This window comes from Chanos chanos, chromosome 1 (assembly GCF_902362185.1).
Source record: "Chanos chanos chromosome 1, fChaCha1.1, whole genome shotgun sequence".
NCBI classification, from domain to species: domain Eukaryota; kingdom Metazoa; phylum Chordata; class Actinopteri; order Gonorynchiformes; family Chanidae; genus Chanos; species Chanos chanos.
This window is the reverse complement of record NC_044495.1, coordinates 4,894,363-5,038,541: the sequence shown is the minus strand read 5'-3', so window position 1 is coordinate 5,038,541 and position 144,179 is coordinate 4,894,363. Positions and strand designations below refer to the sequence as shown.

The 144,179-nt window shown below is 41.6% G+C and overlaps 5 protein-coding genes across 5 annotated transcripts in view; all 5 read right to left on the bottom strand.

The window, feature by feature from the left end:
• Positions 1 to 51,939: 51,939 nt before the first annotated feature.
• foxg1a (forkhead box G1a) lies at positions 51,940 to 53,169 on the bottom strand. Its single transcript, XM_030769413.1, has one exon. The coding sequence runs from the start codon at positions 53,167 to 53,169 to the stop codon at positions 51,940 to 51,942; it is 1,230 nt and encodes a 409-aa protein (XP_030625273.1).
• A 6,043-nt stretch (positions 53,170 to 59,212) lies between these two features.
• On the bottom strand, positions 59,213 to 100,853 carry sptbn5 (spectrin, beta, non-erythrocytic 5). The gene is made up of 71 exons (XM_030785926.1): positions 100,722 to 100,853; positions 97,673 to 97,840; positions 97,257 to 97,373; positions 96,949 to 97,106; positions 96,159 to 96,387; positions 93,198 to 93,832; positions 92,672 to 92,810; positions 91,800 to 92,023; positions 91,337 to 91,490; positions 90,937 to 91,137; positions 90,371 to 90,577; positions 89,793 to 89,928; positions 89,407 to 89,547; positions 89,066 to 89,262; positions 88,616 to 88,768; positions 88,395 to 88,525; positions 87,798 to 88,049; positions 87,170 to 87,457; positions 86,602 to 86,833; positions 86,180 to 86,319; positions 85,976 to 86,075; positions 85,185 to 85,355; positions 83,609 to 83,773; positions 83,174 to 83,400; positions 82,869 to 83,052; positions 82,318 to 82,518; positions 81,763 to 81,876; positions 81,519 to 81,676; positions 81,090 to 81,222; positions 79,970 to 80,115; positions 79,497 to 79,611; positions 79,170 to 79,280; positions 78,751 to 78,930; positions 78,049 to 78,252; positions 77,517 to 77,666; positions 77,111 to 77,215; positions 76,429 to 76,620; positions 75,931 to 76,086; positions 75,388 to 75,579; positions 75,020 to 75,115; positions 74,574 to 74,692; positions 74,158 to 74,272; positions 73,726 to 73,839; positions 73,182 to 73,303; positions 72,783 to 72,945; positions 72,275 to 72,463; positions 72,085 to 72,162; positions 71,751 to 71,923; positions 71,539 to 71,629; positions 71,146 to 71,292; positions 70,883 to 71,020; positions 70,252 to 70,508; positions 69,515 to 69,701; positions 68,992 to 69,204; positions 68,415 to 68,611; positions 67,626 to 67,830; positions 67,124 to 67,300; positions 66,642 to 66,797; positions 65,733 to 65,950; positions 65,288 to 65,477; positions 64,886 to 65,062; positions 64,344 to 64,451; positions 62,957 to 63,658; positions 62,659 to 62,730; positions 62,433 to 62,510; positions 61,902 to 61,993; positions 61,070 to 61,183; positions 60,689 to 60,881; positions 60,361 to 60,364; positions 60,029 to 60,133; positions 59,213 to 59,394 (listed from the first exon to the last, which is right to left on the bottom strand). Exons 1-71 carry the CDS (start codon positions 100,851 to 100,853, stop codon positions 59,213 to 59,215), a joined length of 12,210 nt encoding a protein of 4,069 aa, XP_030641786.1.
• A 4,678-nt stretch (positions 100,854 to 105,531) lies between these two features.
• On the bottom strand, positions 105,532 to 119,385 carry ehd4 (EH-domain containing 4). The gene is made up of 6 exons (XM_030773204.1): positions 119,021 to 119,385; positions 116,940 to 117,116; positions 114,275 to 114,372; positions 111,095 to 111,507; positions 108,716 to 108,880; positions 105,532 to 107,488 (listed from the first exon to the last, which is right to left on the bottom strand). Exons 1-6 carry the CDS (start codon positions 119,248 to 119,250, stop codon positions 106,931 to 106,933), a joined length of 1,641 nt encoding a protein of 546 aa, XP_030629064.1. The 5' UTR covers positions 119,251 to 119,385; the 3' UTR covers positions 105,532 to 106,930.
• Positions 119,386 to 124,558: 5,173 nt separating this feature from the next.
• On the bottom strand, positions 124,559 to 135,464 carry traf3 (TNF receptor-associated factor 3). Its single transcript, XM_030780625.1, has 11 exons — positions 135,416 to 135,464; positions 130,724 to 130,986; positions 130,247 to 130,298; positions 129,993 to 130,097; positions 129,513 to 129,677; positions 128,803 to 128,883; positions 127,788 to 127,862; positions 126,831 to 126,923; positions 126,169 to 126,309; positions 125,574 to 125,757; positions 124,559 to 125,130 (listed from the first exon to the last, which is right to left on the bottom strand). Exons 2-11 carry the CDS (start codon positions 130,981 to 130,983, stop codon positions 124,559 to 124,561), a joined length of 1,728 nt encoding a protein of 575 aa, XP_030636485.1. The 5' UTR covers positions 130,984 to 130,986; positions 135,416 to 135,464.
• Positions 135,465 to 138,164: 2,700 nt separating this feature from the next.
• Positions 138,165 to 144,179, bottom strand: part of rcor1 (REST corepressor 1) — a 12,660-nt gene continuing 6,645 nt past the window's right edge. Inside the window, exons 10-13 of the mRNA XM_030786085.1 lie at positions 141,083 to 141,160; positions 140,852 to 140,909; positions 139,178 to 139,416; positions 138,165 to 138,316 (exon numbers count right to left, since the gene is read on the bottom strand). Of these exons, the coding sequence (XP_030641945.1) occupies positions 138,275 to 138,316; positions 139,178 to 139,416; positions 140,852 to 140,909; positions 141,083 to 141,160 (417 nt within the window). The 3' untranslated portion in view covers positions 138,165 to 138,274. The remainder of the gene's footprint in view (positions 138,317 to 139,177; positions 139,417 to 140,851; positions 140,910 to 141,082; positions 141,161 to 144,179) is intronic.

The window sequence follows — 144,179 nt, the reverse complement described above, 5'->3', positions numbered from 1 at the left end:
GAACCTACACATAGACCACAGCGATATACAATAGCTCGTTCCGGAATGAGGTGTTAGCTAATTTGTCCATCTTCTGCAGAAAGCCTTCACTGGTGCAAGAGGAGAAAGGACGTATTCAGACCTCAACTACATTAGGCTGGCTTAGACAGAGCGAGGGGTTGAGGGAACGAGAAGGTTTTGTTACATTCACTTTCAGACCCTATACGATTTTGATTAAAGAACGGTGGTTTTAATGCACATTGGTCGATTCAAATCAAATCTGAACTTTTTAGACATTAACTTACAAACCAACAACTGTAACTGGAGCTTAAGTACTACATCTTTGCCACATTAAGGGGTACTTCAAGAAAGGAAACCAAAGGAAGAAAATTTCGGTTCAGGTTTCAGGCTTCAGTGAGTGTGAAAATATGCTCAAATTCGATCAAAAATTTATAATGCAACTTTCCGAGTCTTAAATTTCCTCCAACTGCACTTGAAATGGGCACTTGTTTTCCCATTAAGGTTTCTTTAATCCACTTACGCCTTGAGTCGCCCGGCTTAAAGATCGCCTCGGCGAACCCAAGCTTTCGCTATCTGAGGTATGTGTTCCCTCTCCCCCCTGGCTGATGAAAGAACAAAACAGTTTACATATTTCTGAACCCGAGCTGGAAACTGATTTAAAAAAAAAAGAAAATCCATACCGACAATCAGATTTCCCCTGAAAATATATACACACACACACACACACACACACACACACACACACACACACACACACACAAGTCTGCTTTGAGGTGACTAAAAAGGAACAAATTTGGTTTCAGGAGACAGGAAGGGAGAGGGTACTAAAGAGCGTCGGATAAGGCAGTAAATGGGTACTCATCTTGACCAGGAACGAAACCCATCCCTCCCCAGAGACGAGCAGAGAAGTGCGGAAGAGACAGACTACGCGGGGTGGGGAGGTGTGGGGGGGAAGAATATGCATGCCTTGCTCTCTTTTGCAGCTGGCATTAAATATTCAGAACGGGGAGGGATTGCGTTACATGAGCCATCGTGTTGCGTGTGCCTTTAATGACAGCTGCTGTAAACATACAAAGAGAAACACTCATCCCTGAGTCTGCGCTGTCTTCAGTCTCTGTCACAGAAATGTTTTAATTCCCTTCAGCTGAAAGATTTTCAAAAAACCCCGTTCTCCAGGGAAGGATGAACTAAGTCGGGAAATGACATCCGTCTCATGAATTGGTGCTGTGCAGCCTGAAAACACACTTTCTCTTTCTTCCTCTCTCTCTCACTCTTCCTCTCTCTCTCTCTCTTCCTCTCTCTCTCTCTCTCTCCGTCTCTTTCTCTCTCTCTCCGTCTCTCTCTCTCTCTCTCTCTCTCTCTCTTTCTCTCTCTCTCTCTCTCCGTCTCTCTCCGTCTCTTTCTCTCTCTCTCCGTCTCTCTCTCTCCGTCTCTCTCTCTTTCTCTCTCTCTTTCTCTCTTTCTCTCTCTCTGTCTCTCTCTCTCTCTTTCTCTCTTTCTCTCTCTCTGTCTCTTTCTCTCTTTCTGTCTCTCTCCCTATCTTTCTCTCTGTCTCTCTCCCTATCTCGTGCCTCCGTAACTTGGCTTCGTCTTCTAGGCAGTCTTCATCTGCTTTTTTTTTTTTTTTAAACCCATCATTCCTTTAATGGTCCTCTGTTTTTCTTCTTTTTTTTTCGGAAGTGTTTGAGAGCCACCGGTCGCCGTGGGAAAGTGTGTCATTGCTGGCGTTTTCCATCAGGCATGAAATGAAAGTGTTGAGTGACAGCTGAGTGTTTAGTATGTGCCTGCTCCAGTTTGCAAGGTCAAGGAGAGACATTTGGCCCTGCTTGGGGACTGAGCCTTGGTATTCAAAACAATTACCTATCAGTGTTTAAAGAGATGTCCCGCTAAATAAATGATGACTGTTTACATTAAAGCTTAAGTGTCTATGTTTTCACTTTAAAGGAAACACTTGGTCGTGGACAGGCTCCTGTCAGCGTAAGAATATGCAAGACTTGACTTGCCTTTACAGACCCTCACGGGGAAAGGAAAAGAGAAAAAGTCTTTAGAAGAGAAGAAATGTGTTTAAGAAGTGTCACACTCTTCTGGCACAGCCTACTGTGTCAACATTACAGCCAGAATTTGGAGAACCGGATTAATGTTTTATATGTTACCAGTCAAAAGCGTTATTTTAAGTGAAGTAAGATTAGAATGCATATGGAATGCGTGCAGATACACTTGTTAATACCTCAAATCATGAAACAATGTTTACAAAAATACTTTTTTGCCACTAGCAGCACAATTCACTTTTCTCAGCAAAAAGGCTTTTTCTTCAAGCCTACTTTCTGATCGTTGTGAAGCCGGATTCTACGGAGAGGCTTCCAGACTTTTAGGGGTTCTTTTCGGTATCCAAGGCTTGCCGTCTGTCAGCAGTTTGGATTGGCCAAGGATCCCTGGACGAAAACACTAAAGCAGCTTTGTATCCGTCTGCCTTTCTCAGTCAGGTAGGGCCCAGGAATGTCACATCCCCCAGGGAGGGGGAGCAGCGTGGACAGCTCTAGTCGATTGGTTGAGGAAGTTATACGTGCTAAAACAAATCTTATAGGCACCTCAGAAACAGCTTAAGTAAAGAGGTATATTGACATACGATGAAAAACGGAGGCTTGGCAATCCCTCTTAATCCTGTAATGCAACACTGCACCGCGGATTTTGGTCATTATCGGTCAGTTCTCCGGTGTCGCTGAGAGAGAGAGAGAGAGAGAGAGAGAGGGAGAGAGGGAGAGAGAGGGGTACCTGTGTGTGTGTGTGTGTGTGTGTGTGTATGTGTGCGCGTGCGTGTGTCCTTAAGTTGTCACTAAAAACCACCTCGTATCCCGTTCGACCAAACTGCTTTCCAACAGATCCAGTTTCTGCATGAGATCAGGGCCCAGCGCGCGCTGCAAGCCGCTGCTTTCGATTGTTTACATTTTATATTTGACAATATGTAGTGGGGGGGGGGGAATGAGCCTGAAATTATGTCGCGTTATTCAAAGGCCGCGCGGGCGAATCCTTCACTTGTTTCCTGTAATTCTTTGACCTGAGGCAGGAGCTTAACGCCATCAGTGTGTCCATTAGCTGAGACAGAGACAGAGAGAGAGAGAGAGAGAGAGAGAGAGAGAGAGAGATTTTCTCTCTCCTGCTCTTTGACTGTGTTTTTTATAATTGGACGTCCCTGGTAAATGCCACAGCTTACAGCTCAACTTCCTCCTAGGGGCACACAGTCACATATGCTAGCTCCCAAACAGCACTGATAGGGCTAAGCAGTGCAGAAAGCGAGGCCAGCGCTTCCAAAGGGGGGTTACGTAATGGAGCCGGATTCTTCATTAAAGTCTTCCCGCCCAAGCTCCCCTGGCTCCTTGCACTGCCATTCACCCAGCCCACACGCAAAAACAAATATTAATTTCCCAGCACAAACAACAACAGAAGCAGATGTCAGTCAAACACTCTTAAGTGTGTCATTGACCCGGAGGCTGAGCCGGGATTGGCCGGGAGGGTTTGAGTGGGCGGGCTCTGTAAAGGTTTGTTAATGTTTGAGGAGGAGGGAGGACGTGCCGAGTGGAGCTCACGTTTTGCAGTGCCTTTGCTCCGCCAACAGGGGGAGCGCTTGCTGTCAGCGGAATGGCTTGATGAAATATTAGAGAGGCAGCGACCACTCTCTATTAAGCCGTGCGCATTTTCTTCAAAGCAATCCCACAATACAGATTTGATGATTGTTATCTGCATTTCTCCCAGCCATAGTACTCACTGTAACATGGCATATTTTAAAGCAATGTTACTTCAGAGCATGATAATCCATTTTGTCAAATGCAGATTGTGTTGTAACCACTGAAATACACCTCAATTTTATGCATCCTGTATATCATTTCTATTTCATTTATAGCATTATCTATTGTTTACTGTTTGTTGATTTGTTCATTTGATGACGCTGTTTATTGTTGCTTTGTGATTATTTACTGTTTGTGATGATTATGGTGTATAGGATATCCTACGCTGTGCTAATACCCCCCCCCCCCCGCCCCCCTGTAAATCACAAAGGGCCAGACTGACAAACACACACACACATACACACACACACACACACATGCAAAAACAAACACACACATAAATAAACAAAGAGAACAATCCAGAGAAAAGAAACAGTGGTGACATCCTATCTGAGGCGAATGCCTGGGGTGTGTGTGAGACTCTCTCAGAGGACAATGGGATGGATTGTGTTTGAAGATTTTTTTCTTTTTCTGTCTGCCAGGAGTTGACGTTTGTTTTTTGTTTGTTTGTTTGTTTGTTTGTTTGTTTGTTTTTTGCATTGTCACTCTTCTGTATTTCCTTCTTTTTTCATCGAGATGTCCGGTGGGTAACAGCGGATTGTACACATGTCGGCAGTGTGCTTGCAACCTCCTGTACACAATATCTTTTGCAAGGGGCAGCGAATTTGTTTGAGTAGGTGGTGGTTGTGGTGTGTGTGTGTGTGTGTTTGGGGGGGGGGGGGGGGGGGGTTGTTTCCATTATCCCCACCCCACCCACACCGATGAAAACTTGAGAGATTGTGATGGCTGTTGATAGAAGTCTGAGGTGTTGATTTAAAGGGTGGAAGTCGCTGTACACAACTTTTGACAAAATATTTTGGTGGAAAGAGATCATTGCAGCGGACAGGGGTTGGTGAACACGGACTCACTGGGAGCTGTGGGGTGGGTTGGAGTGGGTTGGGGTGGAGGGGGTGAAGGAAGGTTTGGGAGGGGGTTAATGGGCAAGATCTGCCTGTGCATGCCAAAGTCCTCTCTCCTCGACGGTCCACGAGGTTACCATCTCTGACTCCTCTCTGTCTGCCCACACCCCCTGACACCCCCCCCCCCCCCCCCTTGCCATGAGGTGGCCACCCAGTATTATGGGAAAAAAAAAGAAGCAAAAAAGCAATGTTAGCCCCCCAGTTACCCCCACCCCCAAACTGCACCCCCACAGCCCGGCCCTTTGTCAGCAGGGCAGGAGGAACGAGCGCCTATTCGTGCAATTAAACTCTCCATCTGTCTGTCGCGGAAACCGGTCGTCCTTCCTTCACGCACGCACATTCTCGCAGCCTTTTTCTAATTGCAATTCTTATTACAGAAATCAAGAGATGAACTGAAGGAACACAATGAATGCGATCACACAGCAGCCCCCCCCCCCCCTTCATCAACAGACACACACACACACACACACACACACACACGCTCTCACACAAAATTTTTCAACATGCTAATTGATGATTAGCTTGAAGCTGCTAATTTGCATGGTTTTGGCCATTCCTTAGAGAGATATTATTCAAGACACAAGGCTTATTAATACATTTCTGTTAGTCCTAATCTTAAACCTCGCCACTCTCTCTCACACACACACTCTCTCTCTCACGCGCGCACATACACACACACACACACACACACACACGTTCACACACTTACACTTATATGTATAGTGTCTGTGGCAATGTTTCCCCAGTGCCCAGAGAATATGCTTCTCTTGATGTCTGTTCTTTGGTGAAGTGTGAATTGAGGAAGCCTAGGAGCCAGATGGGACCGGCGGATCAGGTTACCTGTTATAGCCACACATCTGCCGGGACGGTCAATCACTCTGAAGCCTGTGACAGGTCGATGGAGCCCTGCTCAGGAAAGGCTAATGCAAGAAGAAGAGCAATTGGCCTTACCCCCCACCCCCCAAACCCCACGCGCCCCCCCTCCCCCAAAACCCCACCCCTCTGGGGCAATCTCTAGGGCATCACTCGGTTCTAGATCAGATCTTATACTGGCTCAAACGACAGGAGCAGTCAGAGAGACTGCAGCTAAGCTCAGTTACAGAAAACCCAAAGTTCCGCGTCTCTGAGTCAATACAAAGTAAATTTCAAGACTGTCTTACATAAGCTTTTTTTTTGGGGTGGGGGGGGGGCATGGGGGGGGGGGTGAGTCCTCTGTACCTCTTTTTGTCTGTAAACACTGAGACATGCATTATAACTGATACACTCACAGAATAGCCCTGGGGAGGACAAGGACCTTACCCTTTGTGTTGGCAAACATCAGCCTTTGTTACACAAGCACCAAAGCAAGATTACGTTATTATTACACCTACTGTTACTGTTACTGTGGCACCTTCAAATGTTTTAAGAAGCAATTAAAAACACACACACACACACACACACGCACACACTTCAGCACACAGAAAGTGATGTTTGCTATTTTAGAAAAAGAAAACACACACACACACACACACACACACACACACACTGAGGTAAACACCCTCTCCGCTTCTCTGGTCAGATTTAAGCTCAAATGGAGTTGGAGTCGATCCCTAAAGTGTTGTATCTGTCAGTCAGGTAAAGAGGAGAGAAGAGAGCAGGGGTCGAGAGCGTTCTCAGAACGAGAGACCCAACCCGTGTACCAAGCCTTTACCTCCGCTATTTTTAATACGCCGCTACCTATAAGTGATGTGAAAGTAGATTGTGCACAGACAGTCGGAACTTTTTTTTTTTTTTTTTTTTCCTGTCAGCTACTTTAACAGCAAATAGATAGCTTGATGAATTATTCATCGGAGGCAATTTTCTCCCAGTCACCGAGTCATCAATCAAATGTTCCTGAAGATCGCTGTATTGGCCAGCCCAGCTGCATTCACACACTCTATTACTGAGGGGAAATGGTTACCCTATAAAAATGCTTCAGCTCAGGTAATGGCACCGGGAACATTTCCCAGCTTCTGACTGATTTGGATTTACTTAATACTAATACTAACTTATTGACCAAAATGTGTGTTCTCATATATGTGTATATATACCTATATATCTATATATATATATCTATATCCCAGAAGGCGCAGGAGCGACATGGTTCTGTTTTGTTATTTTCTTTCTTTTCTTTCTTTCTTTCTTTTTTTCTACATCACACATTTAAACAACTGTGTATTTTCAGAGAGGAATCAATGCAAATATTTGCATGCTTTTTTTTTTTTTTTTTGTTACTGACAGAGATGCTTTGCTTGAAAGGACCCTCTCCAGAACAGCAATTTGATAGATGATTGCATGAACTTACCAGTGTAATTGAAATAATAGGACATGATTGCTTTGAGCTATTAGTCATAAGTTCCTGATCCTTTTATTTTTTTATTTTTTTTCGTTGTTTGTTTAATCTTAGCATCAGCTGTCATTGTGCTCTTCTGAGCTTTGGGAAGATGCACCGAGGAAATCATTTGCATCACCTTAGACTACACCCCCCCCCCCCCCAACACACACACACACACACACACACATCCCAAACACACACACACAAATACACACACACACACACACACACACACACACACAAATACACACACACCAACCCCCCCAACCCGCCCCCAAGCTGATCCATGTGTCTGGTTCTACACAGAGATCCCCCCAGAGAAGCAGGGCTTCCGTTGTGTGTTGATGGGAACAAAAGGAGAGACAGGATACAAATACACATGTTCTGTGTCGCCAGGATGTTACCAGTCTTGAGCAGAATCTGAAAGCAAAAAATAGACATGTTTGTTTCGAGTCGTAATGCTGAATACCTGAGCAGAGCTCTGTATTCCATTAAAGAGGCTGACTTCAGCGCAGCTTTGAAAAAAACAATGAATTATAATCTCACTCTGTTGTCATGGGCGACACACCCATTGAGCAATTTTTTTTTTCTCTCTCTCTCTCTTCAAATGAACTATTAAGTCCCTATTGTCACTGAGGCCAGCTGTCTGCGACAATCCCAATAACAAAAGGAGAGAGGAGATGAAATGAATGTATGGCAATTAATTATAATTATTATCTTCCTGATAAATCAAAATGTGTCAAGCTGTTTTCTAAATATTACCATGCTGTCAATATTTGATTATGATTTTTACCGGGAGGACAAATGCAGCAGGTATGATAAACATCTGGTAATTACACAGAGAGAAAACATTGCCATGTTTATATCTCTTATTCGTAAAGCAGGCTTGATTAATTTTCTAAGACTCATTTATACACTCTTCGGTTTAACTTTGTTTGATAAAAATAAGATATACTTAAGTAGGTATTTTGATACAAACGATGAAGCACTTCACAATAACTGTCTGTTTTATTCGGCTTCAAAAGAACACAGAAGTTTCAGCTCAGAACTGGGTGCTGCTTCAGGCGCAGTCTGAATTCAAACCGTCAGATTCCAACAGACACGAAAAAAAAAAAAAATAATAATAATAAGGAAATACATATTTCCCGTGTTCCTTCTCTCTCAGATGATTTTTCTGACTAACTGGCTAGCCTATCACGTAACGGCTTACTTTAGCTGTCCCTCTTTAATGAAAGCATGATGTATGTAAAAAGTCGGCAGAGTTCTCAGGACGCACATTCATTACCGTTGGACAGGCAATGATAAATACTCAAAGGGCACTTTGCCCCCATTTTGTCTTTTTTTTTTTTTTCGACCCATTTTGATGGATGGAGGGGCTGGTGCATTCAAACCGAACTGTCACGGCTCAGTTTCCAGATTTGAACAATGGAATCCTTAGAGCTGTGAGCAATGTTAGTACACAGAGCCGAGATTTCCGCTGGAAGTCTTGCGTGTTTAAGGCTTCTGGAGCAGAGATGTGACATAATGTCAACCTAATTCCATGCCAGAAGCCAAATTTCCCTGATGGATTTGAAAAATATGAATCTTTGGAATTGGGGCTGGGGGTGGGGGGGGGGGGGGGGGGGGGGGGGGTCTTGCACAGCTACAGGGCAATATAGTGTTACAAAACTAAATCATGTACCCTGTCAAAATACTGTAATCTAGAGATTACACAAATTGTAATCCATTGTGTTAAACTTCTGAGATAACAAACTTGAGTTTCTACAAAGTGTCTCTTCATTAGACATCATGTAGGCCACTTGTGTACGCGTGTAAGCTATCCTACTCTTGTTAGTCATGAAAAAACATACGGTGTTTGGTCACACGGATACAGAGCAAATTCACCAGCGTTAAAACAAACTCAGGGAGTGTTTACATTGCCCTAATATGGACCTCTGTGAGACCAATCCAAACATTCTTAGAGTTAACTTAACACTAAATCATCGAGGTACCTGTAGGAAAATGAACAAGGTAAAATTAGCCTGAATACAAAAAGCGGCTCAGGACTTTGGCTTATTATTCACAGCTGAAGTGCAGAGTTTACCTTTTGCGTTGTGACTTCCACTTCTTTTTCACTGAGCGATCCTGAAGAGTTTCATAAAACCGGGATTATCATAAATTACAGTGTACTGCTGAGTACTGCTGAGTACTAACCTGAAAGATGGCATTTAAGAGGGTGGAATACTGAAAAAGAAATTACATAAAGACTATGTGACAGCAGAGACAGATGAATTTCTTTAATAGCATTTAATATCAACTTAAATTCTTTAATATCATTAAGGTCAAAGGCATAAGGGCAGTGCTGTATGGATGATAAGTAATGCATGGAGCAAAGATAAATCATTAACAACTTAATGTGAAGAAGGCAAAGTGGCCAGTTCATATCATACTCTGTGTGTGTTTCGCTAGCTAAAAGCAGCTAGCCAGCTAAGTGCGATACATGTATTTCCGTTGCCTGCTTGCCTGTTAGCATGTCTACCATGTTTCCACATAATTATTTCACTTTTAATGCCCAGTGGCTGTTCTGATACCATATGTTTTATTACATACATCGTGGTAAAGATGGTGTTTTCACCACGCCGTTAACGATTTGTAACACATGAGATGAACAGCAAAATGGAGTTCACTGCAGTTAACACTGACATACTCCATAAATGAGTTATTGTTCCCCATGTCCAGCAATACGGTTCCTGTCCGTGTATATTCCTTTACAACTTGTTCTCGAAAAGAAAATGAAAAAAAAAAAAAAAAAATTGACTGTTACACAAACCGGGCTGGCACAGTAAGTGAAGTTGTAATGAATAGCTTACAACGCCTCAAGTGCTAGCTTTCTGTCTTACAGGACTCGTCTTACAGTGTGAGCGTCTTGTGTGTGAAATGACATTCGCGAACATTCAGCGTGTTTTGTAATGTAATTAGCATTTACAGTAGTTATGACAAAGATTATCAGTGTCTCCTGCAGGCTGTATAGTTCTCTCTCTCTCTCTCTCTCTCTCTCTCTTTTTTCCTCCTCTGAATGCTGTTGTCAGTTTGTACAAAGCTTATGATATATAATAAATACATCCAAAGTGACTGAAGGGGTCTTATGAGCCTGCCTCAGATAACTCACTGTGTGTATTTAAAATACGTTACACCTTCTGATGCATTAAACTATGTAACAAGACGCACTCACCCAGTAGGCCATGTTCAATATGACATTAAACATTTATGAAAACCTGTGTGTGTGTGTGTGTGTGTGTGTGTCTGTGTGTAACGTACCAATCCAGCTGACTGAGATAGCCATCTGTTCCCTTAATGGTATTAATGGATTTATCACACAGTACAGCCACACAGTCATCAAATTTATCATTTAGATATCTTGCTGGAGGATTTCACTGAATACAGTGTTGTATGGTTGCTCACAGTAGCTAGCCCACACAGAATACGCAAAACCTTCTCATTGCCTCCTAGTCTGGAGCCATTAATACTAATGTATTTTTTTTTTCCTAGAATAACCACAACTACTTCCATACCACAAGGGCCATACCAGTGCCTGCCTGAACAACGTATTTGCGTCTTGTCAAAGAAATATTAGCACTTTTATCCCCTTTTGTTCCCAACTTTCAGGTGACTCTGAACCCTAAAAAATTTATCCTTAAACCTCAGGGTTTTTTTTTCTTCTATCTTTTTTTCCCGATTAATATTGTGATCATTCCTTCACATGATATGTATTTCATTTCTTTTTCTTCCCTTTTTCTTTTTCTTTTTTTTTTTTTTTTTTGGCTCGCGCCTATGTGCTTTCTTCGCCGTTTCATTTCATTCTCCCTTTCCTTCGAGCGAGACGTTCACCTGTTCTCTCTTGAAAGGTAAGGATTATTAAGCAGATATCTTCACATATTCTCCCCGTAGGCAGTGGCTTTAGAACCCCCTTCTTCAAACGTCTCTGTCTGTCGCCTGGAGCCATTCATCTGCTGGCAACACGGCTGGCTATTACTAACCGTCATACTCACTTCTATAGGCTTTTTTAACCCATGTCCCACCTGTGTCAGGCACCAAAAAAAAAAAGAAAGAAGACGCGATACACACATTAGATGGCTGTAGATCTTTCTAAATTGAGGGAAGAGCCATCTCCAAAGAAACGGTTATGTTCAATTCAGCTGTGATTTTTTTTTCTCTGAAACAGTTTGCGGATGATTCAGAGCTATTGTGAGAAAGGTCTCCTGTTTGGATGGGTTGAAAACGGCAAGAGGGAGGGAGTGCACTTCTTTCGTGTCTTTATTCGCTTTCGCCTGTCGTGGGTTTTTTTTTTTTTTTACGTCGGCGTAAACTAAACGCGCTTCCGCCAGCGTGGAGGGTCATGTCATGACTCTAAATACGTGAAATCTCACAACTTCTGGCACCTAAGTGTGTTTTAGATGAGGGTTTAAGATCCATAACACGACGTGGAATGCATTCCACGGTCAGTGGCCTGAACTTCAGCATTCCAGGTGGCTCTGCATGCTTTTTGTTCAGTCGAACGCAGGCTTTTTAAAGACGCCGTGATCCTTCAGGTGCAATTTCAGTGTTCAAAGCATTACGAAGGAGGTCTGAGAGAAATCGTGCTGTTATCACATATACTTTCTATTTTTTTCCGGCTGTAATTAAATAGAAATGTAAAAGCACAAAGCAATTTGGGACCCAGTAAAGACAGGACTTTTCTAACAGTTACAATTTAATTGGACCATATCAATTTATTTCGCATTTCAAAATGTCATGGCTTCGTAAGAACTAACCAAATTTGCATCCTGCACAGAATGTTTTTGCACATGAAAGAAATAAATATATAAATCTAAATGCCAGTGTAAATGCCAAGTATTTCTAAAGTCACTAAAATAAGCTTGTAAAAGCAGAGAACCCTCTCCTCTATGTCTGCTTTTTCTTTCTTTCTCTTTTTTTTTTTGTAAAGTTTGCCAAATGCTTTCAGTGCAAGCAGTCTAGTAGGTTTTAAAACGATAGCAGACTGTGTCACGCCATTGTTACTGTTTTGACATCTGTTTTGAAAACTCAAAGAATTACTCAACCACCCTACCAAAGGAAAAGAAACATTGACAAACAGCCAAAGAAGATTAGGGTGCCATCAACAAATGAGGAAATGTTAACACGAAAGCCACACGCGAAATTACCCGAGGCCACCGGAAACCAAAATGGTCAGTCGTCTCGAACGCCGCTAATGAGCTCAAATTTTCTCTCTCAGCGATGTAAATAGAACGAAATAGCACGCGTTTTCTTTTGTCATCAACATATTCTTGTCGTCTGTTACAGATATGTTGTGCATCACTCTCTCTCTGTGAGTGTGGGAAATGACCCTTCATATCGTGGTCACTCTGAAACTGTTACATTTCCGCTGATGTTACCTCTAAATGCAGGTAAAAAGGAGATTCCCCAGAATTCTGTCTGGGGACTGCGGCTTTTAGCGGGTGACTGATTATAAAATGATTCTGAAGTTCTTGTGTGTTTGTTTGTTTCTCTCTTTTTTTCTCAGGAGGGGAATAAAAAGTTTTCCCACTTTCTGTAATTTGCTTTGATTGGATGATGTAGATGCTTTTTACATAACTAAGTGAGTCGAAACGCTTTGATTGTCTCAGGGATTTTGGATATCTAACTTGAATGTTTTTGTGTGTGTGTGTGTGTGTGTGTGTGTGTGTGTGCGCGCGCATGTGATTCTGCATGTTACTAGACCTTTTTGTTCAAATCCTTTCAAAATATTTACATAAGAAGAAGCATTTTCCCTCAGTCAAAAGTATAATCCTGTCATAACCAGTCTTTTCACTGTCATAATCCTGTCATAACCAGTCTTTTCACTGTCATAATCCAGTCATAACCATAGTCTTTTCACCCTTACATAATCCTGTCACAAACAGTCTTTTCACTGTCATAATCCTGTCATAACCACAGTCTTTTCTCTGTTACACAATTCTGTCATAACTATAGTCTTTTCACTGTCATAATCCTGTCATAATCACGGACTTTTCACTGTCATAATCCTGTAATAACCACAGTCTTTTCACCCTTACATAATGCTGTCATAACCAGTCTTTTCTCTGTTACATAATCCTGTCATAATCACAGTCTTTTCACTGTCATAATCCTGTCATAACCACAGTCTTTTCACCCTTACATAATGCTGTCATAACCACAGTCTTTTCACTGTCATAATCCTGTCATAACCACAGTTTTTTCACTGTTACACAATCCTGTCATAACCACAGTCTTTTCACCCTTATATAATCCTGTCATAATCACAGTCTTTTCACTGTCATAATCCTGTCATAATCACAGTCTTTTCACTGTCATAATCCTGTCATAATCACAGTCTTTTCACCCTTACATAATCCTGTCATAATCACAGTCTTTTCACTGTCATAATCCTGTCATAACCACAGTCTTTTCACCCTTACATAATCCTGTCATAATCACAGTCTTTTCACTGTCATAATCCTGTCATAACCACAGTCTTTTCACTGTCATAATCCTGTCATAACCACAGCCTTTTCAACCTTACATAATCCTGTCATAATCACAGTCTTTTCACTGTCATAATCCTGTCATAACCACAGTCTTTTCACCCTTACATAATCCAGTCATAATCACAGTCTTTTTGCTATCATAACCGTTGTTGCTGGTCATAGTGATTATATACAGTTATATTTTATCATTAAAGTAAGCCTTTTTTTAGGTATGTTGATTGTTAATAGCTGACTGTTACTGTGCAGATGTGCTGACGTGAAGTGTCCCTGTCTTATTGCTGTGGAATAGGAACAGGTCAGTGGTCTTCAGAAATGATGGGTCATTGTCGAACAGTAAATAATCAATTCTGTTCAATCATGAAGAATCATTTCTGTCCTAATCAATGAAAATGTCATATCCCATCCACCATTCTCGATGGCCAAGACAATTCCTCCATGCTGTGTCCTTAACTTAACTGTGTCATAACCTTATCCTAAGAAAACCGTTGTCCACACCACACACTCAGCATAGATCTGTCCAAACATAGATGTGTCACGAGCCACAAAAGCATCATCACACCAGTCTTTTCACTGCAAAAGAATGACCGTAAAAATACCCAACGTCTTTCATAATCAGCGGCATGAAAACCACACCAGTGTACTACATATCTGTAACCCCGTAACCATCAAAGGCTTTTTTTTCATGTATTACAACCACAACTCTGTCATCACCACAGCGTAACCACAAAAAACATCAGAACCCCTACTTCACATGTCATAATTATTCATAATTATAACAGTTCCTCTTGCGAGAACCACGGCTTTTCTCTCTTATCATAACCTGGGGACCCTTTGCCGTGTCTCTGTCACAACCAAGGGCGTTTGACGTGTCGTTCCATACGCAACTCCACGCCGCTCCACTGCGGAACCTTTTTTTTCCGCGTCATGACCGTCGCGCGGTCACGGAAGAGACGCTGTCATAACCGTGTAACCAGAGTGCTGCAATGGGTAACAGCTTGCTTTCGAACCCCCCCCCCCCCCCCCCCCCCCCCCCCCCTCCGTCTCTGCTCTCCCCGTCCATCTGTTCAGAGCGGCGACCAGAACTTCTCTGTGGGCTCCTCACTCTGTTCTTCCAGCATTTTGGTCAAATCCCTGCAACATTTACAGCCTCGGATCGTCCAGACCTTGTCAGTGTTTCTCAATGACTTTGGTTAATATGGAACACTGAAGAATGATTTTTTTTTTTTTTTTTTGCCTCTCAGACACCTTTGCCTATCTCATGCGCATCACTCGAAACAGCAAAACCACACATGCACTCTCAGAGAATCATTCGCTACGTGACTTGCAGTTCAGTGCATATTATTAATACGTGTGAGTGCACGTACCATAACATAATTTTCATATGGATAGTACGATGAAGTGCAGATTGCACTGATATTCTAAGCTCGGAATGGCTTAAAAAACAGGAACATGTGTTCTTACTCATTTAACAAGTTATGCAGCTCATGTACAAATCATGTGCATTGTTTCAAAATTCCCACAAACTGATAGGAACTTCAAATTAGTTTCTTCCTCATTTTTCCACTGCACCCTAAACATACTGAACCTTGAGTTTTGTGTACCATTACACCCTTAATTGCTAGTGGTGTTTTGTTGTTGTATTGTTTATTGTTGTTATTTTTTTTTGTCTTTTTGATAATAGTGATATGGTGATAAATGTTAATGTAGACATTCAATGCTTCAGGCAGTTAGAAAGCCGTGTTTGTTTTTCCTTGCTGAATGCCAGGGTGTTTGGAGTTTGCAGCTATGGATTAATTTGGCTTAGACCCTGTTTCTCCCAGTGTGTTAAGCAAGGGGGGGCGGGGGGGGGGGGGGGCTTAGCACAGATACTCTCGCCCGTCTGAACCTCCCAAACCGTACCTGAGAAGGTTGGGGGAAACCTGCACCCCCCCCCCCCCTTGAAAAACACATCCTGCTTGCTGAGGCCTAGAATTCCAAAACAATTTATCACGAAATTAAATATCGCAGAAGAGGAGAAGGACTTGTCCCTGGGCTGTTTGTAATTCAACTCAGCAGAAACATTGTCAAGTACCAGAGCTGAACCAGGAGAGCTATTACTCCTCCATGACAAGTCTCACCCTCAGGCAACTTCAGAAAGCCTGTTGTACCTCGGAAAGAAAAAAAAAAAAAAAAGCACCCTTGTCGTAAAACTGTTGTCTGAGAGTATTTAAAGTCATTATCACACACTATTTACAAAACATCCCATCATGAGAGCTTGACACTGATTGTGTACAATGGAGGTGTCATCGCTAGAGAAAAAGCTCTTTGGAATGTGTGCAAACTTTGGAGGCGAAGTTTAGGTTATCATGTAGCACTCAGCTCTGAAATGAAGACGCGCTAATACAAAGATAAGTGAGGGGGAGAGAGACAGAGAGACAGAGAGAAAGGGAGAGAGAGAGAGCATGCTCTCACGCATTCCATGCCAACACCTTAGGAAGAATCTTGGCCTTTTTGCTGACACATGATTAATAACCGTGCTTGTTGAAGAAACCGGGAGTACTCTTTCTACAGGAGAGAACACTTTGTCACTGCCTAAATGGCTTTTGCTGAAGAGATGAATGGAAATTAGAGCAAAAAATCGACGCCTAAACCAACAGAACTTTTAAACTTAAAAATTTCACAAATAATCATTTGTAATTTATTAATTGTCGGTTATAAATATCAAATTAAGCTTTTTCTTTTGTAATTACTTTGCTTTAACAACTTCATTAAATATAATTAAAATAAATTAATCTAAGGAAAAAAAAAATACCCAGCTTCTCCTATTTTGGAACATCCAATTATACATAATCTAAGTTTCTTCTGACAAGTCTACCGCTGTAGTTTCGGTGATTCAGACTGGCACACGCGTTCTCTCACACTCCAACGGACAGCAAAGCGACGCTGACAGGATTCTGCCGTTCATACCTACATCAGACGGGCGTCAGCAACCACCAATAAACAGCTGGAGGGAGGGTGACCTCGAGATATGAACCCGCCCACCCTCTTGACCACCTGCACCGACCTCAGTAGTTTCAAACGCAAAAAGAGACGGATAAAAATACAACAAGAGTGTATCACTCTTTCTCCTCCGATGAAGAGTGTCACAGGAAGGATGGACGCCGTTCGCGACTTGTCCGTCATTCAGCGAACAAATCTGTTAATGCGCCGCGTCTTGTATGTCTCAGACCTTCTTTTTTTTTTTTCCCTCGGGTTTTTCAGACATTTCTATGGCCACATGTGCACACCCACACTTGTTTAACTTTTGAAAGGTTTTTCACTTTGAAACGGGAGACTATCACAGCACTCGTACCATTAAACAACAGTAAATTTAAAGAGCGTCTGCATCAGTCAACATGCTGAACAAGCTTTTCACCCCAGGAGAGGAGGAGGAGTAGAGATTATTTCCCTATAAAAAAAATGCATCTTCAGCAACAACTAATACAATTTTGCTTAGGTCCACATCTAATAAACAGTGAGGAAAAAAAAAAAAAAAGAAAAAAAGACAGGCAGCGGCTCTGAGATATACATCTACAGTTGAGACCATTTCCCTTATCAACCTGAACATGTTCCTGCCTCAAAAACGCTTCACAACTCCTTCCCATGAATGGGACCCTTTGTTTTTAGTCAGTGATAGATATGTACATATGACTACGCAAAAAAATAACTCACTATCTCTCTGGTATCAGCTTTTTGTAACACAGAAACCTTTTTTTTTTTTCACCGACAAATATTGTGTCAGGGTGCAGTGAGAGAAGGGAGAAAGAAAGAGAGAACGAAAGAGAGAAAGAGAGAAAGGGATCTGTATCATCCATCTGTTTAGAATGAGGCTTGAGATGTTAAAGGCAGTCAGTCACAATATTTGGCTATCGCGGACGTTTGGGTGGGAGGTCTCGTTCCCTTCTGCTCGTCCTGGGACTCACCCTTTGCTTTTGCACTACAAATAAACTTTGGATTCATTCGCCGAGTCCGCTGACAAAAGGGTGTAAACTGTTTTCATCGCCGTAATGGAGAGATCCACCTCTACCTTCTCCAGTGAAAACACTCTTTGACTCGAGTCAACAGTGCAAATTATGAAGGAAAAACAAACAAGTTGGAATAAAAGAGGAGAGGGGGGGGGCGAGCTTTGTTCCTCCAAGGGGATAACTGAGAGGAGGGGGTAACAAAAAAAAGAAAAGAAAAGAAAAGAAAAAGGAAAAAAAAAAAGTCGCTTTTTTTTGGATGGGGTTTTTTTTTTTTTCTTTTTTGAAGGGAAACCGTCAGAGACACTGTGTATGCACCTGTTATTCACACGCTCTTTTATTAAGATCAAACACGCCAACAAAGCTCCTTACGGGAAGATAACACCACCCATTATTCTGTCATCAATAGCATTCCCTCCACAAGGTCTGGATAATCTCTATTAGCACCTCTGGTGTAATTATATCTACTCAGATGTCATATTACACACCAACCTGGCATTTTTTTCAAAGTCTTCCTGCCAGATACCTGGGACAAAACTTCACACCAGGCCACAAAAGGGTGAGGTGAGTATAAATTTGGAAGAGAGGGGGGAAAAAAAAGAAAGAAAAAAAAAAAAAAAAAAGAAAAGTTGACATGTTTTTTTCGGGTGCGTTCCAAGGCATGTAATAATCTGGGTTTGGCAGGAGACCACTGTGTGGCGGAGAACTGGATCTCGAGGCTTGTTACGGTCTTTGTTTCCCCCTCCCTGACAAAGAACCTCAACAAACCATGTTTCACCTGCACAGAGAGAGACAATGTAAACAAGTGACTGATGGCTTCTAATAGCGACTGTAAAAGACCATTGTTCTTTGCAGGGTCAGTGCCTCATGTAAAGATTTAGTGTCTTGCCTCAGGCTAGTTCCCTAATGCTTGTCTCACCTTTCCTCATAAACATCAAATAAGGAGGCCTGTCTTCAAAAGTCACAATAAAGCAGACAAGCAGCCCCCCGAGCCGGCTAAGGAGTCAGTCAACAGACACCCACTCATGTAATACCGCCAGTGGGCAGACACACTAGCTGTCTCAGAGACACTCTGTGCAAGCTGATGAAGGCAGCAACTCCGGCAAAGTATATAAAAACATGGAAGACATGGAAGAAACATGGAAGAAAAATAGAAGCGTGTTTATTTACACATTAAAACAACAACAACAACAACAACAAAAATTTGAAAAGCTCCGCTTGTTGTGGACGTCTCTGTGGAGTAGACGTGCTTGACCTTCCTCGGTGCAGCCGTAGATCCTTACAAAAAAAATAAAAATATTCATAACACCCTTGGCATTAGCTATGATTGTGTATGCATAATGTGACATGTCAATAGTTTTACATAAATGAAGCCACAGAAAATAGAATCCATTTGTCAACAGAGAGGAATGCAAGTTGTTCTTGTGCCATGAGCTTGATCATCAAATATAAGCGTGAGGTCAACTCTCAGTTCATGAACATGATCAAATGACCGTGATCGGTGGGGAATGAGAACAGTTTTCAGTTTTTCACTTTTTATACTGATTTTGAGTTTTTTTCACTGGTACTTTTAGCGTACACCTTAAGGAAAATGTACATGAGGCATTTGGTTGCTTTAAATAGCTTAGGTGGGGCTTTCTCACTGCCTTCTAGCTCCGTGGGAAAACACAAACGCTGTCAAGGTAATGCAAGAGGTCACAGAAGTTCACCTTTAATCTGCACCAGTGGAAGGAGGTTGGCCGGGTGGCTACCTGTATCCTTGGAAACCGGTGATAAGGATCATTAGCGAGGTCACCGGTTGCCACGGTAACCCGGAGGAGTTGTCAGCGCACGAGGGCGATTGATCAGCGGTCGCGCCCGTGACTTCTGCTGGGGGGGGGGTGGGGTGGGGGGGTTAGCGGCCATGGGAGCAGGGCCCCGCGTGGCCGAGATGACGAACGCGGCGGCCGCAGGTGAGTGTGTTGCACGGAGTGTTAAAAGCACAAAAACACAGATGAGTGAGTTTCAACAAGCAGTACACTTGATACGGACGTTAGCGGTGGTCCGTGCCTGCCCAGGCATGCAAATGAAAACAGGGCTCTCTGATAACCAGAGAACCACATGGAGAAACATGTTTCCAGTCAAGCTCAGGTCAGGGGGATACTGAGAAAGTACCAAGCAGGTCTTAAATTAACACATTAATGTCTTACAGTGAGTTGAACTGGAGGTTCTTCCGGTGAAATCAGGTTCATATGCATTCCCTTTCTAGAAAATAAGTTTTTTTATGAATTCTGTTGTACTAGGGAAATGCACTCTGAAAGATAACGACTTTAAAATACAAACCATCTTCTGTATGTAACTTCATCCACTGAGAGTTTACAGCTATCATGAGGTGAAAAGCTTTTCAAAAGTAACCTCTGTCAAAAAAAAATAATGGAAACAAGTAATATCACAAACAAACAAGACCATAATCTGCACTGATGTGGTTGACAGCGCATATGCAATTTTTAGCTTTATGTCAAATTTCAGAACAGCTGAGGAAATTCGTTAAAAACCCACAAGTCCTCTTTTCTCTAATAATCAGATTTTTTTTTTTTTTTGAAATGGGTTTTTCAAAACGACATAAACCTTGTAAGGTTACCATGGTGACTGCAGCCACCATTCGACATCTTGTCAGTAAAAAGCCAAATGACTGACAGGCGGTGAATGCCACCAAAAGACTGTGAACATAAAATATGCGCCCTGAAATATGCACATAGCATTTACCCACTGACAGCTCCCTGATGTGTTAAACCACAATTTCACTGCAGCGGGGAAAGAAACTGGCAATGTTTTTAAAACAAGCACCCACTAAACTAGCCTTATGTGAGAAGAAAGCTGATTAAAGTCAGGCAAGCTAACCCACTGTGTAGCCTGACAAAACGAAAAAGTAAATCTTTGTTAAAAAAAAAAAAAAAAAGGATAGCAAATAGTGAACGGCAGCAAAATAGAAAAAGGGGCGGGACAAAGGAGAGCAAGAAAATCTTTCTCAACAATGATGACATCTGGATAACATTTGGATACCATTCATCAACACGCAAGAAAATGTATCAAATGCATTCTTATCACTGCGATCCTGGAAGAGCTGAAATACCTCCAGCTGTAAGGGGGGGGGGGGGGGGGGGGTTGATGTCTCTCTTATGGTTGACATCTCAGGCTTTTTTCCCCCTCAAGGGACATGGACAGTTGTTCCTTTCAAGGGTGATCCGAGGTCTATCCTGTTTCACCCACTGCTCTCTCTCTCTCTCTCTCTCTCTCTCTCTCTCTCTCTCTCTCTGGCCATTTGTAAAACCAGAGATCATTAAGCTCTAAGATTACTTTCCCTATCCAATACCTTCACCAGCATTCCACCACCTTTCAATTAAAGAAAAAAAAAAGAGAGAGAAAGAGAGAGAATTCAGAGTTTACATCAAGCAAGAAGATATTTTGGCCCGTTAGGGATGTTGTTTTTCTCTCAGAAGTACGCTACATCAGAGTTCTCGCTGTATCTTAATCTGTTCAAATTGCAGCAGTCACTAAACTATGACCCATGAGAAACCGCCCCTCCGGTACAAACAGAATATCGTTTTCAGATGTTTGGAGGTCAATGCGACTTAACTGTTGTTCTCAGTTCCATGTTTACACTCCCGGGTAGTTGTGATTACACAGAGCAGTCAGCTGGTTTAAGGCTTTGTCATATTCTAGCGGGCAAACCTGTGTTTCAGAACATGGAACCTGCTCACCTCTGTCTGTATCACTTGGTAATTTGCTGTGTTATTGAAACTCGATCCGATATTGTACGTTGAACAATCTACGTGCGAGGAAGTTACCGAGTTCTTTTTCAGAAGTGTTTTTAGGTTTTTCTTTGGGTTTTTTGGGGTTTTTTTACGCTGGACGAATAGCGAGATAAGAGACTTGTCTGTTTTTTAGGAGCTGAACCATCCTGATTATTGTGTCTCTTAGATCCCATACAAAACGGCCTGCGACCTCATCTTCAACTGGTCCTCACGCGTTGCACTTTGCCTCGAAATGATCTGATGCTAACTACACCACATGACGTCATCTCAAACACACACACACACACACACACAGACACACGCAAACCATTACTGTATTTGCCGTTTCTAGTTTTATTTCCACTTTCTTTGCTCTAGGAAATTCAGGGAGATTTTCTAGACCGTTAAATTTGCTGGCCAGTAGTGACCGTTTTTACCCCTTCTGTAAGTGGGACCACACCTGCAGGCGTTTCAACCCAAACCGCCTCTAACGAGGCTGATATTGAGATCATGGTCACCAGTCTCTCAGACTTACATGCTGCGGTCAACAAGAAAAAAACAAAAAATAAGTGTAGGACACAGGACAACAGACAAAAATGGGTGTCTGGCTTTATATTTGAATATGGGACAGGGCAAGAAATTGGCTTTTTTTTTTTTTGGTCACAGATCAACAGAGCGATTTAAAAACAAAACAAAACAAAAAAAAAGACAGAAAAACAAATGGCCTAGATGGTTATCGTTATCATCTTCATCTTCAGTTTGCCTCAACACCGTGGTTTTTCCTGCTTTCTTAGTTGTAATGGAAAAATACCTGAAACAGGAAGGCAGTTTGCTTGCATGTCAAGTTCTAGTTCCCTGTGAACCTGTGTGATAGCGAAAAAAGTGACATGTTCACAATATTCTGATGTCAGAGCTTACTAGAATAACAACACTCAGCTGCCCCGTGAATTGTATGAAATTTTTATGCACAATCAACATGAAGGAAAGAAGCAATAAAAGAAAGAAAGAAAGAATGAAAGAAAGCAAAAACGGGCAGATGTTGACTTTGTTGGGATCTGACATCTGTGGGGGGAATAAAAACACCCTAAACGTCACAAGCCTATTAACACAGTAAGATCACTTATAAGAAGTTTATTGGTTCATCTCCATACTTGACAGCCATGTTCCACCATATGCCACCAGCATCTCACCAGCCTACCAGTCCTGACTGACTGCCCTGAACTGATGATCACAAACATACCCAAGTGCACTACCATCCACCCATGATGCATTTCTGCTTTTGTGCCTGTAGCTGCAATGTGTTGGAATCTTGAAAGTGGTTTATATTTGAAAATGGCTTGTAATGTTTCTTTTGTTTTTTGTTGTTTTGGTTTTTTTACTTACTTTTTTCTTTTTTTCTTCTTCTTTTTTTTTATAACTTTTTTTGTCTTTCTGGCTGTACAGTAATGGGGTTGTAGTGGAGTTTTCGGGAGAAGTTCTCTCCCAGGTGCGGAAGATTAGTACCGCTAAGAACCTCTGTACCTTGAAAAGCCACATGTTGAAGTTCTAAACACAACTGAACCGAGACTCAACACAAATGCTTGGAAATTATCCAGTAATCCCAAGTGGAATTTACTGTTTATGTTTCCAGTAACAATAATGCACTCTTCGGACGGCCAAGTCTGGATGGAGGACAATCAAAACTGTCATCACACAGACTAAAAACTCATCTTAACTTTGTAAAACAAACTGTAGGTGTTTGGACAAACAGTATTTCAACACACTATGAAGCACCTTCACTTGACGTCTGTTCACTTCTGTTGCAGTTTTAGGTGTAAATTCAGTTTACACGTGTGTGTGTGTGTGTGTGTGTGTGTGTGTGTGTGTGTGTGTGTGCGTGTGTGTGTGTGTGTGTCTGTGTGTGTGTGTGTCTGTGTGTGTGTGTGTGTGTGTGTGTGTGTGTGTGTGTGTGTGTGTAGGTGCGTGTGTGTGTGTGTGTGTGTGTGTGTGTCTGTGTGTGTGTGTCTGTGTGTGTGTGTGTGTGTGTGTGTGTGTGTGTCTGTGTGTGTGTGTGTGTGTGTGTGTGTGTGTGTGTGTCTGTGTGTGTGTGTGTGTGTGTGTGTGTGTGCAATCAGATTGGCTACGCTAACTTTAGCATGCATTTGTTTTCTAACATCTCTGTGGTATGCTAAGTTAGAAAATTTCTGCTGCCTTGCATTTCAATCAGGTCTGAAAGCCGTAATCTCTCTGATGTCTAATAACGCACCAGGATGACAGACGGAAACACTCGGTGGGGGGGGGGGGGGGCAAATAAGTAAGGTAACGTGTATTTACACTTCTTTTTTTTTTTCATTGCCAGTTCTCTCTAACCCCATCTCGTCGCTGTGCTTGCCCTGAGGGTACTCAGTGATAAAAACGTCTCTCAGATAGTACGGAATTATAGTACAGGATTATATGTTACACAGATGATCTTCTAAGGTTGTTTTATTAGCATCTAACGGTACATCCTGCTCCTAAATGGGCAAAGCCTTCATAGTTATGTTTTCTCTCTCTTCTACTGACGTAACATGGTAAGGAGCAAAGTAGACTCGTCACCACAAAGGACTTGTAATTGTTTATAAAAAGCTTTATAGTGCGTTATAACCATATAAGGATCTGTTACATTTGCTGCTTATGATAAAAAAAAAATGGCACTGACAAAGCAGAAGCCCATTTAACAGAACCTGATGAGGATTTGACGCTATGTTCTCTCAGGGGATTGGAGGAGACAGGTGGCCTGATCCAATCAGATACAGTGTTCACAGACTTGCCCCTGGGAATAGGGTGGGGCTAAGGCTGTCTATTAGTAGGTAAGTAATGAGGATGTTGCTACTGTTTCCTATGAGAGCTTAAATAAAAAAAATCACTCTGATTGAATTCTACTCTGACTTTTATATGGCTAAGCTATGAAGGAGAGAGACAAATCAGCAATAGAGGAAACATTATTGAACTATAGGTATCAAAGGCTGCATTTGAATACAAAAAGTCTTTTTTTTTTCTTTTTTTTTACTGCTGTTTCATCTTAAGAACAGTTATGTTTGCATCACAGGCTCTGTTTCCTCCTTGTTTTGTGAAGTTTAAGAGTTTTGTGTCGTCTGACTGTATAGTCTGTGCAGCAGAGCCTGGTCAAAATCACTTTCCAGTACTTTTCACTCGCGCTTTACAAAATGATAGAACACCAATGGAAAAACAAACAAACAGAAAAGACTACAGTGACTAGAGTGTCATGTTCACCCTAAGCCATAATACACACAGACAATGATCATCAACACAGCGCTGGTTTGGAAATATCAACGATGCTCTCTCTCTAAATCGCACAAGGTAACCAAGCTGATAGTCTACGAACAATTTTAGCTGATTATACTATGTTTCTGTTTATCTGTGTATTTAGGAATGAATCATTTTTCCACCACAAACATTTTCTTCTCGGGCTCTTTCGTTCACATTATAGTTCATCTAATAAAGTTTTTATTGGGGGGGGGCAATGTTGGGGTGGGGGGGGGGTGTTGGTTGGCACTGGCAGGGGTGGGGGGGGAGGTGCAACACAGATAGGACTGCTGCCCTCCAGCTATTTTTAACTTGCTTCCCACACCTCCTTTTGGGAAGTGTGTTCTTTCAATAGAACCGATCCATCCACAGCTTTCAACCCCCCCCCCCTCTCTCTTTCTCTCTTTCTCTCTTTCTCTCTTTCTCGCTCTCTTTCTTCCCAGAGCAGTGTGGCTAGGGTTTAGGCCACGGATGCTCTGTGAACTCCTCTCTCTCTCTCTCTCTCTCTCTCTCTCTTTCTCTCTCTCTCTCTCATTCACACACACACACAAAGCCAACAAAGCTCGCAGTCCGCCACCTACCAGCCCTCATCTTGACCCGCACAATGTGACCAGGCAAAAAAGAGAGAGAGAGAGAGAAAAAAAAAAAAAATGTCGCACCATCACACAGTCACCAGCCCGACCTTTACCACCAGCAGGTCAAGCCCTCTTAAGCCATGCTCGCACCCTAACCCCGCCCCCCCCCCCCACCCGGCCACCTTTTCCGTTAACAGCAATTAACTCATAATGACCAGATTTACAAACAAGACCCATTAATCGTATAGGAAATGCCTGCGCTGAGGACAGCGAGGGCAACGTGAAGAGATCTCGCCAGCACGAGGCATGGCTGACCTCACTTTCTTACCGCAGAGAGAGAAATCCTTCAGCCACGGAGGAGTGTAAATTAGTTTTCCCTTTCGTCGGTCCCCGCTAGCTCCAAAAAAAAAAAAAAAAAAAGAAAAGAAAGAAAAAGAAAGCCGATGGAACACCTCTCAGGGCACCCCTTCTAATAATGAGACAGACTACACACAAAGCCCTCAGAGCGGAGGAAAAAAACAAAAAAAAAGATGTTGTGGACCACATTACTCATAAAAGCATACAGATACACACACACACACGCACACACACACGCACTGACTCTGACTCTGTTTTGTGACTGGGAAATTGCTTTTTTATTTTTTTTTTTTGTAAAAGCTGTCCTTTTGCATTTGGAAATATAGTTTATGTTTGTATGTTTTGATGAATATTTCCATGTAACTGGAAGCAACTTAATAATTTAGCAACTTCACCGTTATGTATCTATATGTAAGTAAAATACACGCCCAGACACAAGCAATTTGATATATATTTGTGTGTGTGTGTGTGTGTGTGTGTGTGTGTGTGTGTGTGTGAACTTTATCCATTAATGTGTTGTATGCTTGATGATGTTGCCAAAATAAATAATAAAATGAGCATAAACCTTTTTCAAAAATCAAATCACCTTGTTTAACATCTCACATTTGCTGGTCATGTCATCTTAAGACTTTAGGCTTTTTTTTTATTAGTAATAGTACCATGACAGTCCCAACAAATGTGAGATGACTTCATCATTATATAAACTTACTGCCATGCAAACTATCACGTAAAATACCAAACAAGAGTAAGAGTGGACAATTTTGCAAATGAAGTCACAACATCAGGTTCATTTTTCTAGCTGAGTGCATTTGCAAGAGAGAGAGAGAAACAAATTTATGTTTTCGTTAACTTACAAATTGGTAAGGGCTAATGTCTTGTTAGCGATACAGATCTAGCAATAACCTTGCTCACAAAAGTGACCATACTGTTGATGTGTGCCAGCTCTCTAATCCACCCATAACAACAACATATTTTGTTCTCTCTCTCTTTTTTTTTTTTTACTTTATGGTCACTAGATGTACTAAACAGTGGGTCTAACTGCAGCACCACTTAGTTCCAAGACATTTGTTTTCTCTCTGTGTTTATTGTAAAGTGGATTTCAACCTGGCGGTCAAACATCCCTAAGGGAGGACCTGGGCAGCTCTTCACTGACTTCAGTGCTGTTGCCAAAACACCTGTCTAGACTGTGGGTCCAACAAGCAGGACAAGGGACATATTAGTGTTGTGTGAATAAGTGACCTGAAAGATAACATGTGTTAAAGTCATAAAGACAGAGAGAGAAGGAGTGAGAGAGAGGGAGAGAAAGAGAGAGAGAGAGAGAGAGAGTTGTTGTGTTGGGTGCGTCACATGCGACAATGTCAGAATTTCTGTGTGATATTTAAAGAGAAGCAGAAGGTGTTGACGTATGAAAACAAATCTTACTTCTGCCGACACGACAGCATAATAGTAACTGAAAAATCCCAGTTTATAAAAATGTCCAGGATTGTTCTGAAACTTTACGATTAGTCTCCAGGGAAGGGCCCTCTGAACAGTTAGATAACAGTTTCATTTCTGTCATTCACAGTGTAAGTGTGTGTGTCTGTGTGTGTGTTTGTGTGTGTGTGTGTGTGTGTGTGTGTGTGCACTCAAGGGGATTTTTTTTTTATTTTCAGAGTAAAATGTGTGCAAATATTGCAAATATTAAAAATGGAAAATAGCACACACTCAAACTCCCCTCTCTCCTGGGGGCAGGGTGATGGTGGGCACACTAGTCTGGTGTCAATTTATGCAGTCTAGGCTTCTGCTGCCTCTATTCATTAAGGAGTTTCAGGCAACAGAAATGCAGTGAGGATATACATCGAGAGCAACAAGGGGACTTCAGTTATTTTATCATTGGCTTATACCACACAGAACCCAGGATCTCCTGGCAAGATTTGATCTTAGTCCAGGCTGAAGTAGAGGAAAAAATAAATAATGAATAAATGAGCATCTCCCTTTCCAAAGCAGTTTCATATCAGAATGATTATAGTCCTTGCCAGAATCAACCAATCAGATTCCAGTAAACAACACAAAATGATGACTAGAGTTAGAATAAAACTAGAATAAATCGGTCCATACTGAAGACACTGAGGTAGCTGATGTCTGAGGAACTATATCTAATGTGAGGTAACATATAGATTCTGATATAGATTCAGGTTCTATCAGCATTATTAATATTATAACTAAACAAAAACTCGAAGTGCGCTCGGGTGGCGTAGCGGTAAATTTCGCTGCTCCCCTGTGTTTGTGTTTGAATCAGTCCTCTTTAGGTTAAACCTCATACTTAGCTTAGCCTTATTCCACTTCACATCGCTCCCCTGAGTGTATGCCTGACCTTGAATTTAACTCGTGCCAATAGTTAAGTTTAGTCTGTATTTGTTGTTGTTGTTGTTGTTGTTGTTGTTGTTGTTCTGTGCTTGTATCGTTTTACACTGGCTTCTGTCGTAACCGAGTGCTTTCTCAGCTGGTTTCGATTTGACAGCGAGAAACAGATGTTCCATGAAATATTTTGTATCACCCGAGCAGAGAGCGCTATCCAAAAGAAGAATCATCGGTTCACAACACACAAGAGGAAGATTCTAGGTCAAATGAAAACTGCACTGAGAATGGTACAAGGTGAGAGAGAAAACAAACGCGTGAAGCCATTCGTTAGCGTTATCTTTGGCTCTGAGAATACCAAGTGTAGGCTCATAAAGACCATGAAAAATACGGCAGTGGTTTATTTAGCTTGTGGATCATGTTACCACTTTTGGTGGTCCTCCTGTCCCGGTCAGGACAAATGGAATAATGAAGTCATGAATGAATGTTCTGGGGTCTTTCTGGCCCCCCCCCCCCCCAAAACAGTTTACAAGCACTCGGATGGGGTGGGCAAACATTCCAACAGGAGAAACGCCACACAAACATGCGTATACGTTCCGTATACATACAGTATAGGCTACATCATTTTAAAACACGCAAGTGCGCAGTAATATTAACATTTCTTTTGTATCTCACGTGTTTCTCTGCCTCATTCTGGAGAGATTTATTCAAAATGTATTACATTTTTAGATTTATTTAGCCTGGCACCCCCCTCTTTTTTTTCTTTCTTTCTTTCTTTCTTTCTTTCTTTCTTTAATTCATTTTTTTTTTCATTTTGAAGTCACATTTTGGGTATCTTTTTTTCCTCACTGTAAGTTTTAAGAGGTTTACTTTGTTCCTGCATGATGAAATCTGAACCATGTCATCCTAATTGCTTTGGTAATTGCTCATGTATTTTTTTATTTCTGATTTTTAAGAGCAGTTTGTGACTCTGCTCCCTTGACCTTTTCTTCCACAGTCATTACCTTATCACTAATAACAATGTTTAGCAATGTTTGGTATCATCCTTCTTCTGTTGCATGATAAATGCTCCATCGGGGACCATTGGCAGGCTGCAGGCCAACAAAACTCACAGAACAGCCTGCTCTCCTCCATCAACAACCTCTTGTTCAAATAATTACAGAGTAATATCTCACCATACACGGGTCCCATTACTCTCCCTTTCCTGCTCCCTCTCTCTCTCTCTCTCTGTCTGTGTGTGTCTCTCTCTGTCTGTGTGTCTCTCTCTCTCTCTACCTTTCCCTCTATCTCTCTGTCTTTCCTATTCTCACTGTCTCCCCCTTGTTCTCTCTCCAACTCTGCCCCCTGTCTCTTTCTCTCTCTCTCTCTCTCTCTCTCTCTCTCTCTCTCTCTCTGTGTGTGTGTCTGTGTGTGTCTCTCTCTCTCTGTCTGTCTCACTCTCTCTCTACCTTTCCCTCTATCTCTCTCTCTTTCCTATTCTCACTGTCTCCCCCTCGTTCTCTCTCCAACTCTGCCCCCTGTCTCTTTCTCTCTCTCTCTCTCTCTCTCTCTCTCTCTTTCTCTCTCTCTCTGCCTGTATGTCTCTCTCTCTGTCTGTCTGTCTGTCTCACTCTCTCTCTACCTTTCCCTCTATCTCTCTGTCTTTCCTATTCTCACTGTCTCCCCCTTGTTCTCTCTCCAACTCTGCCCCCTGTCTCTTTCTCTCTCTCTCTCTCTCTCTCTCTCTCTCTCTCTCTTTCTCTCTCTCCCTCTCTCTCTCCACTGGTTCAGAGGTTCAGCCTCACTCTCTGAAGTTTGAACTGGAGAAGGAAGTAAGTGTGGCATATCTGAGCAGATGTTTGGGTGGAAGCAATATAGTTATAATTTGACACTGACCTGAAAGACCAGACCTGAACCTAAGTGCAGTATCTTCTGCGCAAATTGTTAAATCTTGAATTGGTCTCCATGAGAGCTCCAATCTGGGAACACGAACAAGACGTTATCTCATCTCTTTCAAATGTAAACTGTCCAAACACCTTACAGAAAAGACAGAGATTGAAAATGTTGCTATAACTATAATATTTTCTCACTTTTCACATAGCAGTTAAACATTCCTGTGACCCCCCTCGTAACTTTTCAACACAGATCTGGTTGCGAACCAGTCAAAACTACTGTTTTGCATTCCGATTTACACTTTGTTACCCAAATTCTTGTTTTGTTTGGGGGCAATAAAAGTCCACGTAGGAGACTGGACTGTTTCCACTCAGCCGGAATGCTGAAGAATTGGACCTTTGGTTTCTCCATGTGGTGTCATAATGTAACCGTGGTAACATCTGTGTAGAGGTGCAATCAGATGGCCTCTCTTTTTATATAAACATTTGTGATAGGTTAAATATGCCGACCTACATGATAGAATTATTCATTTCGCTAGCCCTGAACGTTCTCCTTGTCCGTGAGCCGCACCGTCTGTGGCGCAGTATGCAGTATCGTTCATGTGGAAATAATTACTGCAGTAATTTGTTACATCTCTCAGTGACAACACAAAACATAATTTCTGACGTATTGTTGTGGTCTGTCCTTTCAAAATATGCTTTTTTTGCTACAGTGTTAAATTCGCTAAAGTGTTAGCGATTTTGGAAAAACAAACATTAAAAATGTGTTTTTAAAAGCGCACTACCTGTTTACCGCAGAATATAACAGTACACTGCCAAGCGCTGAGAGCATTTCTGCGTGTTAAGTCAAGGCCAGATTGCAGTAGGCTATTAGAGTAACCCAAAATGTTTTGTTATAGGCTGTGTTACGCTGAGTTATTAAAACTACGCCTGCTTCATTCCCTCTACTCTACATCAGGATTACATCCGTGTTTCACCGCTTTTAACCGCTTTGCCTTGTGGCGGAACAAATCAGCCACAAACAATCTCATGGTAGGTTACTTCCCAAAGCTCTTAACAAATCACCCAGCCGCCCTGAAACCGCTATCATCCTAATGCCGGTAAGCTGATTTCAGTTATGGTTTATGCCTCGTATTTTCTCAGCATTAAACTTCAGACACTGTAAAATGCCCTTTTTTCAACAATGGTGTGAGAAGTCCCCAATCTCTCTCTCTCGCTCTCTCTCTCTCTCTCTCCCTCTCTCTCTCTCAGTGAGGCAATTTCTGACAGTTGTAAGGGTTAAAACGATGATAATGTATGCTCTTTCCTCTGCTCGAGTGACTTAAAGCTCAGTGTAATAAGACCAAATGGTCTTTAATGGTACACTAAAATAACACAACACATCCCTCACACAAAAGATCCTCCCTGTTGCTCTGAATTAAGAAATAAGCCCTGAATTTTCTCTCTCCGCGCAAAAGAGAGTGTCATCGGAGGGTTAGTGAGATGAGCCGCTGGAACCAGGGGGATGGAAACTTGCCGCAAAATCATGTTTATTTTAGGAATGGGTGAGGTATTTAAGCAGTTGACAAACATAGTCCAGAACTGTCCCCCAAAAATATTTCCCCTCTCACACCATGTGTCGACGCAGAGGAACGACATAAAAACCAAAAATAAGTGTATTTACCCTCCGCGCATATCTTTTCTCTTTGAGTATAGCGTGTTTGGGGATGAACATTTCCCCTAAAATAACAGGAGGGCTGCTTTCGTTTATGGATAACGCTATGGATTCGATTGCTAAAACCCAGGCTTGACTTTTAAACTCGTCGACCGTCGTAATTGTGACGTCGCTTCAAAAAACAGGCGATTATTCCTCAGACTGTTGCTGGCCTCAGGGTTCCTCTGAACTACGCTGATGGTAACTGAGACCCTGTCTCTGTCGTACTTCCCTCCAGCCAGACCGGAAGGCCCGAAATGAATGACGGCTTGTCCCTTCGGATAACCCCTAAACCACTCATAGCACAGGAGGGCTGGGGACAATCATTATGTCCCCAGGACAGAGCTCAAATGACTCCCCTCTGCCTTGTGTCCATGCTAACAAGAGGAGAAGAGAGGAGAGAAGAGGAGTTCGTTCACCTCTGATTGATGGTCTGTTTGCTATTCCTCTGTGCCTGGTAATGTGGGATGAGACCTGGAGTCACATGTGAACATATGGTCTCTTCTGTCAGTCACCATTCATCTGATCAGTGCTGATGATCTTTCCTAATGCCTGTTTCAAATGGATTTTTTTTTTTAATGTGTAAAAAAAAACAAAAGAGAGAAAGAAAGAGAACTCATCAATAAAACAGTGAGTCCTCTTTTTTTTTTGTCATTTCATAACATAGAGTTGACAGAGCCTAAATCGACACATTCTACACAGCCCTTGTGTCCACACTCACCAAAATGTTTGGCAAAATTACTGTGATGTATTAAAGCTTGATGGCGTGACGCTACAGGTGTTTCATTTTTGGTTATTAAACATAACACAGTTAAATGAGAAGGGTCCCAGAGAGTGTAGAGGAAGCCAGAGTGAAATGAATCAATTTGTCCTGACTTGAATGTCAAAGCACTGGATCCAAATTCCTTCCCCAAGCCCAGAGCAGAAATATTGACTTGATTTAAGTCTGTGGGGTGATTATATTTTTCTTCACTCTCAATACCATCGACTGTAAAAACATACATGCAAAGCATGTATTGATGAGGTTCGTGACATAAACTAAGTCTTTGATTCAGTATACACATACACATTAAATCTCCCCAGGATGACAACCCTGAAAGAGGAGATTTCTTCACTCAAGATGTTTCATGGAGGGGGGGGGGGGTGGGCGGGGAGGTGGTGGCGGGTGGTTGGGAGGTTGGGAGGGGAAGGGGGTGGGGGGGTGGGCGAGTTTTCTCTGAACGACGACACAGTGAGAAAGTACAGCTGTTCATCAGCGGGCATATGTTGAACTGATGACCCGGTTGTGAGGAGCTTAGGGGCGGGAAAACGCATTCTGAAAACCTGCAGCTTTGTCACTGATCTGGGAAAATTTGTTGATAACTTTTTTTTTTTCTTTTCTTTCCTTTTCTTTTTGTATTAACACAGGATGCGCCTGTATTGTTGTGCATTTCAGATACTAAGCCTCAAATTATATCCAGTGCTGGCTAGCTTACAGAGTAAAGCTGAACAATTTTTATGTTTTGGGCCTCTGTAATGTAGTGATAAAGCATAGTTAGACTTTCTCGAAGCAAATATGATTTTGTCTGATTCTTTATTTTTTTAATCATATCATCTGCTATTTGGACTCTGGGCAAAACAGTACGATGAAATTACAATAAAATGTCTGAGAGCTTTTAACTGGTTATAACTTATGATACATTCCTAATGTATCTGTTTTGAGCAATGCCTTTTTTTTTTTTTTTTGGCTATAATTGCTTGTGTTTTTCTGTATTTTGCGGCTATTTTCATAAGTGTCCGTTCTCAGCGACCTCATGGTTACCTCAGAGGAATATGATTCACTCAGTGCTTTGCTTACACACAGATTAGTCGTCTGAAAACATACAACACGTATGAAGTGAGTTTGTATATTTAAGCACATCTGTTTTCGATGAACGCTCTTCCTGTGAGCCCGGCGTTCCTTTTTGGTCATGTTAGGACCATCCAGTCAAATCTAATGCCCTAATTTTCAGCGCAACACCCTCAGGTATCAGTGGTCGGCCACAGTGTTGAAGTAAAGGCCCTTGCTCTCGCCAGGGAGCTGTCATTTGAGAGCATTCTTGCTCCATCCCAGAGAGGGCAAAAGAAGCAGATTAAGATAGTGAGACCATAACAAGGACATATCTTTGTGTGAGACACATGCGCTATGCGTATCCTGTGAGGAAGGAGGGAGGAACGCATACTGACCGCTCTGTCAGTGTGGGTTTGACAGGAAAACGTAGATACACACGTGTGATTTATGTTTTCGTTTTGGGGGTAAATGTGAAAAGGAAAAAAAACATGACTGCCCAAGAGACCGGAGATAAATGCTGGACAACCTTTTATTCCAAAACGAGAGAAATAACCTCCAGACCACTCAGTCTTCATACACACAGTGTTTTGGAGTTTAGAGATGAGGGAGTGCATACCTTACTCTCATATGAATATAGATGAAGGCCTAAGTTCAAATGGCAAAATTCACAGACAAATGTGTTGTTCACTTGCAAAGAAGATATTGGAGACCGTTCTGTTTTGTTTGTTGTGGGCACGTAAAGCCCTTTGAGACTTTAAATAGTGATACTGGGCTCTGAATAAACTTGAAACTTGAAACTTGAAACGTAAAACTTGACTGTGTGGTTTCAAATGCATCAGTAGCCCACTTAGGCTAAAAATTAGACGAACAGATTATTTTCCATGAGAAATCTAAACAAATCTTCTTCAGTTAGTCACTTCAGTAGTATATTTTTTTTTGTCCCTTTCGTCCCACTGGAGATAGTGTGCATGGTCACATAATAAACATGCTAGTACATTGTTATAACTATGTAAATACATAGTTTTATACTACGTTAATTCATTTATATTATGTTTATTTTATCAATGGGTTAATGTTGAGAGCTGTCGAAAATGGCGCGCATCATCAGCAGTTACTGTGTCATGACGCGAAGAGTTGTTCTGCAGAGACACAGGGGGGACAGACATTTCAAACTGGTGTAAAATCAGTTGGGGGTTTTTTTGGGGGAGGGGGGGGTGCGGTATAGTTGCTGGTTCCAAGGTTATTGCCGAAGTATTGCCATTTGCGCAAGAGAGAGAGGAGTCAGAACGCAGCTGTGTTCAACAGCACATAGTCATGCAAGAGTGCAAAAAGGAACCCAAACACGTAACACATCATGGACCCTGGCCCTGTTTTATCACACTCTCTCGCCGCGAGGCTCATGAAATCAAAAAAAAAAATCGCTGTGGTGTTTGTCAGGCTATTTCTATTTCAGCCGACCAGGACAAATCATCACCGCGCGCGGAGAGGAGCCGTCGAGCATCTCGGCGAGGCCGCTTTCCTCTCTTTTTTTTTTATGAGTCGCCAATCACTGAGGCACACAACTCCGTAAGTGAGGGGCTGCCAGCTGCCACGACGGGTAAGAGCATGTTGCCATGGCAGCCGCAGTTGGAGGAGAGCTGTAGATTGGCAGGAAAAAGCGTGTCAACAATTGCCCTGCTGCAGTGCGCTAGAGAAATCGCTCCGTCGCCTGCTCTACTGCAGACCGCGCGCCTAGTCTGAGCCACCCCATGCTGATTAATAATATCCATTCACCGGCCGCCGATTGATCCGGTGCTGCGTGGTTAAAACCAACATTCAGCAACAACCTTGCCTTTACTTTACCGCAAACTTCCCCAAACAACTGTAGCAATTAATAAATAAAAATCCACGTATGTCTGATATTTATACTGATGCACAGGTGATTATGCATTTACCAAGACATGGCGGGTGGCGACTACTCCGGCAAAAACAAAAAAAAAAAACCCCAACTTGACAATGTCACGTTGGAAAACAAATGGAACCCCACACAAGATTTGAGAGCTGTATTAGCAGTAATGCTGGATTAGCGTTAGAAACACATGTCATCGCATTACAGGAGTCAGGAACACGGAATTCAAAGCACCGGATTCAAATCGCTGTGAAGGACAAACTAAAGAAAATCATTAATGTCCTTGTCATGTAGGTTGTTCCCTGTAATGACAATTATAGTACACCACACATTTTTATAAAAACAGTGAATTTTTCTGAAAGACTTTTTTTTTTTCCTTTGAGGGGTTAGGTCACCCATTCGGAGAACTAAGTTAATATTAACCACGTTTGTGTGACTCAAAACACAATTGTAGTGAAATTGTAACAAACATTCCCAAAGAAATGGTAATGATGAAGGAGCCGGAATGTCCCCAGTACCCCGCAATCATTGTGGATCTTTACACCTTATAAACAAAGACAGGAGGATTTTCCTTTGTGTGCAGACAAGTGCGACTTATTTGCCGTACACCTCGGTTCTGTCTGGACACTGCCGGATGAAACTGTGAATTTGCTGCCATCAGACTAATCAGTGTGGCATTGATTTTTTTTTTTCTTGCAGTCACTCTAAACTCCCTGTCTGCTTCAATGGCAGCACAAGTGCAATTGACTGTGGTCAGACTTCAACAAAAGACCTGCTGGTGTTGGTCGCTTTACAGCAAAAATAAAAAAGAGAATAAATATGAATTTTAAGAGATGTAAACAACAGCAGTCGATACCAAACAGTCTGTCTGCGGGGAAGGTGATTAATAATATGATGAATGAAGTACATGAATGATGATGAAGGCAAATAAACAGGAACATGAATGGATTTTCTCTCTCTCTCTCTCTCTCTCTCTCTCTCACTCTCTCTTTTCTTTTTTCCTTTTTTCCTTTTTTTTTTTTTTTTGGGCGCGCAAACGTGATCAGTGTGTAAAGGTGATAGGACTGTGCATGGGCAGATCATCGATACCGCTTTGTGACGGAGGATTGATCCCTCCAGTCAACGCAGAGGGGCTCGCTGGTCTCCCACAAGCCCAAGACCTTCAGTCGCCCAGCGGGGCTCCAGTTTGTTTAGTCAACTCCCATGATTCCAAGTAGATAATTGGGCTGTGAAATTGGTGGCAGGGGCAGGCTGTCTTCCATGTTCAAGCCACCTGGAGTGGAGAACGAGCGTCTGCATCCTTTTATTTTCACAAATTTCTGCAACCGGCGCAGCAAGACCACCGTTGGAGAGGTATTTTTGTTTGTTGCACTTTCAGGTGTTGGCACAGAGGGAGAGAGGAGAAAAAGAGGAGAGGGGGAAAAAGGGAAGTACGAAATGAAAGGCCGTCGCAGTTGGCTGAGGGAGTTTGCAAGCTCTTTGGAGAGAGCTGGTTGATGGCTACTGTGACAGGTCTTAATATGGTGCTTTTGGTGCTCAGGGAAACAGCAAATATATTCCCCTGCTGATTCAACTGATCATCTCACTCATCGCTCATTACCTCAGGATTGTCTGTCTTTTTAAAATTCATATTTTAACCCGTTTCTCTCTCTCTCTCTCTCTCTCTCTCTCTCTTTATACCAATAGGCCACATGTAGCCATTGAAAATAACATAATTTCTCCCTTTTATCTTTAGTTTTGGAGGTGTTGTGTTTTTTCCTTCTCTTTTTATCATATGTCACTATATGTTCTCCCCTTTTTGTGTATATTATGTATATTTATCTATAGATAGGACATATGCGCGCATGAATGTGTATATATATGCATATGCATCTATCTATCTATCTATCTATCTATCTATCTATCTATCTATCTATCTATCTATCTATCTATCTATCTATCTATCTGTCCACCTACCTGTCTGTCTGTCTATCTATCTGTCTGTCTGTCTGCCTGCCTGTGTGTCTGACTGTTTGTCTGTATGTCCATGTGTCTGTCTCGGGAAAAGAATGTGAGAGAGGATGTTTTGTGCACAGCATTCTACACTGAACCAGACAAATAATATTATGCACATTGTGACATGTTTTATTTGAGCTAAGTAAATTTAATAATAAATATTTGATACATGAACCATTGCCTGATTGATCTGGATGTTTACTGTCTTTCTGGCATACAAAACATATGCTTGAGCTTACATTTGAAAAACAAATATGTTTTTCCTTTGGAGTGCTACATTTTTTATATTAATTTGTTTAACCTTAAACAAGAAGTGTTTTCCAAATTATGAAATTGCTCTTAATCTCATTATAAATACATTCAGATTGAACAAAAGATTGAATGAGTTAAAAAACTGTGTGTTTTTTTTTTTCTCCCATTACCTCCACACAGACACAGAAGGGACCTTAAAGTCTGCAGACATCTCATCAAAGGCAGAGAGTGGAAACCACAGAGGGCTGAGCCTTTGGGTGTTGAACAGGGTACCATTTCCAATCCAAATCACCTTGACAGATTCGCGACCCCCCGTGATACAATTTATGTTTTGGTTTTGTCAGAGTAAACACAAACACTATCGTGTCACTCAGTAAACGGCTAGTGAGTAACAGTTATCCTTTGCGTCTGTGGTGTGGTGTGTTTTGTGTGTTTTCAGACTAGTGTAGAGTAAAGCATAGCTCCCCCGGGCTCACACTGCAACACACACAGAGGACACTGTTTAGGCTCCAGTCGCACTACTGTCAGCAAACCGGGGGAAATGTTGGAAAACAGTGCGCGAAACCCGGGAGCTCGCGTGTGGCCGCGTGGCAACTTCATCATCCCCTAAAGAAATAACCACATCAGATATGCGTTCATGTCCTAAAATAATTTACTGTGTTACAGCAGATCTCTGTTATACAGCGAATGTAAACAGATTGTGAATACTGTTTCGTCAACACATGTCCTCAGATATCAACATTGATCTTAAAACAACAACCACAACAAAAAATTTTTACAGTTCTCTGATCCATATTCAAAACACATTGGCGCGCAAACGCCTCGTTGCTTTATTCGTGCGTCCCCCTAAATGATACGATTGTCTGAGAAAAGGAAACACATCTTAACAAGAATGCAGAAAAAATAACAGTCTCCGTTTTTGTACAATGCCTCTGTTTTCTTTCTTCTTTTTTTATTGACAGCAATTTAATCAAACTGTGACTTCGTGCCCTACTATTTGCAAATTGTATAGCACCTCTAAAACATAAAGGCAAAACATTGCGCAAACAAGTAACATGGACCTTGATTACAACAGTAAACATTCTCAGCATGGGTGTGCAGCACATCGCAGGATGGATTCAGTCAACTGTAGCACGCACTGCCAGACATCTAGAAGGAAGACAATGACAAATTTAAGACAGTTATATTTCAAGTGACTTTTTTTTGTTGTTGTTTTGGCAAACCTCTAAGGGGATATGTTGGTGGTACAATAGCCTGACACAAACAGCACAATGGCATCTCTTCCGTAACATCAACAAGGCAATTAGCGCAAGTTAGTTTGGATAGCATGACATTAGAATTCAAATTTGCAATAAGAAAACATCCTAGACACAATCAATAGAAATATTAAGACGTTTTGAGGATTTTTGCTGCATATCTTACGTGAATACAGAAATATGCGGGGTCAACGGTAACAGCAGATAAGGTTAACTGAATATAAATACCATTTGCTGCTTTTACATATTAATGATTGTGTGAATTACATGTATTTGAATTCTAGAATTACGCATTTGCAGTAAAAAGTATATATTTTATTCAAGGAACAAACAACAGGCGCGTGTTAGTACACATGTTGCTGCTAATCTCGAAAAAATGCAAAATACCTGGCGCTCTGACGTAGCTGAATTTGCTATACTGCTTCATTTTTGCTCAAGCCAAGCGCATCCTTGGCTGTTTTAACCCCGTTCCTTTAACCTGCTACCTCGTTCCCCTTACACACACACAGACACACACACACACACACACACACAAACACACAAACAACTTGTTTCTTGTTGTCATTAGATTTGTTGTTTTGTGTTTGTTTGATAAACACTAAAAGGAATAAATTGCACCGGCAAAATAATTTTCAGAATTTCTGTGTAGGTGAGACACTTGGGCTAACGCAGAGAATTTAGCTAGCATGAAAGCATCTAATCATGTTGCACTTCGGTTAGAATTTCGCTTAAAAGAAAAGAAGTGATTTCAGATTGGGGGTTAAGTCAAACAATGATGCGTCAAAGTCAAGTTTACCTTCTTATCAATTTTCTCAGATAAACCGTGCAGCTGAAATTCAAAGGGGAAAAAAGATTGTTTTTGTTACGTTTCAGGGAAATGTATGCTTGGAAGCTGCAATAAGGTTTTCTTTTTTCCCCTTTGTTAAAATAACCAACAGCTGGTCTGTGTATGAAATGGCTTTCAGTCATTCAAACCACTGAACCACCAAACGGCAAGTCTATGACAGTTTCATCTCACCGAGAAGCTTCAGCTGCAGTTCTCACTGCACTACTGTAGCGGTTTCGGAGGTAAGGACAAATTAACTTTTGCAACCAAATTTTTCTGGGATGTAATGACTGAAAGGGCACTAAGTAACTGTTAAGAGGCCACTCCATTTGATGCTGAGACCTTCATTCATCACTACACCGACTACCTACGGCAAGGTTGCTCATTATAACTTTGAAAGTAATTATTTGATATATCATACAAATGACAAAAAATTATTTCTGGATCAAAAATCCCATTCCTACACACCACGTGCACAGATTTACGCGCATTCTGCGGAGAAAATGAGTGGATGCCTCAGTAACAGCGCATAATGGCAGAACACTGTCACACGGCCTCGCGCATGTAAACAGATATGCGAGGACTACATACTGTTTTCATCAATAATGTCAGGTAGAATAAGATCTTAAGCATGTTTAATAACAACTCCTGTGTGTGAGTGGGGTTAAAAGGAAACGCGTCTCTACTCCACTATTCGTATTGCGCTCGCTACTAAAGGCCACATACAAACAATTCAACATAGAATCAAATTGAACACAGAAGCCATTATACTGTAAACGGGGCATTGACAGGAGGCTTCGGATGACGTAAATGCTAACATTATTTGGCTGTGAAGAATCGGTTGCGCATGTTTTTCCGCTACAACATCGTAATTACTCTCGCCGATTTTTTTAAGGAACTGGCGTTCGAGTTGAAATATTCACATTAAAAACGCGTAATATTTACAATGATGCAAAAGAAATTCCATCTAATAAACGTTGTAGTCACAAACAAAAGATAATTAAATGATAGTAAAATCGGTTGGAAGGTAATCTGTAACACGCGAAATTACGAGTTTTGTGTTGCTTTTATTTGTGTGTCTTATTTTGAACGTAAGCGCAGAATAAATAAATATGACACTATTAAACCTCGTACTGTTGAGAGTGATCTCTTATTATGTTTACAGTAGTACCAAGATTATCTTGAGAGTGAAATGTTTTAAAAGAAAACGTCGCACAGGCGCAGACGAGGATTTCGACAGACGTGTCAGGAAAGTTGTGATTGAAACACCACAAAACTCGTCTCCACATCAACATATTTCTCTATTGTAGTAGTCTCATCGCTAATAGCAGCAGAACTCCATACACTGCGTGCCATTGTTGGATGTGCACTCGCTGCATTGAAATTATAGCCACGTTTACAGCGGCCATTCTATTAGCTCACCATGTTGTCAACATTCATTGACGTCATCGCTCCTTACGAGTATTTGCACCAATAGCAGATTGTCCTTGGAAAATAATATTTTGGCTATAGGAATGAACCTTGTTACTGCAGCGCTACGGCGCATCCACAAAAAAATGAAAAATAATAATTAACTGTAGGGTAAGAAAAAATGTATTTCATTGAAAATTTAACCATATGTTCAAACTGATTTGAGAACATGAACAAAGCCCTAGAGAAAGCTCCAACGTGATTTTTTTTCTTAAAAAAGAAGAAGAAAGTAAGAAAGAAAGAAAGAAAGAAAGAAAGAAAGAAAGAAAGAAAGAAAAAAAGAAAGAAAGAAAGAAAGAAAGGAAAAAGTTAGATGTGTCCTGCTCATCTGTTGTTGAATTTAGCCTCACTGTCTGTCGCATTGGCAGCAGTCTTCGGTAGTGCTCACCGTGCACGGCCTTCGTATCGTGTTACAAAAACTGTGGTGTCTAAGATCTTCTGGCATTGTCACCATTTCACCATTTTTGTATTAGATAATAGCTCGTCTTTTCAAAATAACTCCAGTATCTGTAAGATTTCTCTCTCTCGCTCTCTCTCTCTCTCTCTCTCTCTCTCTCGTTCTCTAGGCTTTAACGGCCAGGGCTCAGGTCAGAGGAGGTGCACCCCAGGCAGCACCGTTTCCGAACAAACTCACCGCCTTACGCCCAATCCGAACTGCTATTAATTTTCAACCTCACTGCAAAACCAAGCCACCTGATTTCCGTATAACACCAGCAAAGTGCCCCCCCCCCCCCGCCCCCGCCAAATACACACACACACAAACACACAACCACAACCACTATAGCCTTCCATTACAATCCATACCCTCATTCAGTGACTTTTTATCTGCACCTTTTCAAAATATAGACTAATTCACACATTTCCCAAATTAGAATCACTTGCAAAGTAGAGTTGTAAAGTTAAGTTGACCAAGTGTGGTGGAGGAAGCACCCTTTCCTAACAGCCTAAAAAGTACCTCATCCTCCGTCAGTTGTAAATGCACGAGTCTACAACCGGCGTTCCAGGTAGACGACCTCCGGTATTTCGTTTGTGTAGAGTTATTCAAATGAAAAACCGAAGCATGTGGGCCTACATCATAATGCAAAACTCCATCAATCCAACGAGAAACTCGGATACCAGAATATCTACAGTTAGCGAGATTATGCTCGTAGCAGCAAAAAACAAAACAAACACAAAAACAAAAACAAACACAAACAAACTAACAAAAAAAACCAGTTAAGCCAATTGTCTGATGCGTGTATATATGTGTATGGCGTAAATTAGAACTGAGACCAAAATCTCATTGTCAGTCTTCAAATACACATCAACAAAGAGCATCAATGCGGGTCATAAATATTCCTTTCAACTATTTCTCTCCAATATTCCTCGCTCAGAAACCAGCGGAATTAAATCTGAAAATACGCTGCATATGTGAATAAATGAAATCTTTGTTGTTATCCCACTACCATTAATACAAAATGAGGTACTTGGTCTCGAGGATAAATGCTTAACACACATCTTATAGCTCACAGAGGAAGAAAAATGTTGCTACTTCTCAATTTTCTCTCAGCGTTTACATTAGGCCTACATCAAGGACAAATCAGTACGACTGTGTGTGTAGGCCATGATGATAAATTTCTAAATATTATTTTCTTTAAGCTGTAAATATATTACATGATTGTGTGGCATAAGTTATACATCACAATACTCAAACCGTTGTTTCTGAGGTAATTAATTACTGACAAAGGCACGACAAATTAGCCATCTTTGGCAAAATGCGCAGGTTTTGCCTCGCTGGCTAGGTTAGGCGGTTGTCAGCACTCCAGTCCCCGCGACAAACCGGTAGTGAGGGATGGCGGTTGCAAGCAGTCGAATGAACCTGCGCGACACTATTGGATACGAATAGTTCTACAAGATGAGAAACTAATCTTGATATGTTTAACAAGCGGCTCAAGAAGACGTCCGATGAATAATAAAGAAGCTTTTAGTGGATCCAATTTATGAAACATTAACTGGAGGACCATAATGGAGTAATTAGTTTTATCTCACGTTGGATGTTATTGGACACTGGTCCACTGAATGAAAACTTTTATTTTCCGGCCTAATTGCAAAGACAACGGGAGGGTAATTTTCTGCACCGGGAAAAGGGGTGGTCTTAAGCAGGCCAGGCTGTACGTGATACCTGAATATCCAGGTACAACATCGTGTTTATGTACTCCCCAAAGTGTATCAAAGCTCAGATCCATGGAAATAAAAGAAAAGTCAAACAAAACAAGCATTAGACTGCATAAAATAAAGTATGGACAAGGAAAACAGGTGAGGCTTTGTTTAGGTGGTTGAGGTAGATCAATATCTCGGCTTGCAAGCCAGGAATCTTGCCCGTTTTCCTCCAGCGCTGCACAGATCAGCTTACGACTTGTAGACAGACTGTCGCCTATACCTCACTGACAGACAACCTGCCTCACCCCCAAAAAACGGAATAGGAAAAATATCTTCATTCTTCTCTGGAGGGGATGAAAGGGGAGGCGAAAGTAGTTCACCATTTGAAAAGCATTTTGATTTTCTTTTCGAAAAAAAAAGAAGAGACCATGTTGGAGGAAATAACAATAAAGATATTTGTTTTCAAATTAGATCCTGTCATTGTGTTGTGTTGCACGGGCGTAAACCATGTCTAAGTCTATCTTGTTAAGGAGAAACATGCATCTGTGAATAAGGGGGTGACGTGAACATGAATAATTGTAAGGAATATTTCAAACTAATTAGCACGAGATATTTGAATAAAGCGCGTGATTGCTCTATTTGAATTCTTGTAAATGCATATGACATGTTGTTAAAAATGTCCAACAAATCAGCAAGTGTTTAACAAATTAGATGTAGTCTTTAAACACATTATGCATGGGGTAATTCAATAGAGTTTATCGATTTGGCTTTGATTTGAGTCGATGATGGGCAGCAAAATATTTGCAATGGTGTGTCCTAACGGTGCAAAAATATTGGCAAATTTCCTTTTTTCTGCAACATGGATTATTTTTCCACTGACATTAATAGCTGGCTGCGGCTTACCCATGCAACGCCTCCAAAAGCGTATTTGGAAATGTATTATTTGACAAAACTCGAAGAAACAAACAAACAAAACCAAACAACATACGATCACTTTCTGCGAAATGTTCTCGGACAATGTCTCTCATTGTTGGTTCATTACGCAGTATTTTCAGTGCGTAGGCCAATAACTTTACAGATATATCATGAATGGATTCTCAGAGCCTAGAAAGTATTTGTGCTCTCAACAACGAAAATAAATAGAGCAACATTATTATTATTATTATTATTATTATTATTATTATTATTATTATTATTACTATTATTATTACTGTTGCTGTTCTTGTTCTTGTTGTAGTTGTTGTTGTTGCACCCTGTTAATATTTTACTGGTTGTAGAATAAGGTGTGTATTGGACAGCACATGCATCGCGCGAGGCCTCAAAAACTTAAATCCGCTGTATGGAGTCTCTTGAGCGTCCATATGTTTACACTAAAGACCGAGATTTGTGAGACCACAAAGGTGGTTTGGACGGACACTCTTGATTTTGTTTCCCTTGGCCGTATATTTATGATGTTTTATGTGGAAGACCATTTCGACCATTATAAATGGTTGTAGCTTTGTATTATGTAATGATCATATGTGTGTGTGTGTGTGTGTGTATATATATATATATATATAGGACCAGTTGTGGCGTCTTCGACTTGTTACTTAATATCCTTAATACCCTAAGACCTAAACGAAAACGTTTTACTCTACTCCTGACATTTCGAGGACCTTGTTTTATTTGAAATGTACTTGTCAGTCATATGTTTCCGCGTGACAAATCAGTGCTTGTTGTGTTACACTAGAGTCCTTTTTAGCGTGGCGAGAAAGGATTTCGTCACAAGCCTAGGCCCTCTCAGTAGGCCTGTTGATTCCGTTTCGGACACTCTACCCGCGGGAGGACTGTGCAATGTGATACCACGAGAGCTGTGATTCCACGCATTGTCTCACGTCTACCTCTGATGGATCTTGCCTAACAAACTGACTGAGTGATGTCAGAGTCCACGGTCAGAGTTTTAACAACCCCGAGTTCAATGTTTCCTGTCTTTGCAAGTCGCAAAAGTTGCAAGAGGAACAAGAAAAAGAAGTAGTAGTAGTGGTGGTAGTAGAAGAAGAAGAAGAAGAAGAAGAAGAAGAAGAAGAAGAAGAAGAATCGCTAGTGTACGATCTCTGTTATCACCAGGATTCATCTATGTGAAATGCGGCACATCGTAGCCTGCATCACAGGTGGTGTCTCCTTCTGGTGACTGCTTACAACAGACAAACATATTGGTACAGCGCATGTCGTCTATGTGTACACAAAGCCATGCAAATGGTTCTCCTACATATCCTGAATGAATGCGTTTCGCCGGAGGACAAGCTATTAAACTTAGATGTCTACTGGTTGAGTTAGCTCTTGAATTTAGACTGGTACTTGACTTCATAAAATTTAAAGACAGTTGGTGATTATTGTCCAGTATATGCATAACATCATAGTCTGTTTAACTCAGTTGTACTGGTTAGTTTATGTAGCCTTTCCAGTGTGTTAGAATGCCTTAAGAAACAAGATACATTTTGCAGACAGTACAATTTTGAAACGACACAAGTATTTTGGTTTTGCAGGCTTGGCATATGGGCTTGTTTCTGATACAAGCACAGGAAACAGGTTCCAAGAGCCAGGAAGCAATTTCTTTAAAAAGCGATTTTTTTTCCCAGAAGGTTAAAGGACGCACGAGGAACTACGTGTGGTAGCGTAGAACATTCTTACGTTCAAGCGTACCAAGACAACAGCATAACGTGCATCAACAATTAGGGGCACCTAAATATAGTCATAACGAAAACGTGCAATCAGTTCATTTTTTCCAGGTTTAGTAGCTTTGCTGACAAATTGTGAGCTTGTCTGGAATTAAGATAATTGTCATCTCTAATAACAAATGTATTGAATATATTTTGATAACCCCGAAACTCTACCTTAGTCTTGCGTAAGACTAACAACTGCCAAAATGATCAAGTTCCTATAACCCTGCGCGCTTACACACACACACACACACACACATACACACACACACACACACACAAAGCCGGTGTGTGTGTGTGGAGGGGGGGTGCGTTTAGGTCAAGGGACAACCGGTCACTCGCAAGAACTTGCACCAAGAACTTGTGTAACGGCAAAGGACAAGGACACATTTATCTATTATCGTGTGCATTTCTTTTTGTCTAACACATGCGGTTGTAATTTACAAATTTAATCGAGGACCGTAATTACTACTATGACATTACACATACCACGTGTCCGACAAAATCCATGACAAATGGAGAATATATTATCATAACCTTTAACAGCAAATAATTTTGATTACAGCGGCGCAAAATGTGTCCATAATACGTTTATAAATGCCTAAAATGCAAAGAAGACCGTGGCTCCTACAGAACAAATACCATGGCATTAAACACATCAGCTGTTCAAACCAAACAACTGTCTCTAAGACCATGAGGCCCTTAAATAATTACAAGACTATGTCACCTTGCAAATTTTCACTGTAAATATCCCAATTAATGATAAATAGAATGTTAATATTCCACATAGGACCAATCCTGAATTAAACTGAGGGTGTGCGAGAAAATGCAAATTTTCAGTAGCCCATCCACCATGTCGACTAAGCGTCTTCAAGCGTAGTTTTTCACAAACAAGTCTGAAGCAATTAATTTATTCGACGATAATAGTACATTTGTTTATATTAGACGTATTGTAATTAAGTCGTTTTTTCAGTTAAAAGGTATGCAAGATAAAAGATTAAAAAAAAAAACAGTTGAAAAGAGAATCATTATCTCCACCTTCAGTGTCGCACACTCGGTTACCTTTGCGCTTTGCTTGTACCATGACAAAAAGGAGATCACATTCAGCCGAAGACAATATTGTTATTTTAAAGTAACTGGAACAATTGGACTCCGTGTGTGTGATCTGTGGGATTACGGAAAGACTGCATAAATCGGAATGACGCGACTTTGCACTTAGACAATCTGATTTCGTCACGGTACAAGTTGTTTGTTTAACCCGACAGCTCTGTGCACCAAGTCGCACGCTTTACACACTCATTAAAACGATTATTCACGATCTGTCGAATGTTTTCTAATTCGTTCACAAGAAAATCTTTTCTGCGTTGCAGTTGGAGACTATGCCGAAAATCCCTTATAGTAGTTAGTTTCAAAGCAGCCTGTTGCTTCAGACAGTGTCAAGAACTTGGACCTGATCAAAAGACACATTTAGGTTGCTCGTGTGCGAATACGCCCATACCCGATTCTTACAGATAAAAAAAACATAATGTGGCGCAAAAATCGAGAGGCGAAAATATATCGTTAAAGTTAAATAAGATGTGCATTCACATACATTACAGATCCCTAATTGCTCTCTTCTTCACCCTTCTGTTTTTCCCGTTCTTTTCCGCTTTCGCAGATTTAATGCTTCAACTTGACACCGCTCTTCAATATCAGATCTGGGTACGTAATTAAGGAACTAAACTACAACAATAGATGTAACGATAGTCGTGTGTAAAATAACAGACCACAACAACAACAACAACAACAACACCAACAACTACTACTAATAATAACAACAACAACAACAACTAATAATAATAATAATAATAATAATTTTATTATTATCATCATCATCATCATCATCATCATCATTATTATTATTATTATTATTATTATTATTATTATTATTATTGTTGTTGTTGTAGTTGTTGTTGTTGTTGTTGTTGTTGATGATGATGATAATGATGATGATGCTGTAGGCCGGAAAAAAGGAAAAAGACAACTTGGCATGGAATAATATCATAACATAACTGAACGACGACCCCCAGATTAATTTTGAAAGTGAAACTCATTCTACAGTTGCGGTGGGAGGGGTTGTCACCTAGCAGTTGCTACTGTTTGTTTGTCTGTTTGTTTGTTTGTTTGTTTGTTTGTTTGTTCATAGCGTGTGGATGTTATGAGCTTTTTAGATCTTTCAGGGCTAAAGCAAAGTTTAAGATAGAGAGCGTCTAACCTATCGTGGTATTAAGTGGATGTAGCTCTGGCATTCTACGTCATTCTAGCGCCCCCAGTCTGCAGAGCTCAGATTACATCGATCTGTGACACATGGGGCCCGTTTCAGCAGTCCACAACATCAACCAGGCTTTCTGACAAAGATTTGCCCATAGTCAGTCACTGAAACGCCATGATTTTCAACGAGCGAAACTGAGCGAAGGACTGGTGCGTCACTGAAAAAAAAGAATGATCTAATTAATGCAATATTTTTTGGTTTGATAGTCTGAACTGTCCTCCACAATCATTTTATACCAAGTAAGCAAATAGCCGCCTGGGAATATTGGCTGAAGTATAACAGAGGACTAAGAAATTAACCACGACTGCAGTCTATGCACCGAAATACTGTAGGGTTAATTAAAAAAAGAAATTATTTTAACCACGCGTAACTGTATAGCACTTTTCCAGAACTTACGCATCCCGATATTACAGGATATTTGTGGGGATACGTGCGTTTTTGCTCACAAGTTCATTATCAGGCGATAATTTGGAATGGACATCATTTGGAGATGGTTTGGAAAGGACTCGAACTGTGATGGGGTATACAAGCAGAAGAACATAAGCAAGAGCAAATCCAGCCAAACTGCAAAATGACATTCCGGCCTATCCCTAAGCTAATTAAAAAAAACAATTGTTCAAATGAATCATGTAATAAATATATTTCATATTATTATTCCTGGGTACACCATTGTTTATTTCACTACGCACGTCCACAATTGATAAAAAATATATATGTGCATATTTAAAAAGAAAAAAAAAATTAAATTGCGACGTTTTCGATAAGAGGTCACGCGAACACAATTCAGCCTCAAGCGAATGGATGCTGCAGTGTACCGTACTTGAGTGAGACGTGGATTTGATTTAGGTTGAAAAATAATTTAACTACTAACTCCGTGACGATATACTGCAAAAGGTATAATTTTCCGAGGATGAGCCCTGATTGTGAGTCTTCTCATTAGCCGCCACTGAATCACAACTTAGGAAGCACAACGGATAAGGGAGGTTGTCCTCAATTCTCTCTGCTGTCTCAAGCTAAAAGTCGGAACCACGCCTTTTGCCTCTCCTGGGATAGCACATCTGACCAAAAAAAAAACAACCCTGAAATATAATCATTAATGCGACTATAAATCAGTCGTTTAATTTATCCTGCATATGCGTATGTGAAACACAAAACATGCTTTCAGCCACAACACCTTATTATCTTTGGACCTGAAACCATACACAGACCCCTGGTTTCAGAGCACGTTTCAATTGAGGCTTTGTTCTGAATACGATTCAAGGAATCGTTTGCGGTTAAAGTAGATTGATTGTTAATCGGTCTGCGTATAAAACTCAGGCACGACGCGGATTGCAAGCAAATGTAAAACAATTAATATGCATCAGTCTCAGCGTAAAGCTATATAATGCTATACCATCGAGGATCATCGATTCGTCAACATTAAACGTTTTTGGACCACTGTAGCTGATTTGTTGTCATCCGTCTACATCTAGCATCAGTGTCCACCAGATAGGTTAAAATAATTGAACTGGATCTGTCGCTGAGAGCTTATAGGAACTAGATTCCGCATTCATTTACAACAATAAAAGTGCACATAGATAAATGCATTTACAACTGTTAAGAACTCTTTTAGTTCAGTTTACGTAGGCCATTTGTGGGAAATACAGACCGCCAAGTAAGTTATTACCTCTGCGTGCACTTAATACTATTATTATTATTATTATTATTATTATTATTATTATTATTATAAAATACAGTAACCAAGTGCATATAATATAATATAATATAATATAATATAATATAATATAATATAATATAATATAATACTTAAAAGCGCTGACAGCACATCGACGTGGCGGCCACATGGTACACTGGTTGTCGCTGTATTTTAATTAACAGTTTCAAACATATCCTTAAAACTTGACAGTATTAGACATACTCAAATATTCAATGTGTATTTGCGCCGTTAAGAAAACAGACTATTTTGCCTCTAAGTTTAACCCCTACTCTGTCAGGCTTTGTCTTTTGAGTGGTCACCCCGTTTAACATTAGAGCGATAACATCTTGCATTGAGATATTAAGTTCCAGCGGTCTATTGTGAAAAGCAGTGAGGTTATTGCACTACGGTGGGACACATTTAACAAGACGTCTATTTGAGAAATGAACGAATTACTGGACTTACAGTGTTGAAAGTTTAGCTGTTGTTCTATTTTATCGCCACTAATGACTCCATCGTCACCTTGGATAAGAAAAATAGGAAAGCTATGTTGGACCTTACAAACCCAATGCCTTGTGAAGGCCTAGGCAGCCTCCAAGGAAAACTGAGAATGCTATTGTAAAGGTAGGCCTAATGCTGAAAGCCATAACACGGTGCCAAAGCGTGCATGCCAGAAGGAATCTGGAAAATAAAGACATCGAAAGTGACGCTATTTAAGCGTTTGAAAAAATGAGGACGAATACATGATAACAGTTATTTCTCGGTTTCAAAGGTAACTGATTAATGACTCCTGTGGTGACTCGACAATTATGGATCTCATAAAATATTTTTCTTCCTTGCAGTTTAACAACAGCAATTAATTCAAATGGGTTTTGACAAAAATGCTAAAGGAAAAGCAAAAAAATGACAAGCCTACTATATGAAACTTCAAGGGCAGGTTGGATAGTTAATAACACTAATTTATTGGTCTACCCGCAAACTGTCGCTTATACCTCAAACTATAACAGACATATAACGTTTCAACTGAGGCCATCTTTTTTCTTTTCTTTTTTTTTTCCTTTTTTTTTTTTTTTTTTACTTTTAGAGCTGTAAAAAAGACAAAACGGTCATGATAAATGGACGTAACCTATTCTTTTTTATTTTGTTCGGTTAACAAGTTTAAGCGACAAAACACGGGCATAGGACCACAAAATCACAACCATGAAATTTAAAGACGACATAAACAATCACTCAATATTTCATGAGGCATTTACTCAACACGGGTTACACGTTCGCAAAGTTAACCTATAATTACAATAGGCATTGACAGATCACCAATTACAAAAAAAAGGAAAAGAATACGAGCTGGTGGAGACCACATACAGTAAATATGCACAGCACAAGCTAAAAGCATTCATTCATTTGTCCCCCATTAGAAACTGTCGATCAAATGGTTGCTGAATACTGAAAGAATTCTCTTGCTTATCTAAACCCATTCTTTGGTCTATAAAAAAACAGTATTTTATATATAAAAAAATGCATTATGAATGCATGTATTAGTCCACGATAGGAAAAGGACAAAAAAAAAATAACGAGCCATGAATTTGAACGTGTATTCTGTAATTATAGAACACATTTATTCTGAAAAAAAAAATGGAAAATAAAAATTAGTGTTTAACTTTTCCCAAAAAAAAAAAAAAAATCATATGCCACCAGTGCATTCATGATACGTCATAATACTGCAAACATGGAGACTGGTGGTCAATGAAATAGTATTAGAGATTTTAATATTAAAATTAGGCAAATCTGCAATCACTATTTAAATACACATTCTAAGGTAATTATACTGCCTTTCCAAAAAAAAAACCAAAAACAAAAAAATCTCTACGCTTTACCTTCAGGTTTTTTTTTTTTTCTTGTCACATTGCACGTTGCTGACAGTGGAATTATAAACCATTCCCCGACACTTGACGTATGTATACAGAAATCGATGCAGAATAATAATAAAAAATACCTGGGGTTCGGCTGCTTGCATTTTCTTCCTTTCTCTTTGCTTTTTTTCTTTTATATATATTACAATGAAAATGGGTGTAAAATGTTCACTTACAGTCTGATCCAGTGGATGTTAGTTAGTGTATAAGTGGATTTGAAGTTGACCCTTGATTCTGATGTGTGAAGTAGTCAGAAAGTCCTCCGGAAAGTCCTGATGAAAAACTTGGTAGCGAAGGCCTTAAGGATTCACAAGGGAGGGACGAGGGTGCTTGCGGGGACGAGGAGGAGGCTGCCCGGGCCGTCATTGAAGTGCTGGTCTGGGGAGTCATTGATGGATGAGGAACGTGGGGAAAGAAATAACTGGTCTGTCCTGCAAGGAGATTAACCGAACAAGGGTTTAAAGAGTAGGTCCCCGAACAGGGTACAGACAGACCACATGGTACAGAGGCGGCTAAGGCTGCCGCTGTTAGGTGGTGAGTCGCATAAGGAATCTCTCCATTTACGAGTCTATCAACGCTTAAGCCGTTTGAGGCAGGGAAAGAGTGGTTGCTCCCCAAACTGTTTTGAGTCAACATTGTGCTATAGGACATTGGGTGACTAGGGTACGCCGATGACGTTCCGTTGTAACTCAAAGCACTGCTCGCCCTTGGATGATGAATTGAAAGAAACGGTGACATTGGCCAATATAATGACCCAGCTCTATCCATGAAAGTCAGTCCCGTGGAAGTGAGCCGAGCTCCCCGTTTGAAAGCTAGCTTCGCTCTGGATGTAGTCGATCTCCGACGAAGTTTGCCTGTCGTCCCGCCGATGAACACGTCGTCACTAGAGGGGTCAAGCATCCAGTAGTTACCCTTCCCCGGGTCATCGTAGTGCCGGGGCACTTTCACAAAACATTTGTTAAGGCTTAAGTTGTGCCTAATGGAATTCTGCCAGCCCTGTTTGTTCTCCCGGTAATACGGAAAATTTTTCATGATGAATTCGTAAATACCGTTTAAAGTTAGTCGTTTCTCCGGACTTTGCCGGATGGCCATCATGATCAATGCGTTATAGCTGAAAGGTGGTTTTTCATACTTGCCGTTTTTCTTTTCCCCGTCTTTCCCTCCTTCGCCCTCTTTGCAGTCCTTTTTCTCTTCCTGTTTTTCTTTTTCATCCGTGCATGCCGATTCGTGCGAAGAATTGTCACTTTTAGTGCAAATGTTCTCCGACTTCGCATCCTGTGCTACCGTAGGTAAAGGAATCTTCTCCTCTTCCTCGGGGACGGATCTGTGGTGGTTGTCACTTTGGACGGCTTCAGGCACCAGACTGTTTATACTGAACGATGATTTAGGAATCATTTTCACTTCTTTCCGTTCTCCCATATCCAACATCACACGTATGGTAGAATAGCAACAACCAGCAGCACAGTTGAAATATCAAGCTCTTACGCTAGCAGCTCCTCTAATAAAACAACAACTATTTCATGTTCTTTACAAACACATCGATAAGAAACAGCTAGCTACAATTAATTACGGAGCCACAGACACTAAGCTGTAAAAAAATTGGTTGAACCTTTACAGACTACAGCCAACCACAGCACCATAAGTATTATCGCGTCCTCCCTAGTTGCAGCCAATCATTGAGCAGTTCTTAGCAGTTGTTCAAGTGCGTAAGGATACACAAGGTCCACCAATGCAATGTAGAGCGCATTCACTCAGTCAACAATAGCCCTCATTCCCAGAGCAAATCCTACCAAGAAAATAGACCACACAACCCCAGTCCGTCTCACGGCTTTTGATAATTTTAGACTGCTGATTCAACATATCTCTGCCTCTTTAAGTTTTGTTTACATTCCCGGGGAAAAACAATCGGATTCAGAGTGGTAACCGCAGAAATGAGGTACTACTTCCTGTATTCGGCCGTTAGTTGTGGTGGTAATATACCACATTGTAAACCCTAATCCTCTGCAGCAGCATAGAGGAGTGCATGCGATACATTTTTAAAAGTTTTAAAAATAAAAAATGTATGCACCAGCAACAACGGACCAAAACGAATTGTGCTACAAGTAATATATAACCACGTTATTGTCTTCTTTCCCTTAGTGCACGTGTAACTACACTGTTGCGATTGATAATTTGAGGCACTTGACTTTTAAAGCAGATATTTTCATTTTGTGAATTAGGACTGGTTAAATTCCTGCATTTATATCCTAGAAGTATTATTTTAGAGAGGGACATCAACATAACAGTAATATAACACAACAACGACAACAACAACAGCAGCAGCAATAATAATAATAATAATAATAATAATAATAATAATAATAATAATAATAGTAGTAATAATAATAATAATAAAGTAATTCTACCACAACTACTCTTGTTGTTGTTGTTGTTGTTATTGTTGTTATTGTTGTTATTGTTGTTGTTGGTAATGCTGATGATGATGCTCATGATCAACACGTTTACATAAACTGATAAATAAACGGATGATAAATACATTTTATAAGGCATGGCATCAATAAACTTACAGCATCAGAATATGACAGCAGAGTGATATGTCTTCACGGATAAATATAACATGTGTATTTAATGAATTGCTAACGCCTTAAAGATATTTTACTGAGGGATTTCAAAGAACGTAAATACATCTTAATAAACAAATAAATAAATAAACATTTAGAAATGCAGTCAGCTTCAGCCATGTGAACAGAGTACTAAAAATAAAACATGAGCATGCAAATAATAGACCAAACCCTATGAAAATATGTGGCGTGAAACAATGTTTAAAAAAATGAGTATATTCCTTTTAACTTAAATTTATCGCCCCAGGCGTTCCTGTGTTCCCTTAAACACTCGTAGATACAGTGGACAAAGAGAATTGCCCTAAAACCTGTTATCAAATGTGAATTTACCAAGGAAAGATGAGGCCTTGATAAAAAGGAAATGCTGAAACTTTATGCTGACAATGAACATTCTCAGCATTTGATAACGACAAGATCACTGATGGCAATTTTCACTTATTTTTGACGAGAATGCTAACATGTCATTATTGAGCTCCATATTTTTTGTATTCCTTGGAAACAGACGAGAAACGTGAGACGTGTGTATTTGTTCTTAAAGAGGTTTCACTGAATGAACAACGGGACACACGCACGCGCACGCGTGCACTCCCCCGCACAAACAAACCATGCTCATATATATATACACACAGACACACAGTCACACGCACACACATACACACACAGTAAACACAGACGTACGCAAACAAACAAATAAACAAACAAACGATAGTGGAATCCCACAAAATGCAAGTCTTGAACAAAAATTTTAATGGTGACGTCTACACATGCCTTTTCAAAAAGACATGTCGAAACATAAGTTTTCAGTGTGGATTTCGGCACTTAGACAGCCAAAAGAGATTCTATGGGCTAAAGTTTAAACCAAATAATATTTGAGTTTTATTTGTCGCCGCGTTAAAGAAAATTTTCAATATTTGGCCCCTCCTTTTCGAGCTCCGATTATGAATTTAGTATTTGATTAGAGACTCAAGTGAGGAGGGATACGTGTTTAATAAATCATCTGCACATGGTTTAGCCCGATTCTATATAAATGTAAAGCGAACATTATTATTATTATTATTATTATTATTATTATTATTATTATTATTAAGAAGAAGAAGAAGAAGAAGAAGAAGAAGACTATGTCGAAAAATAAATCATGTACCAGGATAGCCACATGTTGCTAAATGTACCATTAGAGCCCTTCCCTGTCAACTCATTCCCTGAACTAACTCATTCATTTACTCAAGTAAAGAGACATAATTAATAGCCCGGATAGGCGACGTGAATAAAAGCGTTGACCAATGAATCGATGTATGCGTATAGTACCGTTTTAATGAGGCCACACAAACGTATGAAGCTGTATGTACGTAAACTCACAAAGCTATCATAAAGGAGCGCTACCCAGCCTATTGTGTGTGATCATACGTTGTTAGCTTACTTATTAGAACCTTTACATACTCCAGAATTCTATTTTTTTAAACAATGGCTTTTTTGAAATTGAACTTGTACAGTCACATGGAAACCTGATTTGAAAAAGACAGTTAAAAAACTAATTTATTTTATAATCTCGTATAAATAGTTCTAAATTACATCAAGAAAAGTTACTTGATGTCCGTATCTTTATTAAGGAGATAGGAAAAGAACCAGCTAATCCACCAAGTGCAAAACGCCGACAGCCTTTAAAAGTTTATATATAAAATATATACATTCTATTCTGATCCAAATTCAGCGCGTTAATTGCCGCTAATTGACTATTCATATACTTGACAGACACCTGCTTGTATGGCAGTTTAAAAACTTAACATATATGCCATAGCATGACAATATCTATTTCTTTTTATAATTTGAAAAAATGGGAACATTCTACTTAAATATCTGTACCTCAGCCAATTTTTATTAAAAGCTGCCCTTTAAGTTTTCGCAGTAAACTTTTCAAGGTTCGGCTTTAGTAGCAATGCAGCAGAACGGTTGAAATGGCAAATATTGTCTGTTACTTTGAAGCGACGTTTAGGGACATGGATTCTACAGTGGTCCAAAAGTGATCACAAAGGGGAAATGGGTCATAAATTTTTCGGCTAACCCACAGAGCAAATTTTGTGCACGTTTTTGCTAAAGTTGGATTTTTGGTCAAGTCGAACGTAAAACCCTGTAGGCTTTTGTATAGCCTATAGAGAAATCATGTACCTTATAAACCTGCTCCGAGACATAAACAATGGCTTAGAACTGATCCCACTAACCAAGAAGAAACGTAATTATACTGACAACGCAGCAACTTAACTAAAGTTATTTTAGCACAGCGACAAGGGCGTTCAGTGGCAACTGCAAAATGTTTATAAACACATTTATATATACACTGCCTGCATAAACACAGTTATTATTCGCCTCAGCATACAAACACCTCGCGTGGAAATGAGATGTTAGACACAGAGGGGAAACAAACGCAAAGTCTACCGCAATTGAGTTGGAAAGGGTGTCATCGCTCCTGAATGTGAGAACACGCTGCCCTCTAGCGGTATCTCAAATGGAGCACAGCGGACTAGGGACCAATTCGTGTTTTGTTGTCTACTTAAAATGTATGGAAGCAACCTTCATATGGGATGGGTGACGCGGTTGCTGTATCCTCGAGGGCTTTAATGGTTTGTTTTGTGATATACATGTAATAGCACTCGATTTAAGCATATGTGAGCATAACTAAACGCCTCCACTATGTTGCAAATGATATTAATCGATGAGCTACAATTACACTACATTTTTGTTTGAATCTCAGGACAAATAGCCCCACATGACCCTAAAAAAAATAGAACATAAATAAATTGGGTTTCATTTTGGGTTGACTCACAAATACTTCGTGGTTGTACATGAACGGATTGACTGACTGTAAGTTTATTTCTTAAATTCATCGGGGGGGAAAACACCAAATCTATACATCATGTTCATATTTCACCCAACCCTAGTTTATAATTTAATTGTACACGTTGCAGGAATAGTTCGAAATGTTTCTTGAGCGAAATATGAGAACTGCAGACCTTGAGTCTACATTTAAAGAATTTAACTTCAAATGTGCTACATATCCTGTGAGTGTTTCTCCCCTCTGAAAGCTTCGACTCCTCTGTTCAGCGGACTTTTGCGTAAATAAAGCAAAAATACGTCGAATCAAGGAAAGTAAAGAAAAAAGCTCCGAAATTATACGTAACTTGTCGTTCTCGTTTTTCTTTTAGCTGCGCGTGAGAACTTCATAAACAGAGCAAGTGCCCCCAATGTTGTCTCGAAACGATTTTTTTTAAATGAGCGCAGTTATTTTGTTCAGAAGGTTAATCGAATAAATAAACAAGAATTAGTGTTAACAGTGCAACAATGTGTTTGTTAAATTAATTACAGAGGGATATATTGGTGACCAATCATCTGAAGGCAAATGTTACAAGCAAAACGACAATTAAGTTATTATTACTGGTAGTAGTAGTTGTAGTAGCAATAGCCTAATGATAGAAGTCGGAGATTTTAATTCAAACAAGGGGAATATTTTTATTCATGAGGTTAAAATACCAAACCGTGGAAAGCAAAACAAGCAGCAATACTACACGAATTGCGTGACCGAACCAATTTCTAAAAGGCTTACGCTGCAGAAATCTGTGTTTGGTAAATACGCTTGGTGATTGATTCAATGCCGACTGTGACATGAACAATATTATGAATGTCAGACATAAAATAATTAGATATTAATATCGGTCAGTGGGTGACATAACTGGAATAATGGGGTGTTGTTGTATATTGAAACATAACCATGGGCGGCACTAATTTTGAAAGGATTAAAAAAAAAAAAAAAAACTTGACACTACAGTAAATGATGAACTTTTGAACTGCTGGAGCACAAAGTTTAACAGCATTGACTCGCCGAGCCCGTCATGCTGTGCAACAGTCTACTCGGTCTTTGGCGCCATCGTGCGGCAAAAAGTAGGCTAAATAAAAAAAATTCACACGGGGATTAGTTCTGGCGTTAGTCAGCGTGGGTAGTTCTGGAGTAACACACACTGATTCTGTTTATGACTCCTCTGTAAATTCGGGAGATACTGCTCTCTCAGGCAACCACCTATAACTGACATGCACCGTGAATCCAGTTTTTTTGTCACACCCTTTCTTGAGATGTTTCACTAAACCTACAAACAGACTATTTAATATATGATTTGAGTAATATAAATAAAGGAACATAGACTTCAAAGAGGGTGAAAGTGGTTTCAAACAGCAATGTGTGTATAATTAAGAGAAGAAAAAGACAACAGGGGGAAAAAATATTAAATTTTTTTGTTTGGGCCCTGTAGACAGAAAATGGGGCCAACATTTTACAACCTGTCTTTGGTTCGAAAGATGATTTTTCCAAGAAGGTAGTCTATCTTTGATCAGTCTGTGAATGAAAACATTGCACTGAATTTTCAGATAATCTTATGTCTTTTTATTTTTTCAATCATAAAACGCTTGGACATATAACATGCCTTCTTCAACAAAAGAAAATTAAAAAATAATTGATTTTACTTCAGCATGAAGCAAAAAAAAAAAAAAGGTAGGCCATTTTTGATTAAATGGCCAAATAGTGTTTTATAAAATATTGCAACCATTCATTTCACATTAGATACCAGCTAGGTTAAACATTTGCTGTCCTTATGTCAAACTGATTAGTGCTGGTGTGTAAAAAAAAAAAAAGTTCAGACAAAGCCTATCACATCCATCACATCACTGTGTGAAGAATTACATGTTTGATTTGTGTTTAGAACATCAGCAGCATCTTGTTTATTTTCCTAATGTGATGACAAGCTGGCTGTGAAAATTATCTTTTTTTTTTTTTTTTTTTTTTTAAAAACTCCATCATAAATCTAAATCTAATGTTTCTTGAACCATTTCTTTATGGCATTCATGTTTTTGGGCTTGTCCTTAGTTGCACTCTCTGTCCGAGTTTCGGGAGGAAGAAGAGGGGGTACAGATGGGACATCTGGGGGGGGAGGGGGGGACACAGACGGCGGCTGGTTTCTCTGTTGAGTTCTCTCACTCTGTGTCACACTCACTGTAAGAACACAACCACAGTAGTCATTGCAGATCTCACAGTGTGTAGCTCCAGCTTACTGCTACACACGACAAATCTGATTAAAAGAAAACAACTCCACTGGGAACTAAAAAGGAATCAAACGCACAGCAAGCGCAGGCGACTTGTGTTGAGCATTTGCACATCCTACAGTGATCAAAGACACGTTCTGGAATTATTTCTTAATTTGTTTATTTATTTTACTGCATTTTAAGTGCTGTAAATTTTTAATGAAATGGTTCTGACGTTGTTAACACGTATCAGTCTTCTGCGTTAAACCATACGTTTTTTTTTTGACGTATAAATTTCAGCTTATTTTTTGGTGTATAAATCTCAGAATTAGGACGAATGATGAGCGAAAAAGTCAAATCATTTAGATTAGTGAAGAGATATTCCGTTGTGATAGACTTTCCAGACACACAGACATGTGTCCATTGAGGCCATGTATCTTGTGCACGACCTCCCACAAAACTTCTGGTAAAACACCACTCAGTCGCAGGGGAGGAAATTTTCTCAGCAGTGCCTCTCGGAAATGCAACAGCTCGGAAATGTAGCTTTGATTAGCCTGACATTAACACCGTGTCCAGTTATCAGAGGATATCGGGCTGGTTCTTACCAACGTCTCTGTTCTCTCCTCCCTCTGGGTAGCGGTGAATGTTGTAGTATGTGTGAGGAGGCTTGGGCGGGGGTCCTCTCTCCATCACATACGTCTCTGTGGAACCTGCAGTAAGAGCAAAGAAAGTGTATCACTTTAGGTGAGTAGTTTACACACACACACACACACACACACACACACACACACACACACACACACATCACATCACATCACATCACACACACACACACACACACACACACACACACACACACACACATCACACGCAAACTTCACACACACTCACACATACACAAACACATCAAATACATACGCTTCACACTGACACTCACACGCCTACACACCAAATACAGATGCACACAGAAAAGCACACATGCACATGCAAACCCACACATGCATGCACACACGCACACATACTTACTCAAAAACACACAAATACCATTAGTCAGTACTTTATGCACACACACACACACACACACACACACACTCACACATGCACCCCCCCCCCCCCACAGACACACCAACACACACAAAACTAACACACACACACACACATTGCTGTTTATGAATGGCAATGGTCCCTTAATTGCTTACAAAACAAAAAAAAAAGAAATCCAAGTTCCACAAACAGGCCTCAGTAAGTGCAAACCCGAGAAAGACCTGCCCCTCAGGGGACCACGTCTCCCTGTTGCTCTCATACTGAAAATGAACACGAGGCCACGGCTCTGCAGTGAAGAGGAACCTACCATTTTTAAGGTCTGAGTCAGCAGTAGCCACCACTGACTCAACTTCATCAGTAGGTTTTGAGTCATTCAGCTTCTGTGTCTCCTTTTTGCTGAACATATCGCTCACCCTAAAGAATAAATAAACACAACAACAGCCTGACCTCGATGCTCCGACGCATCAGGAAGCGTGTGACTTATCAGACTGATTCGCCACGTAATCTTTGCAAAACGTTTAGTATAAAGTTCAGCGTCTCGGTCAGTAACGAAACTCATCTCTTTCTGTATGACATATTGTTTGATGTTGTTTATGTTTTACCCAGAATCCCTTGATGCGGTTTCTGCATGGGTGCAATTCTGTAGTTCATCCATCCATTTTTGCTTCATCTCGGGGTTGGGGGCAGCAAACATATATTGACTTGCATCATCCAGTCTGGACAGAAATGATGTTAATTTACACTTTACACTCACTTTGTTTAAAGAACTATTGGCAACGCTTTATTTCAAAATCCACTAATTACCAGGTACTAACTAGGAAATGAGATGGTGATAAAATACAGTTATTAGGATAGGAAGTACTAAATCATTTGCTGGTATGTCCATAGAAACCTACTAGGAAACTAGATGGCAACAACCATAACCCCAACTCTAACCCTAATCATCTAGTTTTCTGGTAGGTTCCCATGTACTTCCTAAATAATAACTTAGTACTTACTATACATTCCGAGTGGATACTTTCAAAATAACTATATTTTGTTGCCATCTAGTTTCCTAGTAGGTTTCTATGGACTTACCAGCAAATTCTTTAGCACTTCCTATCCAGCACTTTCCTAATAACTGTATTTTTATTACCATCTCATTTCCTAGTTAATACCGGGTAATTAGCAGACAGTAAAATAAAGCATCACTGAAATACTTAGCAAGCAACAACACGTTATGGAGGGAAACTCTCAAACACATTTCATAACCATCACAGAGAAGAGATGAATATATATATATCCCTAAATGATACATAGGCTATGTTGTAAGAATGTTAGCATATTAAAAGTCTGGAAAGAAGATCTTTCAGCCAATATTTTAAAACTTTCTTTTCACTTGAAGTGTATCATCACTGTGTGTGCACATTGGCTGTCGTGTACAGCAGAACTTACAGGACCCTGAAGGTGTGGTCCTTTCTCCTGTAGTAACGGTTATCCTTACACACTGCTTTATTCAAGTCAATGGGGGGGATTCGAACACATCTCTGTAGTAAGACAAAGAAATTTCCCAATAACACACCCAGAACAAATGCTGTTAACAAGCTGCAACTGCTAGGGTTATTTGTTTGTGAATCTTAACTACATTTATCCTCTAAAGCGTTAATTAAAATTCACTAAAACGTGTATTTATGAGAGTGTGTTTACAAATGAAGTCCATCAATGTACTGCAATCACACTGTGCAGGCACATTACACAGACTCTATGTCTGTAAAACATGTGCACACTCATAGCAGGTCACCTGGGACAACAATCCACCAATGCATACGTATGTAAAAGTTCTACTGTTTTATATAGAATACTTAATTAACTGTTAAGCTACTGGAACCTCATGTTCTCTTTCTCTCTCTCTCTCTCTCTCTCTCTGTCTCTCTCTCTCTTGCTCTCTCTCTCACTCTCTTTGCAAAACACTTGTTTTAGCTGTACCTGTGTGGCTGCATCCTCGTCTTTAAACACACTGAGTGTTTGGTCCTCCAGCACAGCGTAGACGGTTTCCCATTGATCCTGATCAAAACCAAACAAATCAATGTGCTGCGATTTAAAGTGCACTCTCAGCAATGTGGCCGCAGCGTTTAGAAAATAACAGGAGACACTTCGGAGATCTCAGAAATAAGCTCAAAGATCGATACATGCGTTTGATGCTGCTAAGAACGCTTACTTTAATCCCTACCTGTTTTAGTTTCAGCTCTAACACTCCCTCCATTTGAGCAGGCTCTCCTCGTACCTAAGAGACACAATCGGTTTTCAGACAAATATGTTTTCAAACCATACACCGGGGGAAATAAAAGACATAGTAGTGTCTCTATGGTTGGTTCAAAATACTGGTGGTGGATATAATGAACTGTGTCTATTACACACTGTCTGCCATTGTATAAAACCCCAAATTACTAAAGTGGCAACAACAACAACAACAACAACAACAACAACAACAACAGCGTTGCAATGGTCACCTCAGAAGTTGGAGGTGGTTGAGTTGGAAATTCCTCCTCTGGTTGGTCATCCAGTTTGGGAGATGGGGGTGGAGTTGGTGGAACAAGGTCCTGAATGGGAGAGGTTTTGACTGACAAAAAGTCTGTTTCCGTGAGTTCAAAGGGGATCTGACGGGATGGTGTCATTGGGGGGCTTGGCGTTGATTCATCAGGGCTCGCTGGACTCAACACCAAATGCTTGGCGACAACAGGCGGAGTGAGCTCCTCAGCCAAGCTGGTGGGTGTAGTAGACAGGAACCCATCCTCAGGTGCAATAATCTGCTGAGACTCGGACTGTTGGGGGCTCAGACGGGATTTGTAACCTGATGAGGAAGAATCTTCCAGAGTGTGGACGTGACTTTCCGGAGAGGTACCAGAGGAAGTGACAGAGAGACTCTGGGAAACCAAAGAAGTCGCGACGTCGCTGCCATTACTGTCACTCCTTCTAAGTCCGCTGACGACACGCAACGATGTCAAGTCCACTCTGCCACTGCTGTTTCGCCTCACGGGTTTTGCCTCTTCGTTTCTGCCACGACTGTCCCTCCTCCTAACTGGACTAACTGTGGACCTCCATGGGGTCACGTTCGGAGCACGGTCAGAGGGACTCCTCTTCAGTGAGCTCACACGCCCTGGCTTCTTCCTGGATGTAATCTCAGACACGCTGACACCCAGACTCTCCTCTATCTGTGGTACGATATCAACCAGAATTTGTTAGTTGGTCTGTGAAAAAAAATGACGTTGTAACCTGTTAAGCGACGAGTGGGTGTGTAACAGCGCTCAACCACGCACTCAAGGTTCAGCACATGCAATGCTTTGGGGTATTTTTTTAGTACAGTGGGGAAACAAAATAAATGTACATTTTAAATTAAAATTCCTTGCTGACAGACACTGACTGACTGCCCTTTGGCAACGTAAACTTATCCCCCGAAACAGGAACTTCAAAATAACCACTTGCACATGCATTGCTTTAACTTTACATAAGCAAGAACACGTAGCCTTTTTTTTAAGGCTTTCACAGATTGTCCGTAAGAAAAGTACACCCCTACCTGTGTATAGTTTCATACATTAAATGAAATCTTGCCCAAAATTAAAATGCAACAGTCCAATACAAATGTATGCAGCATCATGGTCTACCAATGAGCGACCCTCTAGACAAAACACATTCAATTAATGTCTTAAGCTGAACCATCAATCAAAAACACTCAGGAGATTTTAACTAAAACACTTACTAACATAAAGAGATAACACTATGTTCTTGGAGGAAAATTGAGACGGCTTTTGGCACCTGTCAAAGTCGGCATAAAACACCTTATTCCAAGTGAGGAAACATCAAGGTCCCGTGAGATACAGAATTCATCATATTTCTTACCAAGGCTTTTCTCTCATTCAAAGCATTGAATCGCTCGCTCTGGGCTTGGATCATGGCCTCCAGGTCTTCATGCTTCTTCATCAACTCAAGCACGTCTGAAAGAGAGTCCTAGAGAAACAGCACAACGCGACATTACTGATCTTATCTGATTCGTTACGTACCTCAACTCAGCCGAAGTCCCTAAAATCAATTAAACCAATCCAATCAGTCTATAAATCCAGCCCTTACTGATACTGTGAGATTTTTTCTCTACATGTTCATTACTGAACCAACAAACTCTTGGCTGCCTGAGTATCACACCTAAAAAACAAATGGCATTAGATTTTCCCCAACTCTTAAGTCTTCTGTTCTACTATCATATTCCACAAGAAGTCATTCCAGTGTCTGTGTTTGTGCAGATTCACATTATCTTGCAGCACATTTTCATTTTATTCACACTCACATAGTCTGGAACCACCAAAGCAACACAACAGTAATAGTGATGAAGAATGAAGAATGATAGCAGATGTATTTGTGAAGAAGCTGTCAGGGTTCTGTCTCACCCCGTAGTCCTGGCCTTTGACCGCACTCTCGTATGTATTTAGCCAGTGTTCCGCCTGCTCCAGCTCTCTTTGCAGCTGCAGCAGCACCAGCAGCTCCTGGTACAGAGCTTTGCGTTCCGCCCAGGCCTGCTCCACCCGAGTTTCCAGCTCCTGAAGCTCCGCTAAGCGATCCTCCAACTGCACGAGACAAACGGCGAGAGGTTATCGACGAAAATCAAAACGCTAACGAAAACTTGGCATTGCGACTTTGACGTCGATCCGTTTGGCACTGCGTTTGCTGTTTGGCAGCATGTGCATCTCACTGTGCTCTGTCTTTCCAGGATGTCATATGCCTTTGTTGGGTTATGTGCTGCAGTCTAACCAGTGTAAATCGATTCTTTTTCAGTTTACACGAGACTGTACCTCGTGGTGCGCGAAGTTACACTCCTCCATGAGCCTCCTCCCTTCGTTTTTCACAGCCTCTGATTTGTCGAGCTGCTTGCCGATCTGAGTGTGATATTCCTCGTGCCTTTTGAATAGCTGCTCCAGATCTCCACTTTCAACTCCTTGTCCCTCCCCAGTCACCAGAGACAAAGTCTCCTTCAGCCACGCCCTGTGGGTCCGTGACAACAAGACCACATGTAATTCAGACCTCTGATGATTTCCCAGCATTTCCCTGCAACAATGCTTGATTAGTAAGTTCATGTAACCCATTTCGTTTTAGTCACTTGGACTTTCAATAAGTGACTAAAATCAATCAATTAAACGATAAGTCCAAAAGCAACACAACACATACAGCCTCCCCTTGATGCTTAGCTGATATTGTGACAATGGTTAAGAGACCACAAATGATTTTTTTCTCTCATACATGAGCTCTCTCCATTCAGTGAGGTATTTCTGCACAGCTTCAGCTTGACGTAGCCGCTGCCTACGCTGGCTGGCTTTGCCCTGCAGACTGGTCCAGCAATCCTCCACCTCCCGCAGTCGGTCAGTAAGGCTCTCCCGCACCTGTGGGTACTTCCTGACCAAGGTGTGCCCTTCTGTCTGTGTCCGGGACACTTCCTCCTTAATGGCCGCCAGATCCCTCTGAGGAAACCAAGAGTTTGTGTCTCAAGAAATTGCTTGAATATGGTAAATATACAAAAAAAAAAATCTGGAGTATTTTTACTGTGACATGGGTTTTCAGGTCAACGTGTCATCAGACATTTCCGAGTATTTATGGCACATATTTCCTAAGCCTTTCTGAACAGAACTTGTTCCTTAGAGATGGCTCTGGGCCACTTTTATATTCCATGGCTTAGTATAAAGACTATGGTTATGTTCAGGTGGTAGAATGAGAGTGTTTGTGGTAGCAAAAGGAAGGTTTGTAGGCAAGAAGGAAGAGTACAAACGAAAGGTGCACGGTGAAATGGTGAGGTTTTGTGCCGAATAAGTTTCAGTTTGAGATGGAGGATTTGACTTCTGCTCCAAACTGCTGAGGGTCAGGTTTTGGGTATGAATTTGGGTTAAGGGCGAATGGGATGGAGGGTAAGAAGACAATGTGTGGGGATAAGACAGCAAGATTAAGGATTGGAAAGTAAGGTTTTTGGGGGAAAAAAGGTAAGGTTCAGGTTATGTTACATGAACATAAAGATAATGTTTTTGATACAAAGAAGTTCAGGGTTAGACAATAAGACTTGGAAGTTTGAAGGTCAAGTGCTGAAGGGCAGTTTGGAATGGAAAAAAGGAAAGCTGGTCCCAAGCTTGTGCCTAGAGCACAAGTCCGATATCTGTGTACCTCAAGGCCTTCGTGTTGTCGTATGAGTGCCTGGATGCTGAGCAAGTCAGTTTCTTGGTCCTCAGCATCAAGCACTACCTCCTTCTCACTCATCCAGCTCTTCAGCTCATCCAAATCATGGTCAAATTGATGGACCTCCCGCGCTGACCGCAGGCTCTGCAAGAAACACAGGATCACTACCCCTTCCAAAGCACGTTTAAGCAGTAGTTAGCATTAGTTACACTAGCATGCCATTACAGACTGGTTGTCTATCTCTTCTAACGCGTACTGGACTGGACGGAAGGATTTTTCAGGCTCACATACAGCTTCATCCAGAGGAGGTGTGTTAGCATGGATAATACTTTTTCTAGCCTTCAGTCTATACATTTATGAATCTTGCTTCAGCAGATCTGCCCATAGATCAACCAGTGTTTAAGATGGCCAATCCACCATCTTAAACCATATTAAAAAAAAAAAAAAACATGTACGTTTGAAACGTTTACCTCTGCTCGAAGTTTCATCATCTTGTTTACATCATCCCATAGCTTCAGTAGAGCCTTTTCTTTCTGCTGGGCTTCTGAGGACTTGACTTTGTGTCCAAGCTGTTGAACCGTTCCTAGCCTGTTCTTGCCCAATGTGCTCACCTCTGTGGTGAAATCCTCGAATTTCTTCTGTAACACCTTCGGAATAGAAACAATCATCTCAGAAAGCAGCATCTTTATGTTCTACCTGGTTTCTCTGCACTTGACTATATAAAAAAAATGGGGAAAACCAGGAAACTTTGTTTTTTCCTACAGTGGGTGGTTGATTGAGGAAGCTTCCAGGGTAAAACTGCTCTTTTGTTTTAGATGATCTCAGAAGATTTTAAAGGATGAAAACCTTTGGCCAAAATACACCTTTAAACGTTTTCTCATGAAAAGTAAAAGGTAACCCACCAAGACATTTGAATTCTTTTAATTCTTCCACATCATTAAATTCTTCAGTCGCAATTTCTCTCATATTTACCTCAACATCCTCCAGATCCTGTCCAAAATCTTCAGACTCAGCGGTGGTCTTACGGGAAAGAAGCCAGTTCTGTAAGTCTCTGGCCTCCCTCTCAAACACGTAGAGGTTGTACTGATCTTCCAGAGCGGCTCGACGTTTCGCTGACAGCTCCAGCAGAGCCTGAAACTTACCCTGCACGTCTGGAAGACTTTTCCTGATCAAATAGCTGGAACAACAATGTTGTGGTTGTTATTGTTTTTTTAATGTCACAAGGCTTTAATTATTTTATAGGTTTTAGCTCACAAAATAGAGGCAAGCAACACTTTGTTGAGGTGGATCTTGCCATACAAAGCAGAAGAGAAAAACAATACTTTATTTTTGGTATTTTGTTTAAATAATTCATAAAAAATGGCTTGCATAAAAGGACATGGCTTGGTTTATAGAATGAGAAAAATAAACATGTATTGCAGGCTATGTGTAAATACGCATCCAAACAACAAAGGTACATGATCATTCCTCTCCAAAGCTTGAAAGAAACAAAACAAAGCAAAAGAAAATTGTCACGTGGGAAAGCTGAGATACATTTGGTATTATTTTTATAAGTTTATGTTTTTAAAATTTAACTAGTACTTGGCAAATAAAGTGAATAATTCCTCTAGGAGAACTGTGTGAGATAATAAATCAAAACAAAAATGTTATGTATATAAAGTATACTGTGTTATGGTATATCCATCTAATTTTCAAACAGTAGTCCAGTGTAATAAGGTATGCCTTCCTCCTAATGTCTGTGTATTTAAACACCCTGCTCACCTGTTGGGATGTCCATATCTCTCCAGTTGAGCCCCTGTCTCCTCCATTGAGTCCAATTTCACTCTGTGGTTTTCCAACTCCAGGTCAATTGGGTCAAGCTTCCTGAGGAGAGCCTCTGTGGTCTCTTCGCTCTTCCCAAAATCTCTAGACTCCAACACAGGCCTCTGTTCTTCCATCCAGACTTCCAGCTCTGATATCTGCACAGAAAGAGAGAAGTCACAGTTTTAGACAGGCGTAATGACAGTCAGTCAGTCCCACATCAAAATACCATTCAAACATTTGATAACAAAGACAATATCAAATAGTGGAACTTAAACAGAAGAATTACCAAATTCCATTATATCTTGATTGTTAAGTGTTGGGTTTTCGTCGAGGTGATTTAGAGAAGGGATAGCAGTAAGAGAGAAACTTCACCTCAGAAAGGCACATCTGAATCAGCAAATTCCATCATGTACTAAATGTGAGGTGTTATAGGATGATTTAAGGTAAGGCAGGTTTCAGGGTAACTTTAAGTAAGGTAAGTGATTTAGGCTGAGGTGATTCAGAGAAAAGACAAGCAGTCACACAAAAACTTTACCTCTGAGAGAAACATCTGAATCTTCAGTGCTTCCTGAAGAAGCTGACCCCTGTTCTCAGACTCCTTCTTCAGATCCTCAAAGACCTTCTTCAGCTCGTCTAGTCTCTCACTGATCTCGCGTGATGCAAAGTGTCTTCCTCTCACCAGGTTTTTTCCCGCCTCTAGCACAGCCTGCACTAACGGCGTACGGCTGGTGATCTCCTCCATCACCACCTGCAGACGGTCAATTAGAAACATCCAGAACTGTCTAAGAATACTTTACTTGAACTTCATAAGCACGATGTGAAAGTGTCATGAGGTCCAAAAAAGTGTCAAAAGATCACGGTAAAAGCCAGAAATGAGCGGAGAAATGATCCTCACCAATCTTAGCAACATGACAAACTGACTCAAGCTAGTCATGTTTCTTATTACAATGCATGTAACTTTAGAACACCGCGATGTTAACTTGGTCCAAATAAAATGCGTTGCTGGGTTCTGACAGAATTGGCAGAATTAAACAAAGTGCTTTAATTGTATCAGAGACCTTGTGATTTTTGACCATAGCCTGAGTGGTCTGGAGAGAGGAACCCAAATCTTTAGATGTTGTAGCCTGCAGCTTATCATCTGTCCAGGTCAGCTCTTCCTCCAGGTCCCGGTAGAACTGGAACAGAAGCTGCCATGATTCCAGAGTCTCCCGGCGTGCCTGCAGAGGCCCAGCCAAACCGTTGTACCTGAAGGGAACAGATTACATACGTCTACATGTGATTATAAATATAAACTGTTTCTATATTTTAAATGACCAAATAGTTTGCATTCAGAAGATTAAGCGGAAAAAATTGTGCGCACTCTTCATGTATAAGGGCATCTGCTAAATGTATGTGCATATGTCCCAATTGTACCATAACAGCTGAGCGCTTTTTCATAATAAATTATGATAAGACAGTGATAAAAAAACTATAAAACCTGGGTTCCCCAAATCCAGTGCTGGGGGATGCTAATGTTCTGCTGGTTTTATTTCTACCAGCCTCAGTGGGCTCTGGTAGGCTAAAGAATACAGATGTCTGTTACCCAAGAAAAAATCAGCCTCTGCTTTTATGGAGAGGGCAAAAACTGGCATCACTTTGAACTCTGATCTGCAGGACTGGATTTAGGGACCATAGTATTGGTCTATGACTTAAAAATACTGAAGATTTCTCCAAATATGGAAATCTTTGAAAGATGAAGACTGTTTCCATCAAGTTTAGACACTTGTCATCATCAACAGAATAGACCATTTCACACCTATTCACGGTCTCCCAGACTCTCTGCTGGATCTCATCAGCCAGGAAGTTACCCTGGGAGCTGAATTCCTTGGCTGTCTCCGTTAGACCCTGAACACGGTCCAGATGACCATCCACTACCTCCTCTAGGCCGTGCAAGTCCTTTAGTAGCCGGCTGACAGAGGCCAGGTCGCTGCCACAGTCTTTTTTGTGGACTTCAGTCTCTACTGACATCAACCACTCCTCAATGTCATCCAGAGAACGCTGGAACTGTAAAGCCTGGGACAAAGAAAGAGCAAGAGAAAGAGAGAGAGAGAGAGAGAGAGAGAGAGAGAGAGAGAGAGAGAGAGAGAGAGAAGGGAAGGGAAGGGAAAGCGAAAGGAAAAAAAATGGTACCATACTCATGGTTCACTGGGTTGCATGAGAGAGCATAAAATGGAGAGCATCTGGATATTACGTAATGCTAATAACCTTGCTTTTGCCACTAAAATATTTACTGTAAACACTAGTACAGAGGATTCAAATCGGCTTAAGAAGTGGGGCAACAAAAGTAGAGATCCTCTTTCTTTCAGGACTTCTTCACAGGGCAAAATGTCACATTCAGTCAATTTCACCTTAAAAACATCTGTCAGCCCCTTCATTCAATCTGTTACCTGATAAGCCTGCTGTAGACGTGACTTCTTTTCCTTGCAGTTGTTCTGAAGTTGCTCCCATGTGTCATTCAGATCCCTCAGCCTTGGTTTGATCTTGTTTTTAGCATGATGACCGTCCGCTAACATCTTCTCTCCAACCTGCGGGACGATGTTTTACAAATAAACCTTTGGATGTAAACACTATTCAATAAAACGTTATTGGATCTATGCCTTCAACAGTACTGTTGGGAACACCGACTATATTATAAATGTATGCTATGTACCTTCATGAGAGCCTCCACTCGGTTGTGATTGGCCAGGATTTCTGCCTCAAAGCTCTGATGCTTCAGTAGCTTAGCCTGAAGGTTGATGGGGTCCCTCCAGCACTCATCCAGTGCTACAGCATTTTTCTCATTCAGCCAGGAGTACACCTTTTCAAGAGGAGAAACCAATTAATGTTCAAGAACATGTTTACTATGTTGAAAACGTTGTCATGTTGTTACATCGTTGCTATCATGTGCTTATATGTTTCTCAGTGGAGAAGTTACTGGTTTTGGTCTTGCTATGCAAAATGTCTGACACTGCAACTGGAGCTGGAAGTAAAAGCTTTCAAATGCATTTACATGAGAAGAATTCAGAGTAACACAAATTTGGAGCAGCCACCACCCCTTACACACCTCATAGCTGCCTTCCAAGAATTTCTGGAGATGCAGGGATTCCTCCAGAGTAATCCGTCGAGATCTGCTCATCTCCAGCAATTTGTCTCTCCTTAAAGTCAACATTTTTTTTTCCCAAAGAATTTGAATATTGTCAAGACATTCTAAAACATTTTTTGTTGAAATGGCTCGCCAAAAATGCTGTAAATGTTCGGGCTAGTTTCAAATGGTACCTGAGCACAACAGCCTTGCATTTGTTCTTGATGTTGGCAGAGTCAAAGTGGTTCTCCTGGGTAAGCTGCTGGGCATATCTCTCCACTGCTTCCACCTGTTCCATCTGAGCTTCCAGAGTGTTCTCAAACAAGATGTGCTTTCTCTGAAGAGCCTCCACCTCTGACAAAGAACCCTGCAAGACAATGGTACCATGGAATACTTGGGGCAGAAAAGCTCTAAATGTGCTAATTGGGACTGTTTGAAGTTTGGCACCATTTTAGGGCAAAAATCTTCCTCACTGACTTTTTGCAATTTGAAATCACATGACAAGCACTTTATAGGTTGAGAACTTACACCAAGGTCCTGGTTGGCAAGGAAGGCTTCCTTGTTACTTAGCCAGCTTTCACACTGTTCCACATAGCCAAAGAATATCTGCAACAAACCAACAAGTCGTACAGATGATATTTTTCAGGAACCTGGCGTCAGGGCAATGCAAAACATCCTATACCTGTGTTCTGTGTTTCTGAATGGGAAAAATAGCTACCTGGAGCCCAAGGGCTTGTTCTAGAGTGTTCCTCCTGCTTTCCCATGCTTGATTCAGCTCTGCCTTGGCATTCTCGAGTTTGGTCAAAGCTTTGTTAATCTCGGCTGAATCACTGTGTCCAGAGTTCACTAGACTCTGTCCAAAGCTCCTGACAGAATCAATCCGCTCCCCACGAGCGTCTATCTCCGTCTGCAACCACACAGAGATCCGATGTTTCATTTTTAGGCTTGTGTATATATGTTTACGTTTATGGTTATGTCTATGTTTATGTTTATGTGTGAGCTTGTAAGTATGATTATAATACAGTTACATCACAAAGATATATGCCACCACATGTATCACAGAACTGACTCGATTAAAACACCAAACGAGAAGGACCTTTGTTTATGAGAGGAAAAAGTTCTGGGAAAACTGATTTCCATTTATCTACATGTTTAAATCTTTACATCCTGGAAAAGGTAGTTCTCAAAATGTGTGCAGTATCATGTTACAGACGGGATTCCTTCACCTTCCAGTCCTGATGTTCTACTATGAGGATCTCTGCTTCGGTCTTGTTCTTTGGCAGTCCTTTCTTTTCCATCTCCAAGCTCTGCTTCAGGGTCCAGTCCAGCAGGAGGCGCTGGTTAGCCTTAAACAGCTGCAGCTGGTGAGCTTCCTGTAGTCTTTCCTTCCTAATAGGGAAATTCCAATTTAAGCCAGCTTGTTGTTTCCAACACATTCCAACACATGTCTTATCAGGCTTGCAAATGCACATTCATTTAACATTCACTATCTTCATGATGCAAACCGTAATCATTTTAACAATTATAGTGGACTTCAGTGTAGCTGTATGTAAGGTGCCTTGCAGTAAAACATTTATAAAGTTTAATAGTAACAAGTGTTAATGGTCTTGGACTAAACAACATACCTGAGTTTGACTTCTTTCTCCAGATTCACTAAAGCAGTGTTCACTTCTTTCTGCTTTTTCAGAAGTTTGTCAGACAGAACAGTACGGTTCCTGAGTTGATGTGTCACCTCTTCATCTAAAGCCTTGTTTCAGCAACAAAGAAAACAAGGTTACACAACCCCCTACACTAGCACTTAACACAATGTTTGAGTCACTGTTCAGTAACTACGACTGATCGCTTCAAAGAACTCAAACATTTCTCGGCAGTGTGACTATGAGGACTGGAGTGTGTGTTTTTTTTTTCTTTTTGTAACAATAAGCTGCTATAGTTTCTTTTCCTTTTTTTTTTTTTTTGAGTCATTCTCATTTTTTAAGGTTATCAATTTCTATCATGTCCCAGATTGTTTTGAACTGTTTTTGGAATTGGAATCCTCTTTCTCATATTCAATTCATGTTTTGTCAAAGCATAATTCACCTTGAAGAGGAGCACCTGCTAGATAAAATGCAATTCATCAAGTGAAAATCATTGCTAATCGAAATTAATTGGGGCAGTCTATGTACTCACAGTTCCTCTTTCATGGATGACTCCAACGTCCCGTTCCGTTTCTTCATGTCGTCGAATGAGATTCTCAACGCTTTCAACGTCTGTGCCAAAGTCTTTCCCCCGCAACATGAGCATCTGCAGATGCAGAGACGGAAGGAGAGAGATAAAATAAACTGGTGTTTGTGTATATGTCAGTTGGCATTTCAATGACTGTCAGTTTCCATGCAGACATGATGTTATCAACACACGGATTAGACCTCAAACAAGCCATTATACACTCCTTTTATCCTTTTGATTTAAAAAAAAAAAATTCATAAAAGCTAATGCGTATACTTTAATGTTATGAAATCAGTGTGATCTTAAAATAGTTCTAGATAGTTTTAACATTGTCTTCAGTTGTATACAGAGACATCTCAAACTCAGATCTGTACGTCAATAAAAGTTCTCCCTCACTTTTTCGCTGGCTCTCTCTCTGATCTCCTCCAGCTCTCTTATGAGAGCGTGAATCTCCAACGCCGCCTCCAACTTTCTCTTATAATTGCTGAGGTTTCCATGGAAATGACTCCATCTGGAACATTAAAGCCAATAAGAGTAAGTAGGTGAATGAGCTAGGTTAAATAACTAGGTTTACTTACTTCAGCACAAAATGTTTGCTTTAACACAGACACTGCCCTAAGCAGTGATAAGCATGTCACATGGTGTCTTTGTGACCACTACAAAGTCACTTGTGGAATATACGAGTTTAAAAATTTTAATGAATGTTTGAGGCCTTAACCCATCAGGTTAGAGTACGTGAGTACAGGTTTAAACAAGTGTGTGAGTGTGTCTGTGGTTTTTTTTGGTGATAAACTGGAAGAGTGAGAGCGGACCTGTCGTTGAGTTCCTGCTTTCTCTTCTTCACAGTGTGCAAATCGTTGCAGTTCTGTCTCTCCAGTCGGGCGGCCAGGTTGTTAATGGTTTTGACGTGAGCGTCATCCATGGTCACATCCTGTGAATAGAATCGCCATGTGAATAAATTCTGTCCAAACTGCCATTCAAGGTCAAACAACTTCAACCAAACAATATACATTAATCAATGTAAGACACCCCTGAACATAGTCAAGACTGTATGAAGTTTTGTTTCACTCAACATAACAACAGAAGAACCTTGAGAACTCAGGGTCAGTAATATGTTTTGTGTTACGGACCATTGTATTTTGCCATTTAAACATGTTAAAAATGTTTCATGAGGGAAAAAAAATTACAATACATTTTTGCAGTGCTTTTATTGTTTCACAAAGTCAAAGCTACAGGAAATTACAGTGGTTCCTCTCACCCCAGAGCCTGTGCCTCTGAACTCATTCAGTTTCTTCAACAGCTGAAGACCATGTTCATAATCTTCACCAACGTCACCGATGTTTATCATCACCTCCTATTTAATGTCAAGGAGAGAGAGAGAGAGAGAGAGAGAGAGAGAGAGAGAGAGAGCTCTCTTTTACTAATGAACCGATCAAGCCTTTGATTACCCAGATGCGGTATACTACTGAAGACCAGAAATGGCTTGGGGAAAATCAGCTTTTATTAAGGAAATATTAAATTACTGTTGTGCTTGGAAGACACCAAAAGTCAACATAAAAAGGACTATAACAGTAAGAGAAACAGGATTTAAAAAAAAAAAAAAAATTAATAACCACCATTATTTACCTTTTGTCTGATCCACATTTCAACCTCCTCAACTTTTTGCAGGAATTCAAGAAAGTCCCTGTTTTCTTCCAGAAGTTTCCCTCTGGCTGAGACGGCCTGTTTTAGAGCCTGCCAGTGTGCGATCAGAGTGGACACGGTCCGTTTCACTTCCTGTGATCTGGGGTGATGCATGGACACTAGTTCATCTCCTGCCTGATGAAGGTCGAAAGGTCGAAGTTCAAATGCAAGATTCACAATTAAAAAAAAAAAAAAAAATGGTCTCTTCCCAGAAAGATACTCCCACTTCCACCTATCCCCTTCATTTTTGTGGCATTTTCTTTGGGATTCAATATTTCTTCTTTGGTTCATCCAAAAACGTCGATCAACTCACCCATCATATTTTCCCCTGTACTTAATGAAATGCGTTTAAAATGTAACTTTAGTGCTTTTATTGAGGAATTTTTACGAATAGCTTTCTTGCAAATGCCCACCCACCCACACACACACACACACACGTGCAAAAACCCACTATGAAGAAAAAATAGCGATGAAAAGATTCCTGACCTTCTCTATGGAGTCAATGATTTTTCCGTGGGCCAGGATCTCGGCCTCAAACACCTGGTGTTTCTGCAGCAGTTTCATTTTGGTCTGCAGGTTGCTCAGGTCCATCTTTGAGTCCTCCTTCAGCTTCTGCATGCGTTCTGCGATCCACTCCTCAGCCTAAGAAACCAAAGTCCCACAATTCCTGTCACGACATCTGGTATCCTTCACGTTTTAATGCTGCAACTACTATAAATGAATCAGAGCTTGACCTCAGTCAGCTTCGTGTTATTGTGAAAGGCAACACGACACAATCAGTCTATTACCTCTTAATGTGACTTGCCTGTTTTCATTTAAGTCAAATTTGCTGTGCAGAGCATCAAAATTTACACGACAATGGTATAGGTACGAATACAAATACGAATACGAAATACTTTAATAATCCCGAGGGAAATTCAAGTTGAGGGGAGGTGAGCATAGGCCAGTCTTTACTGAAGGGAAATGGACCACAGTGGGCAGTACCTCAGAGGCGTCCCTGTTAAAGATGCAGATAAGTCTGGAGCTGTGAAGTTCCTCCCTCCGTTTGACTGACAGCTCCATTATCCTCTCTCTCCTCTTCTTCAGGGCTTTGAGTTTGATCTTAATGTGACTGTCTTTCTCTTGGTTCAAGTCTGCCCTCCTCAGCTTGTCAGCTAGCTCCTGAAGAGAGATCATCTGCAGAGGAGATGACACATGTCATGTGCAACAAACTGTCTTCACGGCATTATCATTCCTCTGTTATTTCTATACAGGACATGCAGCAGTGAAAAACAGCTGCCCTTTTTTGAATCAGTGCACCGATTTCTAAAACATTTCTACAGACCAACTGCCCCTGACACTTTGGATTTAGAGCGCCACTGGAACACCAGAATCTGAGCATATACATACCTACATATATACATACATACATATATACATATACATACACATACTATATATGTGTGTGTGTGTGTGTGTATGTATGTATGTATGTATGTATATATGTGTGTGTGTGTGTGTGTATAGACATATATACTATTTATACTTTTCATTTATAATTAATTCATTTAATTTGTATTTATACTTTTTTTTTTTCATTGAGCAGATCACGATATGTAAACGGATCACAGAGTAGAACCTCACAAAGAGTTATCAAGAAAATAAGGACTGGAGGCTTGTCTCAAACCTTGTCTTCCTGAGCGCTGATGAGTTTTTCAAACGCGTCGTTGCGTTTGATTAGCGTCTCTGTTTCATCCACCGACGCGCCCAAATCGCTGTTCTTCAGCTGAATCTGTAAAGCAACCAGATTGCACACTTGCCATCAGACACTGTCCATCTTCTGCTCATTAAATAAAAACAGTTGGCTACGCTCTTTATTTATTTATTTATTTTTTTTAAGGTGTGCAACATTTTCACCAGCTTCTCTTTCATAACCTACAAAAAAACTATCAATGTTGAGTCGTATTGCAACACCTCTCAAAGCTAATTTGTCACACATGGAAGCAATGACACAACACATGCTGGTAAGACCATCTGTTTATTATTGCTCTTAATATTTTTATATCCCCATGTCATTCTTAGGGATTACAGACCTCCTGGGTGCTGGTGATCAGTTCCATGTGTTCGGTGTCTCTGTAGAAAACCTGCTCCAGGTAGGTCAGGTCCAACCATCTCCTCTTCTTCTCCCAGTGTTCCTGCAGGTTCTGTCTTTCTTCCTGTAGGACCCTCAGTTTATCCTGAACCTGAGGGACACGCAAGAGCCTCAGTCACGGTTTACGACATACATCTCACTGAACGGCTAACATCAGTGTGGACTGGCTTAAGAAAAAGTTTCATCAAAGCCAATTACAATTTTTTGTTTTGTAATTACTGCTCTTATCCAGAGCAGCTAACAATTATGATTTGTCTATATAAGAGGTCACACATCTGTGGAGCACCTTTAGGGTCCAACGCCTTGCTCAGGAGCTAGCGGTTAAGTCAACGGGTAGGAAATGCTGACTGTCGCATTTGCAATACAGGTGTAAAAAACCATTCTCAGTCACTGGTCTATCCATAATGCTCAAATCACAAAAAAAAGAGCTACAGATATGTCCATCGATGTTCTATGTTCTGTTAGCTCCGTACCTCTCTGGAGTGAGGAGGGTACTGCTCTTGTATGTCCTGACCCATGCTCACAGCCTGGGCATAAATCTTCTCACGAGCTTCGATCTCCGCCCACAGCTGCTGGTGCTGTGCCAGCTGCAGGCTGCAGGTGGCGACATCCCGAATTGACTCCTCCGCCTTCATCCCGCTCAATACCTGGGAACACCACAGGGAGTAGTCCTGGGCCTGAAGAGTCGGAATAAAAGAAAAGCAAAAAAAAAAAAAAAAACAGAAGAAAACGACAGAATAAAAAGACAAGATTGTGAGTACAACTTTTGTTGAAAGGACCTTCTCCATGCAGAAATGAGTCATTCCACAAAAATGTGAGTAGCTTTTACTAACTGTATTAGACATTTATGAATTCTGCTTTCACAAAATCTATTGATCAAATCACATGACAAATTGCATTACTCTCTACATAGACCTGATAAAATTCTGAAACAGGTCTAAATCATGAGTTGTGATTTTGCTCCGGCTCCAGATTATACAACTATCTCCGTTTGGAGCAGGTTCAGCAATCCTTGCTTTTAAACGTACCAAGCTCATACCACAGCTGTCTACACTTCTCAGAAAGACTTCTCAGAAATGGATTTATCGTCGAAATTTTACCACTTTGGATAATAATGGTGTAAACGGATTACATCCCAATACTCAGCATCGTGGAGAAGAACGAGACAGACATACTGTGTTGAAAAACAAGTAGAGCTCCTTGGTTGTTTGGAGTTCCTCTTCTCTTTGATCCATGTGTACACGTAACTGCTCCCAGCATTCCACCACATCCTGCTGCTGGCGTTGCAGTTTCCGCCTGAGGTCTGGAGAGCACTGGTCCAGGATGGTGTCCGTACTGTCCAGCAGCTCCTGTAGCTGTTAAAGGGCAAGCGAAAATCATGTCATGAATAAAGCAAGTATCATTCCTGACTGAAAGGACGTGTCAATCACAACATGTCACTGACTGTCTGAAATGAATTTCTTATCCCCGCTGTCCTAATAAACAAGGCACTGACCAAGGGACTGATTAGAACAGAGTGGTACTGACCGTCTGTGCTATAAGCATCTGACGGAACAGAATCACGGGATGAAAACACAGGGTACGTTTTCAGTACCTGTTGTTCATTGCTTGTGAGCTCGTGGACCAGGGCCTCGTGTTTGCGTAGCTGAGACAGCACCCCCTGCAGGTCTTTGGCGATATCGTCCGGAATGCTCTTACGCCTTTCCTGTAAGTTTATGCACAGAAGAGCAGGCAGCCGCTTAGATCTTCATATAGGAACGTTTTAAACAAAGACGAATGCGTTATTGTAAAATAGTGCGCTGAAAAAGTTCAGATATCATTTGTAAACGTCATGTCACTGATTTTCGCCCGTCGCAGGCGTTTCACCGTTAACTGCGCGTGTCACGCCGTCGTTTCTTCATGCACTGTCGGGAGCTCCTACCTCGATTTGGGCCAGAGCGTCAGTCAGGTCCTTGTAGAACTTGTGACATTCCTCAGATTGCTGTAATTTCATTTTGCGATCCCTGGCCAAATCCTGCAGTTCTTCCCACGACTCACTGACAGAAAGAAAAAAAAAAACAGCAGGGGAACAAAGCAGTTATGCAGTTATTGTATGCATTCGTTATATAATATATTATATATTATAATATAATATTTTTATATATGTCCCTTTGAATAAAAACTCCTGCAAAACGAATAAATGTAAAGGTAAATGTAAATATGAACACAGTGATGTTCAATCAGTCATTTCACCCACATGATCAGTATAATACGTATATGGGGGGGGGGGGGCGTTACTTTAAGAGCAATATACTATCACTGTAATTACATCCCTTTAACGATTGGCCGGTTCATCCAGCTTTTCAATGCACACGTGTCTAACGGTGTCGTGAGGGGCTCGGTGCCGGACGATACCTGAGCTGGGCCTGGGTCTCTCTGATGAGCCGTGTTTCTGGATGGTTCTTCTTCACCAGTTTGTCTGTAAGGCTGCTGCACGTGCGCATCCTCTCAAAACCCACTTCCAACTGTTTGAGGAACACCTCGAATTTGGCACGAAGTTGCTTGTGTGGGGAAAAAAAAAAAAGAAAAAAAGAAAAAGAAAAAGAAACAGAAACAGAGCAACCACAGGTAAGACTGATTTGTGAAACAGCATATATTAATACCATATATAATGCAGTCGGCCCTCCTTATAATATAGGAGGCCCTCCTTAACCAACCGCGGATCGAAAATATTCGGGGGGGGGGGATTCAGAAAGTTCCAAAAAGCAAAACTTGAATTTGCCATGCACCAAGCACTATGCTGAATCCATGTGAATGAAGTGATGTGTAGGCATACACCTGCTGTAGCCTCCTGTCATTTTACAGATCCTCAGTCTCTCTCCAGCACTCGTTGTTTGAGTATTATTCACCTCGTGTCTCCTTCATTTGCTACTTGTGTTTTTAAAAAATTAATTTTTCTCTATTTATAATTACATCTTCTATATGTAGGCCTACATGTATTTTAAATTTTCTGTTTTATTCTATGTATTTCTCTTTCAGGTCATTAAATGAAAGCAATCTGTAAGTGTTGAAAGAAAGAAAGAAAATGTTACGTTGTTGCTGGCATGTACTATGTAGTTAGGCCCACGACGGTTGCGTCTGTAACGAACATGTAGGCCTGCAGACTTTTTTTGTTGTCGTTATTTCCAAAACAATACAGTATAACAACTATTTACATAGCGTTCACATTGTATTAGGTATCATGAGTGATCTATAGATGATTTAAAGTCTTCGGGAGGATGTGCGTAGGTTATGTGCAAATGCTACACTATTTTATAGAAGGGACTTTTAAGCATCCGCGGATTTTGGTATCTGCGGGAAGTCCTGGAGCCAATGCCTCCGAGGACACGGAGGGCCGACAGGATATGCGAATCTGAAACTAAAATAACGTGACTCAAACCAGTCATGACAACATCATGAGGTGAGGTGATAATAACTGATATGAGGAGTGATAACAGCTTATGGACTCATATGAAGTGTTAATAACATATCTCACCAGTATGTGTTCATAGTCGCTGCCGTAGTCTTCAGAGGAGGCAATCTGTCTCTGCTGTGTAATCCAGTCCTCCATCTCACCTGACTCACGCTTAAACTCATGCAGGTGAAGAGCCTCCTTCAGCCTCTGGTTCCTAGGGGAACAACAACCAATGAAATACAAACTGAACAGCATTTAAGAATAGAATTCCTCTCTATATTAGCCAAGAGGACAGTTTCTGTCACAAGTATAAGAATAATGTTTTCACAGGACAGTTTGAGTGATGTAACGTGGACTTAACCCAGGAACTAAAAACTAACATGTAACAAATTAGGAATCTCAGGCTTAATTTAAACATCGAGTGTCTTAGATTTTTGAAGGGCCCTTTGAATAACCAGTGCTCTCTTTCAAATCTCATGAGATGTTCACATAGATTATTCCGCCACTCACCTGATTGTTGCTGCGTGCTGAAGTTCCGTTAGCTGGGTACTGACCCGAGCGAAAGGTCGATTCACCTCCTCCAGGCCCCACATTCGTGAGGCCTGGTCTACCCTGGACTTCAGCTCATCCACCTGGGCTGCCAGAACTTCAATCTGGCCCTCTACTCCCTGGAGACACATTAAAGTGATGTTAAATGATGGTTCCTCAGAGGGCCTAGCACCCAGGTCTGTAGCCGAAGTAAAAGTCTCTTTACCTGATGCTGTTTGAGAAGGCTCTGTGTGGCCAGCTCGTTTTTGCCATAATCCGAGCTGACCAGGGCTAAGGTTTCAGAGAAACGGGTTTCTAGCTCTGTGCAGTCCAGTAAGATCTGGCAAAGAGAGAGATAGAGAGAAGGAAAAAAAAAACAAACAGAAATGAGTCTTTAAGAATCACATCGTGCTTTTGGTATCGCAGAGTGCCAGAGTGGTTTGGGTTGTTGCTCGGAGAAATCCAGCAGACCCCCGAATTAAGTAAGTATTTGAAATATTTTAATATCTAGGCCATCTTATCCCAACACTCTTCTCGTGGATCTTACTGGTACCCTGTATCCTCTTTTACTGGGGTTACGACAGTTCTAACAGGACTGTAAGCGAGCACAGTTTGGGTTGGTTCTTTGACAAGTCCAGCATAACTGGAGGTAAAATAAGAAATGTCCATACAGTAACCCTGAATTTCATAAAATTAAAAAAAAAAGAAACACCGTCTTTGTTTTAGCGTGGGAATGTGCAAGCTATCCTAATGACATGCGAAGACGCGAGCGTCAGGGTACCTGTTCTCGAGTGACGGCCTTGTTGAGGCTGACAGTACGCGTCTCACACGCGTCCTCCAGCGCCTCCCACTCCTCGACGAGGTGCTCGCATCTCTGCCGCACCTGGTCTCCGTCCTGCGAGTTGGACCGGAACAGGGCTTTACCTCTGTCCAGAATCTTCTGCAGGTACTGACTATGGCCGTTCACCTCTGCCTGCAGCTCCTGGTAGGGTTAAAGAAGGAAAATACCTTTGGCAGATGTTAAGGAAGAAATTCATTTACCAGAATGGTCAATGGTTTTGGTTCCCAAATAGATGAGCCTTCAGTATGTTGCGCTTATTTGTGCTGTTGAGCCCTTTTGCAAGACAGTAAAAATCCCCATATATCTTAAAAATGATCTATACATTGCCATTTCAGACAGCGACTTGAAATGAAGGTATGTCAAAACTCCAGAACAAAGATCTTTCACATTCATTTCACATTCCTTCATTTTCACATTTCAGCACACATACGTGGTAAATCTAGCTTTAAACTCAGCATAAATACTTCCAGTCAGATGCATCAAATTCATACTTTGTGTTTCTGCAACAGGCTTATGGCTCCAGCAAGGGATTTGATGTAACTGCTGTCAGTTAGAGGTTGATGTTCGGAGATCCAGCTAAGTTCTAAATCCACGTCGTGGTAGAAGCTGTACAAGGCAACTGCTGCCTCCAGTTGGCTTCGACGATGTTCCAGCGGCTTCTCTAGAGATTTGAACCTGTACAAGTAAACGAAAGAGATCATGAAAGAGCTAAATAACAGGTATCAGTGGATATTTAAAAAAGATCCTCATTAGCTGAGGTAAACATCAGAGCGTAAAAAAAAATGCAAAATCTCACAGCTTGAGGTATTTATCTGTCTCTTGAAGGATCCTCTGTGAGTCAAAGTGGTTGGTCGCCAGGTGTTTGGCTCGCGTCACGATCGAGTTGATTTTGTCTGCCAGCTCCTGCGCTTCCTGTTCCAGCTGCTTGTGTTCTTTGAGGAGCTGACGGCTAGAGCGGAGGTCGTGACCTTTCGCGGCGTGTTGCAGCATCCTCTGGATAGTCTCGGTCTTAACTTTTGCATCCTTCGGAAAAAAAAAAAAAAAGAAAAAGTGGGACATTTATTGCTATTGTACTAACAGAAAAAGTACAACTATCACAATGAATTAGGAAGAGGCCATCCTAAGAATCTTCAGGAGGCATAAAGTTCCATGCGTATACTAAAGTGTTACATTTGCCATGTAAAACGTTACAGATGCAATATGCAGTGGATTGTAACTGTGTTTCCCTCACCTGCAGTAGCTCCATGAGCTGCTCCTGCTGACCGGCCTGCCTCAGTTTGTCTCCCCTCTCCGTCATCTTGGTCTGCAGCTCCGTCCAACGGCTGCGCAGCTGTCGCAGGATCCTCTGGATGCCCTGGCCGCTGTGGTGATCTTCCTGCAACATTTCATTCCCCACCTGCATCAGAAGAACACAAACACAGAGCTCTGTCAAAGACATACGCTGAACAACATACGCAGTGAGTGACCAAGCTCACTGGATTCTTCATTCTCAAACCTATTTTTCAATGGTAGCTCATTCAGCCTGCATCAGTTAGGGTTACGTGCATCAGTAGCACTTGTGTTAGGGCTAACACAGGTCTGCAGTGCCTTAGAAGTGATTAAGAGTAAGTAAGTCAGTAAGAGAAATGGTCTGTAAACCGATGAGGTTTTGGATTCAAACCCTAAACATGATGATTCACTGCCAGTGTGTCCCTGAGAAAGACATGTAGTCACACAGTTACTCCACAGGCGTGTAATAAATATAGCAATAACTGCACAACATGCGGGTTCACACACAGACAAAGGCCCATCACAGTTACTCCACAGGCGTGTAATAAATATAGCAATAACTGCACATTACTCCCAATAAGAATTTCAGCTAAATATTATTATTATTATTATTATTATTTTCTAAATGTGTAATAACAAGTTTTCATAATTTAACCACCATGAGATGAACAGCATTAGGAACATCACTTCAATGATATATGTGTTTAATCAAAATAGTTTATGTTCGTTTGATGACACATCAGCATCTTACACTGATCTGACTGTTAGAGACCCCTATAGGATCTCGCACTGGTGCGGTATGGCTGTACCTAGAGCAGTTTGTCTAGACGGACTTGGTTGGCCTGTTAGAGACCCCTATAGGATCTCGCACTGGTGCGGTATGGCTGTACCTGGAGCAGTTTGTCTAGATGGACTTGGTTGGCCTGTTAGAGACCCCTATAGGATCTCGCACTGGTGCGGTAAGGCTATACCTAGAGCAGTTTGTCTAGACGGACTTGGTTGGCCTGTTAGAGACCCGTACAGGATCTCGCACTGGTGCAGTATGGCTGTACCTGGAGCAGTTTGTCTAGACGGACTTGGTTGGCCTGTTAGAGACCCCTATAGGATCTCGCACTGGTGCAGTAAGGCTATACCTAGAGCAGTTTGTCTAGACGGACTTGGTTGGCCTGTTAGAGACCCGTACAGGATCTCGCACTGGTGCGGTATGGCTGTACCTGGAGCAGTTTGTCTAGACGGACTTGGTTGGCCTGTTAGAGACCCCTATAGGATCTCGCACTGGTGCGGTATGGCTATACCTGGAGCAGTTTGTCTAGACGGACTTGGTTGGCCTGTTAGAGACCCGTATAGGATCTCGCACTGGTGCGGTATGGCTGTACCTGGAGCAGTTTGTCTAGACGGACTTGGTTGGCCTGTTAGAGACCCCTATAGGATCTCGCACTGGTGCGGTATGGCTATACCTGGAGCAGTTTGTCTAGACGGACTTGGTTGGCCTGTTAGAGACCCGTATAGGATCTCGCACTGGTGCGGTATGGCTGTACCTGGAGCAGTTTGTCTAGACGGACTTGGTTGGCCTGCATCTCTTTCTCTGCCGCCTCGTGCCTCTTCAGCTTGCGCAGTATGTTAGTGGGGTCTCTGTACGACTCGTCTTCTGCTATCTTAAACTTCTCTTCCATCCACAGCAGCATCTCCTCCACATCACGGTGGAATTCCTGGTAAGAGAAAAGAAAACGGTACAAAATCCTGTGGCTACAACACGCATCCGCAGATATTGGAAGTATTTGGATAGTTTGGCCCTGTTCCAGTTCTTTTCAGTGCTCTCTTTCCTTGCGACCTTGCTCCCTTAAATGGATAAATGAAGACTGTAAGGCATTCGTGTGATGTTAAATTTTGTTATTGCTTCAACAGACTACCTCCTATTATAATTTTTGTAACATTAGTAGAAAATGAAGTAGTAAAAATGTAGATAGTAAAAATACTTTAAATGAGTATTGGAACAAGGCCCAGTAATTCAAATACTTATTTGACCGAAGTCTGATTGAAAGTGGTGCAGTATATAAAATGTGTCTGAACAGTAGTTCTTAATGTGCTAGTCTACACCAAGTTTTTAGCCAAAGAAAACACTGTTTGTTTTTCTGTTGCAAAAAGACAAGAATGAAGCTCATGACAAATTAGCTATGTAAGGGTGTTGGGACAGGGCCCAGTCATCCCAGCCTTTGAAAAAGTCACATATGAGTCAGGCTTGATTTTGACAAAAACATATTTTTCCTTTCGAAGCTAAAACTGCCGGGTTATTTAGGACCGTGACTGAGTCTCATTTGGAGAGTGGTACCTGGTACTTTCTGGAGGCGAGTAACTCCAGCCTCCTCTGTCGGCTGATCTCTTTAAGTTTCAGGTTACGCTCATGAATGGCTCGTGACCTCTGCTGAATCCTGAGAGGGGAGGAAGAGAAAGGTCGATGGGAGCAGCGGTATAGAGAAAATTACCCTTAACGACATTGACTCGCGTGGTATGAAAAAGAGCAGCTGCGACTCACTGTTTGGAAGCAAAGTGCCCTTTGCTGACAAGCTCTTGGCATTTGTCTTGAAAGACGGTGATTTGCTGGTCCAGAGCTTTCAGTAAGCCCTCCACCTCCTCTTGTCTGCCCAACAAACTGTGCACCCCGTCCACCGAATCCTAACCACACACACAACAACACGCGGGTTCACACACAGACAAAGGCCCATCCCGATTCCACATCCACTTAACTTTCATTATATTGACTCCATTACGAGTCCCGCACAACTAGGTCAATACACAAAGATAATGGGCGTGCACGCTGCACGACGAGGCGATCGTTTTGCTCGTCTATAGCTGCACGTTTCATTTATGCCCTCTTACAGGCCTCAGTAATCACAGATTATCGATTACGTTCTCAGCGGAGACAATAACGTATCAGAGAAGCAGCGGCTTGCTCACCCCCAAATCTTTCACTTTCAGTCTCGCTTCGTGGCCGGAGAGCGCGGCTTCGATTCGGTCCGCCTCCTTGTTCAGCTTCTGCAGCTCCAGCTCCTGCTCCAGTCTCCGGTTCCGAAGGGTCCAGAGCTTGTCCAGAGTGGCCCACTCCTCCTTTAACTTAGCCAGCGTCCTCTGCGCTTCCGGAGAGCCGTCCTTTTCCAAAATCTCGCACAGTTTCTCAATTTCTTTCAACCTACAGAGAACACAAAGTACAATCATCATATCAGAGGCTAAGCTTTTGGTTTGCCATTATAAATATTTCTAGAAATTTTGCAATCAAATTGTAATCAGTGAAGTGATAAGATATGTATCACAGCTGAGGTTGATGTCATGTCAGTCTTGTAGAGGAATGCATTGAAATGTAACTGGAAATCACTTGTAATTTTTTTTTTAGTATCTGATTTTATTTACATCCAGAATAGTTCAAACTGCAGTTATGTGTAGTAGTAACAAATTGGGTACAAAGATATAATACGTACATGTATTCAGAAATGTGCTCTACACAGCAGTATTACATTACGTTACAAACCTTCCTCTCTGCTGATCGATCTCCAGTCGTAGCTCCTGGTTGTTCTTGAGCAAATCCTGGGCAGACGCTACGTCGGACGCGTTCTCCTCCTCCACCAGTCTTTCCCGAAGGGCTTCTGCCCACAGCAGCAGGTCTCTGCTCTCTTTCTGGAAGTGATGCAAGCGTCGAGCCGCCTCTAACTTATTCTGTTTCTGCCGGGCCTGATGTCTGACTTGTTCTAGAAGCTTCTCCAAAGCCCGAACCTCCTTCATGATAGCGGCACTCTCTTCTGGACTGCAGTCCTGTTTCCTGCATACCGAAGTAAGGAACATTAAACGAAGAGGAACACGGTGCCTGGAATTCATATTTGATATTACGACGTGAATTCCTGATTGCCCTTCTCAGCCAATCTGGTGCAGAAAGACCGTGAGGTCTGTGAGGAACATTGCTGTATGGTATGTGCATCCTCTAGCAATTGTAAAGTTTGCTTGTACCTAAGGACAAATTCTCAAAAAAATTGAAAAGAAAAGAAAAGAAAAGAAAAGAAAAGAAAACGAATACCAAAATGTACACAAATGCACGGATTCTAAGTGAGCTGGGGCTATCTCCGTGGAGGTTTTAGCGGTGTTTCTACAGCCGACAGACTCACATTTTGGCCACGCTCTTCAGATACTCGATCTTCCTCTCGAGCGCTTGGATGTCTCTCTCAGACTGGGCCTGGCTACGCTCCTCGGCCTGAAGAGCGGATGCAGTTGTGCCCACATCGGTGTGCTCCAGCTGGGACAGCTTCTCCAGGAGCTGAGATCGTGCGTCCTCGCAGTTCTGGAGAAAGGACTGGACGTTCGCCGAGCTGAGCAACTCATGGCCCTTCTCGTCCTTCAGCTTCTGGATGCGATCCCATCTGCAACACCAGAAATCAAACAGGTGAGCAAGACAATCTTGTTTTATTTAAAATATTAATGTTTTAAAACAAATACACACACACACACACACACACACACACATATATATATATATACACACATACATACATACACACATACATACACACAAATACACAAAATATACATTTTGGTTCAACTGAAAATTGTTGGGTTTTTTTTCCCTTTTTTTGATATTAGTATAACTAGCTATAAACAGTGTTTGTGTTTCATGAAATGCATTAGTTGTGTATTTAAATGTTTTCAAGATGAATACTACGCTAATAGTGTTGCATTCAACGAGGGACTCATTTTTGTCTTCCTACCTGCGAGTGACTTGTGTTTGCCTGGCTTGTATCTCTCTCTTTTTGCTGTGTTTGTTTTTCACAAGCTCCTCCCCCAGGCTTGTGATGTCATCAAGCCGGTTCTTCCCACTGGCCAACTCAGTCAGGAAATTCTGAAGAGAGAACCACTGTAGAGGTCAATTCCAGTCCATAGTGACCAATACAACATTAAATAGGAGTCTATGGATAGGGTATTAACTAACCTCATATTTGGCCTGCACCACCTCTATGTTGTCAGACTTTGAGCTGAATGTGTTTAGGATGTTCTCTTTGTCCCCCATCCAGGAGTCAAATTCATCACAGGAATAATAGAAACGGTGTAATAAAGCAGTCTCCTCCAAGATCTTTTTCCTAGCCTGAATGACCAAAAAATGTGTAACTCATACATGTTTCAAAAACGCTTATTCAAACCAAAACAAATAATGGGTATCTGGCCAATAAGGGGTAATGGGCATCTTCTTAATATATAAACATCACTGTGATGCCAAACTTGGTTAGCATTACGAATTACACTTCAATATGAGGTTAAAGTCTGAAACCACTTAGCTTTTACTGGGCTGAAATCACCGACTGTGGGCGTTGAGAACCAAAAGCTCCCTCATTTGGATTGCATTTTGCCAAATCCGAAAGAAAACGGAGCCAGAATGACTCACCATTGCTAGCTGATACAGTCTGTTGAAGTCCTCCTCCAGGCTGGACTGTGTACTCTCTATGGTGTCTCTCTGATAGTGCGGGTCGGGCAGCAACGCGATGGAGACTTCGGCCGTGCCGCGTCGCATCGAGCGCGAGCGGCGGGGCCGGCTCACTCTCCGCGGCGGGCTGTCCGTCGTGCCGTTGGTAGACGCTGGCGACATTAAATTTGCACCAGATTTCTGTACCAAAAAACAAACCGACATGTGAAGAGTCGATAGGTTAATGAGTGTGATCCCTCAACTGAAAATGGTAAAACACAGAGAGTTAATGAATCCATGTGGTGAACAGTGCATTGTATGAAGACTCACAGTGGACGACAGCTCTGTAATGTAAGTCGTGGGCACAAAGTCCTCAGTGCCGTATTTGTTCCTCACTAAAAGCTTGTCATCGTGTTTGCTGAGAACAGCCACCAGCTCCCCACGTTCAAACGGTGCTTTTATCCCTGTGGGGAACAGACGGCAGTGACACAAAACATACACAACATAGTGGCATTTAAAAAACAACACAGTGACATTAAAATCGCAATCGGTAAAAAAAAAAAAATAAATAAATAAATAAATTAATTAATTTGCAATGGGCCACTTTTTTTTAAACAGTATATACAGTGAACAAACATATATCACAATAACCCTACCAACCACCATAGTACCTCGTTTATGAATAAGAGGACAACAATGAAGTTCCCACCTTTGTAGCTGAATCTGATCTTGGCTGTAACCTCTGGTGTCTTAGAGACTCTTCTTCTTCCTCTCTCCCTTGTGTTCTCACTTTCTTCATCTGAAGAGTCACTGTACTGGACCATTTTACTTTGCTGGAGTTCGGACTGAAAAAAAAAAAATAAAGGTTGATCATTTTCTGTCACTGCCTCAGTTCAACAATATAATCTCAAATAATTGGCTGTACTCTAAATGTTAATTATGAATGAATTTAATTAATGTATTACTAATAATGAATACCATTCATTCGTTACTGATTACTATTAGTATGACTTGTATACTGATCATACTAACTCATCTGGTCTTCATTTTTCAGAGCACAATGAATAGTTCAATGTATAGTGCCTAATGCATGCATGCTTATGAATTTCGTTTTACATTTTTTTTTTTGTTGTGTATCTGTAGCTTGTCTGGGCTGAGTGCTCCTGTGAGAACGTACTATTATATCAACCACGAAATCGTAATGAAACAAACGAAAACAGAGCAGAACTGATGTGTGATATCTAAAGAGTTTCCAGTTTGTTTGAAGGGAGGCTTGCGATGACTTACTGTAAGTGCGGTAAGCTGGGAGGCACTCTTGGCTTGTTCTGCTAGTCGCTTAACCTCAGGGACATAGGCCTCCATCTCTTTCTCCACCCGTAGGTGGCGCTGTAGCAGTGCGATGGTGCTTGCTTCATCTTTGCCATAATCCTCACTGGTGAGCAATGGTTTCCTGTCACTAAGCCACGAATTTGACTCTTCGGCATCCGCAAAGTACTGAGTGAAGAAAAAAAAAAAAACACAGACCCACTTCTTTCAGCTATATTACTGGGTTGTATTTCACAATAAACTTCTCTAATGCACTTCTATTTTACATAAAAACAAATGCAGTTGGTAAATGCAGTGTAATGCCCATTTAATTATATGTACACAATGCACTTATGAGTACAAACACAATATAGTAATATAATATATTTGTAATGCTAGTAAAACACTAAGGGACGAGACACATTCTTCACATGTCAAGTTCTCTGAATAAGCTTGAACTATCATTTTTTGCATTATTATTTGACTGAAAGACGTGCTGTCCTTTAAGCCGATTTCTGCTGATTTAAAGTGACGTGCGGCTGGAGAACCTGTTTTATGACGGTGGCTGCGTGCAGTCGGTTCCTGCGATTGGTCACTTCGTCCCGAAGCTGCTGCCACTGCCGCTCCAGGGTTCTGACCCATTTCTGAATGTCTCTCTCGTTAGGGTGTCTGTTGCTGCACAGAGCTTTGCCTCTGGTCACAACACCAGAACACACAGACTCCTGGGCTTGGACCTCCACCTCAAGAGCCTGCAAGTGGACCCAAAACCGCATCATCATAAATCATTTAAAGACTTTACGTCAGCAGAATTGGACGATCTCTTCTCATTCATACAAGTGGGTGTTTCGATGCTTTTCATTAGCATGTAAGTGTAATAGTACTGTGGAAATACCCTAGACTGGAAAAACCCGTAACGGGTTCAAAGCTGGGCTGGTCTGTGTATCTGACCTTGTGTTTCTGAATGGCCTGTTGTATTTGGCTGAGGTCTCTACCGAGACCTGTCGTTTGAACCAGGAACCATTTCTCATAGATCCACGCTTCAATTTCTTCACAGTCATGGAAAAACTCAAAGAGTTTCAACTGCCCCTCCAAAATTTTCCTCCTGTTTGGAGAGAGAAAGAGAGAGAGAGAGAGAGAGAGAGCGAGAGAGAGAGAAATAAAAGCCATCAGCAGACCACACAAAGCACAAAAAAATAAACAAGACTGCTTAGTAACAGATCAAGAGGTGTTTTTTTTAGGTTGTCTACAAGCAGCTTCAGAGCCAGATTCTTCTCACATCCTTCAGATGTGACATAGAATAATTTCTGTACATACATATGGTTCATGAAAGATACTTCAAAGAAACTGAACATAAATTACCCATTGAACACGCCCTAACTCAAAGCCCAAACAGAAGGAACTCTGTGCTGACCTGTTCTTGCTGAGGGTCATTAGCGAGTTGTATTGGACGTTTAGCTCTCGGACTTTGCTCTGGACCCGAGGGGCATCTCTGTACTTCCCCTTTAAGGCACTATTGCTGATGGCACTCAGTGTTTCTCCATGCGAGGAGATCTGCGTGTCCAGCAGGTCCTGCTTCTGAAGCAATGCCACCACTTCAGGCAGCTGCTTCCCCACATCTGTAGAGCTCGCCAGGGCCTAAGAGAGGAAACATCACACAATAACCGAAAACGATTACCAATAGAATTATATTTGGACAATTTTACACAACAACTGAACAAAAATTCCTAAACCGCAGAGATGTAATGAAATTGTTTATCATCATTCAGAACGCCACAAATCTAGAGATTTTGGCACAAAATATTCACCAGAGTTAGATTCATTTCAGATTAGGAACCCTTTAAGATCAGGAGATGGAACCCCCCTTCAAAGCTAAACTCTTATGGTTTAACCCAATTTTGAGTGGTGGCAAATTTTCTCTTTTCTGCTTTCACAACCCCTTCACCAGCCCAAGAATGTGAAGACAAGCACACATGTCATCTGATACTGCCTCTTTTCACCTGCCACTTTACAGGCATCTCTAAGGAGTCATAGCAAGTATGAAGGCACACAATATTTCCCCCGATAGGGCAATGTCAGAGAGACAGCGTCCCCTGTCAGGCAGAACCTTCAAGAACACAAGCAAGTGTGTCCTTCATGATGGAGGAAACACTAAGTATCAAACGTGTGACCCCAGCCATGCGTGGCACAGTGTAAATTACCACCGTGCGTCCGAGACGCCCCCTCAGAGTTATTTTAACATTGGTCAATTTGCTACGTGGGTTTCGTGAGATCATTCCTCCTGACCTGTAATTCTCTCAGGTCCTGAGAGATTAGCTCAACATCCCGGAGCAGAGCGAGAGTGTTGACAATATCAGCGATCAGGTCTCTCTGCACCTGAAGCTGATGGAGAAGGGTTCTCCATCGTTCAGAAATCTCCACCTGCCTGGAAGACAGAAACAGATGGTGACACGTCTTCACTCGTTATGACCTGTCGTAATATGCTCAGCACTGTGAAGCTAATGATGACAACATACGCACCATAACATTGTATAAAATATTCATTTTGCTGATTCTGATTACTCTTCATGAATGACTAACGTAATGCAGTCCTCATCCTTACCCGAACTCCACAAAGGGAAGTGAAAAAAATAAAGAGTAAAACTGAATACTTAGAAAGCGCTAACAATAAGAAAGCTAACGTTGATATCTCCACAAACGCTCAATATCATCTTTAATCTTAAATGTTTAATTCCCGTAGTTCTTGTCACTCTCCATTCCACGCTGCTGCAACACAGGTAAACAACAACAACAACAACATGGTTTTGCTAACCTGCGGACAACCTGCGCCTTGCTGTGGTAATTCTCCCTCTCGATCTTAGCTGCCATGTCGCTGAGCGCCTGATACCGCGGTTCTCGCATCATCACGTCAGTGCTCAGTGCCTCAAGCCTGCGGGCGGCCGCCTGGGCTTCCTCCAGGTTCTGCAAGTCCCGCACGTCCTGCGCCTGAATCAGCTCCAGCGTCCCCTCCAGATCGCTCTCTCTCAGCCCTGCTTTACGGCTGAACTTCTGCACAAGCTGCTCCAGCTGCTCCAGCCTCAACAGCTCCCTCTGCAGGTTGCGTTCACGCCCGTGTTCCGCGCGCTCCAGCAGGGTCCAGTTCTTCTCGATGTCGCTCAGCGTTTTGCCTTCAGGTGGCACGTAGTCCCATTGGTTGTTAGCTCTCAGCTTGGTCCTCAGGTTGAAGAGGTGGGCCTCTATGGCGCCCCGCTCTTGGTACTTCGGGGGCTTCTCCACGGTGCGGTAGGTTTTGAATGCAGTAACCAGCCTCTGCATGTCTCTCAGGGAATTTGGAAAAGAACGGTCGTTAAGCTCCAGTATTTTGGTCTTGATCCAGCGTAGCAGATTGGTTACCATGGCCTCGTACTGCTTTTTCATGTCATCCAGTTCCATCAAAAGACCCACAATCTGCAAGACAAGACAGAATAAGGTATTACATGGCCTAAACCAGCTTATCTGACAGTGTTGGACAACAGAGCACAGACAACATGGTAACAGCAGCCAAAACCTTCAAGCTGTTTTTTGAACTAAAGAGAGAAATGGGACAAAATGTGAATTATATCAATCCATCAACACCGTTGAGGAAATCTGTTTGGCGTCCAGTGCAACCTTGTTTCTGTGTGAAAAGAAATACGTTTATTTAAAGCGGTCTACATTAGTGGTCTACAATACTCACAACAAAAACAACAACAAAAACAACAACAACAATAACACCACAACACCTTCTCTAAAACTGCGTTTCTGCACCATCTCTCTATCACACTCACACTCACACACGCACACGCACACGCACACGCACACACACACACACACACACACACTCACACACACACACACACACACACACACACACACATGCACACACTCACTCACTCACTCACACACACACACGCACGTATACAAACACACCTTGCTCAGTGTTGACGCAGTCCGCTGAGGTTTAATAATAGTTTCTCTCATGTTCTGCCACCTCAGCCACTGATTACTGAAGTTTCCACTGAGAGACATTTCTATTGGTCTTTTCACACCTGCACACACAGCACAGCCACGGTTCGATAATGAACACCTCGGAGCCTCTGTCTGTCTTACGGCTTGACTGAACTCATCCTCGGCCTGACCTGGGTCTATTCCCCGTGCAATCTGTCAGTTCTTATTTAACACAACTCTGCAAACGCGACGTGCTCACACGACACAAGAGTCCGTCAACACATGCCGGCAGTTCTATTAACAAGCGTCAAAGCGTCGCTGAGTGGTCCTGTCACCCGCTCTGTTCCTGCTTCGACAAACAGACCACTTCTCACCCCTGCCCCCGTTCCATGTGGCTCTGCCCGGGACGCTAATGGCATTTCTGACCTCTCTCAACCCCTCTCTCCCAGCCCCATCGGGTCAGCGCAACCTGTCTGTCATGATGTCTGTGCAGTCCCTTCCAAGACGCTACACGTTATCCAAAGCCAAGTAAAAAAAAAAAAAAAAAAAGCTTGTCAGTCACTGTAGAGGCTATCCCTTCATGGCTGATTCTCACATTGCTGTTCAATGCTTTTGGAGTCACTCATTTGTCTGCATTAGCAGAGCTGAGTTTTTCACTTATCTGATTAGCCCTTCCCCGCCCTTGTCCCAGTGTAAATCTTTAATCCACACAAGGCCTCTGCTGGATTAGAAACCTCATTCAGGGCTACAGGTGATGCAGTACACCACCACACCCACAGGGGGAGCTTTAGGATTATGATTTCCCATTGTCCCTGTGCTTTCACACTGCCTGAGAGTCTTCCCATTGATACCTTGTTTTGCATGGTGGTATGGAAATACACCAGCCTGTCTATCTGCCTGTCTTTCTCTCTGTGCATAATTTGAGCATTTTTTACATGTCTACCTGTGCACTGTTTAGCGTGTATATGCTAAACTTTCAATTGCCATTTCAATTGACTGATCTGTTGTATAAACAAATTCAGTTGTATGGGGCCAAGCCGGTAAGCCAGCGAGAGCATCCAATGCCTGCACCAGTCTGAATTTAAAAAAAAAAAAAAGGAAAAAAAATACAGAGATGTGCAATAGGACACTGACATGTTTGGCAAATTCACACAGAAACACAGTTTTCCAAACTTTCACAATGTGAGGCAGAGAGAGATTAGAAAGACACCTCCATTTGAGGGGTAGGGGTCAGCACTCTTCAGTTCAGTTAAGTGAGAACTAAATGAGAACTAAAACTCATTCCAGGACACTGAAAAGTCCCACGGCAGAATTATTATAGATTAATAATGTAAATCATTACTCCTCTCATGAACTGACTGAACAGAAATAGTACCTCCCACAAGCCCCAATCTTTTCACCTGTACATCTGAATCAATCAACTGGTTTCAATCACTGATGAATAATTATCAATATACTTAAAAGCTCTACTGTAACTGCAGATACACTAAAATGAATATTGAGCAGTGGGGAGAAATTAAGGGTTGATGACCTGAGATCTATGAAAAACTAACTTGTGCTCTATCCCAGTTTATGTTACGGGTCTCTAATACCTTACATATTAGCTAGCAGCTTGTTACTTCAGTTAATATATTAGGTACTTACACATTAACCCCAGTAAAGGCCTCTTACTACAAGTTACGTTGAACTACAGTCCGACAAAAATACCTGCACCAGAGTTGAGCTACATTCCATATGTAATTATTATATAAATATGCATTATTAGGGGGACTTCCTATATGGTGGGTCTCCATGCTTCAGTACTCACATTGGCAAGTCTCTTCTGAATGGTCTGGCCCTGTTTCATCTTAGAGAAATAGTGATAGTACAGTGAAACGTAGGTCATGACGGACTTCTCGTCCGGGTGGGGAACCATGACATCCTCTACGTCCAGCAGCTGGACGATCCCAAATTCTTGTTCTGCCAGAGTAAACGCGTGGGTGAGGTTCCGCGCGGGTTCATCCTCCCTCAGTCGCCGATAGTCGAACAGATCTGGCCTAGAACACATTGCCGTCGAATGCATCAAGACCACAGACGTTAAAAACACTTCAGCAGGACACACCGACTTCAGCAAATGGACCATTAGATACCCTCAAATCACAGCTTAAAAAAAGCTAGAAGGCACACTTAATCCAGTAAACAACTTTAGATGGCAGCATAACATAACCTTAAAAAAAACACAAGACACACTTGTTTCATTAAACACAGTACTAAATGCCTTCATATTATAGATTTAAATAAACTAGAGGGCACAGTTATTCTAGGGACCCGGGACTAGATAGAATGACTACTTTTATAATGTAATCATGTGGGTTACCCTTGGGTAAAATGAAGGATTTTTAACAAAATTCTATGATTTTATCAGTTAGGGCCTTAAGAGGGAGACCAGTGAATTCTCAAATTGAGCGCTCAAGTTTTCAGAGTACAACTATCATTTGTTAGAATTGCAAAAGAAAGAGGAATCTGACTACTGTCCCCGGCCATGACGCTTTGTGGTAAAACAGAATGTATGAAAATACTATTGTATTGCAATCGTTGTGCAGTCTTTTGAGTAGTACCGGTGAGCATGGATCAAGGCGTTGAATGCCAGGCCGTCCCTCCAGCTGCCAGAAAAGTCTTGCACGTTTACGTTGGCATAACCGGCTGTCTTCCGCTGGCACCAGATGAGCAGTGCTTCTCGAGCCGAACGCCGGACATTACTGCCAGCTCCGTCCAGCTGCAAACACAATCTCGGGTTCGTTATCATATAAAAACTCTGCCATTCTTTACATGTTTCTGGTACCATTATGGCCACGCTAACAACGTGTTTTATGGTCCAACCGAGCATAATGCTTTGTATGCTGAGCTCATTAAAATCGAGCATTACCTCGTCAGTGTTAATGGAACCGATCTGGAATCGTAGAATTATGATCCAAAGCAGGCCGAGGATCAAGGTCCGGTCCCCGTCCACAACATTCTCTGGGCCAATCAGAACCTCTCTGATCTGAGTAATTACAAACAAATAATAGCTTCACAATTAGTTTACTTTTCAGTGCAGCTGCAAAGATTATTCAAACACACTGATTAAAACCGTTAATAATATTCACTGACAACAACCAACGCAGTCAAATGACTGTGGGACAGTTCCTTATGCAAGGTGAAGACTCAATAAATAGCCAATGAGCGGTTTACTGAATGCTTACCAGTTTTTAACAATGTTTAACGGTTAATCCATAACCAAAATAATATCCTCAGCTGAATGCCAAAACTACACAGATGAATGAAACTGTTTCTATGACATGCCTTAGTTTTAAGAAAGTTTATCGCAATGGCGTTGTTCTCCAAGCAGTGTACACGCAGAGTTCGTCGGGTTGGGGTTTGCAACTTTTCCTTGGAGATGAGCTGTAACAGACACACAAGGTGTACTCCGGTCTTAAGCTCCGTGTAGACATCGTCCAGCTCCACGTTAACCTGAAAACATACGGATGATAACTTATAGAATAGAACAGGCCAAGAAAACGCATCTGTGCCCTGCAGGTATGGGGATGTGGGGATACAGGTGTGGGGATACAGAGTAGCTTACTTCGTGAGGATTTGGTTTGCACGTGTTGATGGCAGCAAGTGTTCCATTTTGATATTATTGACTTGTTTTGTCATGCTTGTCATACCTGCCACGTAAGCTACTCTTGCCAAATACGCAGTATATCGAAACTGGAATGATCACAACATGAAAGTATGTTTTTTTTTTTTCTGAGTCACTTTACACAGAAATTATATTTACAGTTCAATATGTCAGTCCCAAGCAACCTGTTGATCTACATGATGCGTGATACATGCTCACGTGACTATTTTCACAAGCGCATTCATGTCAGATAACAGACACGTAGGTGTGAGAGAGTTTCCAGGCCAATTGACACTGGCAGCTTACTAATACATTTTCACCTAGGTGGGGCCTGAAGAGGAACTGAATACTGTAATTTTGCGACACTCTAGTTACGCAGGAAATGTTGCATCATCCGGGCCAGATGTGTTTGGCAGTCATCTGTAGTTACATGAAAATTGGATACGGAGGCCTCCTCCCTGTGAGCTCGACTAATTTCTGCTTGACTCTATTCCTGCCACTCCCTAACCCATACGCCACGGGGACCCCATTATTTCATAGCATGGGTATATGCCAAAGCCATTAAACACTTACTATACTCAAATCTAGAGGATTTTGATCTTACTCTGTGAGACAGACATGAGCCTTTCAGCCAATCAGTATTATTGTTTGAACAAAAACCCGACATAAATTTCTTGATGCTATGCTCAAAACCAAATAATCCTGCATCAAGACCTCTCCAGATGCCACAAAAGTGTCTCCACTAGTCTTGATTCCTGTGTAAAGGACTTAGAGTAGCTAAGCTGGTTTGTTTATACTGTATTTTTATTTGGCGTTATGCGACAAAGCTAGTGAAGCTGTCTTTCTTCACTTAAGTGGCTACACTGAACTCAGCATATTTACTTGTTTGGGAGATTCGTAACCTCGCACGGGTAGTCAAGGGTGCTGGCTTTTCAAGAGAGTCTGGTGGAAATCAAAAGGGTTGTTCAGTTTAGAACAATTATCAGCGATGACAGAGGAAAGGGGAGGAGTGAGAGGAAAAAGGAAACACTAAAGCACATGCCATGTTTTTGGACCGTCACACAGCAGGCTATTAATAAATGTTGTCCCTAACAAGGTAAGGAAAACGCCGTTAAGTGCCGCATGACTGTGCACGTGCTTGCCTGATTGGAGAGTGTTTATATAAATCGCGTCTCATGGAGACATGGCACAATAATATACAGGTAAAGGCTTGAACGAGACGTTTATGAATGACGCCAGTGATGAATATTTTATGATTTAAATACACTGTAGAATATCTATGATGGGGACCAAATCCACTGAATTTGTATGCTTTGGTCTCTGTGTCCGTCCTGTCTCAATGGTGGGTGTGTGACAGTAGGCTTCGATGTTGTACGTAGAAAGTCACTTTGACCTCTTCGTAATTTAGTACGGGATATGGAAATGGCAAGGATGCAGTACAAAGGAAATCTTTGACATTGACTGCGCTATAAAAACCTTTATCTAAGAATAGTGAAATATTTACGTTCGGACCCGGATTTCACGCCTTATCCTGTTAGTTTCCTCCCACTAACTGTGACAGTTTAACATATTAATCTTTTATACAAGAGATAGTCCAAATCTGTCGGTATTTTAGTAGTAGTATTGTGGCGTTTTCTTCACGGAAATATTGCAGGAAAGATTGTTTGTTTGTTTGTTTGTTTTTACTCACCTTTGCCCTCCAGCCTTGGTTACTCTGAGTGCTCTCTTTCATATCTAGACACCTGGTTTCAGAATCAAGGACCTGCTACAAAATTCTTCAAGTTTTCAGTTCCCTAGTCCCTTTATTGACTCAACTGTAGTGGAATATGAAACTGTAGTGGAGTATATTGTTTGAAGATATGTCAGCGGTTGTTTGGGTGCATCTGTTATCTCATTTCCAACATAATTTAACCAAAGATACAGATAATGCAGCTAAAAGGGAGAGTGTGAAACACAGAGAGAGGGAGCAGAACTCTAAGCATGACAGGCCACAGTGAATGCGTCTAACTATTGAAAAACAAGCGTAAATGAAACCTGTAGGGAGTTGTCTGGATGTTATAAAATCATCTATAGTCAAAGTAATGAGGTCTAAAGGCTAACAACTAAAGAAGAACAAGCCATGAAACTGTTCCACGTCAGTAAAAAGTCAGAGGACAGGGCTAAAGATTCTTTGTTTCACATTTCAATGACTGGGTGTTTTTACAACAACTTTTTTTTTTATTTGCACACAAATGGTTACCCTCCCTGGACAAGAAAATCAATCACATAGACATTCACCTGAACCTGGTCTACCTTTTAACCCAAAACAAGCCAGTTTATGCCTTGTCTTCTGTGTTGATACCTCAGTAGAGGAGTATTGAAAGGCAGATGAATGCTAGTGGAAATGTACTAGCATGAAAGACTATTAAAGCCCCTGTCTGAAAGACATCTTTATATTTTGTACCAAATTCAGTTCCCCAGTGGTATGTCCACTGATTTGTAATATATAATTCAAGGAAGGTACTCAGTGTTCTTTTCTGTTTCGCGTGATTTTGTTTGTTTTGTATAGTTTTATGTGGGTTGTTTTTTGTATGTATCAGCTTGATGTATGATGGTGCTCACTCACTCACTCCTTCCCTCCTGTCTCCCTTAACCCATCAACACAGAACGCTGACAGACTGACGGTCAGGGGTGAGAAACCAGAGTAAGAGAAGTCAGTCAAAGAGGAAGAGCCCTTGAGTCCGCTCTTACCTGGTTCCTCTTAAAAACGTTGTTCATCCATTTGGTGAAGGTCTTCTTCTGCACGACCATGCGCTGCTCCTGCAGCTCACGGATTCGCCCGTGCTCAAACTCACTTCCCTCTCGGTCTGCTTGAGCAGACATCGTTTCTCTCTGTCGAACACACAGCGCGTACACATTCACTGTCACATAAAGGCCCAGATTCAACGTTATTGATACAGACAAAAACTGTGCCTTAGTCTGCTATTGACGTTGTCAGTGACCCATACTTTTTAAAACAGACAGAAAATTAGTTTAGATTTTAGTCCGTTATAACGTATGGCGAGAAAAGCAGGTGACAACACTTGCTCATGCATTATCATTGTAAAGAATTCCCTCAGTAACACAACAGCTCTTAACTGCTGGTTTGATCAGATATCTCATTGAACATACATACTGTCGGTCATAAGTGAGGGACTAAGAAGCTGTTTCTATTCAGAGTATCATCATCAGAAAGCTTTTTTTTTCATTGTTAGGAGTTTTTCAGTTCAATGTGTGCTGATGTGTCAATTGCAATGACACTATCTCATTGCTCAGACTGAAAAACAAAACAAAACAAAAAAATACAGGTATTTCTACACAGAATACAATGTTATACAGACACACATTTTTTTTTTACACAGAACCTCAAGTTCCCAGGTGTGCAGAGACTGCTGAGAGAGAATATTTACAGTTAAATGCGTTAAAAAAAATAGGGCAAAGCAGCTTTGTTAGCTTTCATATTTGTTTGAGTGGGGAGATGGCGTTTTGGCACCTATCCTCAGCAGATGTTCTATATTTACTCTGTGTGTGTGTGTGTGTGTGTGTGTGTGTGTGTGTGTGTGTGTGTGTTTTCAGTTGTCACATTTTGTTGGTTTTCATGATGCTGTGTATGTTTTTAAGAAAAAAAAAAAAAAAGCTTGGTAGTATCTGCAACCTCATCATGAGTTTAAAAATTAATCTCTTCATTATGCTGGTTAAAGCCCAAGTGAGTTTCCCCCTCTAAAAAAACAGTCACTCACAGCAAACAGGCCAGAGAGTCCACCAGACCACACCATCACCACCTCTAACTATGTTCATAAAACCTGTGCCATTAATTTCATCCAAATCGCTGGCCATCATTTCTCTGTCCTCTGCAGAATTACAGACGACTGTGACAGCTGTCCGTAAAACTGGAAACGAAGCTGTACAGCTCCAATTATACTTTACAGTCACTCTCAACAGGAGTGTCAAAATTCCAGGCATTTTATTGCTGAGTGACTTAAACCATGATAACTCTGGTCATATGACCTCACAGTGTTGCAAACCTTATTTACAGCATAACAAGCAAAGCTAATCAACCTTTACTTTCCTTTTGTTTTCACAATTATGCTGCACTTTGTTCTCATCACATGTCTTTGCATGTGGCTTAATGGAATGTTATAATAATGGTGAGACAACGAGAAACTAAAAAGCGTCATCTGTGATGCTGTACTAAGTCGTTCTGTCTGTCCATTTAGTTTCTTACATAAGTGAATGATGTAAGTTAAACTTTTGAAAAAAGACAAGTCAGAGTTCAAACAATCCAATCCTAAATCAAAACTGCGCACAATGTACTTTGTTTGTCAAATGATAACAGCCACCTGTTTTCAGTCATTAAAGGTCAGCATGCTGTTTTATGTCAGCAGAGAATCAATGCAGTTCCCAAACAGTTTCATTGATTTCGCGATAATTTGAAAACCTCAGAGGTCTTGAAAACTGATACACTGTACCAGAGAAGACATGTAAGAGTTGCCTACTTACCCTGCCTCCTACGTTTTTCCTCTCAAATGAAACCTAGGTCACCAATGCTGGTCAAATATATAGATGTTCATGCTTTTAAATAAGTTCTAGACACCTTTCCGTCAAGCCTGCGTCTCTCAGTCAGATCCAGAGAGAGAAAGAGAGAGAGAGAGAGAGAGAGAGCTGGACTTTGAAGCCATGATTGGTAAGGGATTTACGGCACGGACAGCCCGCGCACCTCTGACAAATCAAGATGGGCAGACAGGGGGTAAAGGTCACGCTCAAGTATGCCATTACAGCACACACTTCAACTTCTTATACTCCAACCCACACTCACCTCACAAGAGCGTTGAGGTTTCCTCGTTTTGGAACAGAACGATTCAGGCTGCTGATCGGATCAATGAACCTGGGGCAGAATCGGGAATATGGAAAGTACAGGCCGCTTTGGATCTATGTTTCCCGTACGCCACGCTCATCTGAGCTCTCTTAGCTTTGTAACTCACCTGGTTTAAACTCATTAGATAATTATTAAGACCCTGAAGAGCTGAGTGAGGTGAATTAGAGAAGACAGAGATCTAAAATTAAAATTTAGAGCTAAGGTCGAAAGTGGCAGAATTCGGAAAACCCTCCCTCCCATTTCCCGGCCTTTTAGATTAATAGCCAAATGGCACTGGATGCCCGTTTAGATTTTGCACACACTTCTTTTATTGCCCACATCACCACCAGATGGCACTCTTCTAGACGGTATTACAGGACATCCTATGCTCTGCTGACCTGGTGTCAGTAACAGGTGTTTCACTCGTAGAGGTTCAGGTTAGGAAACAAATGGGCTGCTGACTGTAGCGTGATGACTCACTAGACCAGCGATATAGAGAAATCGCTCCTGTCGAGATGAATTTCACTGGAGACATGTTTGCTGATGTTCTGTATTAGGGCCAGGTCTCCAAATGAAGCTTCAGAGCTGTGATCAGTTTTGTTTTTTCAAATAGGGATATGAAAGCAAAGACTTGTAGGTTGAGATTCACACTACAGTTTAAAAGACCAATGTCTTAAACTGAGTCGGAAATAAACATTAAAGATTATTGTGGGGTAAAAGTTATTGTTGATGCTGAGGTTATTTTGGAGGTTTTCTGGATAAAGTAGCTGAAATGAAGTCACACACCACACACACACACACACACACTTAAACACACGAGCAGACAGAGAAATGTATTAACATAGTTTAATATCTACATTCCCTTCATCTCATACAAAAAAGGGTCTATAAAATTCTTTACATTCAATCACATTATACATTCATGTTTTGACAGCTGAAATGCATTTACATTAAAACTGCGCTGACAGAACAGAAAGCCAGTTTATAGAAACACAATGCACATGTGAGAAAATGTACACATTTATATCAATGTGCTTTAGTGACAACACCAAACAAAAGCACAGTTGCATAGCACTGTCAGCATGAATGATGAACGCTGGCTAATTTAAAAAACAAACAAACAAACAAACAAACAAAAAAAGTTACCGGGACCTCCAGTCTTACATTATACAGATCAGTGAACACTGATGGTCTGCTCTTTATGTGAAACAGTTTCACATTCTTGTTCAGTCACATCCTGGTGGTAAACTGTTTTATGTTTCATTTTGAATTTTTTTTTTTTTTTTTTTTTTTTTTTAAATCCGAGGGGATGTTTCTGTTGGTGGACTTCCCCTTTTGTCTTCCCATATCACGTGTTCACAAAAAGTAGCTTGTTGGCTAATGGTTCAGAAGGACATTAACATGAAGCATTGATAGCAGAACCCCTTCACTGGCTTCAGTTAGAACGAGAAACGGCATCGTGAGGAATTAGCAATGCTTGCTTTAAGGCACATCCGAGGCAGCTCTAGCCTGCAGTTAGTGTTTTAGCACACCTTAAGTGTTCTGATTTCCATAGCAAACTTAAGAGTTTGAAGTACATGGTAAATTACTGTAAATTCACCAGTGGTAAATTTTACTCGGAGAGAGTCCACGTTGTCTTCCTTTCGCGCGAGTGGGCCGAAGTCAGCTCTCTCAGAGTTAAATTAACACTGGTGTAATTACTCTGGAAGAAGGCACGGGCTAGCACTCTGATGGGGAAGGCAGACTTCATGAAGTGTCGTCAGAGAGAGAGAGAGAGAGCTCTCTTCATAAACACAGGACAGGAGCCAAAGCACCTTCTCCATCAAACCAGCATATTCTCAGATTACTGCATAAATCCCACTATTTACAGAAACATGAAAGGTTTACCTGTAATGTGTGTTCACTCTAGAATTACAAATGTCAAAAAGATGTTATGAACTTGTGTTACATGCTGACATAATGCCTTTTTCCCCACTTTGACCCAATGGATAACTATTTGAGAGATGAAACTAAGAGACAGTTCAGGTGTAAGGTTTCATTAAAGCACTGTTGAATACTAGGTGTGTATTTCATATCTTATATTCAAAAATTATACAGTATGAACATTTCTGGCATAGTTGGTTAAAAACATTTATACGCCGTCACTGTACACTTCAGAGTGGCTGACACAAACACTGATGTTCAGTAGGGACGCAAACTCAGGAGTTCAGGATGTTTAAAACGGAAATCAAAGGACTGGACGATAAAAGAAGACAGAGACACCACAGAGAAAGCAAGGGGACAACACAGAGCGTGCAGACGCTAAACAAGCTTTCAGCCATCTCAGCTGGATGAACAGAGATTTAACCTGAACGACACAGTCACAATCTCATTTTTCATATCTTCTTTCACCTTGTAGCACCTGCATTTAAAAAAACAAAACAAAAAAAAATCCCAACTGCTCTCCCTAACAGCAGGGTTCTGTCCCTCACCAAGCTAAAAGGCCTCTGCCAGAAACTGAGAATTCAACTGTCACCTTCTTACAGTTCATCAGCTCACATAATTAATTCACCAAGAGAAAAACGAGAGAGAGAGAGAGAGAGAGAGAGAGAGAGAGAGAAAGCTGATGAGGGGAGTTTCATTATAAGTAGAGTTTCAGATCCCCTTCCAAAAAAAAAAAAAAAGAAAAAAAAATCACCACACAGGATGAATTCATCATTCTGATTGAGAGAACTCCTAGTTCCTCCTCTGTGGTTTTTCTGACTAAAGCCATGATGACTGAGAAACGATTTCTCGATCTAAATTTACTCCGGAAGAGCTGGCTATATATCAAGAGCTCGATGAAATGGAATGCTTTCTTCACGAAACGCAGAACAGATAAATATTGCACAATTGAAATGTACAGTACTGACATAATTGATTACAGGTGGTGCCACACTATGACTACAGGTAAACACACAATTCTCTGATGCATAATCCATACAAAAATACATACCATGCCCCAAACCAAAAACGTGCTCGTTCTTACACGGGTGACGGCGCGTGCCCACCATTTGAACATGCATTTTGCCTTTAAAACCTTAAATGCATTTTGATACACATTAAAAAAAAAAAAAGAAATATTCTCCAATCATACAATAAACACAGAAACCTTGTGTTTAGTCTCTGGTATAATGTTAATTCCGGACCATTAAACATACGTGGTTTACAAACAGGAAAAAAAAGGATAACACTCTCTGATTTCTGTACTTTTGAAGCCCTGACATCGATCTTCAAATCATATATAGGTGTTCACTTTTGAATAAAATATCCAAATATTTATGCATATGTCTTTTCCTATTTAATAAAAAAATATTTATGCTCTAATTTTAGGCAGTGAAACATTCCCTCAAACATAAATCAAACTCGCGGCATAAGAAGTATATCTGTGTCGACCTCTAGGACTATACCCATCCTTACACTTTTGTTTTCAAAATGTTTTGCCGACACACTTGGGATTCCGGGGTTGGATTCCCAGTTGTACTACACTCTGTCGCCTAGAGTCCCACCGAATGCCTTGAGTCTCCTGCTCGTTGCTATGTGACACACAAAATATCAGGTTACCTCAGAGTGGTGGACCTTGAGAGAACAGCACTCTCCTCCAAGCATTGTAAGCTAACACTACCACAAAGCTCACAGTGTGAAAAGATGGCTGGCATAGCCTCCCTGGTTAACATGGTTCTGTTACACTGAGAACATGACTTACAAATGTGAATAACTGCCCACTGTAAATTAAAAGACAAAAATGTAGCATTTCAAATAGGGGAACTACAATTCTATGCCTCCAAAGGCATTGTAACGCTTGTTCATACAGACATATGAATCTAAACACGAGTATTTGAGCGGCACAGTCACTAATCGCCCTAACGGCGTGTTTAAGATGTGTCATGTGAGTGTGTTTTGGGCCCTGGTCAAAGGAAAAGCTATCAGTTATAATATATTTCGAAGTAACTTAAATAAGTTCATTTGGAAACCGCAGGGTTTCTTTAGGGTTTTTTAAGGAGGAGACGCAGACAGGTCCCCGAGCGACGGCAGACCGCTCGGTGCCTCAGTCCTCCTGGTGGTTGTACAGGATATCGGCGGTCACGTTCTTCCTGTGTGAGGGGGGCACTAGGTGGGGCGGCAGTTCGCTGGGGAGTTCGAACCCTTCCAGCTTGATCTTTATCAGATGCTGCGCCAAAGCAAACTCCTCGTCGTCCAGCATCCCGTCCTTGTCGCAGTCGGCCAGCTTCCAGATCTTTCCGAGCACCGTGTTCGGCAGGCGCGAGTTCATCATCTCCTTCTTGGCGTTGACCCCCGTCACCTTGCCGTTGATGGGCATCAGGGTGTAGAAGATCTCGTCGTATCGCGGTTTATCGCGGCTCACGATCCAGTCCTCTGCGTCCACTCCGGCGCTGATTCCCTCTCCGTAACCGTGGCCGAACGGACCGTCCTCCGAGCCTTCGAACGCACCTCCGGTCACCATCTGCGTTGGCTGCTTACTTTCTTCCTCTCGGATCATGGTCATAAGACCCGCGATCTTATTGGACAGCATCTTGTCCACGGATTCAATCAGCTTCATCTTGAGCGAGGGGAATTTGCTGAAGTCATAGTGCTGAAGTTGCTCCTGTAAAGGGACAAATGGAATTAATTACAGTAGTCAGAGGCACACAGTTCATTTTTAACCACACCTAAAACCAATCAAGACCATCCACACATGCCCCTGTTTCCATTTTCCATTTCCATGTCCAAAGACAAACACCTCTACAGCAACCTCAAGGTCATTTGTCTTGCTAACCCTAACTTTATGGACATTGAACTACTTCCCTTACCACAACTGCTCCTACACCATCAATTTTTTCCTGCTGTCTCTGTTTGCTTGTTTTTTTTTCAATGCAACAGTGACTTTGAAATATGGCATTTCAACAGAGCGCAATGTCAACAGAACGAAAACGAGATACTGTCGGCTAAAGTCAAAAATCTTACAGCTTCCTGAGCCTACTGCTCACTCCTGGTGTTTTTCATGAGTCTCTGAGTATTGTATGGGGCTGAGGGAGAAGTTCAAGTCACAATAAGTCAGTGAAGCCTAATTTCTTCCGCATCTGACGTTGAGTAAACATCCTCAGGCCAAAACCTGAGGGGATTAGTGACTATAGTGGGCGGTCCCCCTCTCCTTTAAAAAACACAATGGCAGGACAGCGACTCCCCTCTTCCTCGGGGAGCCATTCACACAGCTACGATTAAACTGTTCCACATTAACTCCAAGGCTTTTCTCTAAGGCACAGCTCAAAACACTCAGCTATAGGAATCTACCTTCAGATAAGTGGGAGCCTTCCGGGTCTCGTAACTCTACTTTTAAAAGCTAGTCGCAATCTGAGCTATGTATAACATGCAGTGCTGTATGTACTGACAAAGCACATACACTAACACATTAAGCGATATATTCCATAATAACAACATGCGTGATTTCTAATCTGTCATCTGTTGTAGGACAGCCTACGTGATAAACAGCAAAGTGAGACAATACACAGACGTATGAAGGACTTCGTACACTGTTCCAATCGGTCCAGCTAAATAAAAACAACAATTATGCAGGGTTTCCCCTACCATGACCCTGGAAGCTCCACAGCCCTACTCTTATATTCCTCCTCTGGCACACCTGCCTCTGTTTGATAATTAACTAATGAGTTGAAGCAGGAAACGATGTCTAAAATGGACAGTGCTGCTGTTCTCTATGAACAGGACAGGTTCAAATCAAACTACTGTACAAACCAGGCAAATGCAGAGGTTTGTAGAAACTCTTAACTTGAAAAGGGGCGGGGGTGGGGTGGGAGGGGCGTTTAACCGGGGTTACCTGCATCTTGGTGACGTTGGGGAAATCTCCTGGGGAGATGTGGTGCTCCCTCTGCAGCATGAGGTAAATTTCAGGCAGTCGAGCGATCAGCTCCTCCTTTTTCTTTTCTTTCCCAAACAGAGAGGGCATTTCCTTCTTCAGGTGGCTTATAATGTAAGCATGGACCTGGTACAGACGAGAACATCGGGTTAGCGGTGGTCAATCCCCCGCGTTCACGCGGCAATTACAGACTGGCAGGGCACGTTTCATGGTTAGGATAGCAAACTGCGAAAAATACGACTGCGTCCGAAGCACCTGATGGAACAGATCTGTTCTGGTCTGCACAGAAAGCAAGTATAAGGGGGTGGAAGATACTATGGCTGTGATTCTGTATCCCTGGCCATCAGCATCTTGAAGAAAGCAAAACCCTTCCTAGTCTGCTCTTGGCTTATTTTTCCTCAGCATTTCTGGGCAGAGTTCCAAAAACATATTAAATCTAGTTACGGGCTAAATGTCCTCGGAAATGGCTTTTCTTCATTCAAAATCTCTACTACTCCAGTGCTAGGCTTTCTCTGTGCCTTGAAAACCGATTCTTAACTGCGTTTGACCGCAGCTGCGAGCAGAAGAACGGTTATGTCTTGGTCTTTAGGTGTGCTCTTGACTTGAACACGGTCAGTGAAGTGACTGAGAGTGTTTTGACAAGAGAATTCTGCTCTCCTGTGCCGTTCCCTTTGAAGGATGTGTACTGTCTCTCCCGGGCCCCTGCTCGTCGTTCTGTGTACAAACGACTCTAAGAGCAACCGTAATTCCAAAACATGTTATGACGTCAGCACAGGACTCTGTCTTTTCTGGCTGACTCTGAGCAGAGGCATGCGGTGCTAGCCCGGCAGTGGAGGAGTTTACCAACTGGTTTGAAAGATCCTCTTTAGATTTAAATGACTCTAGAACCAAAGAACCAGTAACAGATTTTAGTCCCCAGGCTACCCCGCAAACTTCCATCTACGATGTTTCGTTTGTTTTGTTTTGTTTTTTACTGAACTACTGAGGAAAATATCAAATTCATCTATTCATTATTCATCTTCAGTATTCAATTAATGAATCATTTATTAATATAACAACAACACTATTACTTCTTTGACTTACGGGAGTTAAATGTCCTACAAAACAAAGCAGGTCAAAACCTACACTATAAAAAACAAACACTTTTCCTTTTACTTTTGAAAGAGCGTCTGACTGATAAACTTTGGAACCATCGTCCTTGTCCAGTCATAAATCCGAGATGTCAGCCATATCCCAAATGCGCTTCGCTTTTTATAGAAATTTTTTGTTTTAAATTCTCAATTATAATCTCAAGGTCACACAGCAGTCAGTTAGACGACTGACTAAAGATAGAAAAAGACGGTTTTTTTGTTTTCGTCAACAAACACAAGAACGTTCGCTTTTGTTACGCATGTTATGTAATCATACGCCATCTCATCACAAGACAAGTTAAACAGGGCAACTCAACAGCGCTGATGTTTACACAAAATGTTCCTCGATATAGGGGAAGTTCCCTCCAGGAATACAAAATAAGACCCGTCAGGAGAGTGTTTATTCCTTTTTTAAGAGAGGAGACGGACGGAGACAGGGCAGCGTGACGTAAACGCGACGACACGAGCGGACGGACGGAGCGGCTGGGGCGGGAGAATAAGGGCCTGGGAGGGCATAGCTTTGTAGTTATGTCACACATTCTTGGTGCCAGGGAGAGAGAGAACCTCTCTGGACTTCAGGGGGGGTCTGAAGAGGTCGTCTCAGTACCTTACATCACTTTGGGAAAAGCACTCGGAGGGGGGAGGGGGAGGGGGAGGAATGCGGAGAGGGTCTTGGAATTCCTGTTTGTCTGGCCGGTTGGGAAACGTTGCGGAAGAGATAAGCCGAGCGTTCAGACCCCAGCTCCCGTCGGGCCCCCGAGATTGTTTTAAAGCGAAGGGAAAAACGGCGGTGCCAGCCACATCCCTGCGAAGTTAGCCTGAACTCACGTGGCTCTCCGGATATGTTTACACACTGCAACAGGCCAAAAACAACACGGGCTACGTCGCGGATTTGACCCGAGCAATGTAGGCTATGCACTAATGAGTTTTATCATTACGCTAACACTACCTCTAATCGACATACCGCAACCATAGATGGGATGAGTTTAGATTTCAGAGAATGAAGTGATTTGTCCATGAGCAGTTTTCAGTGAAAGGCCTCAGCTGGGTCTTACTGCTTTTATTTTTTAGACGTAGAAGAAGCCAGCTCAAAAATGTGAAAGTAATCAGGGAGTATCGGGGGAAAACTGGCACGGACTCATAAACAAAGCATCTTCAAAAACTGGTTTATGTGTTTTATTCAGGGGAGAGATGCTGACGTTGACTTTACCTTGGCAAGCCGAGCTCTTTTGATGAGGTCATTGAGTTTGCGCAAGGCGGCGTTCCGTGGCAGACTCTGGATGTCTCGGAAAAGGTCTTGCGTCTCGGCCTCGAACAAGCGCCGGTTGTCGGTGTTCTGAAGCGGCTTGGCCCAGAACGACCCCAGGTAGACCCTGACGACCTCTGGAGTGTTTATGACCTTTCCTAGCGACCACATGAGGGCGCCGTAGACCCGCATCAGCTGTTGGGTGTCCACCTGGTCCGCTTTGTTCAGTACCACGCGGATCTTGTCGTCCTGTCCCCGGAACGCCTTAATAGCCTCAGAGAACTCGTCCGATATGTCTAACTTGTGAGCATCGAAAAGGAGGATGATGCGGTCCACTCGTTCTCCAAACCAGCGCAGAACCTCCGAGAAGTCATAACCTGGAACAAACCCGCATGACCAAAATGAGTTTTTTATCGACCATTAAATACCGAAGAGGCTTTACATTGAAAAGATAACCTGGGACTAAAACACACAGAGTGCCACATTCATGGTATTCAAACATCAATGACAATTTGCATTGTCATAGTGATGAACCAATGAATTTGAATATTGCTCTTGGAAGACTCTTTATCAACATAACTCTGTGACTGACACAGCAGGGAGGGAATTTTTTTTTACATCATCCAACAAACATTTCTGCTTTAGTTTTTGACTTCAAAACGTTCTCACAGATGGCTAAACTGGGTCCCAGTGAATGATACACATCCTTTTCTGACCTCATCACAAAGACATTTTGGCAAGAAATCTTTTTTTTTTTTTTTTTTTTATGATTGTTTTCCCGGTGAAAAAAAACTGAACGGCTTGACTGTGGAAGAATCCCGCTCTGCTATTGTTAAATAAATAACGACCTGTTTTTCCCAACAGGTTCAGGAGACAAAGAGAAAAGTAAAGAGAGAGAGAGAGATGGACAGATAGTTTTCAGTAGAGGTATCGTCTTCAGGTCAGTTGTTGCCACGGAGCTGAAGCTTCTGTCAGTATAATTGTCACAACAGGTAAGAATACAGCTGACACATACTAGATCAGAGACAGAATCTCAATGCATTCACTCATACACTCAGACTTACAGTAACATAAAGCAAACCCAACCGATTAGCCATCTACTGTTGAGAGAGTGAGAGAACACTTAAAAATCATAGTGGCAAAGAGTACTCTGTATTTTAGGAAAAGATTAGCCAATGCTTGGCCAAGTTCCTGAGAAAGGAGGAGCTTAACGTTCAGACTGTGGGAACGGTAAAAAGGGACATTTCATGGCTGAGACCAACAATGACCAGTGTGACAGTCTTGATAACAAAGAGGAAAAAAAAAAAAAAACGATACACACTACCTCTGAACTAAGCTTACATTTACTACAAATAACTGCGAGAAACCCCTAGTTGGATCTATATGGGTTCCCATTTCTGGTCATTTGATAACAGAACTAAAAGTAACATACCACTGAAACACTTTGTAAGACAGGAAAACAATGCAAGCCATAGAGCCAGATGTAACCAGAAGAATGGGGGAGAGAACATTTTTTTTAATTTAACAGAACTTTTGGTTATAAACGCGGTGGGTCTCCAAATCGAACCAAAGCAGTGACATAAGGCCTCAGAAACGAATCGTCCAGAGAACAGGAGGAGCGGCCTGCTGCTGCTGCTGTTCCAACAACTTGAGGCTGACACTCTCTAAAGCGGCTACAGCTGTGGAACGCCAAAGCAGGACCAGATGGGGGAAACGCCCGTGATGTTTTACACCCCCCCGGCCTCCGCGCAGCGCGCGCCTGTTGAGGTTCCTCTATTTAATCTGCACCCTGCAGACATTACTAACCTCTCCATTTCACGGCACTGCGCTGTTAAGATAAGGCTACCAGGCATACCTTCCAGTCCTGGTTCAAGTTCTGCCACAGCAGTGTGCTGTTTACCATGCCAACTGCGCTGTACTGAATTGTGTGCCAAACTCGCAAACGATTCATTTAAAGAATGATCAACTGATAAGACAGACCGGCTTGTGTGTAAATTGTACACAGGTGCCCCTGCAGTCCTGTTGTTTTGACAGGGCCGCGCAAGCGCTAACGCCGCATAACCCAATTTTTCACACATATTACGCTTAGCGCAAGCCGAAACTTACACAAGCTAACACTACACCAAAAAACCCCACAGTGAATGACTAAAAGTACGTGAGAAGTGGGTAAGGTAGACACCACAGCAGACTAATATGACTTGCTTCACTCCTGCACTCCTGCATTCTGCGACAGAGAGAGAGAGAGACAGAGACAGAGAAAACGGATACGGATGAGATGGCCCATTACCGCCCATGCAGCGCTGGGTTTATTGAATATGGTTGAAGCCAATGACTCAGCTGTCATCACTGTGACACAGGCCAGGCTGAGTAAAGCTAAGCCAGAGCCTAAGGTGGGGACTGCAGTTTAGGAATGAACAAATAAATAAATAAAAAAGACTGACTGCACAAGCGAAAGTAGCGATCTCTTTCTCGAGGGAGATTTTTCATGTGTAGTCATTCCCTTTTTATGTGGATTCAGATGATAAGGGATATTGAAGGATAACAACAGGATAAGGCGGAGCACATGACAAGTAACGTGCTACATTAAACACACAGCTCCATGTGATAAAGCTGATGTAACCCAGCCCAGCTAACAAACGGCCAAGCTTCCTCATCTGGTCGGGTGTACCGCAGCAAAAAGGCGCTCTCTGCTAGGAAACGATTTCTTTTTCTGAATCTCTTTTCTCTGTCCTGCAATGTCATCTCCACCTACTCAGTCCAACAGACCAATAATTAAATGAACATTTTAAGTGTTGTTCAGTCATTGTTTTTTAAATGCATTTGTGCTATCTATCTATGTTATTGTTGTTGTTATTAGTTTGGCAGTCTATACTTATAAACACACATTGGTAGTCTATAACAGCATATCCAGTACTGGTGGTCCACAGTCCTGCTGGTTTTCATGTGAATCAAACTCGCTGGTCACTGAGTGTGGGCAATACCCCACAGGACTACAGACCTATGGGATGAGATGTGAGGAACCCAAGGTTTCTAATCAGCAGTTCCTTTGGATGACAAGAACCAGAGACCACACTGGCAAGCTTAAAAAAGTGTTTTAGTATTGACTGAGGTCCACGCTCCAGAATCAATACTGAACTCACTAACCTCTACTAATGCGCTGCTTCTCCCCAGACAGGATCCCAGGCGTGTCGATGATGCTGATACTCTGTAGGACCTGGTTGGGCATCTGAGAACAGATGAACCTGGGAAGAGATTTGAGAGGATTTGCCTCGTGCTTTCAACGCAAACAATGGGTCTACCCACCCATCTGTTTACTGTAAATGACCCATGCAGGTGTGTAAAAGGGTGTGAAACCCGACCCCATTCACTGTCATCTTTCCAAAAACGCTTTCCAGAGGCATGTCTGATTTTAGCATGATTTCTTATATCTGGTATAGACATCTTAAAGAAAAAACAGAGGAAATTGCAACATGCACAGAAAGTAACAGCCTGAACCATCAGCAGTTTCTGTCAATGCAGGCGGCGGTAGCACAGCGTTGGTGAAATCTTTATGTGGAAGTATGACCATGCTGAATAATGGAAATATTCATCCATACTTTTATGAACGATTAAAAGAAAAAAAAAAAAAAAAAAAGAACACACGTACCACACACACACACACACACACACACACACACACACACACACACAAAGTGGATACAGACTGTGCCCTTATATGACGCACAGACATGTCCACAGGAAACAGATATTATTGTCTGAGGTTCCTTCTGAGCAGAGGAGATGTCCTCTGTCAAAAGCACCTTTTACCCTTTGGTGGGGAAGCTGTCAGAGAAGTACTTACTTGCTTCCTTTTCCCATAAATATCCACTCATCAGTCAAAACCCACGGCCGAACAGTTTACGTGCTAAAATTAAACAGCCGCTAAAAAAAAAAAATCACCTACAGCTGCTATTTACGCAATCAAAGCTATTTCCTGTTTTTTTCTTCTTTTTTTTTTTTGAAAAACAGTTGACAGTTAAAGGAAAGATCCACTAAGTTACACCATCTTTTTTATTCTTAACCTAAAACCACTCAGGGAGTTGATTAATCCAACTTTTCAAACAGTTAACCATTAGCATCTTTGCTACAAAGAATAGGACAGGTTGCTGGAAGATAGCCAAACATATGTAGTGGAAATCTGTAGGTGATTTGTTATTTTTTAACAGGGGGGGGATGTTCTAACTGACATTACTCTAGAGAGTATATGTGGGATGGCAGGTTAACAAGGGGGATGCATTTTAGTCATTTTGCTAACAAGGGGGATGGCATCCCCCCTCATCTGCCTACAAATTGCCTACTGTTGGTAATTATAGAAAAGATGGAGGACACTTGTATGATTCTTAAGGCCATGTTTGACAGGGCAGTTATAATAGCCTCCCTTGATCATACTGATGCTTCTTCTATTTTGTATTAATGTAATCTACTATTTACTTATGCTATTAATGAAGCATAAGCAGCATAATCCGCCTCGGCTACCCCATGACTTGTTTTATGGAGTCAATGTGTTGTACATGTCAAACACAGACATAAAAAAAACAGTGGGCGTCACTTTATGGCTAGTCTCTCTACATTATCTGCTACGGAGAGCATCCTGAGACTCAAACCCTCATTTCTCTCCCTGATTCTTTGTTGTGGAATGTGGACCATTTGGGTCTTTGGGTCAGATTTTTATTTTGTATCTAACCCATTGTCCTCTTCATCTGTTTCGCAACCCATTTTCACAACAATCTGAGTTTGTATAGTACCATAATCTTATCACTAATGGCGCCAGGGTGCTGCCTAAATCGTCACTATAACAAAACAGTTGTTGCTACCCAGAAGGTGGTAACCGAAACCCATTAAACACATTCTCTGTTATTATACGACCGGGGAAAAAAGACTCACTGGAAGAAGTCTACATTTCATAAGCAATAATTAGCGATTGCATATAATTAGCTATAGGCAGTAGAACGCACCAGAACCTCAAAAATGGAGATGTTTTGGGTTCAGAACGCAAAGGTGAAAAGATGAAGTGACTGGCAAACCTTGGCCTTGAGGTGTTAATGTATGGATGAAGAGGAACCATAACACCGAGTCCTCAGAACAATATCACTAATGCTACATTCTTTGGTAATAACTGACTGGATCTAACCCGCTCTGACAGAACTAATGTCCTTGAGAAACAGACATTCACATCAGCTCGTGTCCCGGTAATGGAATAAATAGACCAATGATTGCATTGAAAACCTATTACCGGGAAATCATAGGAGCCAAATTGCATGCCAGAAATAGCTCTTTGAAACCAGGGACAAACACATGAATAGTCTCTAAATCAATGCATGAACATTTGGTGAAGAACAGGATTCAGCCTTTTTTTTTTACCTTAGAAACGGTTAGTACTGAATCTTAATAGGTTAGAACTGTTTGTATTACAGTCTGTGAGCAGATGTGGTACTCAATGCCTGATACTGCCTGCCTCATTGACTCTCACCCAGCTATTGCCAGTACTGAGCAATGGAAAATTCCTTGTTTTGGCAACGTGTCAGTTGGATGTCAAACTCGTTACATCATCTCTGTGTATATCGGTGCCTGCAGCCTAGCTCTGCTGGCAAGCCATGGGTGTCTCAAAAGTATTCTTCCATACTCAGAATGAGCAAGGAATATAAATAAACAATATAAGTGACATCAGGTATAACTTAAACCAGAACTAGTGGCTGGACAAGCAGTGATTTTTGCATATCTGTTTGGCTCAAGGTGCAATTTTTTTGTCTTTTACATTTTTTTTTTTTACCTGTTCAGGAAGGCATTTCCAAAGGCATTGAGCTTGCGGAAGGGTTTTTTGGGGTCCACAACCAGGGCGTTACCGGGGACCACTCCCTCATTCTCCCCATACATCACAGCGATGAAGCCGTCCGTCGTTGGCTCTGGGCCAATGCGCATACCTGGAAAATCCTGCTCCAGAAGATACCTGCAGGGAACACGCACAAACCAAGAGACGCTGATGTGAAAGCAGCCGCAGCTTGAGCGTTAAGCAAAGATCCAATGGATGGAATACATCAAACTTTTAACCACTTTTATATAGAGATGAGGTGAAAAACAAAACTATGATGTATGAAACGTAGTGCATCCCCCACCCCCGATCCCCCCACTCCTGAAGTGCCCTCCTCTGTCCCTGAGGCTTTCGCGTGACTTCTGCACAAGCGTGGTTCATTTGTCTGATCAAAGCCCGGAACACTGCGCTGTACCGTGGGGCTGCAGGTCTGCAAAAGGAAGGTGGCCGGTTCCTATCCCGAGCCCAAAAAAACACTGGACCAGCGTCGTCTCTCAACAATGCCTGTCAGACACTGTGATCTGACGGACCGCTGAGCGGGAGCCATATTCTTGTAACCTCCAAGGCCAACAACAGAGCATCAAAGCTTGGCACGACGCGCGATGATTTCACCTCCCGCCGCAGCACTTCAAGTTTAAATGCAAAAACAGAGCTATTCGTCAGTGCCCCCCCTTTTCCTGTGGCTCCCTGACACTGGTATAGATCCTTACTACATCCTGGGAAAGAATGACACCGTGTCAAAGGTCCCCCTGCAGAGGAACACTGAAGGGAACGCTGAAAGAATCGTCTGACTTACAAAAACAGCGCAACCCCTGTGGTGTTTTCAACCTTGAAAAACACCTTGTCGGTCATTTCCATGACACTAACCAATATTTTGTTTGTGTGAGTGCTTTTGGACTCATCCAATCGGCAGAGAAATAATGTGAACATGGTACAGTGTACGTTTAGTTGTGAATATAGTGCACACTTTCTCTCTGTGTTTTCCACAGGAGCAACACCAACTTCAGTGGTGATTAGTTACGGTACCATGGCACAGCGACACTGGATGACTGCTGATTCATTGTTTGGTGTCTGGGTGGCTGCTGGTCTATTTAAATGGAACTTCAAACACACTAGTGCAAGTGCAAACATGTGCATCACAACTAGAACCTCAAGTAACATGTTAAAACAGCTATGTTATTATCGTTACACCTTAAACAGAGCCTCGGATCCTCTGACAAAATGTGTCGAGTTCTACAAACAGGTCAGTCTACATATGCCTCTATTTCAGTGCACTGCTGGGAAGGCAGGTCACAGAAACAATGAAAGGGCATTGGGTTTCTTCGTGCACAATGGGAATCCCTGTCTACCTCATTATTTGGGACCATGTTTGGTTTAGGAAGCATCAAAAGATCCACATTCAACGTCAGTCAGAGGAAAGCGATAAACTGTCGTGGGAAATCTTTAAATAATCTGACAATTTGGCAACAGTCAGACGCGCCTCGCAGGCTTCATCTCACATGACAGATATGATTCAGACACATTTGAGCTAGGTCTGACGAGCTTGCTTGACGCCTTTGACAATGAGGTTACTTGTTAAAGTAAAGGCCAACAGCACTTCCCAAGGACGGTACGACTTCAAGCCGCACGTGCTAAAGGTTTCTGGGGGTAGTTACGATGTTATTCGTAGTTTGAATGGTAATCGTATAGCGGCGACTTTCCACCCTCCTAAAGTTCTCAATCAATATCTTTGTTTGGCTGCAGATAAAATGCACAGTATAACTTAAAAACTGAACTCTTGGAAAACATTCAACAGGTTGTCATATCGTGACTAGAAGGACTTGAGAACGAACATTTTATTAATACGCAACCAGCGTACTCAGCTTTAAGAAAACGTTAGAACGTTAGGACAGCTTCCCCATTTAGCAACACAAATTTTGCTGACTTGTCTGTTTCCTGTATTCTTTGTACGTTATCTGATTCTGTGGACTCCTTGCAATAGATGATAAAGTTAGTTGCATACAAGAAATAGCGTTTTACGAACTATTTTCCGACCAACTTACCTTATAAAAGTGGTCTTCCCTGTCGAATATTGTCCCACCAGAAGAACCATCGGTTTGCTTTGAAAATCTGCTTCTTCCAGTGCTGGCGAGTGGAAATCGTGGAAAAGATAGGTTTCTTCCAATGGCAGTAATTTTTTATTATAAAGACTCTGAAGGCCTTCTGTGACCGTTTGAAACACATCGCCTTCTTTGCTCCTTCCACCCTGTTCCTTATTGACCCAGCTGAACATGATGCTGTCCTCTATAAAATGTTTCTAATCAATAAAGTGAAGTCTAGGTTCACTAGATTCTGTTCAACCTAAAGCTAAAAAATGCCAAAAATCTCCTCTTTCTGGTCCTGTCTCGCGACCCTGGTACGTGGCACTATCTCAGCGTTCGCCCTCTGTGATACTGGCCAGTTGTCTCCGCTACCTCACCTGAATAGTGTAGCCATCGCCCTTCCTATGACGTTAGATTTGAATATTCAATAAGGAAAAATACTAGCGTTCCTTTTTCGCACGCGGGTGCGCACGGGTGTTTGGAGTACAGATGGAGCACTGTTAACGCCCTTACGGAGCGTCGCGAGAAAACACTCACAACCCACAACTTGCATGTAAACACACAGGAGTTTGCACACAGTGCGATCAGTATGAGGATGTGACCAGTTTAAGGTGGAACTCTTGTAATCCTACTACAGTAAAAAGCCTATGTAATTTATGAATGAATCTCTCCATACATAAAACATGAGATATTGTGTCTGAGCTTTTTTCTCCCTAAGAATCAGAGCGTAGCCTACCTTTAAATTTTTACGATTTACAGGAATGCCCTCACAGTAGATTTTTTCACGAGAAAGCATGAAGGGGTAGTTTTCTGTAAGCACTTAGTGCTTTGGCAACTCCTTGTTTTCATACATTTTTGTACATTTGACTTTTTAAAATGAATGATACATTTTACAGTTGATTAAGGTACATGCCACACATAAATATTTTATTCTCTTTTCAGGTGCACGGATAAGTCTTATGTACATTAGTGGTTGAACAATGCCCTTGTAGACGTTCAAGGTCTGAGTACACTGTTTGTTTTATGTGACAGAACGTTTCCATGCATCATACCAGCACTTCCTTTCCTTATGCCTCGAACAATGAGGCACGCGCCCCTGGTGTTGTACAGTCACGCCACCCTGCGGATAAAGGAAGGATTGAAAAGTTGAAAAGCCGGCTCATTACATATGCATTTTGAAGTACTTCAAGATTCCTCGCTTGTCGTTTGAAGAGTAGACATAAAGATCTTTCAATAGACATTTACAAAAAGAAAAAATACATATATATAGTGAGTGAAACAAAAGCAGAGGAGAGGAGCAGACCAGAACAAAGTAAAATGGAGTTTTAACACCTTTGCATCTCTCACCACTTTGCGAATGGGAATTAAATGCATTCTACTTGTATATCTAGTTAAATATTTAACTAGAATATTTTACTCATCCGCTACACTCCATGGTTTCTGTGATTCATGAGATTTCTGAATGAATTCAGTGGTCCCTGAATGTTCCCTCCTCTGCCCTCAAAAGCAAAACGCAGAAAACGTTCACAAAGAGCTTTGTAAGAAGGTTGCAGTGACATACAATACAGAGAAAATGGGGTTGCTGGTGTAGCTAAATGGCGATAGGAAACTTGACATTCAGAGCCGTAATTGGCACCAAATGTGTTTTTTTCCTCAATACTTCTGAAAAATGTGGTGTGTCAACCACAGGGAACAAATTCCTTAATGTATTGCATGCACAAGTCTTAACATGCTGTGTGTAAATTTGTTACAAAACTTTTAAAAGGGGGTGTAGACATTAAAGTCTTCCATAATTTTATTTAAATCCTTTTTTTTCTATGTAATGTTCACCATTTGATGAATCTGTAACAAGTCAGTGTCCCAATTCCTCAAACAATCATGATTCGGTTAACTTTTTTTTTTTTTTTTGTCCAGGCTGTTCTTTGCCTGGCTTCTGGCTGGAAGCCGGAGGATATTCCACAAAGCAGGATTTGTCGGTGAGCCAGACAGCTTGAGTTAAAAAGTCAGACATGTCCAAAAGGACAAAAAGTGAGGCACATTCTTACAGGTTAGTCCTGACTTGGCTCAACTAACCTATCTAACCCGACAAATCCTGATTGGTGGAATGACCTCCTGCTTCGTGTAAGGGGGGGAAAAAAGAAAACAGGGTTAACATGCCTCCAGGGTGGAATTTCAGAAAGCGGGTTTAGTGAAAACTCAGTTAACTCAGTGACAGTAGTAAACCTCCTAATAGAAGAGCCCGATGGCTTTGTTTTGGTAGAATGAAGCCGTAGGGCTCTTCTATTAGGAAGTTTACCACTTACTCTGAGTTTTCACTAAACCGACTTTCTGGAACACCCCCCTCCTGGTCTTTCTCCCCAGGGCGTTGCCTCTCCTCTTCCACAGGTTATCGGCACAGCCTCTTCTCGGGCACCAGTTGATTTGGACAATCCAGAACAGATACTGGAGACATGGAGCTGATGAAAGAGATGGGAATCATCTTGGATATCTTACCTGGGATTTGACTGGCATTCCAGCATAAAGCAAATATGTCAGATGTGTAACTGCAGGTGAAGCAGCATACAGGCCTATCAGATTTCTCTTACTGAGTTCTTCAGTCATTTCAGTCTTTTCCTTACGCGTTAACATCCTGTGCTCATGTCCCTTCCTTCAGTCCCCTTTTTAAAATTGCCTCAGCGCTTTGTCAGAAGGGACAGAACTGTGTTACTGCCAGAACTCTATGGAACAGCCTCAACAAACAACCAAACTCTCTGTTCAATGTTACTTAACTGACGGAGTCAACTCAAACTGGATTAAACTTGTGTATATGGACAAATCAATATTGTGGATCTTGGGAGTAGTTCAAATGTGGCTTATCCACAAGTAAACACTCCACGGGCTTGAGAGCGTTATTGACACATTGACCGCGCTGAAGACAGAAGTAGACAGATAAGCTGGATAACTACACGGTCTCACTGAAATGAGTATCTCTACCAATTAGCGGTAACAGATAAAGGGTTTGCTTAGGCTAGGCTTGCCAGCCATTGGAATCTGTTGGCATCGTGTTTTGTTCTGTTCTACCAATAATTCGATGCTGTCCATTTGGAGCGAGCTTAAGATGTTTTGGTCAGGAAGGAACAAAGACCAAAGGCACAGGGACAATCAACAGAACAATGAAGTATGCATGAGAAAAGTGTCAAAACCAGGCACACGCACTGCGATATCTGCTTTACCTGCAATCCAATGTCACTTTAATTACCCATCATCATCATCATTATTACTCTTCTTATTGTCATTACTGCCATCGTTGTGTGTGTGTTCATCACTTGCATGTGTGACTGATGGGTCAAACACAACAGAATCAAAGAGCTGTATGGACCAACAAATTCTTGGGTGTCTGAGGTCTTTGAGTTCACTGGAACTATACGGAGGCCTTGACGTAGTTCTACAAGATTCAGATGAAATAACAAATGCTTAACGTAATGACCAAACTGAGGAACTAACTAACAATGACATGTTAATATAGACACACAAAACCAAGCAAATAAATAAACAGAGACTGTAAAGTGGAAATTCATTCACTTCTCAATTAGAACAGAACCACAAAGTCACACAGGACGATTCTTTTGAAGAATTTTGTCTTTTTATATATATATATATATATATTTTTTATATATATAATTTTTTATACATTTATCTTACACATTCAAAACAGTAATATGTGCAAATAACAAAACTCCCCCAACATGAACTGCGTTTATTCATTTGACGATTCCGTCCACGCGGGTTGACGTGGTTAAATGTTTCCTTGGCGTTTTCCCCTGCGCGGTCGGATGCTTATTTTAAACGGTGTATAAAAACAAGAAAGAAGAGAGGAAATTACGATGCACAGCATCATTTGTTTTAACATTACAGAACATAATGTGTAATAGTAGTAAACGTAATTATATGAGGTCTAGTACGAAGACGCTCAGGGTTTTTTTTCCTCTGAACCGGTGTTTCTCAACAGCAGCCTATAAAGACCAAAGCTAAAGACTGCGCCTTTTTTTTTATTTTTTTTTTTTTGTCTTTTCTTCTCAGACTGTACTAGTGCACTTAACTCAATTTAGCCACTAAACGTGGCCTGGATCAGCTGTATCAGGCAGCTCACAAGTAGGCTGATAATTAGTTTCTGAGGCAACTGTTCTCATCATGGATAAAGCTGGACAGAGACTAGCGCAAAAAAGCCTGAACAAACTTTTCCCGTCCAATTAGATCCCAGTATTACTGGAGCTGTGTAACCTTTCTCTTTACCACGCAAGCATTGCACAGCCGCCCCCATGTCCTGTGTGGTGTTCCTTATGCTTCTGTCATCGTTATGTTCTGTGCTCTGATCCGTCACTCATCCAGCACAGAAAACAGAAATATTCAGAAAAAAAACAAAAAAACAAAAAACAAAATCGAAGCCAGGGGACAAACTGTCGATCCCGTATTAGAAAGGCACAGACTGCTGGTAGGAGCCGAGACAGTATTCAGTGTGACTTCGGTAAAGTCAGCCGAAGCTTTGGCCTCGGGCTGAAATTTTGTTCCTCGAGGGCGCAAAAGACTGGAATGTGCTTTCCATCAGCGTTCCTGCACCTGGCAGTGACTGGCCTATTTCCTGTCTAATCTACATGACACGAACACTCACATATACTCCTCCCCTGACGACATGCTACCACACAGCATAGCTCAAGTATTCATGAGCGGTAAAACAACACAACCACCCAACACGACTCACGTACGATCAAAAACACAAGACTGTTCATCGATTTATTCTGTTAGAAGTGTACAAGATTATCTTTCAGACTCGCAACCTTCGTGAAAGACAGCTAATCAGTCACCGTTAATTTTTTTTTTTGTTGTTTTAAATCGGAGTTAATGACTTTAAGACGAAGATGCAGCATTTTAAAATTGCATGAGTTACTGAGCTGACTTCAATATTTGGCTCACAAAAAAACCCCAAGTTCACTACTACACAATCTGTTCTCTTCTCCATCTGCTGGTGCCAGAAGTTAATTGTGATTTTCAATTGTTTTAAATTATTTTTTATTATCGATATTAAGTCCTCCACCCACGCCCCCCCCCCTAAAAAAAAGATAGCCTCAGCTTTGAGAGCTTCTAAAAACACCGTGAGGACAAACGTGGTGACGTGACTTCACTGACAGACACTTATGTTATAACCGACAACGCACTGGGTCTCTAATCATGCTACACACCTTGCATGTAGGCAGCTATGACCAAGGCCTTCCTCTCTCTTTAAGACTTTACCCTCCATCAGGCTCTCTAACTTTCATCTCTTCCATCTCCCCCTCTCCTCTGTCTGGGTATCCGTTTCTCTATCTTTTCACTCCCTCTTTCTCTCTCCATCCCTCTTCTATCTCTTCCGTCTCTTTCTCTTTCCTTCGTATGCCCCCCCCTTCCCCCCCAGTCAAGCACCTGAACGGATGCTTCGGCCCTGCCCTCGTGTTTACATCAGCTGCAACTCCACAGGTTAAAAGGTCAGGGGTCAGGCAAGTCGGAGGTATCCACTGTGACTTTAATGAATATGGTGTCGTCTTTGATGTAGGTCCCGTTTTCCAGCACGGTCTGGGCCACAAAGAGCGGGCAGCCCGAGGCGATGTTCATCTCGGCCACGGGCCTGCGGAAGCTGCTGCTGTTCGGGTCGGGCTTGAAGGCGTCTCCCAGGTGCTTCCGGCTCGGCCCCTGGTCCATCAGCATCAGAGTCACTTTCTGTTTGAAGGGCCAGGGGAGGAGGGCGTCATACTCGCCGCGCATCACCACGAAAAACAGCGAGAGGTGCGTGCCCTTCCCCATGCCGTCGCCGTTCAGGTAGACGCGAGCGCACATTTTGTAGCCGAAGTAGCCGGTGTAGAAGGGCTGGCTGTAGAGGGAGAGCGTCTTTCCCGCCACCGCTTCCTGTTTCCGACGTTTGTAGTCCCGGATCTTCCAGATTAGCGTGCCGTTGAAGCTGGCCGTCTCTAGGATCTGCAGTTTCAGGTCCATCTCGGCCAATCGGATGTCGTGGACGCTCAGCATGTCGTCGTGACGAGAGAGCTGCGTCTCCAAGGAGCCTGTAAAAAAAAAAAAAACAGTGAGTAGAATTATAATTATATGTTGAGCCGATCCTTTGACAGTCATGTTTAACATACACATATTCTAGATCCTGGGTCCCCAAAATACAGTCCTGAAGGGCCATTGTTCTACTAGTTTTTGAATCAACCAAGCACTGTGGTCTCTGATTCGCTGAGGAGTACACAGGCCTGTTTCCCCAGGTAAAAAAAAAAAAAAAAAAAAAGCTTCCAATTAGGAGACGAGAGCGGACTGAAAGACTTGGTTCACTCAGACTGAAATTGGGTATCCCTGCCCAAAATCAAGGGTTAGGAAAATCATTCCCAAAAGACTGTGACTGGTACTAACATTGCAGTAGCAGAGGGGTAACAGTGTGTGTATGTTTGTTTGTGTGTGTGTGTGTGTGGGGGGGGGGGGGTCTGTAGTGGTAAGGCACAGGACTGACCTAAAGTGTGTGTGCCTGTGTTAGAGACGCCTCGTCCGAGCTCTAGCGTTTCCACTCTGGCCCTGACACTCTCCACCGTCGCTCTGAGCGTGTCCATCTCTTCTCTGACTCCTCTCAGAGGCCGCAGGTCGCGTAGCTCCATCTCCACCGACAGCAGCTTCTCCGAGTGGGAGCTCATTAGCTTCTGCATACCCGAGACAACAGATACATTCACATGCACGCAAACACACTCAGAGGACTCAATCTGAATAATGAACTCAGAAAAAAAAGGAATCCTAATCTATATATCTTCAAGAAATGATTCACCCTTTGACCTGTAGTTTACAGCCCAACATAAAAGTGAATCAGTAACCAAAACTTAAAGCTCTTTCAATTCTCCTCAAGAAAAACAACTGCAGCAGTTTCAAATGTTTGTTTCATCTCTGAAGAAACATATTCGGCTTATCAAGGGTATGACGTTCATGTGACGTAAAATTCTGGCAACATTTTTTTTTTTTTTTTTAACTTACGATTCGCGTATAGTGTCAAGGCCATCCAAAGGAATCTGACAGGGTTGTTCAGAGTGAAAATGATTTGGGAAGGACAGAGGGTGTACCTGCATGCTGGCTAGCTTCTGTTCCAGCTGCCTCAGCTTGTCTTTGAGTTCCTCGCACTGGGCCTCGGCGTCAGACAGACGGGAGCTCAGGCCGGGGAGAACCATATACCGCTCCTGTATCTCTGCTTTTACGTCCTCCACCTGAGATAGAAGGCCAAGGGTACACCCTTAACAACCCGCTAATACGCGCTTAACGTATGCTCTCAGACAACGCTATGTAAAACGCCTACAACAATTCATACACCCAACATTCATAGACGCAGTTAGTATGCACCAACGCGCATACTCAGCACTCGCTAAAATTTGTTTACACACACACACACACACTTAAAGTTTTGCTCATACACACTCGCCACCTAATATGTGACCGTAGCCACCAAACGCTAGCAAACACAGTAAAACACGCTGAGCAAACAAAAGGCGCACCAACTTAGCTAACCCAGTCTGGTGTTTGAAAAAGCAGCGTAGTCTAGGAGAAACGAAGAGCTGAGAGCAGTCAAACAATAATATAACTGCATTACAAAAAAAGAAACTGACACATTAACGACCACAATAATTTTCTGAAAATACAACAACAACAACAAAAATCATGACCACAGACGCCGTTCCGATCAAGCACAGACCTGTGGCATTCGCAATGTAGATTAGCATGATTGACTCACCTTAGCCTCAATAACAGTGTTTCTTGCAGCCATCATACGCAGGTGCTCCGAGGCAAAGCTTAACTCGTGTTCCCTCAGCTCTTGATTCAGACCCTAAAATGCATTAAAGTGTTATTACAGTCTGCATTAAAAATGCATAAAAGACCTCTTAAATCAAGATGCTTTTGACATAAGGGTATATTTCAACACGTACCGGGATGTACGTCTGAACCACAGATGGGTTTTAAATCAATCATTTGGATTTTTACCAGTTATATTTCACGTTATTCGAGTAAAATTTTCTCCAAACTGTATACTTCTCCTGTTTTTTAATGACGTTGAATTCACAAATAGGTGATTGTTAAGTCAACAGCACAGCTGTTGCCAGAGCAAGATTTTTTGTTATCATGTGTAATATGGTCGAGTCTGTTCGCGGTCTTTCTAAGGTGCTTATCCCCGCGTCCTCTGAGACCAGATAAAGAATAACGCTCTCACAGGAGGTGGGGCAACACAGCGACTTTGACTTCTGGTCATTAAAAACATAATTAGAGTCTCTTTTCATTCGGTCAGACTTGGCAACTCTTAGGCTTAATTAACACATTTTCCCAAATGAAAACAACAAAAGGTTCCTTTGTTGTTTCAAATGTTGGTCTATACAATTAAAACAACATAATAATCACGTTGACATATTAATGGCGAGAGCTTAAAAACGGACCCCTATGTCAGCAAAGGTGAATTTTACCTTTTAAATTCTAGTTTCTGACCCAGAAAAAAAACCCCACAACTTTATTAATTTTTTTTTCCAAATGATTTCAGCTTTATATTTAGGATAATCTTTTTTTTTTTTTTTTTTAAAAATCACATGCGCACCAGTTTGATTCAAATTTTAAAAAATCTGAAAAACATCACATAAACACAAGGTTCAGGTTTACCCATGCATTAAACGATACACTAGTGTTTCAGAGCGCTTGTATTCACCTTGTAAGTGCATCCGTAGCGAATGAAGGAGCAGGTGACCTGGGCCATTGGGCAGTCGTGCTGGTGACTGGACAGCTAGAGGAGAAAGGTTCAGTCTTTATAATCCTGTGGCTTCATTTTGAGTCACTCAGTTACACGTAACTTGGTAACAGTAACAGTAACTTAGTCTCTTCAGCCGTAGTTCTGACATTAAACCTCTTTCATCCTGAAACTGACAGTTAATCTGTTCAGATAATTAGAGACACATTTACATCCATCTATCTATCTATACCTACAGCTATATCCATCAATATTCATATTTTATCTATATCTATATAATATATCTATTCATCCATTTGTCTATGTGCCTATCTATCTAAGTTAGTTATTTAAGTTACTGACATTATTATTAGGCAGCACGGATGCTAAAACACATAATAACATTATGTTGGGATATTGGGGATATTTGTGATCATTTGTAACATAAGCAATTTTGGCGGCACACATGTGATCCACAAGTTAGTTAGTCACACATATGCATGTCTTTCTTCCTCGAACGCATCACATATGCTAGGGCACACGTTACACATGTAGCTAATTATCTTATCTGTCCCTCCTTCATGATTACGCACAGTGTGTGAGTATTTCATTTTTGTGAAAATAGGTTTACGAATAACTATTATCTCAGCATACGTTAAAAGTCTTTCAAAATGTAATCATGTAATCCTTAGAGAAGTTTTTGTAATCAAATTACACATCAAAAAAAAATAGTATCCAGGACTGATTGCGAGTATTACTGCCACAATCTGATTGGATAATTCAAGTCACGAAAAATCCATTATTACAATAGACTACAAACATGCCGTCGGAATCAAGCCATCATTTCAAGTCCATTACAAACAGGAAATTAAGAGGTTTTGAAATACACAAGATCAAAAGACAACTCTGACAACAAGCTTAAAACAAACGAATGAATAAATAAAAAAAAAATACATGTTTAAATAATGTTTAAAATAAAAATCAAGCCAGCACTTACCTCACTCCTTAAAAGGGAGGAAAATGAGCAGTGATTTGGGCAGGGCACTGGAATCGCAGGACACACAGTATCTTTGTGTTTCTGAAAAAAGCACTCATGTCAGAGAAATCTGCGCTGTGAGGACATACACACACACACACACACTGACACTGAGAGACAAATGTGCATTGTGAGGACATATCCACACTGACAACCCTGGTAGTGAAAAGAGGGTTGGATGAGGAAACCCCCACAATTCTTTTGGGTATGTTTAACTTTCAGATCTCTATGGTGCGAGTACATGAACTGTCACTTCACAGTCTTGAGTTGATGAGTTGATGGGAAAGTGTTTCAGCGTACAGATAGTCAATGAATGATACACCATGTCAGGAGATTCCCTAAAGTTCCCTGCAGCAAAGTGAAACTGAAGATCATAAGACCGACAAGAACAAAAAAAAAATAAAAATACTAGCGGAAAGGAAGGGAAATACTACAAAGAAGTGGAACTGACCACTTCATCCATTAATTCCAAATAATTATTAAAAAACAAAAAGATAACAAAATGCAGCAGTTATCTCTGACCTGTTTTTAAAGGTCAATAAATATCAGTGTTCATTGACCTTTCTGGCATTTCCACAGGTAAACAATCTTTAAAGAAGACATAATGGAGCTTGTTTTTTCCCCCCAACACGAAGAGGACCCCTTAAGAGGGTTTGTTGTTGTTTGCGTACCTGTAACTCTGTGAGGGCCATTTTATGTTTGCAGAATTCACAGGTCGTCTCCCTGTGTTTACATTTACGACTCAAGTGTTCAGGCATGTCTTTTCTCATCATCTTCTCCTTACACTTTCCAAGAGGACATGGTACCTCAAAGTATGGACACACATTCAGATGGTCCTGGGCATTAAAAAAGAGAGAGAGAGAGAGGGAGCAAGAGGGAGAAAGAGAGAGAGAGGGAAGACAGGTTTACATTTTTGATGCGCAATGATGTGGGGAGAAAGATAAAAAAAAACCCCAAAAAAAACAATTTATTAAAAATAGAATCACATAACAGATCTGAACCTTCAATAAATTGTTCTTGTAGTGTCAAATGACGACCCAGCTATCAAAAATCAAACAGTTGTCTTGTGTAAGTCCCTTCCTCTATTAGTTTATGCGTACTTGCGTTGGGTTTCTTTTCCCTAAGAGAGAACATAATTTATAGGAACTTACCATGACTTGCTGTAAACTCATCTGCTCCTTGCATCCGTTTTTCTCACTCCTACAGTACACTTTCAGAGCCATGATCTCTCTGTTACAGCAAACGTCTCGAAATATCTGACACAGGAAAAATGACAAGCAAATGAACAGGTCTGGTTAACGGCCAATTCACCAGGGCCAAGCAGTTGGGGACGGTGTTGGTAGGACTGTTTGTTGCGATGGGTTGGGATGTTATGGGTGGAGGGTGTTTAATCTGATTTGCTCACCTTGTCGTCAAACAGTGGTTCCATATCCGCTGGGCACATGGGGTTGGGTTTACTAAGGAAAGGGGAGGGGGGGATTAAAATGAATTTATAGCAAAATAAAATTTTTGCTCTGACGTTACATCAGTAGAGCAAACACTATCCCATTAAACATGCTCATTTCAGCATGCCCACAAAGCATTTAATTAAATTCATTTCCAACAAAGTAGTAATAACAACTACAGCTCATTCATGTGCATTTACTGAATGATTTTAATCCTTTAACTGAAAATCACCAGCTTTCTCTGAATACTTGTCAATTTATTTTTAAATCTCAGCTATTTTCTGGACCTAGCAATCTGAGTTCTTTATGCTCTCCTGTATCTTCATGAGGACTGACTTCCCTGGACCAATTTCCCATTAGAAACTGACAGATCTATGAATCCATCCATCCATCCATCCATCCATCCATCCATGACACGGCAGTGTCCAGACTCTAACCTGAGCAAATCGTTAATGCAGGATTCACAGAACCGATGTCCACATTCTGTCTGTCTGGGATTGCACAGGACCAGCCGACAGGCCTCGCAGCAGTACTTGGGCTCTGGCGGCAGGACGAAGTGGTCCCGGAAGCCGCCCAGGACCGGCAGGAAACCAGACTCGGCCCACTGCCGCTGGGCCGGGTTGGAAAAGGCCAAAGACGGGGCACGCTGCAACGGGATCTGCAGCTCACGCCCATCAACATTCTGACCTGCGGACATGACCTGAACACAGGAGAGAGAGAGAGAGAGAGAGAGAGAGAAAGCGGCGTGAAAACGGGGAAAAATGGAGTGCGAGGGAAAGCCACTCGGGTGTCAATGACCTAGTAAACACAGACACATCCACTGTAGACATGTCCTGCCTTATGTTCACACTGGACCACAGAAAATACAGAGCACCGTATGGCAAACAGTGTGCTGACCGTATCAAGTTTCTACTGGGAATGAAATGTTTTAGTTTAACATTCATTTAAGGCTTTTAAAGCAGCGTGTGACCCTGCCCCTGTTCTCTTCGCCTCCATAACATTTACATACAGTAATATGTATTATACACATTCGTGTTGTATCATATTCCCATTCTCTGAGGCCTTGTGGTGATGAAGGATTTTAGGTGCACTGAAATCACTGTTTTTTTTTGGGGGGGGGGGGGGGGTTGTTTCTTTTTTCACTTGACTTTATCATCTCTTCGTTGTGCGTTCGTTCTTTCGTTGATCTAACAACGGTCTGATTATTATATCAGTCGGCAGTAGCGCTTTCTACTCGGCAAAAAGGCAAAAGAGAAAGAGCTTTGTCCTGAGATGGCCGAGAGCAGAGATTAGGTCATCCTTTGGCCAAACATACGCTGTCTGGTTGACGAGGGAGATTCCAGCCTTCCACAGCTTTACCATTTCGGTCAATATTTGCAAAGAGAACGCTCTCGCGAAAGGCCAGCCAAGCCAGCTTTGGTCTATTATTTGGCAAATGAGTTTCTGACTGATGCCAGTGCAAAATGACTGAACATCTTTAGGGGTTTTTATTTTTTTTCTTTTTTTGTCATTTTGTTTTGTTCTTTTTTCTTTCTTTTTTTTTTTTTTTGGCTGTACAGAACCAATTCCACCAGTTCAACTCAACGTTAAATGACTTTTTTTTTGTTAGTTTAAGAGTTAAATGGTTTGATGTGGTGCTGAACTGTGGGGGGAAAAAACACAGGCGTGCTGTAGATCCCAAGGATTAGTTCGGGGGGAAAAGTTTCAAAGAGCTTCACTTAGCAGAACAATGCAGTAGTGTCACGTTAGCTGTGTGTGTGTGTGTGTGTTTTTGTCCTTATATTTCCATACGGAAATGCCTGGGTGCTGTTTAATGACTGTGGTTGAATTGCCACATCTACAGCTCCTCACTGGAGCTCAAAACTGGGAAATCCCTTCATAACACGCTGAGTGCCCTTCGGCTAATTATATCCCCCGCTGGAATATACCACACATTCAAACATATACACACACACACACACACACACACACACACACACACACACACAAAAGCGCGTGCGTGCGCGGGAGGGTCCCAGCACAGGCCAAAATTGCAGTCACCATTCCTAAATGTAGAGGACAGCACAGTTAGGCCACACCAAGAAAACTGCATCACAGCTTAGCTGTTCACTATAGCTTTTCTTTTTTTTTTCTTTCTGCTTTCACTGTGCTTTCAAAACAAGTAAAACCAAAATTACGGCTTTTGTCTCCTGTGGCTTGTTAAAACTTACACACGGCTTCAGGAAAACGAGAAAAAAAAAAAAAAAGTACCAAATGTGGCTGATATTTGCATTTACTCTCGGGCTTACTCACGATACCTTTGGGTCTCTGGTGTGCCTGGAAAACCAGTGAGGCAGTCATATGTGGCATGTATGGTAATGATTTTTCTCCGTTTAATAAGACCCTAACATATCAGACACTTTGGACACTCCTGTGTTTGAAATCATCTCTCTTACAGAGAGAGACCTTGGTCAAGGGGGGTAGTCTGGGCCTTCACTGGGACCTCTAGTTCCACTGTGGCCTCATACTGAAGTCCATCTGCTCAAACCAGGGCTGAATGAAGAGGAAAACTACAAGTCTCTAACACTACATATGACTCGTGCACACACACACACACACGCACACTCTCTGAGGTAAATTACATTTACATTTATTCATTTAGTAGACCAAAGTGATGGATCCAAAGTAATGCATCCAAAATGACTTCCAAATTAAATAATAATAATAAAAATAGTATACAAATCAATTTCATCTATAGAAAACCAAACTGAAACAGTCAAAGAACTCGTTTGCCCAGAATTTCTACCTCACCACAACTCTAACTTTTTGTGTGGTTGGGAGCAAATCACTTTACCACGTTTATTTAAAAAAAGCTTTCATCCACTTCAAAATCAGAGCATGTCAAAAAACAATCTGGTCGATGAAATTTACTGCTTCTGAATCTTTATTTTGGAGTTATACTGGAGAGTCACGTTGCCTCTGCCACCTTGGCAGCACAAGAAGTCTACAGGGGGAGAGGAGCGTTTCAGCACTCACATCGATTCAGTTCTATTTGCATATCTTTTTTTTTTTTTTTCATTGTCAGTCAAAGACAGTCAAGACAGTCTTTACAGAGGCCCAGAGGGGCCTGAACCTCCCCATAGCAAGTCAGCAAAACTACATCACAGCAACAAGAGAGAATTCTAACTGAGGCCAATGTACACGACACAAGACAGCAAGAAAGAAAGAAAGAAAGAAAGAAAGAAAGAAAGAAAGAAAACCCCCTGCTCCATTAAGCCCAGAATCTAAAAACAAGTGTCAAACAGTCCTGATTGACAAGGTGGTTCCATATCTGGCTGATCAGCTCCGGCACTTCTCTCTGACTTGGGACTTTCAGGAATATTTAAGGGACTTTTCCATTTTCAATCTCATCTCCTACCTATTATCACAAACAATGCTGACTCGCAACCGCTGCACAAAGGCAGTCAGCATTCCATGAGAGCATGCTCAGAACATGCTGGTATTCATACTCCACAAACCAACGTGTTGCGCAAGACAGAATGACGTTTGTACTTTACAATCAGAGGATATATACTTATGGCTCCACGGATCATTAGAGCTACAGGTCCAGCAAACAGGTTTGCAGCAGTGGATGGTTTGTAATGCGTGAAGCTACTGTAAAATAAAGCACTTGTATCTCAGTATGTCTGATTCTAGACGGGGGCCACTCACGCCCTTTCCAGTTCACACCAAACGTAACACTTGAGCGTGATATGACACCACATGTTAGGTTTTTTAAAATGTAGGCGTGAATGATGAGGTCGTCATTACGTCTAAAAACGGGGCCCTGAGTGCAATTCAGTTCGGACTAAAAATGAAACATAACTCTTCAGCAAACGGTGGGGGGGTTGGGGGGGGGGTGCAAGTTTCTTTGTCTGACATTTTGCTAAGGGAGGAAGGATTTTTAAATGAGAAGAGAGAGGGGCCAGTTCGCTTACGGGAACAGCTCTGGATTCCACACCTGGAGCTGGTGTGAATGTTAAATTAGTCAGGCTGATACAACACATGTAAAATGAAACTGGGACGTCACTGACGAGATATACAATCATATGAATATCATACAGGCCCACTTATGGGAGGAGACCAAAAGAAAAAAAAAAAAACACGTTACCAAACATTTGTTGAACGTTTGGGGCATTCAAGTCCCTACTATGCTATTCTGAAAGTGAAACCGATGTTGGATGAACCTGATATGGAATTGTGTGTGAATGAAAAGGATTGTCCATGACGGGTGTGAACAAACGGTGGTAATTTTCAGTTTAAAAATACTATCCGTCACAAAATGTGTTTAAACCAGCCAAATAAACGTGAACGTCAACCAGATAAAGCGTCCACGTGTCTTTAATGGTACAAAGTAAGATGCCAGAGTACCAGTGGGAACGTAACCATAATTCTTTAAGGCTTACAACAGATGGCTAGTGTTTTTCCACCCACAAAATATACAAAAACTACGGAATAAAAGTCTGGTATGGATTGGATGTGACGGAGGAAATTCCATGGGCTCTGCATGCAAGAATTAATTACTCCACAATTTCACGGCATTTTTTTTTTTTCATTTTTTCCGACTTGATTCAGATAATTGATAACTTTCAAAGACAGCATCACTGGCTAAATGTAATAGTTTAAAGAGAAAAGAGTCGACCCTATAGAACTAAAGGCTATTCCAAACATTCAGCCTTCAAGATTAAACAGTCAATAAATATATTTTGACTATAAATCGGAAAAACGACCATAAACCCATATATGTTTCATGGTTATCGTGAACGTGGCTAACTTTAATGCGAATATTTAATTACTTAAATGAGAGCTCCGGGACAACAGGTGAGCTTGAATATTTGTGGCTAGAACTCTTTCCCTGCGAGGCTTCTTCGTGTATTAGCTCGTACTCTGGCAGAGAAAAGATTATATTTGCCTATAAAATTCATATACAGGTTAGAATTTTGGCTAGTAAAGAGCTGCGAGCAGATGAAATCACATAGCTAACATTAGCTTATGTAGTTTTATGTAGCGCTAGGGCTCTCTTGACACATGACTTAAGCTTTACCTTCAACCAACATCTGGTTACCTAAATCTATGATATGCGAAGTATGAAGACTACATGCAACACTTACATGAATCAATTCGTCCACGTCGTCCAATAGTCCAACACTGTTGCCTTGAACAATGTAACAAATGGAGCCTCAGTGAACTGCACACTCATATGACAGACACCAAGACTAAAACGTCCAAATTATATGAAAAATGGTGTGTATTCGCTGGTTTTCCGACGGGCAGCCATGATCAAGTGCTTAAATATTTTCATTGTTGATTACGAATACCAAAAAACTGCGTAGACCGAAGATGGAAAACGTAGAGAACACACAACTGTATCTGTGAGCTGTTGATGTCAATTCTAGTAGCTGGAAAGCCCCCTTGGTCTGACTTCCTCAGGAAATCCCCGCGTGATAAAAAAAAAAAAAAAAGAAAAAAAAGAAAAGAAAAAAAAGGCATTTGGACGGCGTGGAGAATTCCATACGTTTTCGCTAGATGGCGGTATGAATGCAAAGAAGTGTTTGTATGGAGCAGAGCACGCTGTTTTGAAACGCTAATCGTTTTTATATTTCTAAATTATGACTTCATCTTAGAAACGGGACAGTACACTTAGATTTTTATAAGACACCTCACAAAAATATAAAAAAAAATTCAGGAGGGAAAATTAAAACATTTGCGTTTATACAACTATGTTACCACACACCGTACGTTTTCTTTTTACGGACCTCAAAGGTTGAAATCGTCTACTTACCCAGGCCGTTCCAAATCCGCCCCCTGTCCAAACATTTATCTCATAATGTTCATAAAAATGTTTTTCGTGTTCTCCTCTTTCAATATCTGACAAACGTCACTGTCTCAGACGTAATAAAACAACATATTCATCTAAAATTCATATTTCTATATGTAATGAAACCTGACTTGAAATGAACGTTAAACGTGGGCTTTTAAAACGCTCAGTACAGTGACGTGGCTAGTACGTAATTCAACGCTATTGGCCTCGGCTGTTTTACTTGTCACAAGCCCCACCACTTCAAACGTATGTAAAAAATACAGGCTTGGAACAAGCTATTGAAAATTCCGTAGTGGGTAGTATTCTCCGATTCAATCATTTTCACTCAATATTTAGGGATGCTGACACACACAGCTTAGGAAATGCACGCCAATGCCTCTATAAATTCTTACATTTATTGCATGGCTAATTAGATTCAAACAGGATTACACATGTGAATGGATGCACCATCCAAATACACACACATCCACGCATTCTTATTACGTTAATATTCCACTTCAAGCTTTCACAAATATAAAATGCATCAAACCAGTAGAGCCTTTTGCATTCATGGTACCAACACAGTTAACAGAGTAAGTGAGATGGTATTTAAAAATAACTTATTCAATGGCCAAATGGGGGGGAAAAAAATAAAATAAAACACACACACACACACGTTTCCACGGTCAGCTGAGCCCAGGATAAACGTATTCTATAAAAATCAGTAATAATTACAGTATAAGTCCATTATTATCCAAAGCTCTCTAAAAGAGACATTCTAGAAGAGTGACGTAGTGACCTCCCCCCTCCCCCTCCCCCCGCCATGTATGGTGTGCCGTGCAATACTGTTGATTTACTGCTCCAAGTGTAAAAAATATCTGCAATGCATTACACATTTTAACCTGGCTCTCCTCGGCTTGGCATTTTGTGGCTTTAAAATGAATAATGTTTATGGCATAAGACAATGATCAATTAAACAGAATGACAAACAAGAAGCGTGGGCAGATGAAGGATTACGTTTTGAAAAGTCCACCCGCCCCTCCCCATAATTAAACCCCAAAAACACGCAAGAAAAAAAAAAAGAAAGAAAAAAAAACGAAAGGAAAAAAAAAAAGCACACCCGTCCTCTCTGAAAACTCCTGAAATCAAATACACTGTGGACATCTCGCACTATTCCTGTCTGCAGCGAACGCGGTTTTCACATTGGTCTCATTGGTTAGAGCAAACACCTGTCAGTTTCAACCAATCACAGCATCACACGTTTCAATCCAAAAAGTCAATGGGACAGGGGAAAAACAAACGAACATACAAAATTGTGCCATAATAAAACAAACATGTGCTACAGCGAAATACATTTATGACCAGCCTAACAGGAAAATGTCTATTTAAAAAAAAAAAAAAACACAGCGCTTAATGCATTTCTGAAAAACTCATCTAGCCCCAAAGCTGAATTGCATATTAAAAAGTATTTCCCACAATCCCCTAAAATTGATGAAAAAAAAAAAAAATTCCATTCTCAATTACTTCAGTTCATGATTATATTTAGTTTTGGTGGTAACTGGTCACCAGCTTACAGATTCAGCACTGTATCATAGTTTATGACAAACTGAGCAAAAGGGTAACAATGTAACAACACAGCACACTGCACCGTTTTATCTGAGATCTTTAAACATACTGAAACTCGAAGGGGAACAGATGAAGGTGTAACAGCTCTTCTGTGTGATGCAATCCATTCGGCTTGTGTCCAACGCGAGGCTGACAACATGGTACGGACACAATGGTTTGAAGTACCACCCGAAGACGTGAGTTGATAGACGTTGCCTCTTCCGTTTTTTTTTTTTTCGTTTTTTTTTCTCTCTGCGTTGGCAGTGATGGTATAAAGTGCAGATTATTCAGAGGAACTGGGACCAGGTTAGGAGGATGAAGCTTACTCTTCGGTTTGGCGGCAGCTGTAATAGTCCTAGAGGTGGTGTGTTGGGGTGTGTATGTGTCAGAGGGTGGAGGGTCTGAGGGTAAAGGAAAAGAGGAATGTCTTGTACGGGGGGGGGGGGGGGGGGGGGTTGACACAGGAGAAGCTGGCGTAGCTCTGCTATCTCATCAGCACAGCAGTCGCTAACATCAACCGGAATGAGTTCTACCCACTGGAGCTGTCCAATACTGCAAAGCTACCTCAGGATGCAGAGGCGTTTTGTGCATCCATTGGCGTTGGTTCCTGTGCAAATCAGGGAAAAAAGAAGAAGAAGAAGTACTTTATTTGTCACACACGTACACACACTGATCAGTGAGCAGTGAAATGCAGCCTCTGCATTTAACTCATCCTAACACCAGTGAGCGCACACACACACACACACACGCACACACGCGCACGCGCGCGCGCTATGAGCTAGGAGCAGTGGGCAGCCGCCACCGGCGCCTGGGAACCAGCTCCAGGTCTTTGCCAGCGCCTTAAGTCAAGGTCACTGACATGAGTACTAATTCTAGCATGAACTGGGGTGAGGGGGGGCATTCATGAACTTAATTCATGAATGCTACATCAATTCTAAGTCTGTGAAAAGTCAAAAATTATAGGGGTGACTGATTGTAGGTGTATTACAAGGACACAGAGGGATAAGACTCATCTGTGCGTCTGAGTGACTGACATCAACAGTACCTAATTCCACTGCAGCAGAAAGCAGCTCCACTCTTTTTTTTTTTCTCTCTCTTTTTTCTTTTTTTGGAGCTTTTGAGTAGGGGCTAATTACTGCCAAGGGCATAGGCATTCATCAGTCAACCGGTGAAAAACAGTGGTGGAAAGTAACAGAAACTTGTGGTAATCCGAGATACCATTGGACAAAATGTAGCTTTGCAAATGCACCACCCCAGAGGACAAGGTTCACATATGCTCAGTGACAATAGGTCAGCACTGGTTTAATATGTGGTCAGGGACTGTTCAACTTTACACAAGAGTTAGAGGAGTAACACACAGTTAGAAAGGATAGGACATTTTAAAAAGGACAACACTGACGACAAGATATTAGAGAATTTCCATAAATGACTAAATGAAAATGTTAAACTATGACAGGGAAAAAAAGACCTCTTTTTGGTCCTCTGGTGGCACTGGGGTAGTAGCTCCCTCCTCAGCTGTTATGTCCATCTTCTCCTCCTCTGCGGTTTTCGGTCCTTCCACCCCGTGTTCCGCCTCCCATTCCTGAAGCACCTCATCCAGATTAAACCGCCTCCGGTAATTCGCAAAAAAATTTTTCACCTGGACCACAGACTTATTTCCGATCACGTCAGAGATGGCCTGGGTATCCCGGCCGTACTTCCTTATGGCTGTAGGCAGAACAGAAGAGAGGAACTGTTGTCACGAGAGAGAGAGAGACTGACTAGTGCCCTAAAAACAGAACTGCTCCCAGAATGCTTTGCATTAAGTCAACACAGCACTTCTCAACAGCTCTTCAGCATTTCCATCAGGATTCCATCAGTAACAATGGCAACTGTAACTATAACAACAAGCCAAACCAACCCCAAAAACATAAATACATTGAATCCAAATCCTAAACATAATTAACATAAAAATAGACATTTCAGTAAAACCATAATACAAACAGTTAAAGCATAATGATGTAAGTTATTTCAAAAACGAAACAGCCTTAACATGGTCACCTATTCATGTCTTCTGGTGCAACTATTATATCTCTTGCTAAAAATAACTAGTATAATTATCACTCCATAAACACTTCAGTAAACACACACGCATACAACCCACTCTTTAAAAAAAAAAAACCCTCTAACAGCACCAACAGAGGAAACAACAACCATTCAGTGGACATTACTGACTTCTGTGTGTGGAACTGTCATATGGTTCAACATCTATTTATCTTAACTCATGTTAGCCTCAGGCGATGGAATATTTGATATCTGTGCCAGCTCAAATGACCATGTCGGTACATTATGATCTTTAACAAAGAAATCAAGGAAAACAAGAAAAATCATCAAATGTCTGAGAGAGCATACGGAATATTATAATGAGTGCTACAGAACACAAAATTCATGATTATGCAAAAACCACGGTTTTGAAGTCCCAGGTCCTGGCTGTTTTCAAAGTACACTGGCAACACAAAAAATGCTAAATGGAAATTATCTTGCCAACAGACAGCAAATCTCTGTGCTTTACTGAAGTGAAACTGTCCATTAAGTTTCAAATTCTGAAAGAACACTCGGTGCGCAAGTCGTAAAAAAAAAGTTTTTAAATGAGCAAGAATATGTAGCTATCCAAGGCATTCGGGGCCTGAAATAACTATGCAACCAGTATTTTATCACTTTCATGTGGACAATTATATCAGAATTACATGTGTAGTTTTATACGCTGCATTATACACTGCCTTGTGGAAAACTGTTTGGCTCACAACTGGGCTGCACAGTAAGTCCTGTACCAGCTACATCAGCGTGAATCCGTGTACTGCTACATTGCTATTATACACTAAGGAGTGCGTTTTAAGATCACTGGAGGAAACTACAGCTCTCAGAGAGGCAAATTTTCCATCGATATTAACGACGCTGAAGACCCGACTTGACTTTGTGCAAGATCCCGATTCCTCTTGTACGACATCTTCCTGTTCTCCTTCAGTGCAGTCTTCCTCACTAAGGCGGAGTCAACCTCAGCTCCACAGTGCAACTGCAAACGCTCCCTTGGGAAATCTATATTTGGCGTGTAGTTCGATTACTCCACTTGTTAGATGCCTTGAGCGTGTGTTGGTTGAGTTACCTTGCACTGCTAGCAGTTGCTCCTCTGTGGTCCAACGGGTGTTGAATTTCTGAGCCACCTGAAACCCAAGTAGTCACAGCACGTGAGCAGAACCACAACGGACTGGTAAACAACGTAATGGGGCGTGTCGCCCTGTTTGCCCAATCTACCACAGAACCAAAACGGCAAAAACCAAACGCTGGGTATCAAACAGCGTGTGAGATCAAAGTGAAACGCAGAGGCTGTGGTTACCTCGGGGGGTCTGTGCTCGTCCACTCCTGACTCCAGCTTTTCTCTCAAGGCACTGTTGGTCTGTTTGATGCTCTGGATCTGTGGAGATGTTTTGCCATCATTCATTTCATGAACGTCTATTCACACGAGTTCAACAAAGCTCTGATTGTATTCAAACACAGTGATGGGGTGAGGGGGGGGGGGGGTATGGCATCAAAACCTCAATACTTATGACCTTTTCCCACAACTGTCCATGACTGTGATTCAAACTCTCATATCCACACGTTCAACCACCATTTCCTCAACATTACTGACCAACTTTATCAGGGCGTTCATTTTTTTCCCCGTTCATCTACCAAAACGTGATCTTGCCGTGGTTACAGAAGAGTGGTACTCAGGGTGGTCACGGAAAAAAAAAAAAAAAAAGAGTATTATGGGTTTTTTGTTTTTTATGAAGGAGAACATAAATAGTGAAAAACACAAGACGAGGGGCAGTATTTACACGTAGTCCTTCAATCCGAATAATGTACTGCAGCCTCTGTCGACATCCTCCCTTACAATGTTTACAGTCAATAAAACATATTACAGTCTGAAAAAGAAGCTTATTATTACGGGAACAGACTTGGTCATAATTTATTCTTTCAACCGCATCGTACAATGAACCAAGAGTGTCCCCTTTTCTTAGTTTTAGTGCACGATATGATCCAGGTGGACGGTGAGTTTTTTGTTTTTTTTGTTCTCCCCTGGTCCGGTCGCTTATAGAAGCTGATAAAAACGCTGAGGCTAACAATTAAATCGGGCGTGAAGTCACATGTCTGGGCTGGGCGACCCCTCTCCGTGGCATGCCACAGTGGTGCAGACTCATCCCTAAACCAACACGCCTGCAGGAGTGAGTCAACCTTCTGAAGAGCATCTGCAGAGAGGAACAGGACGCCGCAGACGAAGGCCCGGGCCAAATCCCTGCAGGACTGTTACTGCGCTCTCACCTCAGGAGACCTCTCTTAGCCCATTCATACGTTATGCTAAAACACAAAGCTTTTCCTAGGCCCTTTTGCATGTCTCTGTTTCACATGCTCTGCACAAACACTGATGCTGGGGAACTAGAGAGAACAGGTTATCCTAACTGAAACCGTTCTGCCAAGAAATGGCTTATTTATATCCTAATGTGCATACGAGGTTACATCTGAGAAAATCCCCTATCATGCAAATCTTAAATACGTCAGTGCTATAAGGTTTTTTTTTTTTTGTTTTTTGTTTTTAAAGTTTTAAAAAGGCAGCAGAAAAAGGTTACAGTTCATAGAAAGTAATGCCAACAATACTTCCACAGAACGACTGGTTTTGCTGACCTGTGGGAGACTGTTTGCGTAGTTTTGGTGTGTATTGTGATGGCACACATTCCGCGAGATCGTTATACTGGTGGAAGGAGTCATGAGGAACCAGTCAGCATACCATTATAGAATAATATATTTTCATATAAACCCCACTCATGTTAAAACACACATTATAAAAGATCTGTATAAAGCGTTTGATGACGTGTTCGTGCAATGAGTGGATGAAAAAAAATTTTTAAAAAAAGGATAATGCCCTGAAGTCAAAATGAACTCATTCACAAACACTGACTCTCAAAACAAGCTCCAGACAAAAAAATGTCACTGTGTGTGTGTCAAATCATTCTGTATGAATATATTTAGCTACAGTGAGACATCATTATTCATTATTGACCAAATGTTTCGCATAAGCAGTGATGTAACAGTGAGGAAAAGCCCAACATCTGTATTTTTTTTTTTTTTTTTACAGACAAGCAAAACACCGACAGCGTGAGCAAAAGGTCCCTTCGTGAAGGCCCATCCGGCCACATCATTCAGTCCAACACAGTGTTTGGAGATGACTAAGATCAAAAATAAAATTTCGATCTTTAGCAAACGTTCAACGCAGCAATGCCGCCTCCCATTCACCCCAAAAAACCTGAACTCGTATATACCGAGAAAAACGACGAGAACCGGCCGGGCAAAAGTTCCTTCGCTCACTTATTTCTCCTGCTTCTTTTAAATTCCGCAAAGAGGAAGCATGAATGGAAAAAAAAAAAAAACATGACTAATTCACATGACAAAAGCCTTCATGTGAATCTGTGCAGTGTAGTTTAAAGTGTGTGTGTGTGTGTGTGTGTGTGTGTGTGTGGCCATTTATAGCATCCTGACGAAATTCCTTGATTGGGCCACTCTCATTAGAGTGTACTTTCGGCCTGCTCTGAGTGACGGACAAACTCGCAGCCTAAGATCTGAGATAGCTAAAATATCACACGCGGGCCTCTAGAGTTCTCAGAATGAGTTCAGGAAGTACAGTCAAATGAGTAACACAGACGGTCAGTGGCTGTTTGATGTGTTACAGACAGTCAGCTCGTCCTCCTTCTGAGTTTTGGATCATGCTGACAATTTAAGTTTGGTTAGTCAACTTTTTCCACATGTATCCGGATTTGGACGAAAACAGGACTAAGCAAAAGATGACCCATTGTAATTGCAACATGCAATTGCAACTGGTTATCTTTTGGCAGTTTGGCAACATGCAATTCACTTAGGTCAGTGGATCTCTATCAGTGGTAGCTCCAGTCCTGAGTTCCCAGAAGACAACATCTTTTTTTTTTTTTTTTTTCTCTAGCCCTGCACTATCACACCCGGTTCAACTTATCTACTGATTACCGAACCCATGGCTTCCTCAGCTAAATATGTTTTGGCATTCACTAAAATCTAAACTAGAATTGAAGAACAATAATTTACCAGACTTCGGGTAAGCTTTCTGTTCACTGAGTTACAATTATTACTACTGGTTACGACTCATACACCACTGGAGACATGCTGGGATTAACTACTGCTCTCAGGGGCACAATAAGGCCTCTTCCATTACAATAACTGTTCTGAGCACTCAATAATATACTCCGGAACTGTACTGTCTTTTCCGCCCGAGGAACCCGGCCTTCGCTCCCAGGCCATAGTTGCTAACCCCCATTTTAGTTCTTAAGGCAGAACAGGTACTTTTGGACAGCCCAGGAGCTAGTGGGGTGGTTCTGGCAGTATTGAACTTCACTTGATTGGCAAAACGCAAGTTTCCCAGAATGACCAGT

What these genes read in the sequence shown, in the direction of transcription:
- traf3 (XM_030780625.1), bottom strand. Translation starts at nt 130,983, where the DNA reads ATGTCCGCAGGTCAGAATGTTGATGGGCGTGAGCTGCAGATCCCGTTG. An exon ending in TGAGTTTACAGCAAGTCATG is followed by an intron (nt 129,678 to 129,992) that starts GTAAGTTCCTAT and finishes TTTAATGCCCAG; the next exon opens with GACCATCTGAATGTGTGTCC. An exon ending in CCTCCCTTTTAAGGAGTGAG is followed by an intron (nt 127,863 to 128,802) that starts GTAAGTGCTGGC and finishes TTTCTCCTCTAG; the next exon opens with CTGTCCAGTCACCAGCACGA.
- foxg1a (XM_030769413.1), bottom strand. Translation starts at nt 53,169, where the DNA reads ATGTTGGATATGGGAGAACGGAAAGAAGTGAAAATGATTCCTAAATCA.
- ehd4 (XM_030773204.1), bottom strand. Translation starts at nt 119,250, where the DNA reads ATGTTCAGCTGGGTCAATAAGGAACAGGGTGGAAGGAGCAAAGAAGGC. An exon ending in GGGAAGACCACTTTTATAAG is followed by an intron (nt 117,117 to 119,020) that starts GTAAGTTGGTCG and finishes TGTTCCCTGCAG; the next exon opens with GTATCTTCTGGAGCAGGATT. An exon ending in GGAAATGCCTTCCTGAACAG is followed by an intron (nt 114,373 to 116,939) that starts GTAAAAAAAAAA and finishes ATCTCTTCCCAG; the next exon opens with GTTCATCTGTTCTCAGATGC.
- sptbn5 (XM_030785926.1), bottom strand. Translation starts at nt 100,853, where the DNA reads ATGTCTGCTCAAGCAGACCGAGAGGGAAGTGAGTTTGAGCACGGGCGA. An exon ending in CAGCCACCGTCATAAAACAG is followed by an intron (nt 90,578 to 90,936) that starts GTTCTCCAGCCG and finishes TTCTTCACTCAG; the next exon opens with TACTTTGCGGATGCCGAAGA. An exon ending in AGCTCATGGAGCTACTGCAG is followed by an intron (nt 83,401 to 83,608) that starts GTGAGGGAAACA and finishes TTTTTTCCGAAG; the next exon opens with GATGCAAAAGTTAAGACCGA.